At 39.4% G+C, this 144,179-nt stretch overlaps 1 long non-coding RNA gene and 1 other non-coding gene across 3 annotated transcripts; one reads left to right on the top strand and one right to left on the bottom strand.

Annotated features, from left to right (window-relative positions):
* Positions 1-32,529: 32,529 nt before the first annotated feature.
* LOC134730611 (uncharacterized) lies at positions 32,530-108,930 on the bottom strand. Of its 2 annotated transcripts, XR_010112475.1 has the most exons (6): positions 108,585-108,930; positions 48,141-48,178; positions 47,229-47,533; positions 37,997-38,177; positions 37,503-37,731; positions 32,530-33,391 (listed from the first exon to the last, which is right to left on the bottom strand). It is a non-coding gene; the product is annotated as an uncharacterized LOC134730611 (long non-coding RNA). The 2 variants fall into 2 exon arrangements; XR_010112474.1 differs by lacking the exon at positions 32,530-33,391 and having other exon boundaries at positions 35,202-38,177.
* LOC112440149 (U4 spliceosomal RNA) lies at positions 38,398-38,544 on the top strand. Its single transcript, XR_003028339.2, has one exon. It is a non-coding gene; the product is annotated as a U4 spliceosomal RNA (small nuclear RNA).
* Positions 108,931-144,179: the final 35,249 nt, after the last annotated feature.

Raw genomic sequence — 144,179 nt, 5'->3', positions numbered from 1 at the left:
TTTCTGCATTTCCATCTGAGGTACCGGGTTCATCTCACTAGGGAGTGCCAGACAGTGGGCGCAGGCCAGTGGGTGCGCGCACCGTGCGCGAGCCGAAGCAGGGTGAGGCATTGCCTCACCTGGGAAGCCCAAGGGGTCAGGGAGTTCCCTTTCTGAGTCAACGAAAAGGGTGACGGACGCACCTGGAAAACTCGGGTCACTCCCACCCGAATATTGCGCGTTTCAGACCGGCTTAAAAAACGGCGCACCACGAGACTATATCCCACACCTGGCTCGGAGGGTCCTACGCCCTCGGAATCTCGCTGATTGCTAGCACAGCAGTCTGAGATCAAACTGCAAGGCAGCAGCGAGGCTGGGGGAGGGGCGCCCGCCATTGCCCAGGCTTGCTTAGGTAAACAAAGCAGCCAGGAAGCTCGAACTGGGTGGAGCCCACCACAGCTCAAGGAGGCCTGCCTGCCTCTGTAGGCTCCACCTCTGGGGGCAGGGCACAGACAAACAAAAAGACAGCAGTAACCTCTGCAGACTTAAATGTCCCTGTCTGACAGCTTTGAAGAGAGCAGTGGTTCTCCCAGCACGCAGCTGGAGATCTGAGAACGGGCAGACTGCCTCCTCAAGTGGGTCCCTAACCCCTGACCCCCAAGCAGCCTAACTGGGAGGCACCCCCCAGCAGGGGCACACTGACACCTCACACGGCAGGATATTCCAACAGACCTGCAGCTGAGGGTCCTGTCTGTTAGAAGGAAAACTAACAAACAGAAAGGACATCCACACCGAAAACCCATCTGTACATCACCATCATCAAAGACCAAAAGTAGATAAAACCACAAAGATGGGGAGAAAACAGAACAGAAAAACAGGAAACTCTAAAATGCAGAGCGCCTCTCCTCCTCCAAAGGAACGCAGTTCCTCACCAGCAACGGAACAAAGCTGGATGGAGAATGATTTTGACGAGCTGAGAGAAGAAGGCTTCAGACGATCAAATTACTCTGAGCTACGGGAGGACATTCAAACCAAAGGCAAAGAAGTTGAAAACTTTGAAAAAAATTTAGAAGAATGTATAACTAGAATAACCAATACAGAGAAGTGCTTAAAGGAGCTGATGGAGCTGAAAACCAAGGCTCGAGAACTACGTGAAGAATGCAGAAGCCTCAGGAGCCGATGCGATCAACTGGAAGAAAGGGTATCAGCAATGGAAGATGAAATGAATGAAACGAAGAGAGAAGGGAAGTCTAGAGAAAAAAGAATAAAAAGAAATGAGCAAAGCCTCCAAGAAATATGGGACTATGTGAAAAGACCAAATCTACGTCTGATTGGTGTACCTGAAAGTGATGGGGAGAATGAAACCAAGTTGGAAAACACTCTGCAGGATATTATCCAGGAGAACTTCCCCAATCTAGCAAGGCAGGCCAACGTTCAGATTCAGGAAATACAGAGAACGCCACAAAGATACTCCTCGAGAAGAGCAACTCCAAGACACATAATTGTCAGATTCACCAAAGTTGAAATGAAGGAAAAAATGTTAAGGGCAGCCAGACAGAAAGGTCGGGTTACCCTCAAAGGGAAGCCCATCAGACTAACAGCGGATCTCTCGGCAGAAACCCTACAAGCTAGAAGAGAGTGGGGGCCAATATTCAACATTCTTAAAGAAAAGAATTTTCAACCCAGAATTTCATATCCAGCCAAACTAAGCTTCATAAGTGAAGGAGAAATAAAATACTTTACAGACAAGCAAATGCTGACCGATTTTGTCACCACCAGGCCTGCCCTAAAAGAGCTCCTGAAGGAAGCGCTAAATATGGAAAGGAACAACCGGTACCAGCCGCTGCAAAATCATGCCAAAATGTAAAGACCATCAAGACTAGGAAGAAACTGCATCAACTAACGAGCAAAATCACCAGCTAACATCATAATGACAGGATCAAATTCACACATAACAATATTAACTTTAAATGTAAATGGACTAAATTCTCCAATTAAAAGACACAGACTGGCAAGTTGGATAAAGAGTCAAGACCCATCAGTGTGCTGTATTCAGGAAACCCATCTCACGTGCAGAGACACACATAGGCTCAAAATAAAAGGATGGAGGAAGATCTACCAAGCAAATGGAAAACAAAAAAAGGCAGGGGTTGCAATCCTAGTCTCTGATAAAACAGACTTTAAACCAACAAAGATCAAAAGAGACAAAGAAGGCCATTACATAATGGTAAAGGGATCAATTCAACAAGAGGAGCTAACTATCCTAAATATTTATGCACCCAATACAGGAGCACCCAGATTCATAAAGCAAGTCCTGAGTGACCTACAAAGAGACTTAGACTCCCACACATTAATAATGGGAGACTTTAACACCCCACTGTCAACATTAGACAGATCAACGAGACAGAAAGTCAACAAGGATACCCAGGAATTGAACTCAGCTCTGCACCAAGCGGACCTAATAGACATCTACAGAACTCTCCACCCCAAATCAACAGAATATACATTTTTTTCAGCACCACACCACACCTATTCCAAAATTGACCACATAGTTGGAAGTAAAGCTCTCCTCAGCAAATGTAAAAGAACAGAAATTATAACAAACTATCTCTCAGACCACAGTGCAATCAAACTAGAACTCAGGATTAAGAATCTCACTCAAAGCCGCTCAACTACATGGAAACTGAACAACCTGCTCCTGAATGACTGCTGGGTACATAACAAAATGAAGGCAGAAATAAAGATGTTCTTTGAAACCAACGAGAACAAAGACACAACATACCAGAATCTCTGGGACGCATTCAAAGCAGTGTGCAGAGGGAAATTTATAGCACTAAATGCCCACAAGAGAAAGCAGGAAAGATCCAAAATTGACACCCTAACATCACAATTAAAAGAACTAGAAAAGCAAGAGCAAACACATTCAAAAGCTAGCAGAAGGCAAGAAATAACTAAAATCAGAGCAGAACTGAAGGAAATAGAGACACAAAAAACCCTTCAAAAAATTAATGAATCCAGGAGCTGGTTTTTTGAAAGGATCAACAAAATTGATAGACCGCTAGCAAGACTAATAAAGAAAAAAAGAGAGAAGAATCAAATAGACGCAATAAAAAATGATAAAGGGGATATCACCACCGATCCCACAGAAATACAAACTACCATCAGAGAATACTACAAACACCTCTACGCAAATAAACTAGAAAATCTAGAAGAAATGGATACATTCCTCGACACATACACTCTCCCAAGACTAAACCAGGAAGAAGTTGAATCTCTGAATAGACCAATAACAGGAGCTGAAATTGTGGCAATAATCAATAGTTTACCAACCAAAAAGAGTCCAGGACCAGATGGATTCACAGCCGAATTCTACCAGAGGTACAAGGAGGAACTGGTACCATTCCTTCTGAAACTATTCCAATCAATAGAAAAAGAGGGAATCCTCCCTAACTCATTTTATGAGGCCAGCATCATTCTGATACCAAAGCCTGGCAGAGACACAACCAAAAAAGAGAATTTTAGACCAATATCCTTGATGAACATTGATGCAAAAATCCTCAATAAAATACTGGCAAACCGAATCCAGCAGCACATCAAAAAGCTTATCCACCATGATCAAGTGGGCTTCATCCCTGGGATGCAAGGCTGGTTCAACATACGCAAATCAATAAATGTAATCCAGCATATAAACAGAGCCAAAGACAAAAACCACATGATTATCTCAATAGATGCAGAAAAAGCCTTTGACAAAATTCAACAACCCTTCATGCTAAAAACTCTCAATAAATTAGGTATTGATGGGACATATTTCAAAATAATAAGAGCTATCTATGACAAACCCACAGCCAATATCATACTGAATGGGCAAAAACTGGAAGCATTCCCTTTGAAAACTGGCACAAGACAGGGATGCCCTCTCTCACCGCTCCTATTCAACATAGTGTTGGAAGTTCTGGCCAGGGCAATCAGGCAGGAGAAGGAAATAAAGGGTATTCAATTAGGAAAAGAGGAAGTCAAATTGTCCCTGTTTGCAGACGACATGATTGTTTATCTAGAAAACCCCACTGTCTCAGCCCAAAATCTCCTTAAGCTGATAAGCAACTTCAGCAAAGTCTCAGGATACAAAATCAATGTACAAAAATCACAAGCATTCTTATACACCAATAACAGACAAACAGAGAGCCAAATCATGAGTGAACTCCCATTCACAATTGCTTCAAAGAGAATAAAATACCTAGGAATCCAACTTACAAGGGATGTGAAGCACCTCTTCAAGGAGAACTACAAACCACTGCTCAAGGAAATAAAAGAGGATACAAACAAATGGAAGAACATTCCTTGCTCATGGGTAGGAAGAATCAATATCGTGAAAATGGCCATACTGCCCAAGGTAATTTACAGATTCAATGCCATCCCCATCAAGCTTCCAATGACTTTCTTCACAGAATTGGAAAAAACTACTTTAAAGTTCATATGGAACCAAAAGAGAGCCCGCATCGCCAAGTCAATCCTAAGCCACAAGAACAAAGCTGGAGGCATCACACTACCTGACTTCAAACTATACTACAAGGCTACAGTAACCAAAACAGCATGGTACTGGTACCAAAACAGAAATATAGATCAATGGAACAGAACAGAGCCCTCAGAAATAACGCCACTTACCTACAACTATCTGATCTTTGACAAACCTGAGAAAAACAAGCAATGGGGAAAGGATTCCCTATTTAATAAATGGTGCTGGGAAAACTGGCTAGCCATATGTAGAAAGCTGAAACTGGATCCCTTCCTTACACCTTATACAAAAATCAATTCAAGATGGATTAAAGATTTAAACGTCAGACCTAAAACCATAAAAACCCTAGAAGAAAACCTAGGCATTACCATTCAGGACATAGGCGTGGGCAAGGACTTCATGTCCAAAACACCAAAAGCAATGGCAACAAAAGCCAAAATTGACAAATGGGATCTAATTAAACTAAAGAGCTTCTGCACAGCAAAAGAAACTACCATCAGAGTGAACAGGCAACCTACAACATGGGAGAAAATTTTTGCAACCTACTCATCTGACAAAGGGCTAATATCCAGAATCTACAGTGAACTCAAACAAATTTACAAGAAAAAAACAAACAACCCCATCAAAAAGTGGGCGAAGGACATGAACAGGCACTTCTCAAAAGAAGACATTTATGCAGCCAAAAAACACATGAAAAAATGCTCATCATCACTGGCCATCAGAGAAATGCAAATCAAAACCACTATGAGATATCATCTCACACCAGTTAGAATGGCAATCATTAAAAAGTCAGGAAACAACAGGTGCTGGAGAGGATGTGGAGAAATAGGAACACTTTTACACTGTTGGTGGGACTGTAAACTAGTTCAACCATTGTGGAAGTCAGTGTGGCGATTCCTCAGGGATCTAGAACTAGAAATACCATTTGACCCAGCCATCCCATTACTGGGTATATACCCAAATGACTATAAATCATGCTGCTATAAAGACACATGCACACGTATGTTTATTGCGGCATTATTCACAATAGCAAAGACTTGGAACCAACCCAAATGTCCAACAATGATAGACTGGATTAAGAAAATGTGGCACATATACACCATGGAATACTATGCAGCCATAAAAAATGATGAGTTCATATCCTTTGTAGGGACATGGATGAAATTGGAAACCATCATTCTCAGTAAACTATCGCAAGAACAAAAAACCAAACACCGCATATTCTCACTCATAGGTGGGAATTGAACAATGAGATCACATGGACACAGGAAGGGGAATATCATACTCTGGGGACTGTGGTGGGGAGGGGGGAGGGGGGAGGGATAGCATTGGGAGATATACCTAATGCTAGATGACGAGTTAGTGGGTGCAGCGCACCAGCATGGCACATGTATACATATGTAACTAACCTGCACAATGTGCACATGTACCCTAAAACTTAAAGTATAATTAAAAAAAAAAAAAAAAAAAAGAAATCTTTTAATACCTTCATTGATACCCACCTTACTAAACAGAAAACACTGCTCTTCATCTTTTCTTCATGATTTGAACACTCTTACTATGATCCTCAGTTATTGTCAGGAGAGATGCACAAAAAATAGTGCATGTGCAGCACATGATATAGAAGTACCTCAGAAGCTACTAGGGAATGGTGAGTCATCTGCCTTCAGCTGAGTAGTTTTTATACTTCCTCTGATTCCACTGTCAGCCCTGACAGTGTCTACTGCTGTATCTCTGTCCTTTCTAGTTTCAATCATTTTTATTACTGTGTATAGAATTCTGAAAGAATCATAAGAAGGCCTATTGAAAACTTAAAATGAGTTGTTTGTGTGTGTGTGTGTGTGTGTGTGTGTGGGCGTGTGTTACTTTTTATTTATTTATTTATTTATTTTGAGATGGAGTCTCGCTCTGTTGCACAGTCTGGAGTGCACTGGCGTGATCTCAGCTCACTGCAACCTCCACCTCCCGGGTTCAAGCAATTCTCCTGCCTCAGCCTCCGGAGAAGCTGGGGCCACAGGTGTGTGCCACCATGCCCAGCTAATTTTTGTATTTTTACTAGAGACAGGGTCTCACCATGTTGGCCAGGCTGGTCTCGAACACCTGACCTCAAGTGATCCACTCGCCTCGGCCTCCAAAAGTGCTAAGATTACAGGTGTGAGCCACCATACCCAGCCATGTATAATTTTTTTTACTATATGATAGGTTATCAATAAAGATGTCTTTTGTTTATTCCTGGGATTAAATCTTGTTCCAAAGAAACAGCAATCCAAACTCCAAGTAAGTAATAATTGTAGTTTTTTGTTTTCATTGCATAACTTCCCTATTACCATTTTTGTCACTGAAACCTGTCAAACAGAGACAATGAGGAGTGTGCTGAGAGCAGTGGCTTACTATGGCCTCACTTGGAGGTCAAGGCACTGGGATTACAGGCATGAGCTACTGCACTCAGGAAGATTGCTTAAGGCCAGGAATTTGAGACCAGCCTGGGATCCTGTCTCTACAAAAAAAAAAAAAAAAAAAAATTAAACATTGACAATAATTAGTCAGGCATGGTGGCACAAACCTGTAGTCCTAGCTACTTGGGAGGCTGTGGCAGGAGGCTCGCTTGAGCCCAGGAGTTCATGGTGACAGTGAGCTATGATCATGCTACTGCACTTCAGCCTATGTGACAGAACAAGACCCTGTCTCAAAAACAAAAAAAGGTGAAACATCAATCAAAATTATACCATATGGTTAGGTAAGCAGAATTACCTTTCATGAACAACTTTTTTTAATATACTTTAAGTTCTGAGATACATGTGCCGAACGTGCAGGTTTGTTACACAGGTATACATGTGCCATGGTGGTTTGCTGCACCCATCAACCCATCAACTATGTTAGGTATTTCTCCTAATGTTATCCCTCCCCTAGCCCCCCAACCACTGAGAGGCCCTGGTGTGTGACATTCCTCTCCCTGTGTCCATGTGTTCTCATTGTTGAAATCCCACTTATGAGTGAGAACATGAGATGTTTGGATTTCTGTTCCTGTGTTAGTTTGCTGAGAATGATGGTTTCCAGCTTTAGCCATGTCCCTGCAAAGGACATGAACTCATTCTTTTTTGTTTTTATTATACTTTAAGTGCTGGGGTACATGTGCAGAACATGCAGGTTTGTTACATAGGTATACATGTGCCAAGGTGGTCTGCTGTACCCATCACCCTGTCATCTACATTAGGTAATTCTCCTAATGCTATCCCTCTCCTAGCTCCACACCCACTGACAGGCCCCAGTGTGTGATGCTCCCCTCCCCTGTGTCCATGTGTTCTCATTGTTCAACTCCCACTTATGAGTAAGAACATGCAGTGTTTGGTTTTCTATTCCTGTGTTAGTTTACTGAGAATGATGGCATCCAGCTTCATCCATGTCCCTGCAAAGGACATGAATTCATCCATTTTTATGGTTGCATAGTATTCCATGGTGTCTATGTGCCACATTTTCTTCATGCAGTCTATCACTGATGGGCATTAGGGTTGGTTCCAAATCGTTGCTATTGTGAACATTACTGCAGTAAACATATGTGCGCATGTGTCTTTATAGTAGAATGATTTATAATCCTTTGGTTACATACTCAGTAATGGTGTTTCTGGGACAAATGGTATTTCCGATTCTAGATCCTGAAGGAATCACCACACTGTCATCCACAATGGTCGAACTAATTTACACTCCCACCAATAGTGTAAAAGTGTTCCTATTTCTCCACATACTCTCCAGCATCTGTTGTTCCTAACTTTTTAATGGTCACCATTCTAACTGGCATGAGAGGGTATCTCATTGTGGTTTTGATTTGCATTTCTCCAATGACCAGTGATGATTAGCTTTTTTTCATTTTTCTTGGCCACATAAATGTCTTCTTCTGAGAAGTGTCTGTTCATATGCTTTGCCCACTTTTTGATGGTTTTTTTTTTCTTGTAAATTTGTTTAAGTCCCTTGTAGATTCTGGATATTAGCCCTTTGTCAGATGGATACATTGTAAAAACTTTCTCCCATTCTGTAGGTTGCCTGTTCACTCTGATGATAGTTTCTTTTGCTGTGCAGAAGCTCTTTAGTTTAATTATATCTCATTTGTCAATTTTGGCTTTTGTTACCGTTGCTTTTGGTATTTTAGTCATAAAGTCTGCCCATGCCTATGTCCTAAACTGTACAGCCTAGGTTTTCTTCTAGGGTTTTTATGGTTTTAGGTTTTATGTTTATGTTTTTAATCCATCTTAAATAAATTTTTGTATAAGTTGTAAGGGAGGGATCCAGTTTCAGTTTTCTGCATATGACTAGCCAGTTTTCCCAATACCATTTATTAAGTAGGGAATCTTTTTCCCATTGCTTGTTTTTGTCAGGTTTGTCAAAGATCAGATGGTTGCAGATGTGTGGCATTATTTCTGAGGCCTCTGTTCTGTTCCATCGGTCTATATATTTGTTTTGGTACCAGGCTATTTTGGTGACTGTAGCCTTGTAGTATAGTTTGAAGTCAGGTAGTGTGATGCCTCCAGCTTTGTTCTTTTTGCTTAGGATTGTCTTGGATAGACTGGCTCTTTTTTGGTTCCATATGAAGTTTAAAGTAGTTTTCTCTAATTCTGTAAAGAAAGTCAATGGTAGCTTGATGGGGATAGCATTGAATCTATAAATTACTTTGGGCAGTATAGCCATTTTCACGATATTGATTCTTCCTATCCATGAGCATGGAATAAGTAGGCAATCTTTTCCCCATTGCTTGTTTTTGTCAGGTTTTGATGGGCAGTATTTTATGAGGATTTTTGCATTGATGTTCCTCAGGTATATTGACCTGAAATTTTCTTGTTGTTGTTGTTGTTGTTTTTCCATTTGATTGTGTCCTCTCTTATTTTCTTGAGCAGTGGTTTGTAGTTCTCCTTGAAGAGGTCCTTTACATCCATTGTAAGTTGTATTCCTAGGTATTTTATTATCTTTGTTGCAATTATGAATGAGAGTTCACTCATGATTTGGCTCTCTATTATTGGTATATAGAAATGTTTGTTATATTTGCAAATTGAATTTGTATTCTGAGAATTTTTCGAAGTTGCTTATCAGCTTAAGGAGATTTGGGGCTGAGACGATGGGGTTTTCTAAATATACAATCATGTCATCTGCAAACAGAGAAAATTTGACTTCCTCTCTTCCTATTTTAATACCCTTTCTTTCTCTTGCCTGATTGCCCTGGCCAGAACTTCCAATACCATGTTGAATAGGAGTGGTGAGAGAGGGCATCCTTGTCTTGTGCCAATTTTCAAAGAGAAAGTTTCCAGCTTTTGCCCATTCAGTATGATATTGGCTGTGGGTTTATCATAAATAGCTTTATTTTGAGATACGTGTCATCAATACTTAGTTATTGAGAGTTTTTAGCATGAAAGGCTGTTTAATTTTATCTAAGGCCTTTTCTGAATCTATTGAGATAACTATGTAGTTTTGTCATTGGTTCTGTTTATGTGATGGATTACGTTTATTGATTTGTGTATGTTGAACCAACTTTGCATCCTAGGGATGAAGCTGACTTGATCGTGGTGGATAAGCTTTTTGATATACTGTTGGATTCGGTTTGCCAGTATTTTATTGAGGATTTTTGCACTGATGTTCCTCAGGTATATTGACCTGAAATTTTCTTTTTTGTTGTTGTTGTTGTTGTGTCTCTGCTAGGTTTTGGCATCAGGATGATGCTGGCCTCATAAAATGAGTTAGTGAGAATTCCCTGTTTTTCTATTGTTTGGAATAGTTTCAGAAGGAATGGTACCAGCTCCTCTTTGTACCTCTGTTAGAATTCGGGTGTGAGTCCATCTGGTCCCGGGTTTTTTTTGGCTATTAACTACTGCCTCAATTTCAGAACTTGTTATTGGTCTATTCAGGGATTTGACTTCTTCCTGGTTTAGTCTTGGGAAGGTATATGTGTAAAGGAATTTATCCATTTCTTCTAAATTATGATGGACTTTTCCTTTCCATTTTGTTCATTTTTGTGTAGTTGATATTTTTAGTGATTATATTTATCCTTCTCTAGAGATAAAATTATATTACATACTAAATATCCTTTTTTAAAACTTGTATTCAAATATGTCCCTCTAGGAACACTGAGAGTCACTGATCTAGTTTTTCAACTGGAAATCAGAAAGTTTTATTATTAAATAGACCCACATATTTATTAATTTAAAATCACTGAACATTACCATAGAATGCTCAGGGAGAAATCTAAGACTATAAGATATACACAATTGGCTGGGTGCTGTAGCTCATGCCTGTAATCCCAGCACTTTGGGAGGCCAAGGCGGGTAGATCACGAGGTCAGGGCCAGCCTGACCAACATGGTGAAACCCTGTCTCTACTAGAAATACAAAAATTAGCCGGGTGTGGTGGCACACACCTGTAATACCAGCTACTCAGGAGGCTGAGGCAGGAGAATTGCTTGAACCCAGGAGGTGGAGGTTGCAGTGAGTTGAGATCATACCACTGCACTCCAGCCTGGGTGACAGCAAGACTCTGTCTGAAAAAAAAAATAAAAAATACACACAAGTGAATTCTTAGAGAATTAGTAGCTGATTTTTCAAAACGATTAATGGTATTAGAAGGCTTCTTGTCTTTAGCAAGTATAATAATCACATGAACTCTGCTTCAGTGTGCTTTGGAGTGACAGAATATCTATCCCTTACCCCTGGCCAAGCCCTGCCTCAGGGATGGAAGTTGGTAATAGGCTGTGCCTTACATAGAGTGTGAGGATATTGGAGAGCTGCTAATTTTAAAAGCTAAAAATATTAGTTTGCTTGTTAAAATGTATGTGGCCTTTAAATAGCTTTATCAAAATAGCTACATCAAAATATTTCAATGAAAGTGTCCAGTACCTATCCAGACAGTGCATGTTGAACACTGCACACATGCTTGAGCACATAGTAGTGCTCAATAAATGGTGACTGTCAGTATCATTTATCTTCACTACAACCATTCTAGATTCCTAGTGCTGGCAAAAAATTCAGCAAACATTTGCTAAGGACCTATTCTGTCCCTAGGACTGGCCCAGCATCTACGAGGACAGAGAGGAGCTATCAGCTCCAGCAGTAGCTTTCCTTATTTTTCTGGAGCTTTCCCAGGAGCTGACCCAGCAACATAAAAACTCTGCCAAGGCTGGCATGGGGAATGCAAGAACTGGCCTGGAATGTTTTATTTGAGCTCCAACTGATTTATTATTGCGTTTTTATTTATGCTCACAGCTGTGTCTATAGTATTATTTTTAGAAGCTGAAAAACATAAGTAAGGGGAAAGAAAAGGTGCTTTTCCCTACCGAATTCTTTAACATTTGAAAAACAATAAATTGTAAAATTCAGGGGGACATTTAGAGAAAATGGTAAAAACAGAAATTATTTTAAGATACTTTTGTGCTTCCAATGCATTTGTAAAATAGTTTTGAAAAAAGTAATGGAAAATGCAATGCATAGATCCAGGGAGGGCAGGGATTAAAAGCTAAAACATCAGTGTCCGATGCCCCCAATATTCCTACAAAACCAGACACTTGGTTCATACAGTTATGGAATTTTATATTCATAAAAATGATCCAGGCATATTCATATATTTATTTAAGATGAGACATACTTTACATTATACATGGGGACCTAGTTTGTTATGGAGGAAAAATAAAATGTGCTTTCAGTCTAACTAAAATTCTCTCTAAATCTAAAGTTTGAATATACCTCAAGTAATGAGAACTTCAGAATATTCCTATAATTGAAGGTCAGGGAAAATTATACAGTTATAGTCTATATTTAAAACTTTATGCTGAATACAAATCTACAGTGTTTTTTAGAATTCTTGAGACTGGAGAAAAGCCTTGGTTAGGTATCATCACATAGCAGGAAAGTCAGAGACCTCAAGAAAAGCAAAACTGACAGTTCAGATTTCAAAAACATACCTAGGTTAATGATTAACTGTCCAGAATTGTGGTCAAGTTAAAGTTTACAGGAAGAGGCAGGGATGTATCTAGATTTTTGTGAGATATTGAAGTTTATATAATTAAGAGTAGAGGAGTCCTCTTTAAGAAAAAGAAATAGGCCGGGCGCAATGGCTCACGCCTGTAATCCTAGCACTTTGGGAGGCCGAGGCGGGCGGATTGTCTGAGCTCAGGAGTTTGAGACCAGCCTGAGCAACACGGTGAAACCCCATCTCTACTAAAATACAAAAGAAATTAGCTGGGAGTGGTGGCGTGCGCCTGTAGTCCCAGCTACTTGGGAGGCTGAGGCAGGAGAATTGCTTGAACCCGGGAGGCAGAGGTTGGTTGCGGTAAGCCAAGATCGCATCACTGCACTCCAGCCTGGGCAACAGAGAGAGACTCTCTCTGTCTCTACAAAAAAAAAAAAAAGAAAAAAAAAGGAAAAGAAAAGAAAAAGAAAGAAAAATTACAAACACAAAATTAGATCCATATGAGTTAGCTATTATGCTAAATGCTGGGGATACTAAAGTTAACAAGACAGGTAAGGCCTCTGTCTTTGTGGGGCTTCATTTGAGTTGAGGGTGAGAGATTACAAATGAGTAAGAAAAAGGTACAGCAAAATGCAGTAATTTCAGCTAGTGTTAATATACTTTAAGAACATAAAACAGGAGAATGGAATAAGGGGCATTCATTTATTAAATTAACTTCTCTGATATATCATTGTAAAACATGCAAGGGTGAAGGAAATGTCATCATGACCCTCAAGAAGCTTATCTAGTCAAACAAATAAAATATTCTACAATGCATGGAAGGCAAGCAGCATCAAATATGGAACGGAAAGTAGAAGAAAAAAAGGCTGGGATGTTCAAAGGAAGGAGGAAGAACAAGGAAGGTTACCTGAAGAAGGATTTGCTATTTCAGCTGGGCTTTAAAAGATGGACAGATTTTACCCAGACAACTATAGGAGTAGAAGAAGCAGTACATCCCATGTGAGTATCTGAAATGCTAAAGTTTAAATACTCAAAGTTCAGTGAGATAACATCCTTGTTTAGAATTCACATTTGAGCATCTTTAAATGTCCAGCAAAATATTTTAACTTTTTTATTTTTTCTAGTGTCATCTATATATTTCACATAGCTATGGTACTTTCTTGAGAAAACTTAGTTGAAGTGCAAGTTAGAGTTCTGTTAATATATATCAGTATTATTTTTCATTAACTGTGTCATAGTTACAGCAGCTTACTAATTAAGGTGCAGTTTATTAACACATTGAAACTGTTTCCACTAATAGCAAAAACTCACTTGCATTGCTAAATAGCATTAATGTTATTTATTGTTGAAAGCATCTTAAATATTTGAGCTGCAAAGATAGTTGTCTGCAAACCAAAATAATTTGAACACAGAGTTGACATACATTTTAAATTTTATTAAAACATTTTAAATGGAAATAAAATTACTTTAAAAACAAATAAAAGATTAGGCAGCTATAAACCTACTCTAGAAGCCAGTGGCAAACTTCAAGTTCCCATTCAAAGACAGCAAGCTTTCTCTTATTATTGTCTTCTCAAACCTAATCCTTTTCAGTTATTTGGTTGTGGTGGTGGCAGTGGTGGTGGTAATAATGGTGGTGGTGGTGATGGCTCTAGCCATCTTCAGCACCTGTCATAATGTGAGCTGCCTTGGGAATGAGGTGTGTCTGACCTTGGCAATATCAGCCAGGGAGAAAGAGGATTTCACCAGAACCAGGTAACAGATCATTAGGAAACAATATATAGACATTATATCCAGAGCATGGTACATAAAGCTCATAGGAGGGTGAGACCTCAAGGTCTCTTGATTGCCATTGAGAGACAATCTTGCAGGTTTATCACAATCCAAGGAAATTCTGCTCTTATGGGGATGCAGTGCCTGCTCTTTAGGAAGCAATAATTAAGTAAAAACTTCTACTTGTTATTTACTATTAGCAATCAAACTGCTGATATACTTCCTGCTCAGAAACTGAAGAATTCTTGGTCTTTCAGTGGGGACAGAAAGATATTACGATGTAAATATGAAGGGAAAGGCTGGAGCTGATGGCCAGAAATTTAGAAACTGTCTTAGAGACGTCTCATCTGTTTTTCAGTTGCAAGGGTAAAGTTACTTTAAATCACTTCTCATCAAAACCATGGTCACAGGCTTGCCAATGAGATAACTTTCTTTCTCACATAGAGTACAATTTTAACTAAGATAATTGCTTCTCCAGATTAATACCAAAGATAAATACTACCCCAAGAAGGAAAACTGCAAAAGAGAGTTCTCAGAAGAAAGGGAGTAAGGTTAGAATCCCATTTTAATCATCTTTTCTTGCATTCACGGAAAATCATTTGCAAGGCATCACTTTGGTGGTCACTAGGGGAATGCAACACAAGAGTGCCTGTAGTTTGGTTAAGAAAAGCAACATTCAGTTATTCTTCTACTGGCCCATGTTCCAGTTATGATGATGGCCTCCCTTCCAAGCCCCAGCCCCAGTAGGTCCCCAGGGCAAACAGCCTGCCACTCTCCACTCTGAGAGCCAACTCTGACTCTGGTACTCCTGGACTCTCCATCCTGCTCCTGTTGTAATTACCTTCCTTGCCCAAACCTCAGCCTTTATTCAATGCCTGAATCTCCTGTGTGACTACCCCCAGAATCCCTACTAATACTCTCTGCCCATTTCTCCATTTCTGGAGACATCTTGGTACTTCATATTGAGCTCTTTGTTGACAACTGTTTGCAGAAGTCTGACTCTGTTGCAGCCTCCAATGGGTACAATTTTAAGTTCTAATCCAGCCAACTTCTGTCAATCCCAAGACACAACACCCTGTCAATAAACCCTAACCATTGCCTCACCTTTTCCATGAAAAGAGAATGCCTTGTACATCCTAGGAAGCTCATAGTCCTGGGGCATAGCAACCCAAACTAAAAATACAGAAAGCATTTAATCGGGTTGGGCGCAGTGGCTCACGCCTGTAATCCCAGCACAATGGGAGGCTGAGGTGGGTGGATCACGAGGTTAGGAGATCGAGACCATCCTGGCTAACACGGTGAAACCCTTGTCTACTAAAAATACAAAATATTAGCCGGACGTGGTGGCGGGCACCTGTAGTCCCAGCTACTGGGTTGGCTGAGGCAGAAAAATGGCATGAACCCGGGAGGCAGAGTTTGCAGTGAGCCGAGATTGTGCCACTGCACTCCAGCCTGGGTGATAGAGAGAGACTCCATCTCAAAAAAAAAAAAAAAAAAAAAAAAAGCATTTAATCAAAAGTAAGAAAGGGGATGTGTCTGTTTTCTATCCTGCATGTAACTGATGAGATCATGACCAAGATACTCTGAGTATTCTTAAAGAGAATCTGAAATAAGCTAATAAAAACAAAAATGTGTCCAAACATGAAGAGAGTGGTTGATAAAGAAAAACTTTGAAAATATTAAATATCTCAGAAAAGACATAATGAAAGAAGTGTCAATGAGCATTTAAAAATGTAAACTAAGCAAACAAGTGTTTAGTGAAATAAAACAACCAAAAGAAATATAATTGAATTAAGTAAAACATAACATTAAAAAAGTAATAGAAGTAACAGTGAGTTGGATATCAATAATTAACTTTCAAAGGAAAGTTAATTGCTGTCATGTCCATTGCCCACATAGAGCAAATTGACTATAACATAAGAAAGTTTTGCCCAATAGCATTAAAGCAATCACTACATAGCCAGAGCACTTGAATAAGATAGGAGTGAAAGGGCAGCATTATAACCTGTTCCTCTAGGAATTGAGCTCTGCATACCTCTGATCTAAGTATGTGTGATTAGATTTTAATATAGGCAACACCCTAAGCCAACAAACTACTAAATGAGGCTGTTAATAGATACTCAGTCTAAAACCCCAGTTATACTAGAACACTATTGAACGCCAATTTTTTTCATAAAGTAAAGCACAATTTTCCCCCAGAAATTGTCCCTCATCTCATCCAAAAATTGCTTTGCCTTATTAGCCTTGCAACTCTGGAAGCTAAAACTGGAAGTTAAATTCCATTCTGGCCTTGCTCTTCCAAAATCAGTGTAGGGTATGGGACTAGAACGCTAGACTTAGTATAAGGACAGATACTAGTCCTGACCCCATCATTAATAAGCTTTTTGGCCCTGAACAAGTCACTTCTCTTGATCCCCTTCTCATTCATTAACTGAGAATGCTCTTAATTAATAGCTGCCTTTCTTAAATCTTTAGTGCTATGAGTATAAAATGAGATGATGGTTGTAAAAGGGGTTGAAGCGTGGAGGATTTGAGGAGGGCTGCCCAGGGATGCCTAAGCTGACTGAAAGAACAGACAGTAGGCATGTGGCAAGGGGTCATTTAAGGAAGAGGGAACATAGATGCAACAGAAATAATGAGGGTTCCAGAGAACCATAAGTGATGACTTATGTATGTCAGAAGACTGAGCTGCAGAAGGACTCAATTAAGAGAGACTGTGTGCCAGGCTGATTAGCTCACATTTTATCCTTGTGGAGAAAGTTGTGCTCAAGTTTGACCTCTTGCAGTTTTCCTCTCTCAAAGAATCAGCAAGTGCAGAAGCCTCCTAACAGAATGTGGTCACATATATTTTCATTAAAGTATGTTTAACATAGACAAAGGTTGGAGAAAGATCAGCAGTGTGCTGCCTTTTTCAGAGCATTTAGGCTACCAAATCAACAATATTCTGCTGATAACAAACTTCCATGAAGCCATGGAAATAGTTTGATTATATAAAAACTATAACTTAGATGATCTGGTAATCCTGATTCCAGCAAGGATGGGTGGTCAGGGACCTGAGATAAAGCTTGAGTTCTCTTTTCCAAGGCCCTGTGAATTCAATATTCAGATTTAAGGATCTTCCTCTAAAATTACAGAATCATGATGCCTTAGGCTTTTGAATGAGTGGCACTTCCTCCTAAATTAAAAATGCTTTTGTGGAACACCTTCCACATAGCATACACTGAAGTAGCTACTTTCACATATAATGTCCCTTTTAATTCTCCTAAAAACATGTTTTTTTCCTTTAAATTTAGTATCAAAAATTAATTATATTCCGAGAACTTCATAATATCCTTTGAGATCATTAGCATAGCTCTAGAGGGTCCTCCCTGATACCATAAGAATCACTAGTTTATAGAGAGTCATCTGTCAGTAGCTTTGGCATTATCTACCATTACTCCTAATCTTTGAACACCTGTTTTGAAACAGTTATTAAATCCTCATCCATGTTGCTGCTATTTTTTCTCCTTTTTATTAAATTGCAATAGAAATGGATAGTCAATCCATCCAACATTTTAAGATGTCTCTCTTTTTTGTGAATAGAATGAGTAGCCAATAGCAAAACACATCCTCACATAGAATTCTAAGTTACACTTCTTTTCACAAAATTCTGGTGCCAAAAAATGTCCCCAGAAATAAATAATCTGCAAATATCACTGAAACAGATCAGGACTGATGGATGAATCAACCATCATAAATCTTGAGTGAAAGCTGAAAGGAATAAATAACTTGCCTTTTACTTTCTCATGTCACCAACTCAGTAATGACAAGATCCTCTTTGAAAAGATATAGATTTAAAAGCTGTCTCTCCCATTATATTGTGAGTACATTTTCCCTTCTTCAGACATCTCCAGTTAAGGAGGTATAGAATACCAAATAAAAGGTGATATTAAAATTATTAGCCAAGTTTTCAGCAGTCAGCTAGAATTACTGATATGTTGCAAGAAGTTTCCAAAATTATTGACTGCTGCCCTTAAAAATATTTCAATAAAAGTTACTTCTATGAACAGTATTGTTTATAGTTTCACACCTATTGACCCTTCATAGCTTGATATATTGGGGGAACCTGCCCCCAATATTTTAACATAGGTTCTTTCTATTTTCCATAAGTGTTGGCCAGCTGAAAAATAAAGAGAAAGAGTACAAAGAGAGGAATTTTACAGCTGGGCCACTGGGGCTGACATCACATATGGGTAGGACCGTGATGCCCACCTGAGTCTCAGACCAGCAAGTTTTTATTAAGGGTTTCAAAAGGGGAGGGGGTGTAAGAACAGGGAGTAGGTACAAAGATCACATGCTTCAAATGGCAAAATGCAGAACTACTAATAAGGGTCTAACAAAGATCACATGCTTCTGAGGGAATAGGACAAAAGGAAAAAGCAGAACCACTGATAAGGGTCTATGTTCAGCAGTGCACGTATTGTCTTGATAAACATCTTAAAAAACAGAAAACAGGGTTTGAGAGCAGAGAACCGATCTGACCACAAATTTACCAGGGTGGAGTTTTTCCCCACCCTAGTAAGCCTGAGGGTACTGCAGGAGACCAGGGCATATCTCAGTTCTTATCTCAACCGCATAAGACAGACATTCCCGGAGCGGCCATTTATAGACCTCTCCCCAGGAATGCATTCCTTTCCCAGGGTCTTAATATTAATATTCCTTGCTAGGAAAAGAATTTAGTGATACCTCTCCTACTTGCACGTCTGTTTATAGGCTCTCTGCAAGAAGAAAAATATGGCTCTTTTTGCCCAACCCCACAGGCAGTCAGACCTTATGGTTGTCTTCCCTTGTTCCCTAAAAATTGCTATTATTCTGTTCTTTTTCAAGGTGAACTGATTTCATATTTTTCAAACACACATGTTTTACAATCAATTTGTAGTTAACACAATTATCACAGTGGTCCTGAGATGACGTATATCCTCAGCTTATAAAGATAACAGGATTAAGAGATTAAAGTAAAGACAGGCATAAGAAATTATAAAAGTATTATTTGGGAACTGATAAATGTCCATGAAATCTTCACAATTTATGTTCCTCTGCTGCGGCTCCAGCTGGTCCCTCCGTTCAGGGTCCCTGACTTCCTGCAACATTGATATGTCTAAAGTTTGCCATTCATGTCAAATTCTTTTCATGAAATTTTGATTACTTTCAGAGCTGCCTCCTCTGGAACATTTATTTATACTTGATTTTTTTCTCAAAAAAAAAAAAAAAAACAAGTACTCCACTAGGGGTTAGGAAAACAATTATCTAATCTACTTAAACTTGTAAGTTAATTAAAATTAATAAAATTCTGTATGTTAGAACTCCCCAAAAGCAGTTTTATGGCCTAAAATTCTGTGTTTGTTTTAATGAAAGCTAGTTTAGGGGCAAGGAATTAACATCATTTCAACTAATTCAAATAAAAAGGAACTCACAGGACAGGGAGCTAGGGATAAGGAAGCCATCAAGAATCCAAGCAAATACTCCCTTGGCCACTTGGTCTGTTTCTTAATCTCTCTCCCCACCACTCCCACCTCACCTCTCCTGCAACCCAGCATTGGCTTCCATCTCTGTTTCTCTTTGCTATATTCTCTCACTGCATTTCTACTCTTATCCATAATTTCTTTGCCCACAACTTTAGCTTCTAGATGGTTTTGGCTCTAAAAACACAGACACTGACCCCAACGTTACATAAACTCAAGATCCAGCACCCATCACAAACTGAGTCTTTTGACTCAAGTTCTTGAGAGGAAGAATTTTGGGGGCACATGCCAGACAATAGAGTCAGCCTGCTGTCCAGATAACCACTGTGGTCCAAACTGCTTGGCCAGATAACAAGGTCACATGGACACTTAGGCACATCATAGCACAGCCTATGTAGAGTGCAGCCCCCAAAGAAAGTGGTGAAGCTGGGCAGCCTCTAGTGTTGCTTCTGAGGTATCATTAGGTTCCCTCAGGAAACTGATGATTTGCATAATTCCTCAGCTACACCCCCAAAATGACTGGAGCTGAATAAAACTGAGAATCTCGGTAGCACTTGGCATGCTGAACTCAGCTTTTCCACTCCTGACACACTCTGCCTCAAAGGACAAATAAAAGCCCCCTGAGTTAGGCAATACTTTTAGTTACAAAGTGTCCTACCCTTACCCTTAATATGACATTGGGTTTAAATGAAATTTCTCCTGAAAAGCAAAACAGTTTTTAGAAATATTACTAAAGTATTGATGTCACTTGACTTTTTTCTCTCAAAAAAAAAAAAAAAGTACTCCTTTAGGGGTTAGAAAACAATTATCTGAGCTACTTAAACTTGTAAGTTAATTAAAATTAATGAAATTCTGTAATACATTAAAACTCCCCAAAGGTACAGGCATTTGCTTCTGCTACAAGCACAGCTGGCCTCTCCCTAGCTATTCACATACACCTGCCAGATTTATTAGCCTGAAATGAGCATGAAACCTTAACAGAGCTGGGATCCTGGGACATTCGCAGCCCTCCCCGCCCCCCCGCCCCCCTTCCTCCCTGGTCTGTGCAGAGCTCCCAGGTCTTTCTGACTAAACCTCAGCAACAGGCTCCAAACCTTTTGCTACAGCAGCCTCACCTGCATCCCACTGCTTGTTTGTCAGAGTCTCTTTGACTGCCTTCCTCATCTCTGGGATTCTGACCTAGCTGACCCACCAGGAGCTCAAAATCCTGTCTCTACCACACACCCCTCTTTCTCACTTCTCACACCTTTTTTCCTGTGTCATGCCTCACACTTGTAAACTGATTCTAACAACTCCAGATTTCATTTTCCTGCCCATATCTGTGGTGTTTTTCCACCCCCTCCCTGTCCAACTGCTCTGATCCCTTGGGCTGACCAGACCTTCCACATCCTGCACCAGCCTGCCTCCACACTTAATTCTCTGCCTGTTCATTTACCAGATTAAGTGCTGTTATTCAAGTTAATGTCTCAGAGAAATTAGTTCATTTGCCTCTGAGATAAGAACTAAAGAAACTCGAAAGTACTGCATATGACTCAGAACATTTACCAGACTTGTCAAAGCATCCAAACATGAACAAGGAAAACTGACCTCTGAGGTGAAAGTTGCCAAACATTTCAGTCTGCTTGGAAATGCCAACATGGTTGATGTTTCCTATACAAATTCCACAAGGCTGTGAATAGAAATAAAAACATATTTGGCCAGGCACAGTAGCTCAAGCCTATAATCCCCGCCCTTTGGGAGGCCGAGACGAGTGGAGCACCTGAGGTTAGGAGTTCAAGACCAGCCTGGCCAACATGATGTCTCTACTAAAAATACAAAAATTAGCCAGGCGTGGTGGCGGGCGCCTGTAATCCCAGCTACTCGGGAGGCTGAGGCACGAGAATCACTTGAACCCCTGGACTGTCAAGAGATGGAGGCTGCAGTGAGCCGAGATCGCGCCACTGCACTCCAACCTGGGCGACAGAGCGAGACTTCATCTCAAAAAAAAAAAAAAAAAGAAAAGAAAAGAAAGAAAAACATATTTAACCAAAGAAAAAGACCAGAAGACTAACAGAGTTAAAGGATGACCTGCTCTTTCAGATTCAGATCTTAAATTGCATTATAAAAATCATATTTAAGAATTAAACCTAGTAAAATATCAGTTAAATTATATATTTGAAACTTAGTCCATCAAGTAAACTTGCTTGGTAAAACTGTGTATGTTCTTTGAAAAATAATTGCACTCACATCATAGAGTAGAAAAAAATTATTTTGAAGTGTGGCTTGAATCTTGGACTTGGTAACAATCTTCTATGTTAATTTCCTAAAACAGGTAAAACTTGGAAATACTGTCTTAATAGGGTCTATCCCATTAAACTGTATTCCATTTTATAAAGCCCTCAATGGGATGACACAGAAAAGGTCTGATGTCTTTTGGAGTACTATTCTCACTGTGTTATATACTAAACTTTTTTCTTTTTATTTTTTTGAGACAGGGTCCCACTTTGTCACCCAGGCTGGAGTGCAGTAGCATGATCTCTGCTCACTGCAGCCTCAACCTCCTGGATTCAAGCAATCCCCCTCCCTCAGCCCCCCAAGTAGCTGGTACTACAGATAAGCACCATCACATCCAGCTAATTTTTGTAGAGACAGGGTTTCATCATGTTGCCCAGGCTGTTCCCGAGCTCCTGGGCTCAACCAATCGCCTGCTTCAGCCTTCCAAAGTGCTGGGATTACAGGCATAAGCCACTGAACCTGGCTATAATGAACTTTTTAATGTACTTTCTATAGCCTTAAGTCTTACTTAAATGAGAATTAGTTAATCGTATCGGACAAAAGCGTAATGAAGTATAGGCTAAGATAGAGAATACTGATAACCCACACATTTAAAAAGTTTTTTTTTGTTTGTTTGTTTTGAGACAGAGTCTCGTTCAGTCACCCAGGCTGGAGTGCAGTGGCCCAGGCTGGAGTGCAGTGGTGCGATCTCAGTTCACTGCAACCTCTGCCTCTCGGGTTCAAGCAATTCTCCTGCCTCAGCCTCCCAAGTAGCTGGGATTACAGGTACACACCACCATGCCTGGGTAATTTTTGTACTTTTAGTAGAGATGGGATTTTACTATCTTTCTTCAGCTTCAGGTATATATGTGCTGTTGAGAGGCCATTTTTCCCTGATTAACAAATTTGGGGAATGAGAAAAATTTTCAACAACTACTGAAACTGAAAAATTTTTGTCAAGCCAAGAGAATTATTGGGAGACTTGCTGTATTAGTCTTCTAGGGCTACCATAACAAGGTACACAGACTGGGTGGCCTAAAAAACAGAAATTTATCTTCCACAGTTTTGGAGGGTGAAAGTCCAAGATCAAGGTGCCAGCAGGTTTGGTTTCTCCTGAGGCCTCTTGTCTTGGATGGCAAACAGCAACCTTCTCTCTGAACCCTCATATGGCCTTTTCTCTGGGTGTCCCCATCGCTGGTGTCTGTGTGTCCAAATTTCCTGTCTTTATTAGGACACAAGTCATATTGGATTAGGGCCCACCTGAACAACCTCATTTTAACTTTTCATCTCTTTAAAAGTCCTGTCTCCAAATACAGTCATATTCTGAGGTACTGGGGATTAGAGCTTCAACATAAGAATTTTGGAGGGACACATTTCAGCCCATTAAACTTGCCAAGAGATGTTCATAAAATTTAGAATAATTATTAATCAAACTGAGATTCTTAAATAGAGGAGACAGTCTACTCGCAGCTTCCATAGCATTACCCTGCTGAATTCACAAAACAAAGGAGGACTGTGTTATATCCACCAAGGCCACAAAGCAATGTACTTGTTGATTATGATAGTACAACTGTCACAGGATGCCCTAATTTACAATGCCATAGAGAGCTCCTACATTTACTAAAACTGCGATCTGATTGTTAAACTCTTAAAAATCTAGTTGTATGCCTTCCAAAAGGACAGTGAGGTAAAATTTTTTGCCACATATTCTGATTTTGAGTCTTGAATATTATAATATTCTCATAGATATGGATTTTCAGAGATTCTTTTTAAACAACTTTAAAGCAGTTCTTTACAGATTATAAGTGTATATAACATAATCAAAATAAATGAAACGTGGTATTAAAACTTCTTACATTATTCAACAAAAATGAACCATTAAAAAGGGCTTTATAGCTTTAATTTGCTATAGCATTAATTAAAAGGAACAAATAAAATAAATTATTGGTAACGCAGACAAAAAGTAACAAAAGCATGTCAATTTCTTAAAAATCAAAGTATTAATGCTTCATACAGAAGGAAAGAATACATTTATGAACAAGAATTAAGGCAATATATGAAATAGAAATAGCAAAATAAAGTTTCTAGTTGTATAGTGTTTCACCAGTAAATCAATTAGAAATTATTTGCACTCTGCAGACAGATAACCTACAAAATGGGAGAAAATATTTGCAAACTATGCATCTGACAAATGTCTAACATCCAGATTGTATAAGAAAGTTAAATTTACAGGCAAAAAACAACCCCTTAAAAAGTGGCAAAGGACATGAACATTTTTCAAAAGAAGACATACATGTGGCCAACAAGCATATGAAAAAATGCTCAACATCACTAATCATTAGAGAAATGCAAATCAAAAAAACTGCAATGTGATACCATCTCACACCAGTAAACAGCTATTATTAAAAAGTCAATAAATAACAGATGCTGGTGAGGTTCTGGTAGAAAGGGAACCCTTATACACCGTTGGTGGGACTGTAAATTAGTTCAACCATTGTGGAAAGCAGTATGGTGATTCCTCAATAAGCTAAAGGTAGAACTACCATTCAACTTTGCTATCCCATTATTGGGTATATACCCAAAGGAAAATAAATCATTCTGTCATCAAAACACATGCACATGTATGTTCATTGCAGCACTACTCACAATAGCAAAGATATGAAATCAACCTAAATGCCTATCAGTGAAAGACTGGATTTTTAAAAAATGTGTTACATTTGCACCATGGAATACTGCACAGCCATAAAAAAGAATGACATCATGTTCTTTGCAGCAACATGGATGGAACTGGAGGCCATTATCCTAAGTGAACTAACACAGGAACAGAAAACCAAATACTGCATATTCTCACTTGTAAGTGGGAGCTAAACATTGAGTACATATGGACACAATGAAGGGAACAATAGATACCACGCCTACTTGAGGGTGGAGGGTAGGAGGAGGGTGATGATTGAAAAACTACCTATCAGGTACTGTGCTTATTACCTGGATGACAAAATAATCTGTAAACCAAACCCCCATGACACAGTTTACCTATGACAAACCTGTACATGTACCCCTGAACTTAAAATTAAAAAGGAAATCATTTGTATTCTGGGACAAAAAATAAAAATCACTTTAAAAGATTGAAATGACATGCCAAAAGGAATTTTAAATCACAACTGATGGACATGTAAGGAAGTAGAAATAAACTAAAAATATGAACCTGAATTATAGAAGTAAATAAAATAGATTTCTCTTTAAAAGGAGTTACTATGGGGATTTCAATAAAAATTATAACAAAACAAGCCAAGGAAACAATGACATTAGAATTAGTGCCAACTGAGCCACGTATTTTGTTGCAATTCTCTGCAAAATAAAGGATGATGCCACCATTGAATGCCTAAACTGTGCTTTTAAACTACTGTGGAAAAATCTATGGTAATCAGAATAATACATACACAAAAATCTAAGATTTAGAATCTTTCAAAAAATATAAATTTCTCCCCCAAATTTTTTTAATTTAACTCATAGGTATGAAAAATGTTTTAAGTTTGATTTTTTTTTTTTTGGTTCTTTGCTAACAAAATACAGCAAAGAGATGCCACTCCCAAAAGAGATATTTTCCAAAACGAATGAAATGAAAATGGAATTCCTACTATTTGGCAATTCAATATTTATTAAATACCTAACAGAAAACACCTGAAACCAGGCCAGGCTTTGTGCCAGGCAGATATATCAATGATTAAAATATCAAGTACTTACTAACTGATTCCTATGTGCCAGGCACTGCTGTAAACATTTTATATTCATCATCTCATTAAATTTTCACCAAAAAAGCCTTTGGGGTCACTCCCATGACCAGAGGCAAGGACAGGTGAATGACAGAGCTAGAGCTAGAACCTGGGACATGTGATTTCAGGGCATAAACTCTTCAATGTCACTACCAAGCTAAGGAGGACCCGTTACCTGTGGAAGGTATCTGAGTTACCGGTGGCCTATCCATACAGGTCTGCAGCGATGTCAATTCTTGCCTCCTCAGAAGAAGGAATTCGGCTGAGGGCCATAAGGCAAAGGAGCTGTGAGTGAGTTTTCGAGCAGGAGTGGGAGTTTGTTTAAAAAAAAAAAAAGGCTTTAGAACAGTAAGGAAAGGAAATAAAAGAAGGAAAGTACAACTTGGAAGAGGGACAAGCAGGCTACTTGAGAAACCAAGTGCTCAGCTTGACCTCTTGACTCTGGATTTTATATGTTGGTATACTTCTGGGATCTTGAGTTACTTCTCCCCACTCCTGAGATCTTACTGGGAAGCCGCTGATCAATTTCAGGTGTTTTCTTTTTCTTTTTTTTTTATCTTGCAATCTTATTGGGAAGCTGCTGATCAATTTCAGGTGTTTTCTTTTTCTTTTTTTTATCTTGCAATCTTATTGGGAAGCTGCTGATCAATTTCAGGTGTTTTCTTTTCCTTTTTTTTTTTTTTTTTTTTTTCCTTTGGAGACAGAGTCTCACTCTGTTGCCCAGGCTGGCATGCAGTGGAGTGATCTCAGCTCACTGCAACCTCCACCCCCCAGGTTCTAGCGATTCTCGTGCCTCAGCCGCTGCCACCCCCCACCACCCACATTCCCCGCTATAGCTGGGATTACAGGTGTGTGCTACCACCCCTGGCTATTTTTTGTATTTTTAATAGAGATGGGGATTTCACCGTGTTGGCCAGGCTTGTCTCAAACTCCTGGCCTCAAGTGATCCACCTGCCTTTTACTCCAAAACTGCTGGGATTACAGGCATGAGCTGCTGTGCCTGGCCTGGTTTCAGGTGTTTTCTGTTGGGGGCCCGCCATTCCCTGGCACCAGCTGTGACCAATTATTACTTTAGAGAAACAGTTAACAACTACCTGACCATCACCTGATGGTCACCCGACACTCCTAGTGTCTGTGCTGGGGGGTTGGAGAGGGAGCCCTCTCCTGCCCTACTCATACCTAATGCTACCCACTGTAACAGACCCAGGGCTAGGTCCCAGAGGGGTCATAAGTGAGTTATAGAATCATGAATGATAAAATGAAGGTCATAAAGGACATTAAAGAGTCATTTGTTTATTCATTCAACAAATATTTGTTGGGTGGTTACTCAATAAAGGTTCTGTTTTAGATACCAAAGATCCAGCAGTAAAGACAAAATTGCTGGTCTCATGGAATGTGCATTCACTTGAAGAAACACACAATAAAAAAAGTGAACAATTTCAGTTAGTGATAAGTTCAAAGAAGAAAGCCATCTCTAAGGAGATGGCATCTGGATGGAGACTTGAATCTCAGCAATGAGAAGGCACTACTCCTGCAACTACCCAAGGGAGAACGTTCCAGGTAGAGGGAAAAACATATGTAAAGACTCTAAGTCTAGACGAAGATGTATGCATTCCAGGTCCCAGGAAGATGGAAAAGCTGAACCAGTCAGATATAAAGTCAAAGAAACAGTAGAAATGAGAGTAAACAGGAACTTTAAGATTACCTTCTTAATCTTCTTTTGGGGAAGAAATTTCATATTTGAAAGAATAACACCACAAAGATCTGCATTCTCTTTATCCAGATTTGTCTAGTGTTAACATTTAACCCATTTGCTTTATCATTTGTTTTCTCTTTACATGTGTCTGGGTGTATGTAGATGCATTTTTTAACCATTTCAGAGTGAGTTGCATGCATCCTGGCCCTTTGCCCCTAAACATATCAATGTGTATTTTCTAACAATAGGAATGTGTCTTACATAACCACCTGATAATAATCAACTTGAGTCAAATTAACATTAATACAGTACTTTTATCTAATCTCCCACCTGTGATCCAATTTAATCAATTGGCCTAAAACTGTCCTTTTTCCCTCTACTCAGAATCTCATCTAGTAATCAGATACTTCATTTTGTTGTTATGTCTCAAATAAAACATTACTCATTTCGGTTTTGTCCAATGGTTCCTTTGTGATTAGGTTCAGGTAATGGATCCCAGCCAGACTAGTACCTTAGTGATGTGTCCTCCTAAGGGTACTGTATATAGAGAAACTCAATGTCCATCTGCCCCTCACTGATAATGTTGATCACCCAGCCAAGGTGTTATCTGATTTCTCCACTATAAAATTATCATTTTTGTTCTTCCAACTAATAAGCAATCTGGAGAAAATCATGCAAACATCCTAGTCTTTGTCCAAATCTCCCTCTAGATTTATACCCCATTAATGATTTGTGCCTGACCCTATCTTTACTATGACAGTTGCAAAGTGGCTGTCTCAAACTCCAGGATTCCTTCCCCATTTACCACTGGTCTTTGGCATTCTACTATAAGCAAGAGTCCTCTCTTCTCTCTAATTTATTTATGTTACTTGTCATCAGTGTGAATGGATTTGTATTCTTCCAATGGTACACAAGTTACTAAAGTTTCTAATCATTTTAACATTTTCTAGTATTTCAATGCCCACATTTTCCTAGTCTTGGCCAGTAGGAGACCCTTTATTATGGTTTGTATGTCATTGTGATTATTATTTCTTGGAGCATTCCTTTGTACTTGCTAGCATAATGCTGTCCAGTGAACTTTCTGCAATGATGGAAATGTTCCGAATCTGGGCTATTCAGTAGTTTAGCCACTGGCCATGTGTAGCTATTGAGCATTTGAAATGTGGCCAGCGCAACTGAGGAACTGACTTATTGATTTTATTTAATTTTAATTAATGTAATTTTAAACAGCCACAAGAGGAATGCTTCCAGTTTTTGCCCATTCAGTATGATATTGGCTGTGGGTTTGTCAAAAAGAGGTCTTATTATTTTGAGATACGTCCCATCAATATCTACTTTATTGAGAGTTTTTAGCATGAAGGGCTGTTGAATTTTGTCAAAGGCCTTTCCTGCATCTACTGAGACAATCATATGGTTTTTGTCTTTGGTTCTGTTTATATGCTGGATTACGTTTATTGATTTGCATATGTTGAACCAGACTTGCATCCCAGGGATGAAGCCAACTTGATCATGGTGGCTAAGCTTTTCAATGTGCTGCTGGATTCAGTTTGCCAGTATTTTATTGAGGATTTTTGCATCGATGTTCATGAGAGATATTGGTCTAAAATTCTCTTTTTTGGTTGTGTCTCTGCCAGGCTTTGGTATCAGGATGATGCTGGCCTCATAAAATGAGTTAGGGAGGATTCCCTCTTTTTCTATTGATTGGAATAGTTTCAGAAGGAATGGTAACACTCCCCCTTGTACCTCTCATAGAATTCGACTGTGAATCCGTCTGGCCCTGGACTTTTTTAGGTTGGTAGGCTATTAATTATTGCCTTAATTTCAGAGCCTGTTATTGGTCTATTCAGGGATTCAACTTCTTCCTGGGTTAGTCTTGGGAGGGTGTATGTGTCCAGGAATTTATCCATTTCTTCTAGATTTTCTAGTTTATTTGCATAGAGGTGTTCATAGTATTCTCTGATGGTAGTTTGTATTTCTGTGGGATCGGTGGTGATATCCCCTTTGTCATTTTTTATCGTGTCTATTTGATTCTTCTCTCTTTTCTTCTTTATTAGTCTTGCTAGCAGTCTATCAAGACTGCTAGACTTGATCTTTTCAAAAAACCAGCTCCTGGATTCATTAATTTTTTGAAGAGTTTTTTGTGTCTCTATTTCCTTCAGTTTTGCTCTGATTTTAGTTATTTCTTGCCTTCTGCTAGCTTTTGAATGTGTTTGGTCTTGCTTCTCTACTTCTTTCAATTGTGATGTTAGGGTGTCAATTTTAGATCTTTCCTGCTTTCTCTTGTGGGCAATTAGTGCTATAAATTTCCCTCTACACACTGCTTTAAATGTGTCCCAGAGATTCTGGTATGTTGTGTCTTTTTTCTTGTTGGTTTCAAAGAACATCCTTATTTCTGCCTTCATTTCATTCTGTACCCAGTAGTCATTGAGGAGCAGGTTGTTCAGTTTCCATGTAGTTGAGTGGTTTTGAGTGACTTTCTTAATCCTGAGTTCTAGTTTGATTGCACTCTGGTCTGAGAGACAGTTTGTTATAATTTCTGTTCTTTTACATTTGCTGAGGAGTGCTTTACTTCCAACTATGTGATCAATTTTGGACTAAGTGTGATGTGGTGCTGAGAAGAATGTATATTCTGTTGATTTGGGGTGGAGAGTTTTGTAGATGTCTATTAGGTCTGCTTGGTGCAGAGCTGAGTTCAATTCCTGGGTATCCTTGTTAACTTTCTGTCACGTTGATCTGTCTAATGTTGACAGTGGGGTGTTAAAGTCTCCCATTTTTATTGTGTGGGAGTCTAAGTCTCTTTGTATTTCTCTAAGGACTTGCTTTATGAATCTGGGTGCCCCTGTATTGAGTACATATATATTTAGGATAGTTAGCTCTTCTTGTTGAATTGACCCCTTTACCATTATGTAATGGCCTTGTCTCTTTTGGTCTTTGTTAGTTTAAAATCTGTTTTATCAGAGACTAAGATTGCAACCCCTGCGATTTTTTGTTTTCCATTTGCTTGGTAGATCTTCCTCCATCCCTTTATTTTGAGCCTATGTGTGTCTCTGCACGTGAGATGGGTCTACAGAATACAGCATACTGATGGGTCTGGACACTTTATCCAATTTGCCAGCCTGTGTCTTTTAATTAGAGTGTTTAACCCATTTACATTTAAGGTTAATATTGTTATGTGTGAATTTGATCCTGTCATTATGATGTTAGCTGGTTATTTTGCTCATTGGTTGATGCAGTTTCTTCCTAGCCTTGATGGTCTTTAAAATTTGGCATGTTTTTGCAGTGGCTGGTACCGGTTGTTCCTTTCCATGTTTAGTGCTTCCTTGAGGAGCTCTTTTACAGCAGGCCTGGTGGTGATGAAATCTCTCAGCATTTGCTTGTCTGTAAAGAATTTTATTTCTCCTTCACTTATGAAGCTTAGTTTGGCTGGATATGAAATTCTGGGTTGAAAATTCTTTTCTTTAAGAATGTTGAATATTGGCCCTCACTCTCTTCTGGCTTGTAGAGTTTCTGCTGAGGAAAAGAGGAAGTCAAATTGTCCCTGTTTGCAGATGACATGATTGTACATTTAGCAAACCCCATCGTCTCAGGCCAGAATCTCCTTAAGCTGATAAGCAACTTCAGCAAAGTCTCAGGGTACAAAATCAATGTGCAAAAATCACAAGCATTCCTATAAACCAATAACAGACAAACAGCCAAATCATGAGTGAACTCCCATTCACAATTGCTTCAAACAGAATAAAATACCTAGGAATCCAACTTACAAGAGATGTGAAGGACCTCTTCAAGGAGAACTACAAACCACTGCTCAATGAAATAAAAGAGGACAGAAACAAATGCAAGAACATTCCATGCTCATGTGTAGGAAGAATCAATATCATGAAAATGGCCATACTGCCCAAGGTAATTTATAGACTCAGTGCCATCCCCATCAAGCTACCAATGACTTTCTTCACAGAATTTGAAAAAAACTACTTTAAATTTCATATGGAACCAAAAAAGAGCCTGCATTGCCAAGTCAATCCTAAGCCAAAAGAACAAAGCTGGAGGCATCATGCTACCTGACTTCAAACTATGCTACAAGGCTACAGTACCCAAAACAGCATGGTACTTGTACGAAAATAGAGATATAGACCAATGGAACAGAACAGAGGCCTCAGAAATAATACCACACATCCACAACCATCTGATCTTTGACAAACCTGACAAAAACAAGAAATGGGGAAAGGATTCCCTATTTAATAAATGGTGCTGGGAAAACTGGCTAGCCATATGTAGAAAGCTGAAACTGGATCCCTTCCTTACACCTTATAGAAAAATTAATTTAAGATGGATTAAAGGCTTAAATGTTAGACCTAACCACAAAAGCCCTGGAAGAAAACCTAGGCAATACCATTCAGGACATAGGCATGGGCAAGGACTTCTTGACTAAAACATCAAAAGCAATGGCAACAAAAGCCAAAATTGACAAATGGGATCTCATTAAACTAAAGAGCTTCTGCACAGCAAAAGAAACTACTATCAGAGTGAACAGGCAACCTACAGAATGGGAGAAAATTTTTGCAATCTACCCATCTGACAAAGGGCTAATATCCAGAATCTACAATGAACTCAAACAAATTTACAAGAAAAAAACAACCCCATCAAAAAGTGGGCAAAGGATATGAACAGACACTTCTCAAAAGAAGACATTTATGCAGCCAACAGACATATGAAAAAATGCTCATTGTCACTGGCCATCAGAGAAATGCAAATCAAAACCACAATGAGATACCACCTCAGTTAGAATGGTGATCATTAAAAAGTCAGGAAACAACAGGTGCTGGAGAGGATGTGGAGAAACAGGAACACTTTTTCACTGTTGGTGAGACTGTAAACTAGTTCAACCATTGTGGAAGACAGTGTGCCAATTCCTCAAGGATCTAGAACTAGAAATACCATTTGACCCAGCCATTCCATTACTGGGTATATACCCAAAGGATTATAAATCATGCTGCTATAAAGACACATGCACACATATGTTTATTGTGGCACTATTCACGATAGCAAAGACTTGGAACCAACCAAAATGTCCATCAGTGATAGACTGGATTAAGAAAATGTGGCACATATACACCGTGGAATACTATGCAGCCATAAAAAAGGATGAGTTCATGTCCTTTGTAGGGACGTGGATGAAACTGGAAACCATCATTCTGAGCAAACTATCGCAAGGATAGAAAACCAAACACTGCATGTTCTCACTCATAGGTGGGAATTGAACAATGAAAACACTTGGACACAGGATGAGGATCATCACATACTGGGGCCTGACATGGGGTTGGGGGAGGGAGCAGGGGTAGCATTAGGAGATATACCTAATGTAAATTGCGAGTTAATGGGTGCAGCACACCAACATGGCAGATGTATACATATGCAACAAACCTGCATGTTGTACACATGTACCCTAGAACTTAAAGCATAATAATAAAAATAAATAAATAAATAGCACAAGAGACTAGTGGCTACCATACTGAACCCCACAGTAATCTAACAGAATGAGATTACTGATTTTAGGATCATGTATTACCTTTTCTGCTACAGCACTGGAATCAGCAATTTCTCCAACGGATCCTGTTTTTTTTAACAGGGAACAATCTTAGAGACCAAGATCTGCTACAAGATCTTTGCTTGTGGACCCTTTCAGTAGACAAAGCTAGGAAATATACACATGTGTACATATATTTATACATATATATTACACACACATTTAAACATACATACATAAACTTCTGGATATATACAAGCATAGACATCAATATATAACTATTTTAGAATCATGGTTCATACTAATGCTTCCAATTCCAATCCATCTCTTCAGAGATCTTCTTTGCCTTCCTCCATTTTATTTTTCTGTGTCTCTTCATCCACTGAGAACTCTGGTTCCCAACAGTCAATATCAACTCATTTCATTGTGTGCTCAAACCTATAGATATCAAAAGTAATTTTAGAATTGTTTCACTCATACCAACATAAAAATCAAACCTATTAAGAAGAGCTGAGGATGTGTTTGCTTTTCCCTCCCTACCTTCCCCCAAACTACAATGCAATCCAAGACAGAGGTTATAGTGTTGTTCAAAAAAAATTTTCAAAATTAAACAAAAAGTATACTCAGAGATGTGTCACTGTATGACCTATCCTTTCCACCCTGTTCCCCTTCCCTAACCATTCCATATAGTTAACCAACTTCATCCTTTTGTGGATGATACTTCTGGTGTTTCTTTTTCTAAAGATAGGTAGATTTGTGCACATTTTCTTCTTTCCTCTTATTTCTCACACAAAAGGTAGCATACCATATACACTTTTAGCACTTTGTTTTAGCATTTAACAACAAAGGTGATTAATTTTTACTGTTAGTGTGATGAGAAGACATTGAAGAGTTTTAAGTCTAAGAGTGATGGAATCTGATTTATGTTTCTGAAAAATCACTTTGGGCTCCTGTACTGGGAGCATGAGAAGAACTGGGGAGACCATTAGGGAGGCTATTGATATCATTCAGGTCAGAGATGATAAAGGCTAGAACCAGAGTGAAGTTGCACAGAGTATTATTTGTTCCCAAATTTTTCTTCCACTTGGCCTTTGTTGTGGCTTTTCTGCTGGTGAAGTGTACTTCTCTGATCTACTGACTTGTGGCTTGGCCATGTGATTTAGTTTGACCAATAGAATATGAGCAGAAGTGAAAGTGCCAATTTTGAGCAAAGCTGTTAGAAAGCCTTCCCCGTTTCTACTTGCCCACATGTGCTCCTATTCCGTGAGAATAGAGAGAAACATGCTCTGACTAGACTCCACTCTTTTGACCTGTGTCCAAGAATAAGAAACAGATGAGGCATACCTGAACATCACTCATAGTCTTGCAGAGTCATAGACAACCTGTAGACTGGTAGGTCAAAAAAAATTTCAGTTCTTAGCCATGAATATTTCGGAGCTATTTTTTACCATCATTACCACAGCAAAGCCTGACTAATGCAAGTGGCAGTAGTAGTGAGCTGAGAGTTGACAGATTTGGGATGGACTTTTATGATAAAGTTTATTGACACTGCTACATTAGATGTAGGGAGTAAGGTAAAGCAAAAAAATCAAGAATGAGATCTAGGTTTGGAGATGGATAGTGGTCCCTTTTACTCAGGTAGAGAAAAATAAGGAGGTTCAGAATTTGTTGGAAGCTAGAATAAAGTACTGGTATTCATCAGGAGTGATTTTGTCCATGAGGGGAGATTTAACAAGCTCTGGAAACAATTTTTATTATCACAACTGGGAGGTGCTACTGGCATATAGTGGATAGCGGCCAGGGATGCTTCTAAGCATCCTACAGTGCACAGGACAGTCCCCCAAAACAAGAATTATCCAGCCCAAAATTTCAATAGTCCCAGGACTCAGAGATTCTAGAATACAGTGGTGTGTTATGTTTGAAGTGTCTATTAAATATCCAAGTGGATAAATTGTAAAAGAGATTTCTAGAGATTAGAGGAAGATCAGGGAGATAAAAGGTTGTGAGTAATTAATATACATAGACAGTATTTAAAATCATGGAACTGAATGGGACCACCTAGGGGAGGATATAAAGAGAGAAAAGAAGAGGCTTGAGGATTTGTCCTTCGTCCCTCCAACATTTAGAGATTGTAATGAAGAGGCAAACCCAGCTAAGGAGATTGAGAATATTTAGTCAATGACGTAGGAGCAGACCAAGAGCCTGATATCCTGGAACCAAGCCAAGAAACTATTTTAAGGAAAAGAACACCTATTATGGTATATTTATTATTTAATATTGAATTTCCATTGTACAATTGGTGATATTTAATATTATAAACTCTGACAATAAAACCTTGCATTTTACACTTTATACATGTCAATGAGCTTTCAGACACCATATCTTGTATGGTTCTCACTACTGCACTGAATGAAATAAGGACAAAATTTGAGGTTACTAAAATTCAAACAGCCTCTGCTCTGATTTTACATAACAAGCTAGTGATAAACCCAGGCCATAATTCATAATGGGAACAATCCAGAGACTGAAACAAATATTCCTGAGAAAAATCAACACTTATTGGAGATAATGAATCAAAATGGTTACAAACATGATTTTAATAGCAACAACTAAAATAAATATTTATCCAGTACATCCTAAATATCTGTCAAAGTTCTAAGACTACAGCAGTGAACAAAACAAAATCATTGCCCTTGTGGTGTTTACCTTACAGGGGCTCTCCAAAAGACCTGGGCTTGTATCCCAGTTCTTCTCTGTGACCTTGAGCAATTAACTTCCTGCAAACTTAGTTTTCTTTTCTAATGGCATTGATGATTCCTACCTCAGATTTCTGATTGAACATGGTGGAGCAAACTCAAGGTTCGCCTCTACACTCTCCTGAAACTCTATACTAAAATTACACTAAAGGAAGCAAAAGGAATAAACCCACAAAGACAAAAAGATTGAAAGAAAATAAAATGATAATGAACTTTGAAACCTAGAAAATAGATCAATAAATGGTAAACAATTTAGTAAATCAGAAAGCACTCAAACCCAAGGTAGCAATAGGGGAAATCCAGAAGCAGGTTGATTCATAATGTAGTGTAGTACAGTTGTCAGTACATTTTTTATGTAAAGGTCCAGATAGTAAATATTTCAAGCTTTCCATGCCATAGGGTCTCTGTCACAACTGTCCGTCTCTGCAGTCATAGATAATACATGTCTATGGGCATGGCTGTGTTCCAAGAAAACTTTATTTATAAAAACAGGCAAAGATTGAAAGGACAAAGCAAATCATGATTTGGTTGGCAGATTACAGTTTGCCAAACCCTGGTATAACACCTCAGGGATGAAGGTACCAAATACTTCTGAAAGCAGCAGAGTAGGATCTAAAAATAGGATTGAAAGTGTGTAAAAAGAGGCAGATAGAATTCCAGGGCTCCTTTTCCACCCATCACAGACAGCTGACAGACCCCCATATCATACCAGGAGTCTCGAGGATTACTATCTGGAAAACTGAATTCAGCAGATGCCGGATGCAGGCACAGATTAAGGTGAATATGAGATTCCCTGATAAAAACAAGGGTATTAACTAAAAGAAATTCTCAAGCCCTAGTCCCCAGTCAGCTGGCAGAACCTGCAAGCAGGCTTAGATTCTTTTGACAAAAGATTAGTGGAGTCCTCTCTGGAGAAAGTTACCAACCCTCCAAAAATACCTAAAGATACTGCAAGTTGATGGCTCTCCAACAAAAAGGCCCAGCCAGAACCTTCTCGAGTAAAGCCTACCAGTTTATATCCATTCTCCATCCAAATACAGTTTCTAGTCTGTTTTGTTATTACTTCTATCTTAAAGAATAGCCCTCTCTTGAAAGACAGGATTCAAAATGAAAACAGAGAGACAAAAATGTTAAAAAGAAAGACAATCCAAGAAACAGAGAAAATAGCCAAGAAAGTTTCAAAATATAATAATTAATCTCCTTGTAAAAGAAGAGAGTATATTGTATCCATGAAATAAAAATAAGAGGCTGAAAAAACAAAGAACCATCAGAGAACAAACAAACAAAAAAAGCTCTTGGAAATTGAAAATACAATATAGGAAGTGAAGAATTCAAAAGAAGGGTTGAAAAATAAAGTTGAGAAAATCTGCCAGAGACTAGAACAAGAAAATAAGAAAAAATAATAATAAAATGAGATGATTGACCAAGGAGGGTCTAACTTCCAAATAACAATCATTCCAAAAAGAAAGACCAGAGACAAATATGCTGTTTTCTAAAACTTTGATGTATTTTTATGAAAGCTTCCATTTTTTGGAGAGCAAAGAAATAATGTTATAAATTCATAACCCTTTAGATTTCTCTGTTGAGGCGAAACCTCCAGACAAGCCAGAAAAGGATCATTCACATTTCACCTCCAGTTTCTTCTGACACATATTATTCAAATCAGAAAAGCACTAACAAGTTAGTTTCCTCTTTTCCCAGACATACAAAAATGTCTCAAAAATTTCAATAAAATTCTCTTAAAATTCTCTACTATTTCTACTGAAAGATTTTATCAAGGCTTGTCATCCCACCTTCATTTGGGCCTGAGCATCCCTAGAATTCAATCTCTCCAGACATAATCCTCCAGTCTTCTGATAGATGTGGAAGGATCTTTCCCTGGCTGCAGTGGTAGGACATGAATACAGGATCCTAGCTGCCTCTTTTGAGCACTTTCAATCCATCATCCTGTTCAGGTTCATTGCTCCACCACTTTCAGGTGTATCTCGTGCCTTCGATTCCTGCACCTTTTTCATGTGCCTTCTGTTAAATTAGACATTAAACCCTTCAGACATTTGTGCACAAATGACAAATTCCTATAATCAATTAACCCCCAAAAGTTTTCCCATAAAAGTCACTAGACACAGATGCAAAAGGGCTACAGTTATAGAATAGACACTTATAAAAAACCAATTCATTTGTATGCAAAAAGAGAAAAGTACTTACAGAGATGTGGCAGCCTGTTTTACAATTTCAGCCAAGGTCAAGAGCAAATACTATAGATCTATGAAAGTCCATTACTGTTTACCTTTCAAATTGTCATGGACCTTCAGATACTTTCACACACAGTTCAAAGACTCTCCAACACAAATCCTGATTTTCAGTCTCTGAACTGAACTGAACAACAGAAGGTCAATTAGGTCCACCAGGCTCTCATCCTATACACAGCTTCTGGCATCCAGACTAGATCTTTTAGAATGCAGGATTCTCTGTTTAAAAAAAATAGTATTTTTATTATTTAACTGATTTTCAACCAGCAGTCATGATTTATAGAAACAGATTATTTTAGTTTCAATTTTATAAATGATAGAGATGTTTTAACCATGAATGGGTACAAAACAATAGCATGAATAAGATCTAGTATTTATAGGACAACAGTGTGACTACATTCAATACTAACTTAATTGTACATTTTAAAATAACTAAAAGAGCTTTGCACCATGGCAGTATTGTAGCCAATGAGGTTTATCTGAGGTGTGATTATTGCTAATTGAAAACTTTTCCCAATACTCCACCATTACGACTTGTAACATAGTCAGTATTGGCAATTTTTGACAGTCTCCAGGGATATGGAGACTGAATATTTCAGTAAAAAAAATTATATATATATATATAAAATAAATAAATAAAATACTAATTGGATTGTTTGAAACACAAAGAATAAATGCTTGAGGGGATGGATACTCCACTCGCCATCATGTGATTATTTCACATTGCATGCTTGTATCAAAACATCCCATGTGGCCCATAAATATATACACCTGCTATATACCCATAAAAATTAAAAATTAAAAAACCTAAAAAGAGACATTTTAACGAAGACAGACATGTCAATGGCCATCTTTGACTCATGAACTTTGAAACTGAACACACTTGTCACCCTCTCATTAAAAACTCAATAGTCAGTAGTAACAGCATCAGAACATGAAAGTCAAGGAGTCACAAAAGGCTTAAAGTTACAGTTGTTGTGATATTCCTTGATCTAGGGGCTGCTTCTCTGTTACACTGCATGCTTACAAGGTGAGTGAGAGTTTTGTTTTTGTTGTTGTTGTTGTTGAAACCAAGACAAATAGCAAAGATAATTTTATCAGCAATCAGAAAATCAAATATTCAATGGCACAGAAAGTGGTGTGAGTAACTTGTCAACCCCACAGTTGAGAAAGACTATTAGTCCAACTAAACCAAAATCTGGTGGCCTTGAAGCAAACACATGGGTGTCCCAAGTGCCAGGAGATAAGACACTCCTTGAGAAATAAAAAACAAACAAACAAAAAGGTCATACATAAGTACATAAATAGTCATCTATATTGCCTGTTATCTTCTACCAAAAGCAAACACATGCAGTGTTTTTGATAGCAAAGTCAAAAAAACAAAAACATATTTCAACGTTTCCTCCATTAATGAAGGCAATAGAAGAGTGGCTTAAAAAAACAGAACTAGACTTAATCTAGAATCAAAGTAAGTGAAAGTGAAATCTTTATCACAAGATGGTAAGGTTCACCCCGAGAGTTGAGAAAGGCCAATCTGGGTTCAAGGGGCCCATGAGATTGCATATCTCAAACAATACAGTGTAGGTGACTCCAATAATTGGATGGGTCTGCGTAATCTTATCAAGGTCTCCATGGTAACTGTCCAAAGAAGACTCAAAGTTTAGCACTTAAAAAGTAATTTTATTTGCAAAATTTTATAAGGGGTTGTATCTGTTAGACAAAGTGGGTTCTCAATAAAGGGTATACCAAATATTTAAATTTAAAAACCTCTGGCCAGCTGCAGTGGCTCACACCTGTAATCCCAGCACTTTGGGAGGCAGAGGTGGGTGGATCACCTGAGGTCAAGAGTTCGAGACTAGCCTGGCCAACATGGAGAAACCTCTACTAAAAATACACACAAAAAATTAGCTGGTTGTGGTGGCGCACACTTGTAGTTCCAGCTACTCTGGGAGGCTGAGGCAGGAGAATCACTTGAACCCAGGAGGCAGAGATTGCAGTGAGCCAAGATCGCACCACTGCACTGCAGCCTGGGCAACAGAGGGAGACTCTGTCAAAAAACAACAACAACAACAACAACAAAAAAAAAAAAACCTTCAAATTTTCAGTCTGTTTATAATTCTCTTTGGTGGAAAATAACAACTACTACACATAATTACCCTGTTTGCAAGGATCTTATGTATCTGTCAATATCAGCATTTTATTTAAGGAATCATCAACTTACAGGAAATGAAATTAAGCCTTCATCTACATTAGAGACTAGAAGAAAATATTGCATTCACAGGCACACATGTGTGTGCATGCACGTGTGTGTGTGGTTTATCTCAGAGAGTTTAAATGTTCTTAAACAAAATTGCAGCAGAGTAGGATATCTGTTTTGCTTCCTCACACTTCTATGACCTAATTGCATCTTCTGTTTAAAGTACTTCACAGATAAAGCTCATATTATAGCCAATACCACAGAGAGCTTTATTTGAATGCCAGTTATGTCTTAGGAACTATTCTAAACGCTGGAAATATAGTGGTTAAGAAGATAGGAAAATCCCCTGCCCTCATCTGTGAAAACTGAGTAACATCCCCCAAAGAAAATTACTCAGTACCTCACATGTACACAAAATAGATGTCTAAGAAATATTTGCTGATTTAACTGAATTTTTATTAGAAGTTGAGTTCTAAGTGAAATTGTATTGTAGCAAGCTATTTGCAAATGGATAGTTGGGTGCATTTATTAAATCAACCAAATGTGAATTAATTAAAACTCATTACTTTTCACACACATATACACAAATAATGAAGCTAATGTTTGTTAGAAGGAGTCAGCCAAATTAATGATTGTTACATACTAACACATTAGTACCTAACAATAGCTGCCTTAATCTTAATCTTTTGACTATTTCCATTTCTAAGTCATTACAATTAAAAATCCTCTTATATTTGTCCATAGACACCTGAACTCCTCCTTTTAAATTAAAAATGAAGGTCGGGTGTGGTGGCTCACACCTGTAATCCTAACATTCTGGGAGGCCAAGGTGAGCAGATTCCTTGAGTCCAGGAGTTCAAGATCCACCTGGACAACATAACAAAACCCCATCTCTACTAAAAAGTACAAAAAACTAGCCAGGCACAGTGGTGCATGCCTGTAGTCCCAGCTACTCAGAGGCTGAGGTGGGAGGATCACCTGAGCTCAAGAGATCAAGGCTGTAGTGAGCTGAGATCACACCAATGCACTCCAGCCTGGGCAACTAGAGTAAGACTCTGTCTCAAAAAAATTAATTAATTAATTAAAAATGAATTGTTGGCCGGGGCGGTGGCTCACACCTGTAATCCCAGCACTTTGGGAGGCCGAGATGGGCGGATCACGAGGTCAGCAGATCGAGACCATCCTGGCTAACATGGTGAAACCCCATCTCTACTAAAAATACAAAAAATAAGCCGAGCGTGTTGGCAGGCACCTGTAGTCCCAGCTACTCAGGAGGCTGAGGCAGGAGAATGGTGTGAAACCGGGAGGTGGAGCTCTCAGTAAGCCGGGATCGCACCACTGCACTCCAGCCTTGGGGACAGAGTGAGACTCCGTCTCAAAAAAAAAAAAAAAAAGAATTGTTGAAGGGATTTCATATATTGCAATTTAGCAAAAGTTTTTTAATGCAAATTTGGCTCACAGTGAGTACAGTTTTTTTCCTCAGTCACTAATATTGACAGATCCCTTCCCAAGTCACCCAAAATTTGTGAAGCTGTGGGCAACTCTGAGGCAAGGATTCTCTCCTCAAAAAGTCCAGCATACCACCAGACATAGAGCAAAACTGCAGCCAATGACTGTTAGATTGGCCAAATTTATTGCTTTCCACTAGAAAGCCAGTGTTAACACAACATTGCAACTAATTTCTTTTCATATTTCTTTTTTAGAATTTGGCTTCTGATACAGTGATGTCAGGAAGATGGAGTGAATCCATCCTTTGTCTCTCACATAGAGAACAACTGGACAGCTATCCATGAATAAAAATAGCTCTGGAAGAGCTCAGAAGTCCACTTAAGAAGCTACAGAAATGCAGTGGAAGAAATCCAAAAATAACCACAAAAAATGGGGAGGAAAAACAGTTTTTACTTTACCTGCATCATCCTATCCCCTGGCCATCACTTCTAATCACGGAGAGGGAATACTCTAGCTCATGAGTTCCCCTCAAGGAAAAAAAGAATAAGTTAAACAACCGACTTCCTTAGACTTCTGGAGCACTGCCTGAATTACATTCTTCGGCTTCACCCCATCTAGATCACTGGGGAGACTGGCATAACTAAGATGTCTGGAGACAGCTTGGAACAAAGAGTGGGCACTAACAATATCAGCCACACAATGGGAGCTACCATGGTTCCCCATGGCCTACTCTGCACAGGAATTCTGAAGCCCCCTCCACTGAGGACTTCAACAGCCCTTGAAGCCATTGTGCAGCCCCACAGCTTTCACTGCTGAAGAACCATCCCCCAACCCTGCCAGAGTTTGCCATGACAGACCCCAGTGGCCTACTCTGCAGAGGACCCTAGCAGCTTTTGCTGGTGAGGAAACCAACAGCCATCACAACTGCAGCAGAATCCCACAACTTTCACCACCAGGTTGTGCCTGCCACCATCCCTGGCTTCTGCAGCTGTGTGTGCCAAGTAGTGGGTCCCAACTCCCACCACCAGTCCCTACCACCATTCTCACTTCTACAGCTGGCCCCTGCAGTCAAACATATATATACCAAAAGCCTGGTTCTCACAGCTGTGCACTTTTGGTATCAAAGTCTATTTTATCTGATATGAGTATAGCTAACTCTGCTCTCTTTTGGTTTTAATTTGCTTGAAATATCTTCTATCTCTTCACTTTTAGTCTATGTTCACTTTTTTTTGTCCTTAAAAGTGAAGTGAGTCTTCTCAGCAGCATATAGTTGGGTCTGTTTTTTATCCATTGAGTCACTGTATGTCTTTTGATTGATAAACCTCACCCCCAACATAAGCTATCACAACCAAATATGGGACCATAGCTGCCTGTGTAGCTATGCACATAATCAGCATCATTCCTGGCCCCTGCAGATGCAAACACACAATCAGCTTGTTCTGACTCCTATTGCCAGCCCCTACTACCAAACACATGCCTGCAGCTGGCCCGTGCAGCTATATACATGTTCGTCAGCAGCCCCAGCCCCCATAGCTGCATATGGGCATGCAATCAGCCCCACTCCCCAGAACCTACACCCACCAGCATGTTTGCACTCACAACCAGCCCCTGCAACCACACATATGCCCACTGCTAACTTGGGCCCACAGCTGCACACAAACACAATCCCTGTTGCTGTTACCTACTTTTGGGCATGTACTCATAGCTCTCTTTGCAACCACACACATGCATGCTGCTCTGGTTCCTATAGCCATGCACATGCATACCACTGGGCACCACCACCATATGTCTGCCTATAGTCTGCCCCAGACCTCCGCCTTGACTCTGGCCCTCACTGCTGTACATGCGCCCTCAACTAGCCTCTATCATCACAAATGTGTTTCAGCCAGCCACTTCAGCCAAGCATATATACAATGACAGCCCCTACTGCTGAATACCTCATTCCCTTGATGCCGGACTCACAGGCAACATAGAGGATGACAACAGCCCTCACAGCTACTGCAGACATTCTGCAGTTCTTGCCTCCAAGGACCATATAGTTGTCAATGTCGCAGACCTCAGCTGTGTAAGAAGACAAGTCACCCTACTCTTCCATGACCTGGAGCCACTGCATTCCCCCCAACCTTGGTGTCCCACATCTCTAGATCCAATGTCACAGCACACTTCAGCATGCTCCCCCATAGGTGAATGTCTTTTACTATCAAAGCCAGTCCATTAAGTCTGGAAGATATGAATGCATCTTCAAATGTGTAGAAAATACTACAAGGATCACAATAAATCAGGAAACATGACATCACTAAAGAAATACAATAAATTTCCAGTAACAAATCCCAAAGAATTGGAGATGTGCATATTTCCTGACAAAGAATTCAAGATAATTGTTCTAAAGAAACTCAACAAGCTACAAGAGAACATAAATAATTTTATGAATTCATAGAATAAAATAAGTTCAACAAAAAGACAATTTTTAATAAAAGTTTTGAAGATGAAGAATACAATGACAACTATAAAATACAATAGAAAGCTTCAACAATATAATAATCAAACACAAGAAAGAATAGGCAACCTTGAAGAGAGATCATTTTGAATTATCTAGTTGAAAGGGAAAAAAGAAAAAAATAATGAACGGGAATGTTTTAAGCCTATAGGGTTTATGGGACACCATCAAGAGACCTAACATTTACATTATAGGGGTTCCAAAAGAAGAAAAAAGGATAGAAAGTTTATTTGAAAAAATAATGCTTGAAAACTTCCCAAATCTTGGGAAAAATATGGATACCCAGATACATGAAGCTCAGAGATCTCTAATAACATTCAACCAAATAATATTTAATCAAGGCACATTATCATCAAACTCAAATATCAAAGAAAGAGAGATGTGTTTGAAGGTATCATGAGAAAAGAAGCATACCACATCCAAACGAACACAAACAAAGCTATCAGCTGATTTCTCAGAAGAAATCTTGCAGGGCAGGAGAAAGTGGGTTGACATACTCAAAGTGGTAAAAGAAAAAGAACTGTGAGCACAAATAATTTACTCAGCAAATCTGCCCTTCAGAAACTAAGGAGAGATAAGGGCTTTCTGAGACAAACAAAAGCTAAGGGACTTTATCACCACTAGACCTGCCTTACAATAAATGTTAAAGAAAATACTTCTAGCTGAAGAAAAGCCACTAATTGGCTGCATAAATGTCTTCTTTTGAGAAGTGTCTGTTCATGTCCTTCACCCACTTTTTGATGGGGTTCTTTGTTTTTTCTTGTAAATTTGTTTGAGTTCATTGTAGATTCTGGATATTAGCCCTTTGTCAGATGAGTAGGTTGTGAAAATTTTCTCCCATTTTGTAGGTTGCCTGTTCACTCTGATGGTAATTTCTTTTGCTGTGCAGAAGCTCTTTAGTTTAATTAGATCCCATTTGTCAATTTTGGCTTTCATTGTCATTGCTTTTGGTGTTTTGGACATGAAGTCCTTGCCCATGCCTATGTCCTGAATGGTAATGCCTAGGTTTTCTTCTAGGGTTTTTATGGTTTTAGGTCTAACGTTTAAATCTTTAATCCATCTTGAATTGATTTTTGTATAAGGTGTAAGGAAGGGATCCAGTTTCAGCTTTCTACATATGGCTAGCCAGTTTTCCCAGCACCATTTATTAAATAGGGAATCCTTTCCCCATGGCTTGTTTTTCTCAGGTTCATCAAAGATCAGATAGTTGTAGGTATGCGGCGTTATTTCTGAGGGCTCTGTTCTGTTCCATTGATCTATATCTCTGTTTTGGTACCAGTACCATGCTGTTTTGGTTACTGTAGCCTTGTAGTATAGTTTGAAGTCAGGTAGTGTGATGCTTCCAGCTTTGTTCTTTTGGCTTAGGATCGACTTGGTGATGCGGGCTCTTTTTTGGTTCCATATGAACTTTAAAGTAGTTTTTTCCAATTCTGTGAAGAAAGTCATTGGTAGCTTGATGGGGATGGCATTGAATCTGTAAATTACCTTGGACAGTATGGCCATTTTCACGATATTGATTCTTCCTACCCATGAGCATGGAATGTTCTTCCATTTGTTTGTATCCTCTTTTATTTCATTGAGCAGTAGTTTGTAGTTCTCCTTGAAGAGGTCTTTCACATCTCTTGTAAGTTGGATTCCTAGGTATTTTATTCTCTTTGAAGCAATTGTGAATGGGAGTTCACTCATGATTTGGCTCTCTGTTTGTCTGTTGTTGGTGTATAAGAATACTTGTGACATCTATGCAGCCAAAAAACACATGAAAAAATGCTCATCATCACTAGCCATCAGAGAAATGCAAATCAAAACCACTATGAGATACCATCTCACACCAGTTAGAATGGCAATCATTAAAAAGTCAGGAAACAACAGGTGCTGGAGAGGATGTGGAGAAATAGGAACACTTTTACACTGTTGGTGGGACTGTAAACTATTCAACCCTTGTGGAAGTCAGTGTGGCGATTCCTCAGGGATCTAGAACTAGAAATACCATTTGACCCAGCCATCCCATTACTGGGTATATACCCAAATGACTATAAATCATGCTGCTATAAAGACACATGCACAAGTATGTTTATTGCGGCATTATTCACAATAGTAAAGACTTGGAACCAACCCAAATGTCCAACAATGATAGACTGGATTAAGAAAATGTGGCACATATACACCATGGAATACTATGCAGCCATAAAAAATGATGAGTTCCTGTCCTTTGTAGGGACGTGGATGAAATTGGAAATCATCATTCTCAGTAAACTATCGCAAGAACAAAAAACCAAACACCGCATATTCTCACTCATAGGTGGGACTTGAACAATGAGATCACATGGACACAGGAAGGGGAATATCACACTCTGGGGACTGTGGTGGGGTGGGGGGAGGAGGGAGGGAGAGCATTGGGAGATATACCTAATGCTAGATGACGAGTTAGTGGGTGCAGTGCACCAGCATGGCACATGTATACATATGTAACTAACCTGCACAATGTGCACATGTACCCTAAAACTTACAGTATAATAAAAAAAAAAAGAAAAGCCACTAATTAGTACCATAAAAACACGTGAAAGCATAAAACTCACTATTAAAGTGAATTTGTGCTCAGAATATTCAAATACTGTCATGGTGGTGAATAAGTTACCTATAGCTCTATTATAAAGGTTAAAAGACAAAAGTATTAAAAATAACTATAGATACAATAATTTGTTAATGATACACAATATAAAACGATGTGAATTGTGACATCAAAAACATAAAATGTGGGAGGGATAGTAAAAGTGCACAGCTTTTATATGCTAAAGTTAAGTTGTTGTTAACTTAAAACAGGCTTGTAAAACTATAAGATGTTTTATGATGTTTTATGCATGCCTCATCATAACCACAAAACAAAAACCCATAGTTGATACATAGAAGACAAGGGAATCAAAGCAAACCACTACAGAAAAATCATCAAATCACAGAAGAAGGCAACAAGAGAGAAAGAAAGGAGTTAAGGATCTATAAAACAATCAGAAAATAATTAATAAAATGGCAGTAGTGAATTCTTACCTACCAATAATTGCTATAGATGAAAATGGATTAAAATTCACAAATCAAAAAACATAGCATTATGTCTACAAGAGACTCACATTACCTTTAGAAAATGCTGTGATGGTTAACATTAGTTGTCATCCTGACTGGATTAAAGGATTCCTAGATGGCTGGCAAAGTATTGTTTTGTGGTGTGTCTGTGAGGATGTTGCCAAAGGAAATTTACATTTGGGTCAGTGGACTGGAAGAGGAAGACCTAGGTGGAAGAAGTCATGGGGGTAGTCTTGCTTGCTGAGTCTTCTGGCTCCCACTTTCTTTCCATGTCAGATGTTTGCTTCCTCTCCTCCTGCCCTTGGACATCAGACTCCAGGTTTTTCAGCCTTTAGACTCTGAGACTTGCAGAAGTGCCTTTGATATGGGAAAGGGAGTCAATGGAGATTATTTTGGACCTTTTAAGATGTAACAGCTGCTCTGCTGGGTTTTGAACTTGAATGGGGCCTGTAGCCCCTTTCTTTTCTCACTTTTGGAATAGGAATGTTTATACAATGCCTGTATTCCTATTGTATCTTGAAAATAAATAATTTGTTTTTTATTTTATAGGCTCATAGGCAGAAGGAAATTGTGATATCTGAGCATACTTTGGACTTTGGACTTTTGAATTGATGCTGGAATAAGTTAAGACCTGGGGAACAATTAGGAAGGCGTGATTTTATTTTGCAATGGGAGAGGGACATGAGATTTGGGGGTGCCAGAGGCAGAATGATAGAGCTTGGATATTTGTCCCTGCCCAAATCTCATGTTGAAATGTAATACCCAATGTTGGAGATGAGGCTGGTGAAAGGTGTTTGGATTGTAGGGGAGGATCTCTCATGAGTTGGTGTTGTCCTCATGACAGTAAATGAGTTCTCAAGTGATCTGGTTGTTTAAAAGTGTGGCACTTCCCCCTTCCTTGCTCCTGCTTTCACTTTGTGACTTACTGCTTCCACTTTGCTCTCTGCCATGAGTAAAAGCTCACCAGAAGCCGAGCAGGTACTGTCATCATGCTTGTATAGCCTGCAAGAACAGCAAACCAATTAAATCTCTTTTCTTTAAAAATTAACCAGTCTCAGGTATTTCTTTATAGTAATACAAGAACAGCCTGATACACATGCAAACACTTAAAGTGAAGGGAGAGGAGAAGATATTCTATGAAAATGGAAGCCAAAAGCATAGCAGGGGTATCTATACTTATACCTAACAAAATAGATTTTAAGTCAAAAACTGTAACAAGAGATTAAAAAATGTTATTATATCATGATAAAGAGGACAACACATCAATAGGACACAACAAATGTAAATATATATGCACCCAACATTGGAGAAATTAGTATATATTTAAAATATTAACAGGGCTGATGGGAGAAATGCACAGCAGTACAGTAACAGTTGAGAACTTTAATGCCCCACAACAATGGGCAGATCATCTAAACAGAAAATCAATAAGAGAACACTGGACTTGAACTATATACTAAACAGACCTAATAGACATAAAGAACATTCCGTCTAACAGCAACAAGAACACACATTCTTTTCAAGCACACAGGAAACATTCTCCAGGATATATTATATGTTAGGCCAGAAAATAAGTCCCAAAATACTTAAGAACACTGAAATCATATCAAGTATCTTTTCTGACCACAATGTTATGAAACTAGAAATCAATAAAAGAAGGAAAATTCACAAGTATGTGGAAATTAAATGACATGTTCATAAACAATCATGAATCAAAGTAGCAATTCAAAAAGGAAAATAAAAAATATATTAAGAAACACAACATACCAAAACTTATAAGATGCAGCGAAAGCAGTTCTGAGGGAAGATTGTAACAATAAATAACTACATTAAAAAAGACGCCAATTTTTTAATCAGCGTGGCAGATTAGAGGCTTTTAGCATGCCTTGGCCACTTGAAAATAGCAAGATAATGTATAAAGATCAACTCTGTGAGCTTTAATCCAAGAAGTAAAATGGGAATCCACTGAATCATGAAGGACAACCCAGATCCCAGTGACAAACAACCACTGTAACAGTGTCCTCTGATAAAGCTGACAAACAACCACTGTAACAGTGTCCACCTGATAAAAATGAGTAAAGCCCAGGTATGTAAGAGAGGCAGAGAGCTTCCCTCTGTGATTCACCTCTCTACTGGTGATCAGGGCAACCCATGCCATGGTAGAGCACTTTGATTTTCCCTAGCCCTTGAGTTAACTTGGGGAGAGGCTTGGAGACATCATGAAGAAAAGACACTGGGAAAAGGTGTAGACATTTCCTCAGACCCAGGACCAAGTGCAGGATGCCATTTTTAATATGAGTGCATATAAATTTAGCCATTCTTTAGCAACCTGGCAGCATGGCCATGCAGGCATTTTAGTCTCGGGCCAGAGCGTGGGGAAGGAGCCACCACAGCCAGAATTATGGAAAGAGTCTCAGCAGTAGGAGCTGGAAATTTGTTTTCACCTGTTGCAAGCCTGGGGCAGGAGGAGAGCAGGTAGCATTGCAGATTCTTTTGAGCAGTAAGATTTCAGCCAAGGCTAGCTTGCTGTCCTGGAACTGGTCTGTATGTGACATTGCTGGGTGCCCCATACTGCTCACCGGAAATTGTGATGCAGCAGGACCCTCTCTAATCCATCCCAGGCAGAAATCTAGGCATTTAAAGCACATGTTTGCTTGGACTAGAAGCCTGAGTTGCCCCATAGTTTATGGAAATAGATCAGGGTACAGCAACACCCTCTCTGCCCTTTTACCAGACAGATCACCAGGAATCTCGAGCACTCATGTGCCTAGTTCAGCAGCCTGAGCCATGTCAACCTTCCCATATGTAGATTGAGGTACCATGGGTCCTTCTCCACTCCATGCACATTCAGATATCCAGGGATTTGTAGTACCTAGTCACCTGGATCACTAGCCTGAGCTGCCCTACACTTCCTGTGCAGAGATCCCAGTGCAAGGAGGCCATCTCAGATTCATGCTCAAGCAGATCTCCAGGCATTCACAGTACCTATTCATCTGGCTCAGTGGCCTGAGCCACTCCACACATTCTGAACATAGATCATGGTGCAGTGAGGCCCTCTCTGTGCCAAACCCAGGCAGATCTCCAGGCATTCGAAGCACCAGTTCACCTTAATCAGCAGCATAAGCTGCATCACCATTTCTTGTGCAGAGATCCATGTATGAGGGGGAAGGAGGCTGTCAGCTACACACCCAGGCAGATCTCCAGGCATTCAGAGCAACTGTCTACTTGGATTAACACCCTGAGTCAGTCCACCCAATCGTGCAGAGATCTTGGTGCAGTGGGACCCTCCCCACAAGCCACAGCAAATCTCCAGGCATTCAGAGCACACACTAGCCTGCAATAGCAGCCTGAATTGCCCAAATATTCCTGTCAAAACGGTGATATAGAGAACTCTCCCTGCTCCATGTACAAGCAGATCTCCAGGCATCTGGAACACTCACTCTCTTGGGTTAGGAGTGTAGGCAACCTCCCAGCCCCATGGAAGAACCTGGAGGCAAGGAGATCTAACAGATTCATGCCTAGGCACACCTCTGGGTACTTAACAGCTGCTCACTAGATTCTCCCCTGGCATGCCTGTCATTTGGGGACCTGTAGGTGGTCTAACCCAGTTCAATCCCACCCATTTTTGTCCCCACCACCTGGGGACTGAGCAGGGAGCTCAGACCACTGTGCACTGAATTTTGTTCAGTTCTGCTCTGATCATAGTTTTTTCTTTTCTTTTGCTAACTTTGGGGTTAGTTTGTTCTTATCTTTTTGGTTTCTCTAGATGTGGTGTTAGATCGTTAATTTGAGATCTTGCTAACACTTAGAGGTAGGTCTTTAGCATTACGCTTTCCTCTTAACACTGCTTCTGTTGCATCCCAGGGATTTTGGTACATTGTGCCTCTGTTTTCATTTATTTCACAGATTTTTTTGATTTCTGTGTCAATGTTGTTTACCCAAAAGTCATTTAGGAGCAAGTTGTTTAATTTCCATGTAATTTTGCTGTTTTGAGAGATCTTCTTGGTATTAATTACTGTTTTTATTTCACTTTCACTGAGAGTGTGCTTAGTATGATTTTGACTCTTAAAAATATATTGATGTTTGCTCTACATCTGTGCATGTGTTTGATCTTCGAGTTCCATGTGGAGACAAGAATGTATATTCTGTGGCTGATGCATGGAGTGTTCTGTAGATGTCTATTAGGTCTACCTGGTCACATGTCAAGTTAAAGCCCAGAATTTTTTGTCAGTTTTCTGCCTCTATGATCTGTCTAGTGTTGTTTGTGGGGTTTTGAAGTTCCCTACTATTATTTTGTGGCTGTCTATGTCTTTCCATAGGTCTGTAAGTACTTGTTTTATGCATCTGGGTGTGCCCATGTTAGGTGCAGATATATTTAGAATAGTTAAGTCTCCTTGTTGAATTGAACCCTTTATTGGGTTCAATTTATCCTTTTTTTTACTTTCGTTGGTTTAAACTCTGTTTAATCTGATATAAGAATAGTGACCCCTGCTCTTATTTGTTTTCCATCTGTGGGGCTGATCTTTCTCCCTTTACTTTGAGCCTATAGGTATTGTTAAGTGTGAAATGGGTCTCTTGAAGACAGCAGACTGATGGGTCTTTTTTTAGCCACTTTGCCATTCTGCAATTTAAGTGGGGCATTTAGAACATTTATATTCAAGATTCATTTAGATTCAGGATTAATATTGATATGTGACCTTTTGATCCTATCATGAAGTTGTTAGCTGGCTGCTTTGTAATTTCTATTGTGTGGTTGCTTTGTAGCATATATGGACTATGTACGAGTGTTTTTGTGGTAGCAGGTATCTTTGCTTTATTTCCATGTTTAGAATTCTCTTAAGCATCTCTTGTAAGTCTGGTCTAGTGATTAAGAAAATTCTCTTAGTGCTTGCTTGTCTGGATAAGATGTTATTTCTCCTCTACTTATGAAGCTTTGTTTGGTGAAATATGAAATTCTTGGTTGGAATTTCTTTTTTTAATGAATGCTTAAAATAGGCCCCCAATCTTTCCTGGCTTGTAACTTTTCTGCTGAGAAGTCTGCTCTTAGACTAATTAGGCTCCCTTTTTAGGTTATATGACATGTTTCTTTAACTGGCTTTAAGATTTTTTTATTGAGCATTGACCTTGGACAGTCTGGTGACTCCATGCCTTGGTGATGTTTGTTTTATACAGTATCTCGCAGGTATTCTCTGGATGTCTACCTCTCTAGTAAGATTTGAGAAATTTTCTTGAATTATTCCCTCAAATATGTTTTCCAGGTTGTTTACTTTTTCTCTTTCTCGCTCAGGAATGCCTAAACTTATAGGTTTCCTTGCTTTACATAATCCCATATTTGTCAAAGACTGTTAATTTTGTAAAATTCTTTTTGCTTTATTTTTGTCTGACTGGGCTAGAGTTTGAAAGACTAGTCTTCAAGCTCTGCAATTCTTTCTTCTGCTTGGTCCAGTCTATTACTATAGGTTTCAATTGTATTTTGAAAGTCTTTAAGTAGGTTTATCAATTCCAGCAGCTCTGATTCATTCTTTTTAGTATGCTTATCTCTCCCTACATTTCCTGGAGTGCTTTAGAAATTTATTTGTATTTATTTTGTCTCAGAGTTCATTGAACCTTCCTTGAAGTTGTGAAAGGAAAATATCTTGAGCCCCTTCAAGCTGGGAACCACTCAGGGCAAATCTGCTTCCCATTTTGTTCAAAGTCATCCCTTTTGCTCACAGAGATAGATGCATATTCTGATTGCCTCCTTTGGAAAGACTTATCAGAAACTCAAAAGAATGCAACCATCTGTCTCTCACCAACCTGTGACCTGGAATCCCCCAGGGAGTTGGGGTGGGGGGGTCCTTGCTTTGGGCTGTCTCCGCCTTTCTAGATAGAACTAATGTACTTCTTACATATTGATTGAGGTCTCATGTCTCCCTAAAATGTATAAAACCAAGCTGTGCCCTGGCCACCTTGGGCACATGTCATCAGGACTTCCAGAGGCTGTGTCACAAGCACGTCCTCAACCCTGGCAAAACAAACTTTCTAAATTAACTGAGATCTGTCTCAGATTTCCTGGGTTCACACAGTCATTTCTTTGAATTCTTTATCTGTCATTTCTGAGTCTCCATTTTGGTTAGGAGAGCCAGTGCAGTCCTTTGGTGGTATCAGCACATTCAGATCTTTTGTAGTATCAGAATTCTTGTGCTGGTTCCTTCTCATCTGGAGATGTTGTAACTTCTAACTTTTGTATTTATTTTGATAGGCAGGATTTTTTCCTTTCCTTTCTTTTTCCTATAACATTATTAGGGAGTTTCTCTTTTCCTTTACATCCCTGCCCCCTGCCCTGCTCTCTAGTGAATGTGACTGTAGAGAATGCTGGGTAGGGTCTTTTGGCTTTGCTTTTGCAGCCCTATGCACTTCTAATGGCAGGTTTTATATTGGGCTGTGTAGTGGACCTGCTGGGCTGTAGATGGTGCTTATAAATAAGAGTGAGCTGTAGCCAAAGTGGCTGGGTAAATACTTGATCCTCGTTTACTGGGAGAGGCTTTCTGTTACCTCAGGCAATGGGCTGATCCATGGAGTGCAGAGTGGTCTGAGCTCCCTGCTCAGCCCTAGGGTGGTGGGGACAAAGATGGGTGAGACTGAACTGGGGAAGTCCACATACAGGTCCCCAGATGACAGGCACAAGAACCAATGCCAGGAGAGAATCTAGTGAGCAGCTGCTAAGCACCCAGAGGTGTGCCTAGGCATGAATCTGTTAAACCTCCTTGGCCCCAGGTTCTTGCATGGGGATGGGAGGTTGCCTACACTCCTAATCCAGGAGAGTAAGTGTTCCAGGTGGAATGTCTTTCACAATTCCAGTGCATTCCCATTTTCATCTTGAATTAAAGCTCACAGTTTATGTATTATCTTCCTCACAGTTTATCTTTATGTATTATCTTGCTCTTTTCAACTGGCTAAGGCACACTAAAAGCCTCTAATCTTGGAGGAGAAAAGGTTCCTTATGACTTTTAAAAGTAACTCAGAAGTAGCTTTGGTTTTGTCATTTGGGTTTCCTAGATTATATTAGATGCCTCAAGTTGTTTCTTTGTTTCTGAGGAAAACACTCAGACTCCTCATCATTATTTCTTTGTTCTGATTTGTATTGCAAGAAAGAAAACATTTCTGTTCCTCCCAGACACAAAGCTATTCTCTCTAATACAAAAAAGTATCTCCTGATTAAATATGTTTTACACCAGCACTTTCTTGAAAAGAGGGACACTCTGAACATATGTATTAGGATAAATGTCCATATGTTCAGCTATGCAAAAAGCACATATTTATTCTCTTGTAACAATATAATTTTCTTCTTCCTATGAGAGATAATATAATCTTAGGCAAACTTGCTAAATTGGGTATTTTAGTTAAAATTCAAAAAACTTAGTTTAAAAATAGGCATAGGACTGGGTGCAGTGGCTCACACCTGTAATCCCAACATTTAGGAGGCCAAAGCTGGCAGATCATGAGGTCAGGAGATCGAGAACATCCTGGCTAACGTGGTGAAACCGTCTCTACTAAAAATACAAAAAATTAGCTGGGCGTGGTGGCACGCACCTGTAATCCCAGATACACGCGAGGCTGAGGCAGGAGAATTGCTTGAACCCAGGAGGCAGAGGTTGCAGTGAGCCAAGATCACGCAATTGAACTCCAGCCTGGGCAAAATAGTGAGACTCCATCTCAAAAAAAATAATAATAAATAGGCATAGAACTTTCCCATCACCACTTTTTCACTTTAGCATTTTCTAAGCTCCTGAGGCAGGCATTACCTAGCATCATGGCATGAGGAAGAGGCATTTGTGTGTTCTGGATTCTCTGTCCAGACTATATTTGTTTTCCACATTAGCACCCTGTGGTTCTCAGATGTTGTCTTTTATCTACACTGGCATCTATAGAAGTGTCCACACTCTTTGCCAGACTCTGGTTATATACTCTGCTTTATTTCCACCAAAATCATCATTCATCACAACTCTAAACCACTCTAAGTTGGCCATCTCTCTTTCTCAGCCTGGGCAGGCAGAAAACCTGACATAATGGGCTAGGGCCCCCTTAGTTCCTCATACCGAAGCTCTCTGTCTACTACGTACAGTGATTATTTCTACTTTCTTGCCCCCACACCAAGGTGGTAACAGGAACTGCAATGTCATGGTTTTAGGAAAGAGGAAGAAAAACCTCCCTACTGTTCTCAGACTCTCACACCTATTGATGGCTCTGTTATCCCTCCTTGGTGTGAATCTGATGGGGAGGGGCAAGAAACAGAGCCTCCATTTCAGAAACCTTCAAAAGTTTCTAAGTATCTTGCTTTTTTCTCCTATAGTTTTTGCCTCCTTCTTACCTTTCAGAATGAGGGGTGGAGTTGGCAGGACTTCCTTGGCCAGTTTAGGGACTTTTGCAAAAGATCCCTGTGACTCAGTGTTTTGAGTTCTTAACCAATCGAGTGAAGGATTCAAAATTAACCACTCCAAGGGAGGATTGAAAAAGAACTACTCTCTGGACAAAAAGAAAGAAAGGGATATAAGCCTTAGCCACCCGAGCCAGCAATAGCAACCCTTCCAAGTCCCCTTCCACCATGTAGAAGCTTTCCTTTCACTTTGTTCAATAAACTGTTCTGCTGCTCACTCTCCTGGTCTGTGGACTCTTTTTGAGCTGTAACATACACCGCGAAGGTCCGTAGCTTCATTCTCCGAAGTTAGTGAGACCACGAACCCATCAGCAGGAAAAACTCCTAACTCATCAAGGGGGCTTGCCTGGGATTTCCAAAGTGGTGAGTAACATCGGAACTCTTTCTCTTGCTACTCTGCTCTATTTTTCTTTAGAATTGGGGGTGAACAACGGCACCTGTCGGCCATTTAAAAGCGACAAGTGCGGCCGCCGGACTAAAGACACAGGTGGAAGGCTTTCTGGGAAAGGGCTCTCTAACAACCCCCCGACCCTTCTGAGTCAGGAGTGTTGGTTTGCCTGGAATGAGTTCTCACTTTCTCTGCATTTTCTGGGTTGAACTGAGGGCCAGCCAAGGGTGGAAAACAGTAGCCCTGAGCTCCTGGTACCACCGGTCGAGATCATAGTGCTGTGTGAAACCTTTGTTAAAAAGCCTCCCAAACGTGCTTCACCCACCCTTCTAGACCCATGCCTCCTGGGTCCAAATGTCTGTAGGGAAGACTTTCTTGAGACCCTGTCTTCCAGGATTTTCTCTACCTCTGGGATGAAAACTCTCTGGATTAGGAATCTAAAACAATTAGGATGGCAACCCTCAGATCCATTTTTCTGGTATCCCATGGCTTATTCTTATGTAGATGGGCAACAATACAAATATACAGGACCTGTTCCTCATATTCAGCACCTGAGGCAACACCCAGGACAATATAGTGTGTGCCAGTGGTTACTGGAAGACTTAGGCCATTTCTCTTTCTGTCATCTCCACCTCACTGGGAACCGTTTCACCTATCATCTTTCTTGTTTGTGATCAGCAATCCGAACTATGGAGCTCTTCCACTTGGGGTACCACTCACTGTTGTGGGAGTTAAGTAATATAATAGACCATTGACTGGGAGATCAAAAGTCATATTCTTATGATGGAAAGCGGGGATAAAAGGCCTTAGTACATGAGATGCTATTTCAACCTTGGCCCAATGCCCTGTTGCCCCCCACCTTAAAATTGCTATGTCTATGTACAATCTTTAAGGAGTTTATCTTACTGGGGCAGTTTCAAGCTCAGAAATATGCCAACTGGAGCCTCGTCAACCACCTAAGAATACACCCTGGACTTAGAACCCACTCACAGGAAGAAAAACTGTTTCAGGCGTGCTGGTAAGAGGCCACTAAACCCAGCAGCCTGGCCTCCTTCTTTGTGGCTAAGAAGGGAGGGAAAAGAGTGTAGTTGAAACTGCTATGTTGGTAAGCACAATTAAATCTGATAAGCAGTGTTCCATGGGTGATTTCGCACCCTGGAAAAAGGACACTAAAACAGTATAGGACTCCCTAGAACCAGTGTCCACAGGGAATGACTAGGGGTGTGGGCATCCCTATGCTCTCCTTTCAGATGGGAGATGTTCCCTCCAAAGCAAAGTTGCCCCTGAGGTGTATTCTGAATAACTGGGACCAATTTGGTCCCCAGACATTGAAAAAGAAGCGGCTCATATTTTTCTGCAGCACTGCCTGACCACAATATCCTCTTCCAGGAGGAGAACAATGGCCACCTGAGGGAAGTATAAACTATAATACCATCCTGCAACTAGATCTTTTTTGTAAATGAGAAGGCAAGTGGAGTGAGGTACCATTATGTTCAGACCTTCTTCTCATTAAGGGGTAACCCATGATTGTGTAAGACATGTAACCTGCACCCCACGAGGAGTCCTCAAAGTCTACTCCCATACCCAGGCCTCCCCACAGCTCCTTCTCCTACTAATGCTGAAGCCTCTCTGGGCTCTACAGCCCAAAAGGGAACAAATAAAAGAGCTTCCAAAGAGCCAAGAGACCCCATTGCTCCCTGCTTCCTGTCCCTGGAGCACGAGTTTTTCTTAATGCAGCTAGCCACCAGTTTGCCTTAGAGGAACCCCATAATATGTCCTTGATAAATTCTATTCAGCTCCAACCACTAGGAGTGGCTCATTTGTCCCGAAGCCTTAAATCATGGGAATGAGAAATTAATGCAGACCGACCTCAGCCCTTATTAGATTTTCAGCTACAGGGGTGTATAGAACCCCAGCAAGGAGTTTTCTTTGTGTGTGGACGATCCTTCTATATTTGCCTCCCCACCAACTGGATGGGAACTTGTACTTTAGCCTACATAGTACCTCCTGTGACTTGTTCCTTTTCAGAAGAGGCAGTAGCTGTGCCCATTCATGCTAAGCTTCAGCCAAGAGCAATCTCACTACTTCCTCTATCGGCTGGTTTAGGATTTACTATCACGCTAGGAACTGGAACCACTGGACTCACAGTGTCCTTAACACTCTCTAAAGAATTAAGAGAAAGCCTAGATGAAATCTCTCTCCAACTTATTCAAATCCAGGACCAAATAACTCATTAGCAGCCGTGGTTCTCCAGAACCGGCAAGCACTAGATCTCCTCACTGCTGAAAGGGGAAGAACATGCCTTCTTCTGAACGAGGAATCTTGTTTTTATGTCAATAAATCAAGTAGTCAGAGATGGAATTAAATGACTTCAGGATAGAGCCGGCAGACTACACAGTGGGACAACCAAAGCTACCTCATGGTTCTCACAGCGTGTTCTCCCCTGGCTTCTTCCATTTTTAGGTCCCCTCCTTGTGATTATTCTGGGAGTAACCTTTGGCCCAAGTCTTCTCAATTCCCTCATCCATTTCATTTCTTCCTGAATAGAATCAATGAAACTACAAATGGTACTGCAGATGGAACCTCAGATGACTTCAACCAGCACCTATTATCAAGGACCTCTAGACCAGCATGCCAGCCCATACCCGGACGTTGACACCCAAACCACCTCTCATGAGGAAACCTCAGGTGCAGGGCCCCTTCTACACCCCTATTCAGCAGGAAGCAGTTAGAGTGGTCATTGTCCCACACCCCAACAGCAGTTGGGCTCCCCTGTTGAGAGGGAGGACTGAGGGGTGGAATTGGCGGGACTTCCTGGGCCAGTTTGGGGACTTTTGCAAAAGACCCTTGTGACTCAGGTTTTGAGTTCTTAACCAATCGAGTGAAGGATTCAAAATTAATCCCTCCAAGGGAGGATTGAAAAAGAACCACTCTCTGGACAAAAAGAAAGAAAGGGGAGGGGGTAACACAGGGATATAAGCCCTAGCCACCCAAGCCAGCGACAGCAACCCTTCCAGGTTCCCTTCCACTGTGTAGAAGCTTTCCTTTCACTTTGTTCAATAAACTGTGCTGCTGCTCACTCTCCTGGTCCGTGAACTCTTTTTGAGCTGTAACACTCACAGTGAAGGTCCGCAGCTTCATTCTTCGAAGTTAGCAAGACCACGAACCCATCAGCAGGAAAAACTCCTAACTCAAGAATATTTATATAGTCAGAGAGGGAGGCAGAAAATACTTATTGTTTATGAGAAAAAAATTGTGTCCCAAGACCTCTGCATTTGAGAAACCAAAATTCAAGGTCTTAAAGCTCAACATTTTTGTCTCTGCTTTGGCCTTGGAAAGAATACTTAAAAAAAACAAAAACATTTATCAGTAGTCTTTCACTCCTGCACTTCCACAGTGACAATCTAACCTGAAGATAACAATCTTGGTATGTTTCAGCTACCTCGGCTTTAGGAAAGCTAAGATACATGCACAGCTCAGGGTCCAAGGTATAAAATGGATACTTCAAATGCAAGAAGTTTAATACAGGAAATTGTTTAATAGGCTTTTGAACTCAAAGCTAATAGAACAACAATTAGAGTTTTGGGTAACTCTAGAAGGCAACCACTACCCCTAGGGCTTGGAGGACAGAAGAGAAAAGATAGGGCAGAAGAGGTGGTGCTGTGCAGCTGAGGTTCTGACCATACAAGAGGTGCTCCAAACTCATGTACACCCCTCTGGACCTGGGTGGGCCCCACACAGCTGACTCTTGGACCTCTGATGGGACACTGCAATTCAGTGCTTGGACTCCTAAGGAAGGCACCACATGTTAGGCTTTCAGAACAGAGGAAAGCACTGCTCATCTGGTGCTTGGACCTGACTGGGCTCCTTGAACAACTGGTACTCAAAGATTAGAGATGGCACTGCCCATCTAATTTTTGAGGTTTTGTGGGAGGGGATGTATGTGTCTTACAAAGGCACTCAGATCTCTAAATCAGGGCTTCTGTGGGGCTGTTTTTCAAGTATGTTGAGGAAATACTGCACATCTGGTGCTTAGGCCTTTGAGGGGAGTGCCTTGCAGCTGCTGCTTAGCATACCAAAAAGTGCAAGAGCTGGAGTTGTCTGTGGCTTCTGTAGCTACTGCTGTTGGGATGCTTACAAAACCTGGGAACAGGAGGAGTGTGCCTTCTCTCTTCCTCCTTTTTTTGAATCTCCTGCCAACTCCTCCCAGTAGAGCTACAAAGGAGTCCTGAAAATTCAGTTTGCAGATTCAGCCTGGCATCATGAAGCCAAGGATAAGTTAAGAAACGGTAAGTAAGTAGCTAGCACAGCACAAAAAGAAAATGTGTCACTGGAGAGGACAATGAGGATACTCCAGAATGTTGTGAAGGACATACTTTTCAAAGTAACAGATACTGCAGAAGTACTTAGACTGTGGCATGAATTTTCTCATCTGTTTTCAATTGAAGGAGCTTATATTTGTATTAACAAAAGGTTGGTATTTGCTGTCTTAAACTACTCAGACTACTAACACTTGGCTATGCTAAGCATTCAGCAACATCCTAATAAAATGAGACACAGGACAAGTATGTTTTGCTGGAGAAATAAGGGAAACAAAATCCTAGCCTCTGCCCACTTGAGCAAGACCTGCAGTGGGAAGCCTTGGGAGTTTTGATCTATTATCTTTACCATCGCCCAGTGAACTAAGCTAAATCTAAAAAGGCATGATGGGGTCAAGCTCAGCATCAGTACAACTTGTATCTTGTGCTTTTCCAGCCCTGACCAACCAGACATAGCTGTTTACTTCCCATCACAGACACTGAGTTTGTCTATGGCTCTTCTCAGGCTTCTGGCCTAGCTCTTCCTCTTCATGTGGGCTTTCACTGTCCCTCTTTTGGTGCCAATCGTGGTTAATTTTATGTGTCATCTTGGCTAGGCTATGGTGCCCAATCATTTTGTCAAACACTAGTCTACATATTGCTGTGAAGGTATGTTTTAGATGTGATTAACATTAAAATCAGCAGACTCTAAGTGAAGCAGATTATCTTCCCATAGTGTGAGTGAGCCTCATCCGATCAGCTGAAGGCCTTAAGAGAAAACAGACTGAGGTTTCTCAAAGAAGAAATTCTGCCTCAAGACGACAACATAAAAACCCTGACTGCCTCCAACCTGCTGGTCCGCTCTAGAGACTTTGGACTTGCTGGCTCCTCAATCGCATTAGCTAATTCTTTAAAATAAATATATATATATATATATATTATATTTATATATATATGTGTGTGTGTATATATGTATGTATAACCAATAGAAGATATAGATAAATGTATCTCCTATTGATTCTGTTTCTCTAGAGAACCCTAATAAATAGAGTTACCGTAAACCCCGCACTTCTCCCTGCTCCCTCCCACCCTTATTAATTCAAGTCATCTCTGGTTCCTACTATCTGGGGCTTCCAATTTCAACTTCCAGCACAATTTTTGAAATGCACCTTGCTGAGTTAAGTATATCCTTCACCTGATCTATATATGTCAAAACACTTTCAAGTTCTCTGGCAGCCCTAACCCAGCCTCCTGTCCACCTGAGTGACTGGGGATGGAGAGTCATTCCATTATTATTCCATTATTATTTTTTGGCTCCTAATCACTGTGGTATGACCTGCCTAGGGTTCTCACATTCTGGCTGAAATTAGTTATGTGGTTGCTGACAGCCTCTTCCCTGGTCTAACTGAGCAGCTGGGGCCCTGGAGGTCTGTTAGAAGAGTAAGTGGAGATGTTGAAAGGAGGGGTCTGGGGACTTACACAGAAATCTGGCAGGTTGAGGGTTGCTGCCAGGACCTTCACCTGCTACCCCACTGTGTGCCCCCAAGGTTTTGGGGATGAGCCTGTCATGAAGGAAAGAACTGTGGCTTTATACCTATATTTTTTTAACATAACTCAAACAGTGAAAGATTAAGTACTGTTCTCATGATGAAGCATCCAGCTGCCAAATCATTTTTACTTTCCTTAGAAAAGAAAGCAAGCCTTGGGTGTTTTCAGACTGATTACAAAGGTTTTGCTCTGAATTTTATTGAAGCAGATGCATTTGGCTGCTTTTTCATGGCTAAAAGCATGCTCACCCAAATCACTCATATCTTTCTGTCACTTTAATTGCCCCACAATTCACTTTGAGAAGCTCTTAACAGCTTTTCTTTCTATTTTGAAGTATTGCAGGGAGAGGTGAGGTTGGTGTTCAAGCATGCAGCTTTACCTTCAAGCCTCTCAATGCCCAGACTGTGAAAGTTAAATATACTTACTAAACCTCCTCTCCCCAAGATCAGCAGAGACCTTCATAAAGACAAATCCAATGACCTTTTATCCATCCTTATTCTATTTAACCTCTTACATTCATTCAGAAAAAAAATATTTACTGAAAGCTTACTGGGTATCTGGCTTTAACTAGGCAGCAGGGACAAAGAAATCGGCAAGAAAGATACAGTTCCCATTTCCAAATAGAGTAAAAGAAGAAGGTTGAGATAAACATTAAATAAACAATGTTGAGCTAAACATTAAGATATAATGTGATGGCTCCACAAGAGCATGTGAATTAAAGGTATGCGTGAAGGAGCACAGAGAAACACTGCCTTATTCAGGCTGGGATTTAAAGGGATGGCTTCCTGGTAAAGGTAGCAGGAAATAATTTATAAAGCATAATTCAGAATTAGCTCAATGGATAAGGGAAAGAAAGGTGACCCAAAAGAATAAATCACCTGTGTAAAAGTAGCAAGGCATAAGAGAGCAGGAAGCATTCTAAGAACTACCAGAAGAATGACTGGAGGAAAACAAGTTTATGGGAAGTAGCTAGATGTGAGACAGGATAAAATGAGGGTAGGGATGGGGCCCAAAGGATTTTAAAAGAGCATTCTGGCAGCAACATGGAGGTAGATTGCTATCATATGGGGGAATAAGGAGCAAAAAGATTCTTTAGCAAGTTATTAGAATAGTCCATGTAAGAAATAATGAGAACCTGGCCTAGGGTATTTACAGTGAGGGTAGAAAGAAGGGCATGGAGAGGAATTGGTAGTGGTTTGGATTGGGAGGTTTGGAAATGGGAAGGTAGGAGGCCAATGTTGGGGGTTCTGGGGAAAGGAGTCTAAGGTGTCAGTGTGGAACTGGTTGAATTCTCCCACCATTAAATGAGATGGCACACACAAGAGAAGAAAGCATTCACTGGTGAATGGGTTCAGTGTGTTGACTTTGAGGCGCCTACAGATTAACCAGATACAAGGTTCAGGGTTAGAATATAGATTTGGAAAATCAGGGTATGCTTAGCAATTAAAATAATTAGTATGGTTAAGATCATTCAGTATAGAGAATGAGAGGAACAATGGCCTGTAAATGGAACTTTTGAAAGGAGCAATATTTCATAGAGGCACAAAGGGTGATGAGCCTGAAAATCAGAGAAAGAGCAGACAGGAGAGGAAAAATCAAGAAACAGTAATATCAGAGAACCATTTAAAAACATTGGCCAGCTAGGAGAGGATGGTAGAATATGGGTCAAAAGGTAATTGTTTCAAATTTTACAAATGTGCTTTGTTCCTTTTGCTTTTCTGAGTATATCATACTTTACATTAGGCATCCATCTGACAATAGGTAGATTAAATTTGTTATATAAGAAATGTAAGGAAAAGAGCAAAGAGGAAGTTTGTTTTTTGCCCCTACATACAAATTGGACAAGACAATAAATTTTGCTCACCAGAATGTTATCTTGGGGAAGAATGTTTTACTTGTCTTTATTCCCTTCATTAACTTACCAACAACTTAGGCTGATGGATTTAGAATCTAGGGTTTGCTAATGTGGAGGAGTGTCTCATACTCCTACCAACAGCCAGGATCACTCTATAGAAGAAGAAAAGATAAAGGAGAAATAAAATAAGCATCTGGCTTGGGAGACAATGAGAAGAAAACAGAGAGAGGGATTGAAAATTATCAAACTGATGTCTCCCCTTTTACCCTCCCTGGATTTCAGGGGGATGTGTTTCACATAAGTGAAAATAAAATAAATGTTAAAGATAAGAGCTATAGTGACCTACTTCTCATGGAAGACTCTGGAAAATGAGCACCTTTCAAGTTTTTCCCTTCTCCCTAAATACAACAGCCTGGGATGCAGACACAGCTACTTGGCTATGCACTATGTGCAAAAAAAAGAAAGATTATGAGGTTGAGTTTTCCCAAATCTCTCCAGTTCCTGCATGTTTGCAGCTGAGAGACAATGGGCCTGCCACAGGGCCTGCTGGGCAGACAAGTGACCTCACAGAGGAGACTTGGGGGTAGACACCAGGGTGGCAGGCTCACAGAGGAGCGAGGTGAGGCCATGTCAGCCAGGAGCCCTGCTGAGGGACAGCAAATAGAGTTCCATTAGGTGTACACTGTCTATAACAGGGCCGGCAGCACTCAGTCATCCAAGAGACACTGCCCCTAAGACCAGCAGAAAACAGCAAGCCTATATCTCAGGACGAGCACAAGCCAGGGAGCCCTGTCCTTGACACAACTTAGGGAAAGAAGCCAAGACTGGTGAAGGCCATCTGAGAGACTGAGTAAACATTTATCTCAAAAAAGAAACCAAAAACTCGTCATATTGGTCTTTGTTTATCACACATGACATGAGTCCATTTGTTTCCCTGCTACTTCACAGATAAAATCTTGGGAAAAAGAAGAGATTCATTGTAGATAAAATAATTTACTTTTTTCCCTACATTACAATGTCAGATGCAATACAACCTTGCTGTACAAGTAAAAATGAGGAACAATATTTCCCAAAGTATGTTCCACAGAACACTAATTCCTTAGAATACTGAAAGATTTTATATAGGCCAAAAAAAATTGTGGTCATTGAAATTGAGGGAATTGGTTTAAAAAACAAACAAAAAATTTAATGCAAAGTGTTCAGAGAGCATAGAGTAATATGGAATGCCTCATTTCCTGAATATATTTATCCACAGAACTTCATTTTCCTTTTTTTTTTTTCTTTTTTTTTTTTTTCTTTTTTTGAGACAGAGTTTCACTCTTGTTGCCCAGGCTGGAGTGCAATGGTGCAATTTTGGCTCACTGCAATCTCCACCTCCCGAGTTCAAGCAATTCTCCTGCCTCAGCCTCCCGAGTAACTGGGATTACAGGTGCCCACCACCACACCTGGCTAATTTTGTGTATTTTTAGTAGAGACAGGGTTTCACCATGTTGGCCAGAGTGGTCTTGAACTCCTGACCTCTGTTGATCCACCCGCCTCAGCCCCCCAAATTGCTGTGATTACAGGCGTGAGCCACCATGCCTGGCCCAGAGCTTCATTTTCAAAGATCACCTCTCATAAACACTTTTGGAAGTAATTCTCACATTTAAAAAATGGATATACCCCCAAATCTTTAGAACAGTTAAGATCACAAGCCCTACTCCACTGCTTCCCCTATGCTATAGTTCATCAGTTGGTGACATAAGATATTGCCAAACAGAGGCCAGTCACAATGGCTCATGCCTGTAATCCCAGCACTTTGGGAGGCTGAGGTGGGAGGATTGTTTGATCCCAGGAGTTCAAGGCTGCAGTGAGCTATGGTCATACCCCTACACTCCAGCCTGAGCAACAGAATGCAACCCTATCTCTAATATAAAATAACACAAAATAATACCATATTGCCAAACCGAAAAGTACAGCCTTGAGCCAAATGTTAAGACACAAGAAACAAACATTTGATAGGTACAGAATTCCATCTCCCCTCACTTTGGGCGCATTTCTTCTTCCTCCCTACCTCCTAATAAAACTTAACTTGTCAGAATTCTCATTTATTCTAAACTACATTGGATCTATTTATGAATCATGACAGTGGACAAACCACACAAATTTGCCTCATCTTTCTCACAGGAATCAAAGGAGTATTGTGTAGTGGGTGAGAGTTGGGAGCCAGACTATCTGAGTTTGAATCTTGCCTTACTACTTCCTAGCTGTGTGATGATCTTGGGAAAGTTAGTAACTTTTCTGACCCTAGTGTCCTTATCTTCAAAGTAGATAGAAGAACAGTACTTACCTGTTGTACTGAGAACAGTTGTTCTCTGTTTATATATATTAAATGAGAGTGTGTGTGTTAGGACATATTTATGCAACATACATTTTAGTGGGGTTTTTTTTTTATTTGTTTGTTTGTTGAGACAGGCTCTTGCTTTGTCACCCGGGCTAGAGTATGGTGGCACAATCACAGCTCACTGCAGCCTCAATCTCCTAGGCTCAAGTGATTCTCCTACCTCGGCCTCTCAAGTAGCATTTTATCCATTTTTTTAGCTTCCCAAAATATTAGCAAAGGAATAAAAATGAAATGAATTGACAACAACAAAGACAAGAGAAGGAGCCATCAATACAGTTGTATCAATGAATATATAAAAGACACAAAGGAGATAAAAGAACACTACTGACAGAACAGAGCAGAGGACCTACCACCTAGTGTCAGGGATGGCAGACTGTTTCTATAAATGCCATATGGTAAACATTTTAGGTTCCGTAGGCCAAGAGGCAAAATAAAGGATATTATTTAAGTCTCTGTTACCACTACTCAATTATGTCATTGTAGCATGAAAGCAGCCATAGACAATATAGACATGAATAAACATGACTACATTCCAATAAAACTTCACTTATGGACACTGAAATTTTAGTTTTATATAATTTTATGTGTCACAAAATATTATTTCTTGGATATATTTTAAAATTCAATTTAAAATATAAATATTAAAGTGTAATTTAAAATGTAGAAACCATTCTTGGCTCTCAGGCTATACAAAAACAGATGACTGGCAAGATTTGGGCCACAGAACATAGCTTGCCAATCCCTATCCTATGAGATGTTAATGTGAGAGATAGTTAAGAAGTTTCTAGACTTAAAAAAATCAGACACCATGGAAAGCAGAAAAAAAGGAGACTAAAAACAGGGGGATTCACTGAAAGTCTATATATGGAACAGCCATTCCCCTGACCCTCCCTAAACTCCTCCAGAGAAAGGAACTTGACTCGAGAAATAAGAAACCCCTCTCCAGTCCCCTTCTCTGCCATTAATTGGAGAGACCATGCATCCTTAGTTACTTGCTAAGTATTTATCTTACCATATGTGATAAAAGGTTTGGTTTCTTTCTCTTTTTATTTTAACATGTTCCTTTTTGTTACCTATGCTGATACCTGAGTAAGTGTCGTGCTTACTTGATTCCTCTCTGGGTTATTTTCAGCACTGCTGACATTAGGGCACCTCTGGAAATACTTTCATCCCTTCCCTGCCCACCCAAGCTCTTCAGGGCTGGAGAGCTGCTCAAATTAGAGCTCCCCATGGCGGGAGCCTATCAGGCACCTTGGGGAATTGTTCTCCCCTGTAGCTTTTCTCTTTGCTTAGCCTTGGGCTCTGTTTCTTCCCTCTCTTTATGAAATCCTAAAGAACATGACTGAGTTTTTGGAGATGCACATATTCATATACAAGCTACATTAAAAACTATACTACCTTTTGGTAATTTCTTAATATCAACACTATTTGAACATTTTAGGAAATTCTAAAAAGGGGTCAGAGGGAAATATACCTTTTCTTTTCTATAGCAGAGAAGGAACAGATTCTAAGAAAAAAGGGGAAAGAGTGAAGCTATATGAGATCAGAAAAGCTGCCATCCAGGAAAAGAGAAGGGGCTAGGAGGAATTGATTTTTAGAATCAAGGACATATCAGATCCTAAAAATTCTTTAAACACCTTAAAAGGAATATTAAATAAATGCAATGCTTCTAGAATTGATTAGTACAGGTATTAGAAAACTATTAGAAAATCATGAATAACATAGATTTAAATATATTAATGTCTTTTTTATTATATTATTCAATTTACTTTTTCTTATGCAGCTACAGTTATACTCCATTGCCTTGAGAGACTAGGATACCTTCCCAACCAGCTAAGTTTGCAGTTAGAGTTTGAAAATCCTAAAAACAAAAACCCTGTCATCATCTCAATAGATGCAGATAAGGCATTTGATAAAATTCAGTATTCCTTTGTAATAAAAACCCTGAACATACTAGATATTGAGGGAACATGCCTTAAAATAATAAAAACCACATAGGACAAACCCACAGCCAACTTCCTACTGAACATGGAAAAGTTGAAAGCATTCCCCATAAGAACTGGAACAAGACATGGATGCCAGCTTTCACAACTGCTATTCAACATAGTACTGAAAGTCCTAGCCAGAGCAATCAGACAAGAGAAGGAAAAAAGGCATCCAAATAGAAAAAGATGAAGTAAAATTAGCTCTGTTTGCTGATAATCTTATACCTAGAACACCCTAAAGACTCCTCCAAAATACTCCTAAATTTGATAAATGAATTCAGAAAAGTTTCAGAATACAAAATCAATGTAAAAAAATCAGTAGCATTTATATATACCAAAAGTTATTATATTAAACTGAGAACCAAATCAAGAAGTCAATCCCATTTATAATAGCTACAAAACAAATATACTTAGGAATATATATAACTAAGGTGGTAAAAGATCTCTACAAGGAAAACTACAAAACACTGATGAAAGAAATTATAGATGACACAAACAAATAGAAAAACATCCCATACCCATGAATGGGAAGAATCATGACCATACTGCCCAAAACATCTACAGATTCAATGTAATACTTATCAAAATTCCAATGTCATTTTTCACAGAATTAGAAAAACCAATCTTAAAATTGGTTTTTAAATTCAATTCATATTGAACCAAAAAAGAGCCCAAAGAGCCAAAGCAGTCCTAAGAAAAAAGAACAAAGCTGAAGGCACCACATTATGGGACTTCGAATTATGCTATAGGTTATAGTAACCAAAATCGCATGTTACTGGTATAAAAATAGACATAGATCAATGGAATAGAACAGATAACCCAGAAATAAAACCACATACCTACAGCCAGCTGATATTTGACAAAATCACCAAAAACATATACCGAGAAAAGGACATCGTATTCAATAAGTGGTGCTGGGAAAATTGGATTGCAGTAAGCAAAAAAAAAAAAAAAAAAAAAAAGAAAGAAAGAAACTGGACCCTTATCTCTCGCCACATACAAAAATTAACTCAAGATAGATTAAAGATTTAAATGTAAGATCTGAAACTACAAAAATGCAAGAAGAAAACCTAGGAAAAACTCTTCTGGACATTAACATGGGCAAAGAATTTATGACTAAGACCTCAAAAGCACATGCAAAACCAATAATAAATGAATGTGACTTAATTAAACTAAAAAGCTTATGTACAGTAAAAATAATAATAATAATCAACAGAATGAACAGACAATCTGCAGAATGGGATAAAATATTTGCAAACTATGTATTCAAGCAACTAATATCCAAAATCTACAAGAAAATCAAACAACTTAACAAATAAAACAACCCCATTAAAAATCTGGCAAATGACATGAAAAGACATTTTTCAAAAGAACACATATAAATGACCAACAAGCATGTGAAATAATGCTCAACATCACTAATCATTACAGAAATGCAAATTAAAACCACAATGAGATAACACTTTACACCAGTCAGAATGGCTATTATTAAAAAGTCAGAAAATAACACCTGTTGGTGAGGATGCAGAGAAAAGGGAATGCCTATATACTGTTGGTGGGAATGTGGGCTAGTACAATCTGATAAAGAATTAACTAATAATTATTAATCCAAATTATTAGATTTAATTTTGTTTTTATGACCTAAACTTTTCCTCTAAAATGATGCTTAGTCTGAATGTCTTATCTTTACAGAATATCTGATAAAAGAACTATCTTGCCACAGTTTTTTCTCCATACATTTCCTTTCTTTAACCCAATCATCATTTTGTAACCACTTGTTCTGAGTGAGGCAGGTTGGTTTTGTTAAATCTATAGATCTGGGTTACTTTAAGTCACCAAAATTACAACTTCACTATGGATTTGGCCATTAAACCAGACAATATTTATCAGACATGCCTAGATTCATCAGAGGGATGGTTAGGTTAAAGCCTCACTGAGAATATTTTTTAATCTCGCTCAGTTTGTTCTACTGTAGAGATGTTTGGTTATCAAGTACAGGAGCCAAAACATTCATAAAAGAACGGTCTTTATCAGAGCCTTGTTTAACTTGGATTGATGCCTATCTGTAATTAAAACACTGAGGGTACAGTGGGAAAATAAAAGAAAGCTGTCATGGATTTTTCCCTAAACCCTTACCTCTATCCCTTTCCTCTCTCCCAGAGCCAGTTCTACATTTCCTGGTGACTGCTGGAGACTTCTGCCCAGATATTCCACTAATACCTCAACTCAATATGACTGAAACTAAACCTTCTTCCTCAACCCATTCATTTTACTTACTCAAACATCCATTCAATCACCAATAAAAAGGTCCCATAAAATGCTTTCTTCATCTTGTTACCCATTTTTGTTAACTTGGTAACCAATTATAGAAAAAGCTGGACTCTTCTAAGCAAAGAGAAACTCCTCTGTGATAAACCAGATCTGTTGAAAAGTTATTTCCACCCTCAGATGAGATCTTGGGCAGGTCTCTTCATTTTACAATCTCTTATTAAGAAAAAGTAATCTGATCATTTACAGATGATAGAGTCTAGAACCATCTAATAATCACACAACTTGTTTGGTGCAGTTAATAATTAAAACTCTGCATGCTGATCTAATATGAAACTTCTCCTTCCTTCTCTGTCCTGACATAGGCTTGGGAGTAGACAGTGGATGCTGTTCAGTCTCAACCTATGTTTCCCAGGTTCCTTTGTTTCTAGAGGAGCCATGCAACTAAGTTCTGGCCAGTGGAATACAGGGAGAAGTGATGTTCGCACTTTCCAGTCTAAACCACAAAATCTCCTCTAAAACCCTCCACAGTCTATCTTTCTCCACACACTGGCTTGAAGCTAAAGATTCTGAGGCTCTAGGGGAAGGTGAAATCATGCAACAGAAGAGCCTAGGTCCCTGAGTCACTTCAGGGAAGACTGCCCATTGAACACCCTCTGAACAAAGCGATTGAGTAATAAATCTCTATTTTATTATGCTGCTGATAGTTCAGGAGCTATCTGATTTAAAACTAGCATTACTGTAAATAATATATTTTGCCTATGCCATTTTGTTGCCAGGAATACCTATTCTATTGTATCTGACTGTCAAAATGCGTAAAAGTCCAGCTCAAATGCCACTTCTTTCTCAGGTTACACAGCCAAAATTATCCTTCCTTCTTCTAACATTGAATATACTCTCCTTTTATCTTTTTATAGCACTGATCACAGTAGACTATATGCTTCCAGAAAGCAAGGGTTATATTTCTTTCATCATTATATGTCCCACGGTATCCGGCAGAGTGACTGGAACACAGACACTGTAGACGTATTGAATTATACAGGCAGTCTGTGTTACACATCATTTATCTCCCTTAAGTCACCTCAGCAAGAGAAGGTCATCAGACTGGTCCTCCTGGGGCATAGTTTGTACATTGGAAACTGATTTTCCATTTCTTGAATGTGATTTTTGCTCTGACTCCACCATTTTTTCTCTGTCCTTTTCTCAGAAAAGCATCCAGGCAGCCTTCCTTCCTAAAACTCCTTTTAAACACTAAATTTTTTCCATATAGAAGTTTCTGCTTCTTACAAACATTTGGCTCAGAAAAATCACTAAAAAAAAAAAAAAGATTCATTATAGGAACTCAGTAGGTTCCCCATCCTTCCCACCATGTCTGACAAGAATGAATCATGGTATTCATCCCTAAGCTATACTGTTGTCCAGGGCGTCTCTTTGAGTACTACCTCCTAGGACATGTAGAGTCAAGTTTTATTCCCTAGAACTTCCACAGCCAGTTAACTTTGTTTCTCTGCACTACCCTAAGGAATAAGCTTGTCCACTTATCTTTTTTTTTTTTTTTTTGAGATGGAGTCTCACTCTGTTGTCCAGGCTGGAGTGCAGTGGTGCAATCTCAGCTCACTGCAACTTCCACCTCCCAGGTTCAAGCAATTCTCCTGCCTCAGCCTCCCGAGTAGCTGGGACTACAGGCTCATGCCACCACACCCAACTAATTTTTCATACTTTGAATAGAAACGAGGTTTCACTGTGTTAGCCAGGCTGGTCTCAATCTCCTAACCACATGATCCACCCGCCTTGGCCTCCCAAAGTGCTGGGATTACAGGCACTTTGTTTCTTATCTCTTCTGAAGTCTAATTCTTCTTAAAAATGTTTGTTATAAGAACTAAAAGTATACCTACTATTCAATCCAGCAATCCCACTATATACCCAAAGGAAAAGAAGTCATTCTATCAAAAAGACACCTGCATGCATATGTTTACTGTAGCACAATTCACAATTGCAAAGATATGGAACCAACCTAAGTGTCCATCAACTGATGAGTGGATAAAGAAAATGCGGTCTACATCATAGAATACTACTCAGCCATAAAAAATAATGAAATAGGGGGGAGCCAAGATGGCCAAATAGGAACAGCTCCAGTTTACAGCTCCCAGTGTGAGTGACACAGAAGACAAACGATTTCTGCATTTTCAACTGAGGTACTGGGTGCATCTCACTGGGGATTCTCGGACAGTGGGGGCAGGACAGTGGGTGCAGTGCACCGAGCCTGAGCCGATGTAGGGCAAGGCATTGCCTCACCCGGGAAGTGCAAGGGGTTGGGGGATTCCTTTCCTAGCCAAGGAAATGGGTGACAGATTGCACCTGGAAAATTGGGTCACTCCCACCCTAATACTGCGCTTTTCTGACAGTCTTAGCAAATGGCACACCAGGATATTATATCCCACGCTTGGCTCAGAAGGTCCTATGCCCATGGAGCCTCACTCATTGCTAGCACAGCAGTCTGAGATTGAACTGCAAGGTGGCAGCGAGGCTGGGGGAGTGAAGCACACCATTGCTGGGGCTTGAGTAGGTAAACAAGGAGGCCGGGAAGCTCGAACTGGGTGGAGCCTACCGCAGCTCAAGGAGGCCTGCCTGCCTCTGTAGACTCCACCTTTGGAGGCAGGGCATAACCAAACAAAAGGCAGCAGAATCCTCTGCAGACTTAAATGTCCCTGTCTGACAGCTTTGAAGAGAGTAGTGGTTCTCCCAGCACACAGCTAGAGATCTGAGAACGGACAGACTGCCTCCTCAAGTGGGTCCCTGAACCCCGAGTAGCCTAACTGGGAGGCACCCCCCAGTAGGGGCAGACTGACACCTCACACGGCTGGGTACTCCTCTGAGACAAAACTTCCCGAGGAAAGATCAGGCAGCAACATTTGCTGTTCCCCAATATCCGCTGTTCTGCAGCCTCTGCTGCTGATACCAAGGCAAACAGGGTCTGGAGTGGACCTCCGGCAAACTCCAACAGACCTGCAGCTGAAGGTCCTGACTGTTAGAAGGAAAACTAACAAACAGAAAGGACACCCACACCAAAACCCCATCTGTATGTCACCATCTTCAAAGACCAAAGGTAGATAAAACCACAAAGATGGGGAAAAAACAGAGCAGAAAAACCAGAAACTCAAAAAATCAGAGCGCCTCTCCTCCTCCAAAGGAATGCAGCTCCTCACCAGCAATGGAACAAAGCTGGATGGAGAATGACTTTGACGAGTTGAGAGAAGAAGGCTTCAGACAATCAAACTATTCCAAGCTAAAGGAGGAAGTTCGAACACATGGCAAAGAAGTTAAAGACCTTGAAAAAAGATTAGATGAATGGCTAACTAGAATAACCAATGCAGGGAAGTCCTTAAAGGACCTGATGGAGCTGAAAACCATGGCACGAGAACAACGTGACAAATGCACAAGCCTCAGTAGCCGATTTGAACAACTGGAAGAAAGGGTATCTGTGATGGAAGATCAAATGAATGAAATGAAGCAAGAGGAGAAGTTTAGAGAAAAAAGAATAAAAGGAAACAAACAAAGCCTCCAAGAAATATGGGACTATATGAAAAGACCAAATCTACGTCTGATTGGTGTACCTGAGAGTGATGGGGAGAATGGAGCCAAGTTGGAAAACACTCTGCAGGATATTATCCAGGAGAACTTCCCCAATCTAGCAAGGCAGGCCAACATTCAAATTCAGGAAATACAGAGAATGCCACAAAGATACTCCTCAAGAACAGCAACTCCAAGACACATAATTGTCAGATTCACCAAAGTTGAAATGAAGGAAAAAATGTTAAGGGCAGCCAGAGAGAAAGGTCGGGTTACCCACAAAGGGAAGCCCATCAGACTAACAGCTGATCTCTTGGCAGAAACTCTACAAGCCAGAAGAGAGTGGGGGACAACATTCAACATTCTTAAAGAAAAGAATTTTCAGTCCAGAATTTCATATCCAGCCAAACTAAGCTTCATAAGTGAAGGAGAAATAAAATACTTTACAGACAAGCAAATGCTGAGAGATTTTGTCACCAACAGGCATGCCCTACAAGAGCTCCTGAAGGAAGCAGTAAACATGGAAACGAACAACCAGTACCAGCCACGACAAAAACATGCCAAATTGTAAAGACAATCAAGGCTAGGAAGAAACTGCATCAACCAACGAGCAAAATAACCAACTAACATCATAATGGCAGGATCAAATTCACACATAACAATATTAACCTTAAATGTAAATGGGCTAAATGCTCCAATTAAAAGACACAGAATGGCAAATTGGATAAAGAGTCAAGACCCATCAGTGTGCTGTATTCAGGAAACCCATCTCACGTGCAAAGACATGCATAGGCTCAAAATGAAGGGATGGAAGAAGATCTACCAAGCAAATGGAAAACAAAACAAGGCAGGGGTTGCAATCCTAGTCTCTGATAAAACAGACTTTAAACCAACGAAGATCAAAAGAGACAAAGAAGGCCATTACATAATGGTAAAGGGATCAATTCAACAAGAAGAGCTAACTATCCTAAATATATATGCACCCAATACAGGAGCACCCAGATTCATAAAGCAAGTCCTGAGTGACCTACAAAGAGACTTAGACTCCCACACAATAATAATGGGAGACTTCAACACCCCACTGTCAACATTAGACAGATCAACGAGACAGAAAGTTAACAAGGATATACAGGAATTGAACTCAGATCTGCACCAAGTGGACCTAATAGACATCTACAGAACTCTCCACCCCAAATCAACAGAATATACATTCTTTTCAGCACATCACACCTATTCCAAAATTGACCACATAGTTGGAAGTAAAGCACTCCCCAGGAAATGTAAAAGAACAGAAATTATAACAAACTGTCTCTCAGACCACAGTGCAATCAAACTAGAACTCAGGATTAAGAAACCCACTCAAAATCACTCAACTACATGGAAACTGAACAACCTGCTCCTGAATGACTACTGGGTACATAACGAAATGAAGGCAGAAATAAAGATATTCTTTGAAACCAACGAGAACAAAGACACAACATACCAGAATCTCTGGGGCACATTCAAAGCAGTGTGTAGGGGGAAATTTATAGCACTAAGTGCCCACAGGAGAAAGCAGGAAACATCTAAAATTGACACCCTAACATCACAATTAAAACAACTAGAGAAGCAAGACCAAACACATTCAAAAGATAGCAGATGGCAAGAAATAACTAAGATCAGAGCAGAACTGAAGGAAATAGAGACATGAAAACCCCTTCAAAAAATCAGTGAATCCAGGAGCTGGTTTTTTTGAAAATAGGAACAAAATTGATAGACCACTAGCAACACTAATAAAGAAGAAAAGAGAGAAGAATCAAATAGATGCAATAAAAAATGAAAAAGGGGATATCACCACCGATCCCACAGAAATACAAACTACCATCAGATAATACTATAAACACCTCTACGCAAATAAACTAGAAAATCTGGAAGAAATTGATAAATTCCTCGACACATACACCCTCTCAAGAGTAAACAAGGAAGAAGTTGAATCTCTGAATAGATCAATAACAGGCTCTGAAATTGGGGCAATAATTAATAGCTTACCAACCAAAAAAAGTCCAGGACCAGATGGATTCACAGCCGAATTCTACCAGAGGTACAAGGAGGAGGTGGTACCATTCCTTCTGAAACTATTCCAATCAATAGAAAACAGAGGGAATCCTCCCTAACTCATTTTATGAGGCCAGCATCATCCTGATACCAAAGCCTGGCAGAGACACAACAAAAAAAGAGAATTTTAGACCAATATCCCTCATGAACATCAATGAAAAAATCCTCAATAAAATACTGGCAAACCAAATCCAGCAGCACATCAAAAAGCTTAGTCGCCATGATCAAGTGAGCTTCATCCCTAGGATGCAAGGCTGGTTCAACATATGTAAATCAATAAACGTAATCCAGCATATAAACAGAATCAAAGACAAAAACCATATGATTATCTCAATAGATGCAGAAAAGGCCTTCGACAAAATTCAACAGCGCTACATGCTAAAAACTCTCAATAAATTAGGTATTGATGGGACGTATCTCAAAATAATAAGAGCTATCTATGACAAACCCACAGCCAATATCATACTGAATGGGCAAAAACTGGAAACATTCCCTTTGAAAACTGGCACAAGACAGGGATGCCCTCTCTCACCACTCCTATTCAACATAGTGTTGGAAATTCTGGCCAGGGCAATCAGGCAGGAGAAAGAAATAAAGGGCATTCAATTAGGAAAAGAGGAAGTCAAGTTGTCCCTGTTTGCAGATGACATGATTGTATATCTAGAAAACCCCATCATCTCAGCTCAAAGACTCCTTAAGCTGATAAGCAACTTCAGTAAAGTCTCAGGATACGAAATCAATGTGCAAAAATCACAAGCATTCTTATACACCAATAACAGACAAATAGAGAGCCAAATCATGAGTGAATTCCCATTCACAATTGCTTCAAAGAGAATAAAATACCTAGGAATCCAACTTACAAGGGATGTGAAGGACCTCTTCAGGGAGAGCTGCAAACCACTGCTCAGTGAAATAAAACAGGATACAAACAAAGGGAAGAACATTCCATGCTCATGGGTAGGAAGAATCAATATCATGAAAATGGCCATACTGCCCAAGGTAATTTATACATTCAATGCCATCCCCATCAAGCTACCAATGACTTTCTTCGCAGAGTTGGAAAAAACTACTTTAAAGTTCATATGGAACCAAAAAAGAGCCCGCATTGCCAAGTCAATCCTAAGCCAAAAGAACAAATCTGGAGGCATCACACTATCTGACTTCAAACTATACTACAAGTCTACAGTACCCAAAACAGCATGGTACTGGTACCAAAACAGAGATATAGACCAATGGAACAGAACAGAGCCCTCAGAAATAATGCCACATATCTACAACTATGTGATCTTTGACAAACCTGACAAAAACAAGAAATGGAGAAAGGATTCCCTGTTTAATAAATGGTGCTGGGAAAACTGGCTAGCCATATGTAGAAAGCTGAAACTGGATCCCTTCCTTACACCTTATACAAAAATTAATTCAAGATGGATTAAGATTTAAATGTTAGACCTAAAACCGTAAAATCCCTAGAAGAAAACCTATGCAATACCATTCAGGACATAGTCATGGGCAAGGACTTCATGTCTAAAACACCAAAAGCAATGGCAACAAAAGACAAAATTGACAAATGGGATCTCATTAAACTAAAGAGCTTCTGCGCAACAAAAGAAACTACCATCAGAGTGAACAGGCAACCTACAGAATGGGAGAAAATTTTTGCAATCTACTCATCTGACAAAGGGCTAATATTCAGAATCTACAATGAACTCCAAAAAATTTACAAGAAAAAAACAAACAACCCCATCAACAAGTGGGTGAAGGATATGAACAGACACTTCTCAAAAGAAGACATTTATGCAGCCAAAAGACACACGAAAAAATGCTCATCATCACTGGCCATCAGAGAAATGCAAATCAAAACCACAATGAGATACCATCTCACACCAGTTAGAATGGCAATCATTAAAAAGTCAGGAAACAACAGGTGCTGGGGAGGATGTGGAGAAATAGGAGCACTTTTACACTGCTGGTGGGACTGTAAACTAGTTCAACCATTGTGGAAGTCAGAGTGGCGATTCCTCAGGGATCTAGAACTAGAAATACCATTTGACCCAGCCATTTCATTACTGGGTATATACCCAAAGGATTATAAATCATGCTGCTGTAAAGACACATGCACACGTATGTTTATTGCGGCACTATTCACAATAACAAAGACTTGGAACCAACCCAAATGTCCAACAATGATAGACTGGATTAAGAAAATGTGGCACATATACACCACGGAATACTATTCAGTCATAAAAAATGATGAGTTCATGTCCTTTGTAGGGACATGGATGAAGCTGGAAACCACCATTCTCAGCAAACTATCACAAGGACAAAAAACCAAACACCCTTGTTCTCACTCATAGGTGGGAATTGAACAATGAGAACACATGGACACAGGAAGGGGAACATCACACACCGGGGCCTGTTGTGGGGTGGGAGGATGAGGGAGGGATAGCATTAGGAGATATACCTAATGTTAAATGACGAGTTAATAGGTGAAGCACACCAACATGGCACATGTATACATATGTAACAAACCTGCACGTTGTGCACATGTACCCTAAAACTTAAAGTATAAAAAAAAAAGAAAGAAACTGAGCTCACACAATATGGCAAAAAAAAAAAAATTGCCAACTTAGACAAAATAGAAAAAGGTATTGAAATATGCAAATCCCTAAAAGTGGTTTCAGAAGAAATAGTCAAATGACTTAATATCTGTTAGAGAAATTGAGTTTATTATGTAAAAACCTTGCCAAAAATAAACTATAAGTTTAGATGGTTTTACAAAAACATAATAATAATAATGAAATAATGTCTTTTGCATCAACTTGGATGAAACTGGAAGCCATTATTGTTAATGAAGTAACTCAGGAATAAAAAACCAAAACTACATATTGGGTACAATGTACACTATTTGGCTGATGAGTACAGTAAAATTAGAGTTCACAACTATAGAATTTATCTGAATACAAAAAAACCACTTGTACCCCCCAAGTTACTGAGATAAAAAGTATATATTAAAAATAAACAAGTAAATAAAAATAAAATGTTGTGTTATCTATCTGATGTTCATCACTTTAAGTATACAAATTACCTTGTATATATTATCTCATTTAATCATAATCATATGAGGAATTATTCTTTTTTTGAGGGTCATTTTCTTTTATTATTATTATTATACTTTAAGTTCTGGGATCCATGTGCAGAATGTACAGGTTTGTTACACATGCCATGGTGGTTTGCTGCACCCATCAACCCGTCATCTACATTAGGTATTTCTCCTAATGCTATCCCTCCCCTAGGCCCCCACCCCCCAACAGGCCCCGGTGTGTGATGTTCCCCTCCCTGTGTCCCTGTGTTCTCATTGTTCAACTCCCACTTACAACTAAGAACATGCGGTGTTTGGTTTTCTGTTCCTGTATTAGTTTGCTGAGAATGATGGTTTCCAGCTTCACCCATGCCTCTGCAAAAGACATGAACTCATCCTTTTTATGGATGCATAGTATTCCACGGTGTATATGTGCCATATTTTCTTTATCCAGTCTATCATTAATGAGCATTTGGGTTGGTTCCAAGTTTTGCTATTGTCAATAGTGCTGCAAGAAACATACGTGTGCATGTGTCTTTATAGGAGAATGATTTATAATCCTTTGGGTATATACCCACTAATGGGATTGCTGGGTCAAATGGTATTTCTGGTTCTAGATCCTTGAGGAATCGCCAGTGTCTTCCACAATGGTTGAACTAAATTACACTCCCATCAACAGTGTAAAAGTGTTCCTATTTCTCCACATCCTCTCCAGCATCTGTTGTTTCCTGACTTTTTAATGATCGCCATCGTAACTGGTGTGAGATGGTATCTCATTGTGGTTTTGATTTGCATTTCTCGGATGACCACTGATGATAAGCTTTTTCTCATATGTTTGTTGGCTGCATAAATGTCTTCCTTTGAGAAGTGTCTGTTCATAACCTTCACCCACTTTTTGATGGGATTGTTTGTTTGTTTTTTCCTTGTAAATCTGTTTAACTTTTTTGTAGATTCTGGATATTAGCCCTTTGTAAGATGGATAGAGTGCAAAAATTTTCTCCCATTCTGTAGGTTGCCTGTTCACTCTGAGGATAGTTTCTTTTGCTGTACAGAAGCTCTTTAGTTTAATTAGATCCCATTTGTCAATTTTGGCTTTTTTTGTCATTGCTTTTGGTGTTTTAATCATGAAGTCTTTCCCCATGCCTATGTCCTGAATGTTATTGCCTAGGTTGTCTTCTAAGGTTTTTAGGATTTTAGGTCTTCCGTTTAAGTCTTTAATCCATCTTGAGTTAATTTTTGTATAAGGTGTATGGAAGGATTCCAGTTTCAGTTTTCTGCATGTGGCTAGCCAGTTTTCCCAACACCATTTATTAAATATGGAATCCTTTCCCCATTGCTTGTTTTTGTCAGGTTTGTCAAAGATCAGATGGTTGTAGATGTGTAGTGTTATTATTGAGGCCTCTGTTCTGTTTCATTAGTCTATATATCTGTTTTGGTACCAGTACCATGCTGTTTTGGTTACTGTAGCCTTGTAGTATAGTTTGAAGTCAGGTAGCATGATGCCTCCAGCTTTGCTCTTTTTGCTTAGGATTGTCTTGGCTACATGGGCACTTTTTTTGTTCTATATGAAATTTGAAGTAGTTTTTCTAATTCTTTGAAGAAACTCAATGGTAGCTTAATGGGGATAGCATTGCATCTATAAATTACTTTGCACAGTATGGCCATTTTCACAATATTGGTTCTTCCAATCCACGAGCATGGAATATTTTTCCATTTGTTTGTGTCATCTTGTATTTTCTTGAGCAGTGGTTTCTAGTTCTCCTTAAAGAGGCCCTTCACATCCCTTGTAAGTTGTATTCCTAGGTATTTTATTCCCTTTGTAGCAATTGTGAATGGGAGTTCACTCATGATTTGTCTCTCTGTCTATTATTGATATATAGGAATGTTTGTGATTTTTGCACATCGATTTTGTATCCTGAGACTTTGCTAAAGTTGCTTATCCGCTTAAGGAGATTTTGGGCTGAGACGATGAGGTTTTCTAAATATATAATCATGTCATCTGCAAAGAGAGACAATTTGACTTCCCATATGAGGAATTATTCTTATCCCCAACCTAAATTTTTTAAATTGATGCTCTGAGAGTTTTAGAAGATTACCCTAGTTTACACAACTACAAAGTAACAGAATAAGCTTAAAATAAATAAATAACTTCTCTGCTCACCTCATTTTTCAACTATTCATCTTCATTGTTCTGTTCTTCCAGGGAAAATTTCTGTGTCCCACAGCTTAAGTCCAGTGGACAAGTTGACTGAGGGAACTGTTTCAACCAAGTGATCCGAAGTAAGGTAGCCAAAGACCGGGTCCTGGAGAACTAGAAACATGGCCCAAAAAAAATGCTGCCAAACATAACATTTCAAGAGACAGAAGAGAACAAAAATGGGAAGATTGGCGTGAAAGTTAGTAGGACAAAAGAAGGTGCAAAGAGGAGATCACAGAGGCCAATGAGTGCCTAGAGCTCACCATTTATGCAGCACCTGGAGGAGAGCAGCTAGATTTGAGAGGTCTGGTTTTCAGTTTGGGAAGATAAAGCTTTTAAAGTCCTGTATAGTCCTGAACATGATTTCCAGGTTTTTCTTAGAATTCTGATATCCTGTAGACTTAGATTAAAAGAATATAGATTTGTAGAGAAGAGTTTAAACATTAGTTATATTATTTCATGTGCCTAATTTTGAGATGGAATAAGAAAAAAACACACATATAAAATATAAAGTTCTCCAGTTTATTTAATGGAATGAGATTTGGGGCAGAATTTCATAATTGGAGTATCCAACATATTACTCTTATCTGCCTTTGAAGATCTGGGTAGAACAAGTTTAATATAGACTCTGCATCTCTTTTCAGCCTCTACTTTTATCAGTAGCATTTTAACTTTCACTATGTTTCACATTCAAATTCCTGAGAGAGAGCATTTCCTAGGCTCAGTTGATCACCATCATCTTTGCTGGATAGAACTCTGGGTTTGACCACCTCAAGGTCCACTGCTCAGGCCATCCATGGACTTGCCTTGGATCAGATGCCTGTTCTTCCTGCATCCTATGGCAAGGTGTTTGTGCTATGTTGTGTAGATCATGGCCACTTATTCATTTTTGAAGATGATTTATAGATGAAGGGTTGTTCTACTAGGCAAAAGTTTTTCTATCTATCAAGTTATTCCCTTAAAGGTCTCTATTTTCCTCAAAATTTTTAAGTATGTTTTGTAAGTATAATTCCCTCCTTCCGAGGAAGGTGGAATGCCTTATTTAAACTTAAAAATAATTAAACTCTATGATTTGAAAATTCATTCATACTAACATGCTGAGAGTAAGGTCAACATGAATTTATAAACAAACTTCCTTTAGGTTGCTTTGTAGTTGTTTGAGTATAATTTTAAAAGTCTAGTTTTTCATGTATGTGTTTTTCATAGTTACCCAACTGAAAAATCCTTGAAGGCAAGAACCATAGTTTATTACTTTTTATCCCTGACAACATCTAAGATGCTGTGCTCATCAAGCGTGTTAAATGTTGCTGAGTGACTGAGCCTACGGATCTCTAGGAGTTATTGAATAGTTGACTTTAACTGCTTCATTAGCTGTCTGTATCCACAGAAATTTGAGATCAGCTGTTTGGAATAATGCACACAAAAGCCTTCTGTTCTGTAATGTCAGTAAAAGATATTTAAATTAGAGCAATGGAGTCCTAAACGTGAACCATAAAGGAAATTATTTCCACTCTATGTGAGAACTGGATGCTCCTTATTTCTTTGCAAACTAATAAAATTCTCATTAATAGGCCAATAGCATGCAATTGAAATTTTCTAGGCCCAGAGCAAATTTTGTTTAAAGTGACCCAACTATTTCTTAAGGTTCCAAAGCAAAGGGAAAAGTCAAGCAGGCAAGGATTTTTCTTTTCATGTCAGGGCTTCCTCCTTTAAATGAATCTTGCCCATCTTTGAGATTTTGTTTATAAGAAACATGCCAGCCCAGTAGAAAGTTATTTTAGGCATTTAGCAAACCCACCAATCTAGGTGACTGTGAATAGTAAAATAAACTTGGTTTACTGCAGCGGCTCTCTTGGGCCTTAGCAGCAAGTACATATGCCTTGTAATCAAGCTTTATATACCATTAAGAGTAATCTGAAACTTGGTATACATAACATTTTAACTGCAAAGTCACATAAATTTTTAAAAAACGCTCCATTTGCTTTAGGTAAAATCTTTGCTTGGAGACTCCCTCCCTCTTTTGTTTTTTTCTTTTCTTCTTCTTCCTTTTTTTTTTTTTTTTTTGAGACGGAGTTTTGCTCTCGGTGCCCAGGCTGGAGTGCAATGGCATGATCTCAGCTCACCACAGCCTCCGCCTCCCGGGTTCAAGCGTTTCTCCTGCCTCAGCCTCCCGAGCACCCAGGATTACAGGTATGCACCACCATGCCTGGCTAATTTTGTATTTTTAGTACAGACGGGGTTTCTCCATGTTGGTCAGGCTGGTCTCGAACTCCCAACCTCAGGTGATCCACCCGCCTCGGCCTCCGAAAGTGCTGGGATTACAGGCATGAACCACCAAATCCGGCCTTCTTTTTTTTTTTTTTTTTTTTTTTTTTTGAGTCAGACTATTTCTCTGTCGCCAGGCTGGAGTACAGTGGTGCAATCTTGGCTCACTGCAACCTCTGCCTCCTGGGTTCAAGCAATTCTCCTGCCTCAGCCTCCTGAGTAGCTGGGGCTACAGGCACGCACCGCCAAGCCCAGCTAACTTTTGTGTTTTTAGTAGAGACGGGTTTCACCATGTTGGACAGGATGGTCTCAATCTCTTGACCTCATGATCTGCCCGCCTCAGCCTCCCAAAGTGCTTGGATTACAGGCATGAGCCACTGAGCACAGTAAACTCCCACGGTCTTAAAGAGCTGTAGAGATTTTTAGTTTTCTCTCTTATTGAAGAGATTAATAATAGGTTTCTTCACTGTCACCAGAAAAAAAAAAATCTCATTTGTCTTTAACCTCAATATATCAGGGTTATCTCAATATTACAATCAGCAAATAACATGAGTTTTTGCTTTTCAATGTGGAATCAGTTCTTCCATGCAAAAGTTGGATAAAAAATTAGATTTTTCTTTTAATCTGCCACATTGGGAAGGGTCTTCTTGCCAAAAATCTTCAGCTCGGAAGTCATGACCTCTCCTCACTACTCTTTATAACTCCACTCACAAACAAATACAAAAGGAAGAAAAATTATACATAATATATAAAGGTACAAACTACAACCCTATGCAGGAAGCTACCTGTAGAAGCATTTTTAACTCTTCCCCAATTGTAATATGCCATGCCTCAAATGTACAATACTACACACTAGATCATAAGTTCCTCCAAGTCAGGATTTTATCCATATTTTATAATTTCACTGCTTCATAGTACCCTTTCCTCTGGCAATTAGAGTCTCATATACTGTAGGCACTGTTTAACAAATACCTTGAAATGCCATTAAATGGAAACAAACTAAGCTACCAGTACAGTTATTCGCTTTGATACAGGAAGAGAAAGAGAAGAAGTTTATCCCAGCATTCCCCAAACCATGTACCCACATATTCTACAGAAAATAAATAAATAAATAAATAAATGGTAGTCAAATTGATTTTGGATACTTCATACACTAGATTACATTCCTGGAAATTCACAATGTGCATAAGCATATTGTAGGCTACAAGGTATGTTGTCAAAAAAAATTGTTTAAGTTGATTTAGGACATAATTTCCCATGAGTATTTGACAACAGAGCCCTTTGCAGAGGATACACACCTACTAACATTTAGAGGAACATCAGTGTCCTGTGGAGCAAGATTTGAGAAATCTTTAGTTGTCCAGTATTTTTGTTGCTTTTTTGTCTGTTTGTCCAGCTTTTTGTTCTTCTCCAAAGGAAAGACTACCCATTCCCCTTAGGAGGATAGAAGAAAGAGGAAAGTAGCATTCCCTTAGGATAGTAGTTACTTACAGATATGGGAAAATTAGGAACAATTAGGAATCAGTTCTCTTGTCCTGCAATTAACTGAGAAAACAAAACATAAAATGTATTCTAAAATACTAACTTATCCATACTAAGAAAAGTATAATGGTAAAAGCAAGAGAAATGGGAGATATGGGAAAGACCCTTTTCTGCCAGGCCTATGAAACAGTGAACTTCAGAAGACTGTCTGTGGGTTTGCAAAAGAATAGAACAGCATTTGTATCAAACCCAAACTCTCTAAACATTCTGCACACTTCAGAGCAGGACAGGCTGAACATAAGGTTTTTGTCACCTAACACTGGGGATTTGGGCCTAACTCTAATTCATCAACTGCAGAAATCCAGTCCAACTGAGATATTCAGTTTCTTTTCAGTTGGTATTGATGTGTGGTAACAATATCTCAGTCCTTGACAAAGAACAGACAGCCTGCACCACAGACAGAAAAAAAAAAAAAAAAAAAAAAAACTCAAAAGCATTAGAATTGGAAAGATAGATTAGAAAAATTTACTCACCAAATCTCCAACTACTGCATTAGACTTGTCAGCATGTTACACAGGGGTTTAATTTAGTAGCTTTCCAACATATGGGCAACAATATGGTCTCAGTGGTTCCCTGCCACTGGCATGGTTGAGAAGGAGGGAGAAATAATTAGACATCTGACAGGCAAGTGACTGCTCTCACAGCTCAGCCAAGGCTTTTGCAGAGCACACTAGATATTTTTAAACCACATTTCCGTGACAGCTAAAGAAATTGTACATTTTTTTCACGTAAATAGGTATTAGTTTCTTTCAGAGTCTGATGATAAAGAAATGAAAGAAGTCATAAACCCTCTAATCCTAATTCTTTCATCTAGTTTCCCATGAAAAATTATGTATGCTGCATATAATATATGAAGGGGGATACTACGAAGCAAAAACATTGATATTATTTTTATTCTTCTCTTCTTGAGAATGCATCCATCTAAACAATTTGTTTTTAGTTGTCAGAATCTTCATTTTGCACATTAAATGAGGGGGAACCTGAGGATTCTGTATAAAGCCGGCAAAACAAATCATAGACATATACATGGGTGAGAGCTAGAGCAAAAAATGCTTTCCTCCATCAACCTGTAAACTGCTCAAGGCCAGTGAATCTATCTTGATTCCCACCCATAACACCACCACAACCATGAGCAACCAGAATAGGACTGGGTATCCAGCAGCATTTCATAAATATCGACCAGTGTATTGATATTTATTCATTATGTAGGCTTTCTGTGCATGAATTCTGGGAAAGTGCAACAAAATCACTCAGGATAAAAGTGTAATGCTTTTTCTTTGAGCTCGTCTGTCTTATCACACACAACAGGACCTGACAGAAGGTCAGCCCACAGGAAGGTTTAATTTGTCTGAGATCAGACACTTTTTTGAAAGTAAATAGGATTTTCTCCAAAGAAACCCACATATAAATTTCAACCAAGTTTTACTTCTTATGCTTTCTTTGTAAAACAAAGAGTGTGTACTTTTACGATCTAAAGAAGAAAATTTCTTGTCTAATGCTCATCTCTTGTTCTTATCCAGTGTTGCAGACAATGTTTGTGACTCCACAAAATTCATATGTTGTAGTCCTAAGCCCCCAATGTGATGGTGTTGGGACATGGGGCCTTTTGGAGTTAATTAGGTTTAGATGAGGCCATGAAGATGATGCCCTCTTGATGAAACTGGTGCCCTAATAAGATGAGATACCATCGAGGTTGCTCTCTCTCTCTCTCTCTCTATCATGTGAGGACACAGAAAGAAATCTGCTTCTCCAAGTCAGGAAGAAGGCCCTCACAAGAACTCAATCATGCTGACACCCTGATCTTGGACTTCCAGGCTTCAGAATTGTGAAAAAATAAATGACTGTTGTTTAAACCACTCGATCTATGGTATTTTGTTACAGAAGCCCAAGAAGACTGACATCCAGTAAAACAATGACTAAGAAACGTGATTAAGAATACAGCTAGTGGTCCAAGGGAAAGGACAGCAGTGATACATATATTCATAATACCAGGATATGTTTTCCCCTGACTCTTTTAAAAGATGAGAAGTTATAGGAATTCTGAGAGTCAGAAAAGGTAAGTCTGCCTTTGTCAAAGGTCACTTTGTTAGAGGGTTAGGCATTACTGCTATGAAAATTTAAAAGTTCTGTGACAGGACACAAAACTTAGTGAGCTTGAAGGTGAACAAACAGGTCTCCAACAGCAACCCTATGAGACAGATACAGACCAACAACATTTGAAAACTCAGATCTTTGATGCAATTTCCAGACTCATTGGAATTTAGTTCTATGGATTCAAAAGTCCAATCAACTCTCAGGCTTCTATTTTCATAAAGAGGAATGAGAGGTCGTTATTATCTAAAACCCCCTAAAGCATTGTACTTGTCTCTATAAATTTGCTCTAGAGAATGGCATTGTATTAGTCAGGTTCTTCAGAAAAACAGAACCAATAAGAGATAGACATAGATACACACACCCACACATACATGATAGACAGATAGATAGATATAGAGATATACAGAGAGAGAAATTTATTTCAATGAATTGATTCATGTGAGGTGGAGTTTGGCAAGTCCAAAACATATAAGGCAGGCTACGAATTTAGGTAACAGTTGATGTTGGCCAGGCACGGTGGCTCACTCCTGTAATCCCAGCACTTTGGGAGGCGAGGCGGGTGGATCACGAGGTCAGGAGATCGAGACCATCCTGGCTAACACGGTGAAACCCCGTCTCTACTAAATATACAAAAAATTAGCCGGGCGCGGTGGCGGGCGCCTGTATTCCCAGCTACTCGGGAGGCTGAGGCAGGAGAATGGCGTGAACCCATTGGGCGGAGCTTGCAGTGAGCTGAGATCGCGCCACTGCACTCCAGCCTGGGTGACAGCGAGACTCCGTCTCAAAAAAAAAAAGAGTTGATGCTGCAGTCTTGAGTTTGAAATCTTCAGGCTATCAGGTTAAAAACTCAGGCAGCAATTCTGAATTGCATGCTTGAGAACTTCTTCTTTGGGAAACCTCAGTCTTTGCTCTTAAGACCTTCAACTGATTAGATAAGGCTTATCTACATTACGGGAGAATAATCTGCTTTACTCAAAGTCTAGTGATTATAAATGTTAATCATGTCTAAAACATACCTCCACAGTAATGTATAAACTAGTGTTTAACCAAACAATTGGGCGCCATAGACTTGTCAAGTTGTCACCAAAAATTAACCACCAAAACATAAAATGGGAAGTGAAAGGGACAACAAACTTCCAAATTCTTCAAATTTCTCATCTGTCCTCACTAGCAAATGTTCTTAGGTATATACTTTATTCATTATCTCATTAAACAGCTCCCTGAATGCAAGATGGTCTATTTTGTCCAAATGAGTACCTTGCATTTTTACTAATGTCAACACAGCAATTGCAAGATCAGTTATCTGGGATGCAAGAAATAAACATGGTCAGCCCTGAACCATGAGACATCAAAAGAGTCAACTAAGGCAAATCTTATAAAAAAGATGTGCTCATGAAGGATGTGATACTGCTTCTATGTTCAGCATTTTAGCCTCATGGGCTAGCCTTATGCCCTGGCACATGGTTGGTGCCCCAAAAATATTTGTTAAATGAATACATGAATGAATTAGGGAGGTAAAAGAGCTTAACATTATTGAAGATGCTTCCTACTTTGAGATAACATTGTTTACCTGTTTTTTGCACATCATTACAAAATAGATATTAATAATTACTTCTGCAAATTCAACAAGTTGTGAGTTTACTGTAACTACTCTTAGTTCTTAAGTCAGTAAGATATCTTGGGTATTTTGGACCTATAAACTTTCATCCATGTTGTAGCATTCAGAATTCAGTAAGCATTTTTTTTTTTTTTTTTAAGAGGCAGGGTCTTGCTCTCTCACACAGGCTGGAGTGCAATGGCACAATGTCAGCTCACTGCAACCTCCACCTCCCAGGTTCAAGCGATTCTCCTGCCTCAGCCTCCTGAGTAGCTGGGATTACAGGGGCATGCCACCACGCCTGATTAATTTTTTGTATTTTTAGTAGAGACGGGGTTCCACTGTGTTAGCCAGAATGGTCTTGATCTCCTGAACTCATGATCCACCTGCCTTGGCCTCCCAAGTGCTGCAATTATAGGCATGAGCCACCATGCCCGGCCACAGTAAGCGTTTTTACTAGCTGTGTGACCTAGGCTAATAACAATAATAGCTAACATTTATTGGGCATTTACATAATGCCTAGTCCTGCTCTTATTGTCTATATTTGCCCATTATATTCTCATGGTATGAGTTTTATTATTAGCACCCTTTTTACAGAGAGGAAACTAAAGCAAAAATAACTTCAAGAACTCACTCAAAAGTCAGACTAGTAGTTAATGGCTGGGTTGGAACTTGAGCTCAAACAGTTCCACACATCTCTATACTGCAAGTTACTTAACTACTCAGAGCCTCACTGTGCTCACTTACAAAAGGAAGATAATAGTTCTCCCCCTGCAAAATTCTCTTAGGATTGGAGCCAATTTATATAATGCTCATAGCACTGTCCTGGCTCATGGCTTATAGACCCTGGGTAAATGACAGTAGTCAATAGGACATGTATCATCTCTACAACTTGATTCATAAAATTAATAATAAAACTCACACTAATAAATGTGAATTCAGGAATGCAGATTAATCACTTTAAATTGTGTCATGCCACTCACTGTTAACACAAAATTTTAGACTAAAATTTTAGAATGTGGTAAATTAAAGATGACCACAAATTCTTTGCTACTCCTCTTATTGAAGGCTAGATTTTAATTTCCCTCTCCATGAATCTGGACTAGCCTTAGTGAGTGGCTTGGCCAATAGAATGTGACAGAACTGACAGTTCGCAAATTCTAAGACGAGGTCATGGGAGCCTTTCAGCTTCTTCCTGGGCCACTTGGAATACTTGCCCTAGGAGCCCTGAGCTTCATGGAAGGAGTCTACTTACCTTGAGTCGCTAAGGTCAGTCTTCCAGCCATGTCCATCAAAGTGGCAGACATGTAAGTAAAGCCATCTTGGGCTCTGCAGATCAGCCCATCTGCCAGCTGAATACCACCAAGAGACCTCCATTAATGCCACAGGAAACAGTTGTACCACCCAAATTTCCAAATTTCTGATCAAGAAAATAGAGAGCTGTAATAAACAGTTGTTTTAAGCCTTTTGTTCTGTGGGCAGTTTGTTAAATAGTTTGTTAACTGGACAAAAAGAATTCAAAAACATACCAAATGAGAAATTGCACAGCACTATGTCCTGAGAGAAAATACTTTTGGATTCAGCTGCCAATCAATAAAATCCACATGAATGATGCTGAACAGACAGCCCTCATTGGAGAGGAATATTTTTACTGGAAAAACATTTATCAGGATTAGTAAGTAGGAGTAGAATATGTGATGTCAGTGAATTCAAGGTAATGCTTACAAGTCACCAAGACCAGCTGAAGATAAAATAAGAGAGCAGAAACTACATAATGTTTTCATTCTTGCTATCACAAAATTGAAACAAATCTAGAACAGAATTTGATCAGATGGAGGGTCCAACTGAGACTAAAATACATGTGTCATGTAGATTCCCTTACAAACAGGATTATCTTAGGTTAATAATATTGCAATGAGAGAGTCAGATGTAAAGTAAGTTTACAGTAGTTAAAGGCGAGATGCATGTGTCTTGCAAATGCCACTTTAAGAGGGTCTGGAGAGGAATGAGGGAGCCATTTCTGCAGCAGACAGAAGATGAGATCCTGAGTATAAAAATCACTACAATCCAATACCAAATTATATACTATTTCCCAGCAGTATGAAACCTAAAGAAATTCTGACCCACAAATACTGATTTCTTTATTTGCTAAAAAAATAATAATAATACATTTGAGGAGATATACAGCTTCAGAAATGTCTTTTGCTGGTTTTAGAAATAAAAAAGACTAAAGATTTTGTTATAAATAAAGACAGTCAAAAATCCTTGAGTCACAAACCATTTTCTAAACTATCTTAGAAAAAGTATTCTCTTCCCTACGTAATGTGAACATAGGCTTAAGACAGCCCCAAAGAGAAAGTAAAAGATTTTATTTTTAAATGTTAATTAATAAAATACCAAGTTTTATCTTGTAACTTAAAAATAAATACATAATAAGCTACCGGTAACTTTCTATTTTCTTTTGGATCTATAATCAATTACTGGACAGTTGCCAGTAATTTTCTGTTTTCTTTTGGATCTGTAATCAATTACACCGTCATGTATTGTTTCATCTTTCTTTTCTCTCCAAGAAGGTTTTGAACTCTGAATCTCAGGAACTCTTTCCATTTGAATTCTCACTACAGAAAGTATAATTCTAGACATACAAGATAATCTGTTTTTCTTAATCTAAAATTCACACAAATTGATATAGTACATGTTTGATAATGTGTGACATATCTTTTTCCCAGAATTATGCAAGATTTTTAGAAAGTTGATGACGGATTCTTTATACAACTATTTAAAACAATTCATTATTGTTTATTAATAATAAATTTATATAAACATAATTAACATTTTTATCCTAGGAAGCAAAAGTTTCAAAGATCAAATAGTGAGTATTACTAATTCCAAGCACATATGCTAAGACCATTTAAAACACTAACAGAAATATTAGAAATATTTTCTATTAATATTTTTGAATATTAACAGGAAATATTTTATTAACAAAATAAATGGAAAAAAATAGGAGGTGAGATATTTAGGCTGTAATCACTAATGAAAGAATGAGAAATAAATTACAGTCTACTAAATTTCCACAGAGATGTCCAGGAAAAAAAATGTGATGTATATACCACTATGATTTCTAGAAGACTTATCCTTTTTTTTTTTTTTAGAGAGGAGGTCTGGCTTTGTCAACCAGGCTGGGATGCAATAGCATAATCGTAGCTCACTATAACCTTGAACGCTTGGGCTCAAGCAATCCTCTGGTCTCAGTCTCCCAAATAGCTAAGTCTATAGGCATATGCCACCATGCCCAGCTAATCTTTTTAATTTTTTTGTAGCAACAGAGTCTCATTATGTTGCTCAGTCTGGTCTCAACTCCTGGCCTCAAGCAGTCCTCCTGCCTCGACCTCCTAAAGTGTTGGAATTACAGGCATGAGCTAATGCTACTGGCCTCCATAAGCATTTTAAATGATTGAATTTGAACTTCCAAATTAATATGTAGACAGATTTTACATGATAGGATAAACCTGAGGGCCGGGTGCTGTGGCTCATGCCTGTAATTCCAGCACTTTGGGAGGCTGAGGCAGGCAGATCACTTGAGGTCAAGAGTTCAAGGCTAGCCTGGTCAACTAAAACTATAAAAATTGGGCATGGTGGTGAGCACTTGTAATCCAAGCTACTCGGGAGGCTGGGGCAAGAGAATCCTTACACCCTGGAGGTGGAAATTGCAGTAGCCGAGAACACGCACCACTGTACTCCAGCCTGGGCAATACAGCAAGACAGCAAGACTCCGTCTCAAAAAAAAAAAAAAAAAAAAAAGATAAACCTGATAGGCTCCTTCTTAACTTTCTAATAAAATACTTAGGCTTCTTCTTAATTTTCTTTTTTTTTTATTAGACTTTAAGTTTTAGGGTACATGTGCACAATGTGCAGGTTAGTTACATACATATACATGTGCCATGTTGGTGTGCTGCACCCATTAACTCGTCATTTAACATTAGGTATATCTCCTAATGCTATCCCTCCCCCCTCCCCCCACCCCACAACAGGCCCCAGTGTGTAATGTTCCCCTTCCTGTGTCCATGTGTTCTCATTGTTCAATTCCCACCTACGAGTGAGAACATGCGGTGTTTGGATTTTTGCCCTTGCAATAGTTTGCTGAGAATGATGGTTTCCAGCTTCATCCATGTCCCTACAAAGGACATGAACTCATCATTTTTTATGACTGAATAGTATTCCATGGTGTATATGTGCCACATTTTCTTAATCCAGTCTATCATTGTTGGACATTTGGGTTGGTTCCAAGTCTTTGCAATTCTGAATAGTGCCACAATAAACATATGTGTGCATGTGTCTTTATAGCAGCATGATTTAGAATCCTTTGGGTATATACCCAGTAATGGGATTGCTGGGTCAAATGGTATTTCTAGTTCTAGATCCCTGAGGAATCACCACACTGACTAATACTCTTGAAGACAGACAAAATTGTGAAAGCTTGGACTTGGAACCCCATGGTAAAAGAAGATCTTGGAAAATACTGGTGGAATTTCTACTAAATGCATCACCATTCAAGATAGAGTAGTATGTTATTGAACCACATATTACATACTCTATCCTCTGAAATAGAAGAGAAAGCCACCCCACCCTCAGCAAATCATTATTGAAAAGCAAGAAGCACAAAAGAAAAACAAAGAGAAAACAATGAGAGGAGATAATATATTTGGAAGGTAAAGGACAAAAAGCCAGCTAAGATTATAAATGTTTCAATAAAAGAAAAAAAATTCTTTCTCTGATGTGCTGAACAAAAAGAAAAAATAAATAAAACAGAGTAATAATCAACTAGAAGAAAATATCTTAGCTGCAAAAATATCTGAGCCTATGTGTTCTTAGAGTCCTACGAAAAAATAGAATAAAATGCAAAAATTACATATATAGATGTCTACATACGTATGTATGTAGGCTTGCAACATTTCATAATTTCAAAGATAAAGAAAACACTATAAGCATCTAGAGAAAATATCTGACTTCGTATTTTTTCCCATCCCTAAATACACCAGAAGACAGTAAAGCAATCAAAGTCTACTGAATGATGAGATAAAACAGCTGTGACCTAGGAACTACATATTCATCCAAGTAATTATTTATTTGTGACAACAACAGAAAGACTTCCTCAAATAAGTAAATAGCAAAAGATAAACTAATAAGGATGCTCTTTTTTAAATTCGAAGATAATCACAAGCATTTTGTTTAAATAATACATCTGCAGAGTAATTTTATTTTACCTCAACCATGTGAAATAAAAAGGAAATACCAAGGCTTTCCTTCAGACTTCCAGAGTTCACAAATCATACACCTTTTATGAGAAAGTGATGTCTACATCCAAATTATTTCCAATGAAACACACTATTAAGTAAAACAACCAATTAAAGTTAGTTACTAACTTTTCAGAGGTCAAACATTACTGTCAAAGTATTTAGCAACAATCTCTGAAGACCAGGTATCTTATAAGAATTTTTATCTAGCATTAATACAAGCGAGAATAGTTTCTATTTTTCTCTGCAAGTGCAGGGAAAGAGGAACAAACATTTCCTTCTTATATTGAAGTGCCTTCCTTTATTCATGATTGGAAGGCTAAGACTTAAGTACTGGGATTTCATCAGTTAACACTGGCAGAAAAAGAAGCAGACCTGAGAATCTCAAAGCATATAATAAAGAAAAAAAAAAAAAAAGGAGAAAACAGCATTATATACATCAGAATGTGGGAGGTACAAAGCTTTGCATCTAAACTTTCCCAAACATGCTAACAATAGATTGATTCCAACTGTCTGAAGAAGAAGTCAATATGGGCCACATGTGCTGTTTCATGACTGTAATTCTAGCACTCTAGGAGGCTGAGGTGAGAGGACTGCTTGAGCCCAGGAGTTCCAGTCCAGCCTGGGCAAACAGCAAGACCCTGTATCTACCAAAAAAGTTTAAAACATTAGCCAGGCAGGAGGGTGGAGCCAAGATGGCCGAATAGGAACAGCTCCAGTCCACACCTCCCAGTGTGAGCGACGCAGAAGACGAGTGATTTCTGCATTTCCAACTGAGGTACTGGGTTCATCTCACTGGGGAGTGCCAGACAGTGGGTACAGGACAGTGGGTTCAGCACACTGTGTGTGAGCCAAAGCAGGCCGAGGCATCACCTCACCTGGGAAGTGCAAGGGGTCAGGGAATTCCCTTTCCTAGTCAAAGAAAGGGGTGACAGACGGCACCTGGAAAATCGGGTCACTCCCACCCTAATACTGCACTTTTCCAATGGGCTTAACAACCGCCACACCAGGAGATTATATCCCGCACCTGGCTCGGAGGGTCCTACGCCCACGGAGCCTCACTCATTGTTAGCACAGCAGTCTGAGATCAAACTGCAAGGTGGCAGCAAGGCTGGGGGAGGCATGTCCGCCATTGCCCAGGCTTGAGTAGGTAAACAAAGCGACCTGGAAGCTCGAACTGGGTGGAGCCCACCACAGCTCAAGGAGGCCTGCCTGCCTCTGTAGGCTCCACCTCTGGGGGCAGGGCACAGACAAACAAAAGGCAGCAATAACCTCTGCAGACTTAAATGTCCCTGTCTGACAGCTTTGAAAAGAGTAGTGGTTCTCCCACCACATAGCTTGAGATCTGAGAATGGGCACACTACCTCCTCAAGTGAGTCCCTGACCCCCGAGGAGCCTAACTGGGAGGCAACCCCCAGTAGAGGCAGGCTGACACCTCACACGGCCGGGTACTCCTCTGAGACAAAACTTCCAGAGGAATGATCAGGCAGCAGCATTTGTGGTTCACCAATATCTGCTGTTCTGCAGCCACTGCTGCTGATACCCAGGCAAAGAGGGTCTGGAGTGGACCTCCAGCAAACTCCAACAGACCTGCAGCTGAAGGTCCTGACTGTTAGAAGGAAAACTAACAAACAGAAAGGACATCCACACCAAAACCCCATCTGTATGTCACCATAATCAAAGACCAAAGGTAGATAAAACCACAAAGACGGGGAAAAAACAGAGCAGAAAAACTAGAAACTCTAAAAATCAGAGAGCCTCTCCTCCTCCAAAGGAATGCCAGCTCCTCACCAGCAATGGAACAAAGCTGGACAGAGAACGACTTTGACGAGTTGAAAGAAGAAAGCTTCAGAAGATCAAACTACACGGAGCTAAAGAAGGAAGTTCGAACCAATGGCAAAGAAGTAAAAAACTTTGAAACAAAATTAGATGAACGGATAACTAGAATAACCAATGCAGAGAAGTCCTTAAAGGAACTCATGGAGCTGAAAACCACAGTATGAGAACTATGTGACAAATGCACAGGCCTCAGTAACCGATGTGATCAACTGGAAGCAAGGGTATCAGCAATGCAAGATGAAAGTAATGAAATGAAGTGGGAAGAGAAGTTTAGAGAAAATAGAACAAAAAGAAATGGACAAATCCTCCAAGAAATATGGGACTATGTGAAAAGACCAAATCTATGTCTGATTGGTGTACCTGAAAGTGATGGGGAGAATGGAACCAAGTTGGAAAACACTCTGCAGGATATTATCCAGGAGAACTTCCCCAACGTAGCAAGGCAGGCCAACAATCAAATTCAGGAAATACCGAGAATGCCACAAAGATACTCCTCAAGAACAGCAACTCCAAGACACATAATTGTCAGATTCACCAAAGTTGAAATGAAGGAAAAAATGTTAAAGGCAGCCAGAGAGAAAGGTCAGGTTACCCACAAAGGGAAGCCCATCAGACTAACAGTGGATCTCTCAGCAGAAACTTTACAAGCCAGAAGAGAGTGGGGGCCAATATTCAACATTCTTAAAGAAAAGAATTTTCAGTCCAGAATTTCATATCCAGCCAAACTAAGCTTCGTAAGTGAAGGAGAAATAAAATCCTTTACAGACAAGCAAATGCTGAGAGATTTTGTCACCACCAGGCCTGCCCTAGAAGAGCTCCTGAAGGAAGCACTAAACATGCAAAGGAATAACCGGTACCAGCCACTGCAAAAACATGCCAAATTGTAAAGACCATAGAGGCTACGAACAAACTGCATCAATTAAGGAGCAAAATAACCAGCTAACATGATAATGACAGCATCAAATTCACACATAACAATACTAACCTTAAATGTAAATGGGCTAAATGCTCCAATTAAAAGGCACAGACTGGCAAATTGGATGAAGAGTCAAGACCCATCAGTGTGCTGTATTCAGGAAAACCATCTCACATGCAGAGACACAAATAGGCTCAAAATAAAGGGATGGAGGCAGATCTACCAAGCAAATGGAAAACAAAAAAAGGCAGGGGTTGTAATCCTAGTCTCGGTTAAAACAGACATTAAACCAACAAAGATCAAAAGAGACAAAGAAGGCCATCACATAATGGTAAAGGGATCAATTCAACAAGAAGAACTAACTATCCTAAATATATATGCACCCAATACAGGAGCACCCAGATTCATGAAGCAAGTCCTTAGTGACCTACAAACAGACTTAGACTCCCACACAATAACAATGGGAGATTTCAACACCCCACTGTCAACATTAGATGGATCAATAAGACAGAAAGTTAACAAGGATATCCAGGAATTGAACTCAGCTCTGCACCAAGCAGACCTAATAGACATCTACAGAACTCTCCACCCCAAATCAACAGAATATACATTCTTTTCAGCACCACATCACACCTATTCCAAAATTGACCACATAGTTGGAAGTAAAGCACACCTCAGCAAATGTAAAAGAACAGAAATTATAACAAACTGTCTCTCAGACCACAGTGCAATCAAACTAGAACTCAGGATTAAGAAACTCACTCAAAACCACACCACTACATGGAAACTGAGCAACCTGCTCCTGAATGACTACTGCATACATAACGAAATGAAGGCAAAAATAAAGATGTTCTTTGAAACCAACGAGAACAAAGACACAACATACCAGAATCTCTAGGACACATACAAAGCAGTGTGTAGAGAGAAATTTATAGCACTAAATGCCCACAAGAGAAAACAGGAAAGATCTAAAATTGACACCCTAACATCACAATTAAAAGAACTAGAGAAGCAAGAGCAAACACATTCAAAAGCTAGCAGATGGCAAGAAATAACAGATCAGAGCAGAACTGAAGGAAATAGAGACAAAAAAAACCCTTCAAAAAATCAATGAATCCAGGAGCCGGTTTTTTGAAAAGATCAACAAAATTGATAGACCACTAGCAAGACAAATAAAGAAGAAAAGAGAGAAGAATCAAATAGACACAACAAAAAATGACAAAGGAGATTTCACCACCAATCCCAAAGAAATACAAACTACCATGAGAGAATACTATAAGCACCTCTATGCAAATAAACTAGAAAATCTAGAAAAAATGGATAACTTCCTCAACACATACACCCTCCCAAGACTAAACCAGGAAGAAGTTGAATCTCTGAATAGACCAATAACAGGATCTGAAATTGAGGCAATAATTAATAGCTTACCAACCAAAAAGAGTCCAGGACCAGATGGATTCACAGCCGAATTCTACCAGAGGTCCAAGGAGGAGCTGGTACCATTCCTTCTAAAACTATTCCAATCAATAGAAAAAAAGGGAATCCTCTCTAACTCATTTTATGAAGCCAGCATCACCCTGATACCAAAGCCTGGCAGAGACACAACAAAAAAAGAGAATTTTAGACCAATATCCTTGATGAACATTGATGCAAAAATCCCCAATAAAATACTGGCAAACTGAATCCAGCAACACATCAAAAAGCTTATCCACCATGATCAAGTGGGCTTCATCCCTGGGATGCAAGGCTGGTTCAACATATGAAAATCAATAAACATAATCCAGCATATAAACAGAACCAAAGACAAAAACCACATGATTATCTCAATAGATGCAGGAAAGGCCTTTGACAAAATTCAACAACGCTTCATGCTAAAAACTCTCAATAAATCAGGTATTGATAATAAGAGCTATCTATGACAAACCCACAGCCAATAACATACTGAATGGACAAAAACTGGAAGCATTCCCTTTGAAAACTGGCACAAGACAGGGATGCCCTCTCTCACCACTCCTATTCAACATAGTGTTGGAAGTTCTGGCCAGGGCAATCAGGCAGGAGAAGGAAATAAAGGGTATTCAATTAGGAAAAGAGGAAGTCAAATTGTCCCTGTTTGCAGATGACATGATTGTATATCCAGAAAACCCCATCATCTCAGCCCAAAATCTCCTTATGCTGATAGGCAACTTCAGCAAAGTCTCAGGATACAAAATCAATGTGCAAAAATCACAAGCATTCTTATACACCAATAACAGACAAATAGAGAGCCAAATCATGAGTGAACTCCCATTCACAATTGCTTCAAAGAGAATAAAATACCTAGGAATCCAACTTACAAGGGATGTGAAGGACCTCTTCAAGAACTACAAACCACTGCTCAATGAAATAAAGGAGGATACAAGCAAATGGAAGAATATTCCATGCTCATGGGTAGGAAGAATCAATATCGTGAAAATGGCCATACTGCCCAAGGTAATTTATACATTCAATGCCATCCCATCAAGCTACCAATGACTTTCTTCACAGAATTGGAAAAAAACTACTTTAAAGTTCATATGGAACCAAAAAAGAGCCCAGATTGCCAAGTCAATCCCAAGCCAAAAGAACAAAGATGGAGGCATCACGCTACCTGACTTTGAACTATACTACAATGCTACAGTAACCAAAACAGCACGGTACTGGTACCAAAACAGAGATATAGACCAATGGAACAGAACAGAGCCCTCAGAAACAACGCTGCATATCTACAACTATCTGATCTTTGACAAACCTGAGAAAAATAAGCAATGGGGAAAGGATTCCCTATTTAATAAATGGTGCTGGGAAAACTGGCTAGCCATATATAGAAAGCTGAAACTGGATCCCTTCCTTACACCTTATACAAAAATTGATTCAAGATGGATTAAAGACTTACATGTTAGACCTAAAACCATAAAAACCCTAGAAGAAAACCTATGCAATACCATTCAGGACATAGGCATGGGCAAGGACTTCATGTCTAAAACACCAAAAGCAATGGCAACAAAAGACAAAATTGACAATTGGGATCTCATTAAACTAAAGAGCTTCTGCACAGCAAAAGAAACTACCATCAGAGTGAACAGGCAACCTACAGAATGGGAGAAAATTTTTGCCACCTACTCATCTGACAAAGTGCTTGTATCCAGAATCTACAATGAACTCCAACAAATTTACAAGAAAAAAACAAACAACCCCATCAAAAAGTGGGCAAAGGATATGAACAGACACTTCTCAAAAGAAGACATTTGTGCAGCCAAAAAACACATGAAAAAATGCTCATCATCACTGGCCTTCAGAGAAATGCAAATCAAAACCACAATGAGATACCATCTCACACCAGTTAGAATGGCAATCATTAAAAAGTCAGGAAACAACAGGTGCTGGAGAGGATGTGGAGAAATAGGAACACTTTTACACTGTTGGTGGGACTGTAAACTAGTTCAGCCGTTGTGGAAGTCGGTGTGGTGATTCCTCAGGGATCTAGAACTAGAAGTACCATTTGACCCAGCCATCCCTTTACTGGGCATATACCCAAAGGTTTATAAATCATGGTGCTATAAAGACACATGCACACATATGTTTATTGCTGCACTATTCAGAATTGCAAAGACTTGGAACCAACCCAAATGTCCAACAATGATAGACTGGATTAAGAAAATGTGGCACATATACACCATGGAATACTATGCAGCCATAAAAAAAGGATGAGTTCCTGTCCTTTGTAAGGACATGGATGAAGCTGGAAACCATCATTCTCAGCAAACTATTGCAAGGACAAAAAACCAAACACCGCATGTTCTCACTCATAGGTGGGAAGTGAACAGTGAAAACACATGGGCACAGGAAAGGGAAGGGAACATCACACACCGGGGGGGACTGTTGTGGGGTGGGGGGAGGGGGAGGAATAGCATTAGGAGACATACCTAATGCTAAATGACGAGTTAATGGGTGCAGCACACCAACATGGCACATGTATACATATGTAACAAACCTGCACCTTGTGCACATGTACCCTAAAACTTAAAGTATAATAAAAAAAAAAAAAATTAGCCAGGCATGGTGACACACACCTGCGGTCCCAGTTACTTAGAAGACTGAGATGGCAGAATCAGTTGAGCCCAGGAGGCTGAGGCTGCAGTGAGCTATGCTATGCTCACACCACTGCACTCCATCCTGAGTGACAGAGCGAGATCATGTCTCAGAGAAAAAAAAAAAAATAGGACATCTCAACCTAGTGTGGCTTCTCACTTCTGACTGTTGCATTATAATCCTGGCTTTCAGGATTATACATATCCATATGTATATGTATAAGAATCTTGTAAAAATCCGTATCTAGCATTAATATAAAAAAGAATAGTTTCTATTTTTTCTGCAAGTGCAGGGAAAGAGGAACAAACATTTACTTCTTATATCTAAGTGTCATATATTTATATTCTGAATACATTTATATTCTGAATATAAAATCTAATAAATTTGCTTATTTAATTACTTTCAAGCACCTATGCTACTTGACTATGAATCCCTGGGGAATTTTTGCATGATCAAGCTCAAGCTCCATTGATAAGAGCATGGTATTGAGCCACGGTTGATAATCCTAGATCATTCAATTAACCTAACCTAAAAGCAGAAAGGGAACAGAGCCTGTTACAGATTATATTAGTTATCTATTGCTGAGTAACATTACCACAAATTTATCAGCTTAAAATAACATACATGAGTCTGGGACCCAATGGCTTCACTGCTGAATTTTAGCAAGCAATGAAGAAGAACTAATACCAGTCCTATTCAAACTATCCCAAAAAATAGAGGGGAAGGGAATACTTCCAAACTCATTCTACAAGGCAAGTATTATCCTGATAATAAAAGCAGACAAAGACACATTTAAAAATAAAACTACAGGCCAGTATCCCTGATGAGTACTGATGCAAAAAATCCTCAATACTAGCAAACTGAATTCAACAACATATTAAAAAGATCATTCATTGTGACCAAGTGGGATTTATCCCAGGGATGCAAGGGATAAATGTAACACATTGAACCATCCTTGGTTCAACATATGCAAATCAATCAGTGTGACACATCGTATCAACAGAATGAAGGACAAGAAACGTAAGATCATTGCAACTGATGTTGAAAAGAATTTGACAAAATTTAACATCGCTTTATGATTTAAAAAGAAAACTCTAAAAACTAGAGTTAGATGGAACATACCTCAACATAAGAAAACCCATATACAGCAGACTCATAGTCAGTATCATACTGAATGGGGAAAAACTGAAAGATTGGGGAGACAATAAGGATGCCCACTTTTGCCACTGTTATTCAACATAGTACTGGAAGTCCTACCTAGAGCAATCATACAAGAGAAAAAAATAAAGCACATCCAAACTGGGAAGGATGAAGTCAAATTATCCTTGCTTGCAAGTAATATGATTTTATATTTAGAAAAACTTAAAGACTCCACCAAAAAAACTATTAGAACTGATAAACAAATTCAGAAAAGTTGCAGGATTCAAAATCAACATACAAAAATCAGTGGCATTTCTATATGCCAATGGCAAACAATCTGAAATGGAAATCAAGAAAGTAATTGCATTTACAATAGCTATAAATAAAATTAAATACCTAGGAATAAACTTAACCAAAGAAGTGAAAGATCTCCATAATGAAAACTACAAAACATTGATGCAAGAAATTAAAGAAGACACCAAAAAAAAAAAAGGAAAGATATTCCATGTTCATGGATTGGAAGACTCAATATTGTTAAAATATCCATACTATCCAAAGAAATCTACAGATTCAATGCAATTCCTATCAAAATACCAATGACATTGTTCACAGAAATAGAAAACAGCAATCCCAAAATGTATATGGAACCACAATAGACCCAGAACAGCCAAAGCTATCCTGAGCAAAAAGAACAAAACCAAAGGAATCACATTACCTGACTTCAAATTACACTACGGAGCTATAGTAACCAAAACAGCAAGATACTGGCATAAAAACAGACATGTAGACCAGTGGAACAGAATAGAGAACTCAGAAACAAATCCATACACCTACAGTGAATTTATTTTCAACAAAGATACCAATAACATACATTGGGAAAAGGATAGTCTCTTCAAAAAATGGTGCTGGGAAAATTGGGTATCCATATGCAGAAGAATGAAACCATATATGAAAAGCAAATCAAAACGGATTAAGAACTTAAATATAAGACCTCAAACTATGAATGTGATCAAAGAAAACTTTGGGAAAACTTCCCAGGACATTGGAACGGGTAAAGATTTCTTGAGTAATGTACCATGAGCACAGGCAACCAAAGCAAAAATGGACAAATGGGATCACATCAAGTTAAAAAGCTTCTGCATAGCAAAGGAAACAATCAATAAAGTGAAGAGACAACCCATAAAATGGGAGAAAATATTTGCAAACTAGTCAGCTGACAAGGGATTAATAACTAGAATACATAAGGAGTTCAAACAACTCTATAGGAAAAAAATCTAATAATCTGATCAAAAATGGGCAAAAGATTTGAATAGACATTCCTTGAAAGAAGATATATAAATGGCAAACAGGCATATGCAAAGGTGCTCAACATCATTGATCTTCAGAGAAATGCAAATCAAAACCGCAATGAGATATCATCTCACCCAAGTTAAAATGGCTTTTATCCAAAAGACAGGCAACAACAAATGCTGACAAGAATGTGGAGAAATGAGAATCTTCCTACATTCTTGTGGGGAATGTCAATTAGTCAAAGAACAGTTTGGAAGTTCCTCAAAATCAATAAATAGAGCTATTATATGATCCAGCAATCCCACTGCTGGGTACATATCCAAAGGAAAGGAAATCAGTATATCAAAGAGATATCTGCACTCCCATGTTAACTGCAGCACTATTCACAATAGCCAATATTTGGAAGCAACCTAAGTGTCCATCAATAGATGAATTGAAAAAGAAAATAGGGTACATATACACAATAAAGTACTATTCAGCCATAGAAAAGAATGAGATTCTGTCATTTACAACAGCATAGATGAAACTGGAGGTCATTATGTTCAGTGAAATAAGCCAGGCACAGAAAGACAAACTTTACAGGTTCTCATTTATTTGCAGGAGCTAAAACAATAACCATACTTGAACTCATGGAGATAAAGAGTAGAATTATGTTTACCAGAGGCTAGGAAGCGGAGTGGGAGTAGGAGAGTGGGGATGGTTAATGGGTACAAAAATAGAGTTCAATAGAATAAATAAGATCTAATATTTGCTAGTACAACAGGGTGACTAAAGTCAGTAATAATTTATTGTACATTTTTAAATAACGAAAATAATATAATTGGAATGTTTGTAATACACACACACCCACACAATAAAAGCTTGAGCCATATGTAGAAAGCTGAAACTGGATCCCTTCCTTACGCATTATACAAAAATTAATTCAAGATGGATTAAAGACTTAAATGTTAGACCTAAAACCATAAAAACCCTAGAAGAAAATCTAGGCAATACCATTCAGGACATAGGCATGGGCAAGGACTTCATGTCTAAAACACCAAAAGCAATAGCAACAAAAGCCAAAATTGACAAATGGGATCTCATTAAACTAAAGAGCTTCTGCACAGCAAAAGAAACTACCATCAGAGTGAACAGGCAACCTACAGAATGGGAGAAAATTTTTGCAACCTACTCATCTAACAAAGGGCTAATATCCAGAATCTACAATGAACTCAAACAAATTTACAAGAAAAAATCAAACAACCCCATCAAAAAGTGGGCAAAGGATATGAACAGACACTTCTCAAAAGAAAACATTTATGCAGCCAAAAGACACATGAAAAAATGCTGGCCATCAGAGAAATGCAAAATCAAAACCACAATGAGATACCATCTTACACCAGTTAGAATGGCGATCATTAAAAAATCAGGAAACAACAGGTGCTGGAGAGGATGTGGAGAAATAGGAACACTTTTACACTTTTACACTGCTGGTGGGACTGTAAACTAGTTCAACCATTGTGGAAGTCAGTGTGGTGATTCCTCAGGGATCTAGAACTAGAAATACCATTTGACCCAGCCATCCCATTACTGGGCATATACCCAAAGGATTACAAAACATGCTGCTACAAAGACACATGCACACGTATGTTTATTGCAGCACTATTCACAATAGCAAAGACTTGGAACCAACCCAAATGTCCAACAATGACAGACTGGATTAAGAAAATGTGGCACATATACACCATGGAATACTATGCAGCCATAAAAAATGATGAGTTCCTGTTCTTTGTAAGGACATGGATGAAGCTGGAAACCATCATTCTCAGCAAACTGTCACAAGGACAAAAAACCAAACACTGCATGTTCTCACTCATAGGTGGGAATTGAACAATGAGAACACATGGGCACAGGAAGGGGAACATCACACACTGGGACCTGTTGTGGGGTGGGGGGAGGGATAGCATTAGGCGATATACCTAATGTTAAATGAAGAGTTAATGGGTGCAGCACACCAACATGGCACATGTATACATATGTAACTAACCTGCACGTTGTGCACATGTACCCTAAAACTTAAAGTATAAAAAAAAAGAAAAGAAAAGAAAAAAAAAAAAGCTTGAGGTGACAGATATCCCATTTACCTTGTGTGATTATGACACATTGTATGCCTGTATCAAAATATCTCATGTATCCCATAAATATATACACCTACTATGTATCCATAAAATTAAAATAAAATATAACACACATGTATTATCTTACAATTTCAGTCCAAGCATCTAAAGGAGAGGGTCACTATGAATCCAAATTGTTTTAAGCATATGAATAGGTGTAAACAAACATGAATTGAACACTTAATATTTGCAATGTCCCACATCATACATTGTAGAAAACTAAAATAAATAAACCATAGTCCATGCTGTCAAAGAGCTGACACTCTAGCAGAAGAGAAACAGGGACATAGTTACAAATCACTATAATAATGTAGAATGCAATAAACATTGCTGAAAAAATTATAGATGACACAAACAAATGGAAACACATCCCATGCTTGTGGATAAGTCAAATCAATATTGTGAAAATGACCATACTGCCAAAAGCAATCTACAAATTCAATGCAATTCCCATCAAAATACCACTATCATTCTTCACAGAACTAGAAAAAAGCAATTCTAAAATTCATGTGGAACCAAAAAAGAGCCTGCATAGCCAAGGCAAGACTAAGCAAAAAGAACAAATCTGGAGGCATTACATTGCCCGACTTCAAACTATACAATAAGGCCATAGTCACCAAAACAGCATGGTACTGGTATAAAAATAGACACACAGACCAGTGGAAGAGAATAGAGAACCCAGAAATAAACCCACATACTTACAGCCAACTGATCTTTGACAAAGCAAACAAAAAAATAAAGTGGAAAAAAGGCACCCTATTCGACAAATGGTGCTGTGATAATTGGCAAGCCACATGTAGCAGAATGTAACTGGATCCTCATCTCCCATCTTACACAAAAATCAATTCAAGATAAATCAAGGACTTAAATCTAAGACCTGAAACTATAAAAATTCAAGAATGTAACATCAGGAAAACCCTTATAGACAATGGCTTAGGCAAAAATTTCATGACCAAGAACCCAAAAGCAAATGCAACAAAAAACAAAGCTAAATAGGTGGGACTTAATTAAACTAAAGAATGTTTGCACAGCAAAAGAAATGGTCAGCAGAGTAAACAGACAACCCACAGAATGAGAGAAAATCTTCACAATCTATACATCCGTCAAAAGACTAATATCCGGAATCTACAAGGGACTCAAACCAATTAGCAAGAAAAAAGTAAACAACCCCATCAAAAAGTGGGCTAAAGACATGAATCGACAACTCTCAACAAAAGATATACGAATGACCAACAAGCATATGAAAAAAGAATGACCAACAAGCATATGAAAAAATGCTCAATATCACTAATGATCAGGGAAATGCAAAACCACAACGCACTACCACCTTACTCCTACAAGAATGGCCATAATCAAAAAATCAAAAAATAATCGATGTTGGCGTGGATGTGATGAAAAGGGAACACTTCTACACTGTTGGTGGGAATGTAAACTAGTACAACCACTATGGAAGACAGTGTGGAGATTCCTTAAAGAACTAAAAGTAGAACTACCATTTGATCTAGCAATCTCACTACTAGGTATCTCCCCAGAGGAAAAGAAGACATTATACGAAAAAGATACTTGCATATGCATATTTATAGCCACAAAATCTGCAATTGCAAAAATGTGGTACCAGCCCAAATGCCCATCAATCAACGAGTGAATAAAGAAATTGTGGCATGTATGTATACCATGGAATACTACTCAGCCATAAAAAGGAATGAAATAATGGCATTTGCAGCGACCTGGATGGAATTGGAGACCATTATTCTAAGTGAAGTAACTCAAGAATGGGAAACCAAACATTGTATGATCTCACTCATAAGTGGGAGCTAAGTTATGAGGATGCAAAGGCATAAGAATGATACAATGGACTTTGGGGACTATGCGGGAAAGGGTTGTGGGAGGGAGGAGGGATAAAATACTGCACATTGGCTACAGTGTACACTGCTTGGGTAATGGGTACACCGAAATCTCAGAATCACCATCAAATAATTTATTCGTGTAACCAAGCACCAACTGTTCCCCAAAAACCTATTGAAATAAAATAATAAAAAATATTTAAAATTAAAAATTAAAAAATAAAAGTTATAATAGAAAAATCAAAAAGAAAAGTGGTTGGAGCATAGAGGATGGTAAAGTTATAAAATAGTAGAGTTGTAAGTAGGTAATCCTTCCCAAAGAATGGACTGCAGAACGGTCATGAGGAATGTGAAAAGACAAAGAACAAATCTGAGAGCAAGCAGGCCAAGGACAGCACACCAGCTTTCATCTAATCTGGGTTATCAGCCCTTGCTGTCTCAAAGAAGAGCTGTGAAAACACATATTGAAGAGGACACAGAGCAACCAGGATCTCAGACATTCATAATAGGAGAATATAACGATGCAACCACTTTGAAAAACTGGAAGTTCCATAAAAAAATGAAACATACATCACCCCCCACATCCCAGAAGTTCTACTCCTAGGTATTTGTTTAAGGGAAATGAAATCTTATGACAGCAAAAAGATTCCACAAGAAGTTTCATGGCAACTTTACATATAATAGCCAAAAACTAGAAACAACCCTGATGTCTATCAACAGGTGAATGGATCAGCAAAATGTGATACAGTTATACAATGAAATACTAGTCGGTAATATAAAGGAAAAATAGATTATAAATAGATAATTAGATAGATAGATAATAGAGACATAGATATGCATGCAACAAGGATGAATCTCAACATTGTGCTGAGTGAAAGGGAAGAGTTCACTTAAGATCTGAGCATTTCATTGCATGTAAGTTGTATCTTATATCTATCAGATTCCGATCAGGAGACAGAACCACACAGTAATTTGAACAGGGGAAGTTTAATATAAAAAATTATTAACTATAAATGGGAATTACCTACTAATAGATAAAGACAAGCTTAAAGGATAAATACACAGAAAACATACATAGCAATCAATACCTCTAGCACTGAAGCACAGTACCTAGGCATGCATCAAATACAGAAGAGGCCTCCAGAGCTGAAATCCAAACTTTCACTGGGAAGGACACCATCCACCTGTGTGTGGATGGTGGAGAAGTTCATGCAGATGCCATGCTGGTAGAACTTACTGAGAAGCTGCCTTCTGGGATGCTGAAGGAAGCCCTCAACAAGGTGTTGTACCTCAGAACTCACTGCAAAGCCTCCCACAGAGATGGTGAGCTGGGAAACTACTTCCTTGGTTGCTAGGTGAAGCTGCCCACAGAAAGATGCCATGCTGCAGAGCTCACTGAGAAACTACCCATAGGGGTGGCCCAATAGGAAGCAATCCCCTGGGGTGCTAGGGAATGCTGCCCATGGGGAAGTAAGTATCAGCCAATTGTCCTATATGCTCCTGACTCATGCACTGCAATAGCAATCGCGCAGAGCACACTAGGAACCAGAAGAAAAGCCCTTTCATCCTCCAGCATACCTCCAGTGCCCTCTAGTGACAAAATTTAACATTGTGCCAGCTGATAATGAAAAAATGCTTCAGAATCACAAGGAGGGCAATGAAGGATAGATCTAAAACTGAGAGGCAACAAATAGATAACTAACACATGCCTCAAGGAGATGAAGAAGGGGGCGGGAGGAGAAGAGGAGGAAGAGGAGAAGGAGGAAGAAGAGAAGGTCATCTGTGGGATTTGAGGTATGATGGAAGATCAGAGACTTAAACAGAATAGATATAACTGGCTAAACATGAACAATAAATGATAGCTGGTGAACCTTGAGTATTTGCAAAGAGTGTACTAGGCACAGTATTTCATTTAGTAAAATATTTCTAGAAGTTAGTTATTGTTATTCTCATTTTGGTGAAGAAACTGGGACTCAAAGGGGATGGACAACTTACCCTAGGGTCACACAACCAGATGGTAATAGACCCAAAATTTTCACCCAGAACTCTGACTCCAAAGCCTCACTACATTGCATCTCCTCGATGATATATAATCATGCCAATGCCAAAATGGAAAGTCAAGATTCTGGTCCCCCCAGTAATTGCTTTTATACTTATCCCTAAGTCTGTCATTGAATACAAGAAGCTACAGGACTGGTTTCAAGTGGTGCTACATTTTTATAATCTTAGTGCAGAACTGGAAAGAGCAACTTGCCCATTCACCCAAGACTAACATCTGGCATGAAGTGAATTGCTTCTGTAGACAGTAAACGAGAGTAAGCTGGTATTTTTTTCTAAGTCAACTTTAGGACAGCTTTTCAAACAAACACACGTTGCCTTTATTCCCAGGACAAAAACCAGAAACTCTAATAGTCCCTGGCTGTTATAATTTTGATGCTTAATATACTTCTATCTATGTAAGCCGTATCACATACCTTTCTAATAAGGCAAGGAATAGTGAATAACATCAATTATATCACGATTGTTTCTCTTATAAAGTTAATTAATATTAATAATGGTTATTTATATTGGAGTTACCATTATCATTACCTTATATCATTCAATACCTATTCTGAAAGTCAAAGAATTATAATGTGGGTGGAGGGGTACTTGGAATTGTCTTGTTTAATCACCAGTGACCTATGAGTGCATGGCGAACTGTTAAAAAAATCAGCTAATGCTCTCTACTCAATTATTATGCCATAACTGAATCATAATATTTATTCACTTTCTCCCTGAATGACTTCATCCAATTTCTAGACTTCACATATCTATGCTGAAAATTTCCAGATTTGTATTTTCAGCACTGAACTCTCTCATGATCCAGATTTCTTATATCTTATTGACTACTCAGATCTCAAATATGCTTCTCAGATTTAACAATTCCAAAACAGAACTTTCTGTCTGTTTTCCTCCAGTCTTTTAGAGCTAATGAATGGCATTATTATCCACCTACTTGCTCAAGCTGAAAACCTAGAAGTCATTCTTGATTCTTTTCTTTACCTTATCACCCAAATCCAATTCATCAGCTAGTCATACTATCCCTACCTCAAATAATGTATTAATATATCCATTTCTTTCTAGCTACACTGCCATCTTCCTAGTCCAATTTACTACCATTTCTCATTTAGACTATTGATATAGAACTGCTCACCTTGCTTATACCTATGACTGTCCTCAATTCATTCACATTACTGCATGCTGCCAAAAACTATCCAAAAGACTCTTAATGCATTAAGAATAAAATCCACACTCTTTATCATGGCCTATTAGTTCAAACCCTAATTGCCTCCCTGTATCAGGATTCAATCAGAAAAGAGATCCACTATAAGTGATATAGAATAAAGTTTATCATAAGGGTTTGACATTGAGCCCCTAGCAATTGTGAGAGCTAGTAACGATTCTATATAAGGATGTTGCTTCTATATCTGATGCTGGACTGGAAAGAAGGATGAATGGGAAATGTGAAGTGGGGAGAGCAAGAATGAACTGAAACCTGCAAGGATGAGCTGAAGCTCATGAATATGAACTAAAACTTGTATCTATCTTTTGCTACATTCAGGCCTCAATTTCAACATTGTGGGTGACTTGCAGAGGAAGCTAACACTCTTTGTCATAGATTTAGGCCACATACCTGGCATAGGATTAGGAGGAGCTAAAGAAGATGTTTCATCAGCAGTTGAAGTAGCTGTAGGCTTGGCTGCCATCCCGTGCCACTAATGTGAGCCAACAGAGCAGAGACAATGTGTGTGAACTGGAGCAGAGACAATGTGTGTGAACTGCAGCAGAACCTGACTGAACACAAAACAAGTGAACACAAATGCAACTGATGCTTTACTTATGCCTCCCAAATCTCATGCAAATTTTTCTTGTCACCAACCCTAAACAGAACTATATGGGAAAGGGAATTCTTGTAAATGTAGTTCCAACTTAGCTGGGTTAACAAAGTATAAAGCCACCACTAACCACTCTTATCAATGTGGCCTAACCATACTTCTTTTAACCATACCTAATTTCCAAATAAAAATAAATTATGCTTCTGCCTCATATAATGCAACTATCCTTTGTAAAACTGAAAATATGTTAAACTTCTCAAGGGTCTATAAAATTTCTTTGTATATTTTGGGGTAGTATTTATTCTTCTCGTAGCTGAGTCACACTCTCCCTTTGATATTCTGTAATTTAAACACTGAGCTATAAGAAGTGGTTCACTGATAAATGTTTAGCAACCAGTTCACCAAAGGGGAAAAAGCCCTTACATAGATTTTGCTAGTTTCTATGGTATTAATACTCCCACCATGGCCAGTTTTATCCCAGCAAATGTGATATCACTGAACACAGAGTTAAGAAGAGGTAGGCGGTTGCACATCAATATGTAGTAGTTCCATTATACAGATACAGTATACATAAATAACTTCCAGAGTACAGATAATACTAAACTATCATACAATAATTTAAAATTATGAGACTTTGGGAGCTGGAAAGTCTATCTATAGGGCAAGCTTACAGGTTGGAAATTTAGGTAAGAGTTGGCGTTGCAGTCTTGAATCTTAAATCTGCAAGGCAGACCAGCAGGTGGGAAACTGGCAGTGTTTTTACATTACAGTATTGAGACAGAATTCCTTATTTTCCAAGAAATCTCAATTTTTGTTCTTAAGGACTTCAACTGATTGTATGGAATGCACCCATTTCATGAAAGGTAATCTTCTGCACTTGAAATCAACTGATTGCAAATGTTTGCCATGTTTATGAAATAGCTTCACAGCAACATCTTTACTAGTGGTTGACAAAATAACTGGGCAGTAGCCTAGCCAAGATGACAGATAAAATTTACCTTCACATCATCTGAATGCAATTGCTCTTAATTGTCTTTACTAACAAATATAGGGAAAAAGGCATCCATCAGTTCAATTGCTATGTGCCATGTGTCAGGTGATATGTGTTGATTTGTTCCTGTTGAGAGACAATTCTCTAGGGATCGCTCACATTTCTATACATTATGTATTACGTTTTGTTATGCACTATCTTTTCAAGAATGTTTGCTTAAAAACATCAAAAGCAATTGCAACACAAGCAAAAACTGGCAAACGGGACCTGATTAAACTAAAGAGCTTCTGCACAGCTAAAGAAACTATATCAGAGTGAACTGATAACCTATGGAATGGGAGAAAAATTTTGCAATCTATCCATCTGACAAAGGTCTAATATCCAGAATCTACAAGGAACTTAAGGAAATTTGCAAGAAAAAAACAAGCAACCCCATCAAAAAGTGGGCAAAGGACATGGACAGGTACTTCTCAAAAGAAGACATACATGTGGCCAACAAACACACAAATAAAAGCTCAACATCATTGACCATTAGAGAAATGCAAATCAAAACCATAATGAGATACCATTTAACATCAGTCAGAATAGTGATTAAAAAGTCAAGAAACAACAGATGCTGGCGAGGCTGTGGAGAAACAGGAACACTTTTACACTGTTAGTGGGAGTGTAAGTTAGTTCAACCACTGTTGAAGACAGTGTGGCAATTCCTCAAGGATCTAGAACCAGAAATACCATTTGACCCAGCAATCCCGTTACTGGGTATATATGAAAAGGAATATAAATCATTCTATTATAAAGATACATGCACACATATTTGCTATTTACAATAGCAAAGACATGGAATCAACCTAAATGTCCATCAATGATAGACTGGATAAAGAAAATGTGGCATGTATACACCATGGAATACTATGCAGCCATAAAAAGAAATGAGATTATGTCCTTTGTAGAGACACGGATGGAGCTGGAAGCCATTATCCTCAGAAAACTAACTCAGGAACAGAAAACCAAACACTGCGTGTTCTCATTTATAAGTGGGAGCTGAACAATGAGAACACATGGATACAGGGAGGGGAATGACACAAACCACGGCCTGTCAGGGGGTGGGGGAGGGGGAGGGAGAGCATCAGAATAAATAGCCAATGCATGCTGGGCTTAATACCTAGGTGATGGGTTGATAGGTGCAGCAAACCACTATGGCACACGTTTATCTGTGTAACAAACCTGCACGTCCTGCACAAGTATCCTGTAACTTAAAATAAAATAAATAAAAATTTTTTTTAAAAGTTTGCTTAGCAAAACACCTTGGAAGATAGAAATAGTGTCTCCCTCTGAGAAAGAGGACAGATTTGTTTGTCGTATAAGATAGTAAAGAAAATGTCTTCTTCCAGAGAAAACATTGGACAGGTTTACCAGCAATACTTTTAAAAGGTCAAGGTTCCCTAAGCTTAGGGATCCTCAGCTCTAACATAAATCCACTGAATGTTCAGATTTCACCCAGGGTCCTCCACATTGCTTTATGAGACTTTTGAAGCAAGGAGAACCAATGCAAACATGAAACTCATGCTGTTTGCTGTGATGTGAATCATACAAAGGCTATAGTCTCTGATGAAGGAGTCTCATATCATCTGCCAGCATGTATAAAACTATAGTATGCTAACTTATTACCTTGCAAATATAGTAAAACCTCAGACACTTCACAATTCTTGATAGCTCCAGCCATGAAATCATATTTGGAATAGCAGTTGTAATTGGTTACATTTACGATAATTTGGCATTATTCTCCAAGACCCATTATCTTCTGTACAGGACCAAATAGCAGTTTGGAGGAGGATGCTGTAGGAATGACTGTCCTGCATTCTTAAGCCCTTGATTATTGTGTTAATGTCTATACCTTTTACAGAAACAGTGGCTTACTATTGGTAGGTAGAGACAGTTCTAATGGCTTCTACTTGGCCTTTCCCACCATAATAGCCTTAATTCCATGGAGTAGGGAATCAATGTAGAGATTCTTCCAGGCGCCAAGTATCTCTGGCCTAACTCTGCATTCTGGAACTGAAGAAATAAACCACACAGTGGTTTCTGAGACCCACCTGACTCACTATGAGAAAAACCTGAGCTAAAACTGGTCTTACTCTGACTGGTGGACCCAGTAGTATTTTGGGTCTATATAAATTAGTATCAGCAGTGAGTATCCAGTAATATCCAGAAAGTTTCATTAGTCCCCTTTCCCCAGTGCACAGTCAACTTGGAAAATGGCTGCAGGTACACTTGGGGAAGACTAGGAGGAAGATTTTCAGTACAAATTTTTGGCATGAAGCAGTGTCTTTTCTCAAGGTAAATGGCCTCTCTTCCATTTACAGAACTGTAGGTCATGAGCTGGCTCAAATCTGGGAATTGATTGGGAACTGCAACTCTGTATTGTGATGATTCAAGTCAGACTTCCATCCACCAGACCTAGAGCTTTTCAGCACCAATAAACCCAGAAAGACTTTAAAGGCTGCCTATCTATTTCAGTTTTAGGTAATTCATGATCAATTAGTCAATGCCAAAAAATCTCTGTGGGTTAAACTGTTTTGATTGTTACTTCCTTTTGTTGCCCATTATGATAACCACCGCCACCTTAATTCTGGAGATTCAATGACTCAACCTGGTCCCTGCCACTCCTTTCCATCATAGCCATGAATAAGGAAGCCAAGTTGATTGGCAGGTCCACTATTCCTGGCCTACAAAGAATAAGCACCACAGAAGTCTTCAGTGATGCTGAAGCTCCCCTCACAAGTTTATCTTCTACCACCCTGGTGAAACAAGTGTCCTCTGGACTCTCTCAAAGCACATGTTTAAGAGGTAGGTGAGGCCGGTCGTGGTGGCTCACGCCTGTAATCCCAGCACTTTGAGAGGCCGAGGCAGGTGGATCACGAGGTCAGGAGATCGAGACCATCCTGGCTAACATGGTGAAACCCCGTCTCTACTAAAAAATACAAAAAATTAGCCGGGTGTGGTGGCGGGTGCCTGTATTCCCAGCTACTCGGGAGGCTGAGGCAGGAGAATGGCATGAACCAGGGAGGCGGAACTTACAGTGAGCTGAGATTGTGCCACTGCACTCCAGCCTGGGTGACAGAGCAAGACTCCACCTCAAAAAAAAAAAAAAAAAAAAAAGAGGTAGGTGAGCAGAGCTTACAGGATAAATCCACTCAGCATTCCAAATCTTCTGAGTTTTTGGATACCCTCTTCTGCAGCATATCAGGAAAGTTTTAGTTTTTCACCTTCATTTAGTATATATTGCCTTTGGATTCAGGTTTTGGTCACAATCAAGCCAAATAAGAGCCACTCCCAAATGCTCAAGCTGATATATTGAACCCAGAATCTGAACTAGTGAACCCATATTAATAAATTCAGCCCAGGCCAGCATTATATTTGTTCTACCCCGATTCAACACCTTCAAGATCTACTCCCACATGTTTCCCAGATTTCTGTTTATACAAATTGGCAAAATACTGCAAATATTTTAGTATATATCACACTTCCATTTGGGTAACACTTTTTACCTTGCTCTCTGGAGCCTGCAACTTCAGTTTAGTAATAGGTCTAGAAGCGATGGCAGGTATTTGGGAGAAGCTCCTGATGAGGATAATCAGTCCCTTGCAAATACATCAGTAGAGGCAGGAGAGAATCTAATATTCTCAGGTAGGAGAAGAAGGGTTGCTCCTACTGGCAAGAAAAATGCAGCATAATTTAGAAGTTGGAGATCTTCAGTTTCATCAAAATGTACTCATATTTCCTTATCCTAATTTTCAGGGTACCACTCCTTTCCAATCAATGTCCTAACATTAATACAAAAGACCTAGAGAAATTAGAAACCCAGATTATCCTGTCAATCAGCCCCTCCTGAGCTCAGACTTTAGGTTTTCTTTTCAGAAATCAGTCCTGCAGCTATAGGAAATAAGTGTGTTTTTAGAACAGTTATAGAAGTTTCCAGGAATTTGAAGCCCTGAGCTCATCATTTTCTTTCTACTTGTAGAATCAACTACCCAAACCCATTACACTCCTTGTTTTCATTTAAATGTTCTATGGCAGGGAATGGTGAGTCACCTAAGGACTTGCCTTCTATAGGCATTAAATTACAGGTGTCTACAGATGGTGATGTAAGTTAAGTGTTTTACTTCTGCATGTTATGAACTAATAGTGTGTCCTTTACCACTGGAAACAGGATTATTATGCCTCTAAATCTAATCTGAAGAGAGAACTGATTTCAGAGAATCCAGAACCAACTCAGAGAACCTAGAACTCACTCAGAGAACGCTTCCTTAAGCTTCCATTCCTCTAGAACTACTTCCTGTACTAAATTCTGTGTCAGTTTAGGTTTGATCAAGACTTATTATAGGAGTTTGACCTTAGGCAATTATAGAAGGTAAACAGTCTATACAAGGTTGTTGCCTCTACATCTGGTGCCCAGCTGGAGTTAGCAAAACAGGTAATCTGGAAGAAAAGACAACTGGAAGAGAGCAGGAACTAACAGGAACTCCAAAGAACAAGCTGGACCCCAGAGAACAAGCTGAATACCAACAGATTAACTGGTACATGCATCTCTCTCCCACCACCTCTAAGCTTTCAGCTTGGATTATATGAGTGACCTGCAGGAAAATCTAGTGCCCTTCACCACATACACATACACATGAACACGTACACAAACGCACACACAGCACAGTATTCAGAGAGGCTTAGGAAAGATTCTGGCAGGAGCTAATGGAGCTGCAAGCTGTCCCACACCACCCAGTTGAGCCAGCAGAGCAGCTGACCTAATGTGTCTCTTTTCTATCCTTCAGTCCACAAATGGTGGCTTCAACTTAGGGCTGATGTTCTCAGGGTTGGAGGATGTTTGTCAGCAGTCAGGGTCCAATGCATCTTAGTTCATGTTCAGCAAGGCTTCCATCAGAGCATTCTAGTAAAAGGGACTGGGTTTATTAGCTTAGGTCTTGTGTTCATGCCTGTATCAATGACTGAGGCCAGGAATAAAATCTTCTGATTCATTTAAGCCAGTTGGAGACCTGGATGTGGTGAGAGACCGAAGCAGGCACCAGAGCAGGGAGAGAGGGGCTGCATGGGAAAGGGTGCCTGAAAAAAAGATCTGCCTACTATTAGTAAGAAGAGAGGGAAGGAATTGATGCTGGCCAAGCCACTAAAAATGTTCACTTTAGAGAGCGATGAGGAGCAAGAAATACTTTATATAGGGGAAAGAGGTGATATGAAGGTGGAAAAGTGAATGATAAGAAAAAGCTATGTAAGGAGATATCTGGGGAAATACTTCTTCACTTCCAGCAGAAGTACCAAGTACACAGGCTCTGAGGTGGAAATTCCAAGAACAGAAACATGTTGGTGTGATTGGAGTGGTGGGCAATGTCGGAGAGATGGGGCAGTGTGGTAACCTAGTATTATGTCAATTTAGCTAAGCTGGAGCTACATTTCCCAAAATTCCCTTCCTTGTATGGTTTCAGATTAGGGCTGGACACATGCAACATTTATGTGAGATTTAAAAAGCAGAAATAAAGCAGTAGCCATGTTTACATCCAGAAGACTGGTGTATGATCAGGCACTGTTGCATTTCTTACATACTTGTTGTTGCTCCACTGTCTCAACTTGGTGGTGTTGAACAGCTTGCAGCTCCTTCAGCTTTTGCCAGAATCTTCCCTAAGCCTCTGTGAATACTAGGCCCTGGGCTCTAGGCTGTGGGGGCCATGGGGAAGGAGGGTGAAGGGCACTAACTTTTCCTGGAGGTCACTTATATCATCCAAGTTAAAGACCTGGAGGTGGTGAGAGACAGATATAGGCACCAGTTCATTGACTGAGGGTGTCTTTTTTTTTAAATTTTAACAAAAATCATCATAAATGATGCACCCTTATCAGACTATACTGTTTTATTACCTTCAAGGCGAGTGGCACTTCACTATCTGTAATTATCTTGTTTACTTTTTGTCTTATTTTTTTTTTAATGGAGTCTGACTGTATTGCACAGGCTGGAGTGCAGTGGCGCAATCTCGGCTCACTGCAACCTCCGCCTCCCAGGTTCAAGTGATTCTCCTGCCTCAGCCTCCCAAGTAGCTGGGATTGCAGGCGCCCACCATCACGCCCGGCTATTTTTTGTATTTTTAGTAGAGACGGGGTTTCACCATGTTGGCCAGGCTGGTCTCGAACTCCTGACCTCAAGTGATCCGCCCACCTCAGCCTCCCAAAGTGCTGGGAAGCTCCTGGCCCTACTTTTTGTCTTGTTTTTAACTTCTGCATCCTCTGCTAGAATGTAAACTCAATGAAAGCAGAGACTTCGAGTCTTTTAATCCAAACTCCCAGAGCAACACCCAACACACATTAAAAATTCAAAAATACCTAAGGAATAAATGCATAAAATGGATCTACATAAGGTCTTCTCTTTCTATAGAAGGTAAAATGCAGAAGAGGTACTATGCTGCCATCAAACATTGACATGTTTTAATTCAATTGGACCAGAAATCCCAAATGTGCCTTTCTTTTGTTCTGATTTGATCATTTTCTTTAGAGCTGAGCTCTACATGAAATAGTTGTGACCATAATATAATTGCTAAATGGCTAGCATGCCTGGCATTGTGAAGCATCATGGGTGTTCGACTGAAAATGTATAGCCAATGATTCAGATTGCTATGTAATGAAACAGCTAACCTTTAAATGTTTCTCAATTCCCTAAGCAGCAGGTGCTGATTTTCCACTTAGGCATCCTAGAAACACAGGCATTGTTTTTCCATTAAAGAGTCTTTAAAGACCCTCTAAGAATTTCATCAGCTGACTATATTTGTTACAGTTTTGAAAAGGAAGGCAACAACAACAGAGACTACTGCTAATCCTTAGGAAATAAAGAAATAAACCTCCTCATCCACCCTCAGGATTTATTTTCTAATTTTCTTTTTGCTTTTCATCACCTGATTTTACGCAGCTTAGAGAAGTACACAGTAAAAAGGGTCACAGTTTCCAAAACATATGCTTTCTCAGGCAATCTTTATTGTGCCAGGAACTATGGTAACTAGAAGTGCAAACATCGAGAAACATAGTGATCAACTCTGTGGCTCTGCTGTAGGACCTCTGTGCAGGAGAATGCTTCTAATCTTTTTTTTTTTCTCCCATGTTGTGGAGTCCTAAACACTGAGATTTTTATAGCACCCTGAAGCAGTGTGTGACATTTGATAAATATTTTTACAATGATAATCATACTTACCTGAAGAGTCGGCCATCCCAAGAAGAAGGTAGATTTTAGATACCTGCATTCCAACTAATTTCTTCCTTAAAGTCATATACCTATATGGCTTCCTCCTGAAACCGTCTCTCAACAGACGCAAGATACCTCCCAAAAAATCCTAAGTATAACAGGCAGGAGAGGATAAGATAGAATTGAAGATTACTTGAAATGATCAATGCCCCAATTCCAGACAATTATACACTAAACCATTGCACACATGTGCATCTCAACACTATTTCCAACACCTCTAAAAATGATCTGATTTTAATATCTCATTTTCCTCCATAACCAGAAAATGTTGTAGATAGCTTATAATTCTGTCTGGGAGGGTAGTTGTTAGAATTAAATTGGGTAAGGTGCGTAGAAAGTGCTTAACTCACTGCCTATACCAGGATGTGCCTTTAAAAAGACATAATAACTATCTCCCAGGTATAGTAATTAAGAGGATGATAGTAAACTGTTAATTTGGCCTATCTGCCCCATTGCTTATACATAATTAGTGTGTTTATTACAAGATTGAAATTGTTCAGTATTTTATAGAGAGAGAAAAAGAGCACTAACGTGAACTTTTGATATTTTAAGTAAAAACTGTAGTTTTTCCTATTAACCTAAAGCTATGGTAAATAAAATCAGAGCTCAGAAAAGTAGAAAAAAGGAAGGAACAGTGCCTTTGTCTTTCTTCTGCAGTTGATCATTCCCTCTTCTTTTGTATTATACAGAAGGAGATGAACTACCATTGGTGCTTAAAAATTGTACTCTTAAGTAACTGCTGCAGATTCAATGTTTGTGTGTCCCCCCAGAATTTATATGCTGAAGCCTTAACTCCCAGTGGAGTTAAACAATAGAAATTTATTGTCTTTTAGTTCCAGAAGCTAGAAGGTAAAGGTCTGGCAGGGTTTGTTTTTAGTGAGAGTCCTCTTTGTAGCTTGCAGACAGCAGCCTTCTAACTGTGTTTTCACAAGGCAGGTGAATGAGAAACACTTTCTGGTGTCTTTTCCTATAAGGAAGCTAATAATTTTGACCTAATTTAACCTTAATTACACTCCTAGAGGCCTCATCTTCAAATATAGCCCTGCCCAGTGAGGAAGATGGATCCAGGTCCCACCTACAGAAGCAGTCTGGCCCCAATCTGCCACAGCCACTGTGCTGTGCTGTGCTGTGGGGAATACTGCCTTGTCCAAACCACCCAGCCTCCCTAGCCCTGGCAGGGGGAAACCACCGACTAGAGCTGCAGTAATGGCGGTCGCTTCTCCCGCTAGAGACTCAGTCATCTTAGGCAGACTCCAGGCTGCTGTACTGGCCAGCTGGGATTCCAAGCCAGTAGGTCTTAGCTGGCGGGGATCCATGGGAGTGAGACCCGCTGAGCAAGGCTGCTTGGCTCCCTAGCCTCAGGCCCCTTTCCACAAGAATGGACAGATCTTCTGCCTCTGGAGTTCTGGGAGCAGCCAGATTATGTAAAAACTCCTGCAGCTCAGTGCCTGCCCAAACAGACGCCCAACAGAGCAGCTATGCCATGAGTCTGCCCAGTTTTGTGCTTGGGGCCCAAGGCCCTGGTAGTGTAGGCTCACGAGGGAATCTCTTGACCCACGCGTTGCAAAAATCCATGGGAAAAGCATCGTGCCCCAGGTAGGCAGCACATTCCCTCACCTCCTCCCTTGGCTGGGGAAAGGAAGGTCCCTTTGCCCCGTGCAGCTGCCAGGTGAAGCTGTCACCTCATCCTGCTTTCCCTTGCTCTCCGTGGGTTGCACCAACTGCCTAATCAGTTCCAAAGAAAAAAGCTGGGTACCTCAGTTGGAAACGCAGAAATCACTCACCTTTTTGTTCGTCTCAGTGGGAGCTGCAGATAGGCGCTGTTTCTACTCAGCCATCTTGGCCCTTCCCCTTTCTTTTCTTCTTATAAAGCCACCAGTTCAATCATGAGGGCCGCAACATGATGACCTTATCTAATTCTAATTATCTTCTAAAGGTCGTACCCCCAAATACCATAAACATACAAGTTAGGAGATTAAGTTTCCAAAACATGAGATCTTATAGACAAATTCAAACCATACCACAGTCCAAGCAGACTAACACAGCAAAAATCACCAGTTCTTTTTTCTTATTTAAAATTTACAGTCCGTGATATATTTGACATAATATATTTGAAAATACCCTGAAAAGAGAACAAGTGCAAAAATGAAAGATGATAGTCACCCTACTTGAAAATGCGAGTTTTTTTAATCTTTTTTTTTTTTTGGTCTTTTGTCACTTACTATATTTTAGGCATGTTTCTTTTTTTTTTTTTTTCCAATATACTTTAAGTCCTACGGTACATGTGCACAACGTGCAGGTTTGTTACATACGTATCCATGTGCCATGTTGGTTTGCTGCATCCATTAACTCGTTATTTACATCAGGTGTCTCTCCTAATGCTATCCCTCCCCCATGCTCCCACCCCAGGACAGGCTCTAGTGTGTGATGTTCCCCGCCTTGTGTCTAAGTGTTCTCATTGTTTAATTCCCACCTATGAGTGAGAACATGCGGTGTTTGGTTTTCTGTTCCTGTGTTAGTTTGCTGAGAATGATGGTTTCCAGCTTCATCCATGTCCCTGCAAAGGACATGAACTCATCCTTTTTTATGGCTGCATGGTATTCCATGGTGTATATGTGCCACATTTTCTTAATCCACTCTATCATTGATGGACATTTGGGTTGGTTCCAAGTCTTTACTATTGTGAATAGTGCTGCAATAAACATATGTGTGCATGTGTCTTTATTGTAGCATGACTTACAATCCTTTGAGTATATACCCAGTAATGGGATCGCTGGGTCAGATGGTATTTCTAGTCCTAGATTCTTGAGAAATCACCACAGTGTCTTCCACAATGGTTGAACTAGTTTACACTCCCACCAACAGTGTAAAAGCATTCCTATTTCTCCACATCCTCTCCAGCATCTGTTGTTTCCTGACTTTTTAATGATCGCCATTCTAACTGGCATGAGATAGAATCTCACTGTGGTTTTGATTTACATTTCTCTGATGACTGAGAATGATGAGCATTTCTTCATGTGTCTGTTGGCTGCATAAATGTCTTCTTTTGAGAAGTATCTGTTCATATACTTTGCCCACTTTTTGATGGGGTTTTTTTTTTCTTGTAAATTTGATTAAGTTCTTTGTAGATTCTGGATATTAGCCCTTTGTCAGATGGGTAGATTGCCAAAATTTTCTCCCATTCTGTAGGTTGCCTGTTCACTCTGATGGTAGTTTATTTTGCCGTGCAGAAGCTGTTTAGCTTAATTAGATCCCATTTGTCTATTTTGGCTTTCACTCATGATTTGGCTCTCTGTTCATTTATTATTATAAAGGTATGTATCTTAAAGTACAGTACTTTATTAGGGAAAAGAAGTTGCTTTTAAAAGATAAGAAACTCGAGTAAGTTCCAAGATGGCCAAATAGTAAGAGCTCTGATCTACAGCTCCCAGTGTAATCGACACAGAAGATGGGTGATTTCTGCATTTCCAACTGATGTACCTGGTTCATCTCATTGGGCCTGGTTAGATAGTGGGTGCAGCCCATGGAGGGCAAGCCGAAGCAGGGCAGAGCATCACCTCACCTGGGAAGTGCGAGGGGTTGGGGGATTTCCCTTTCGTAGCCAAGGGAAGCCGTGACAGACTGTTCCTGGAAAAATGGGGCACTCCTGCCCAAATACTGTGCTTTTCCAATGATCTTAGCAAATGGCACACCAGGAGATTATTCCCAAGCCCACAGAGCCTTGCTTTACTGCTAGCACAACAGTCTGAGATCCACCTACAAGGCAGCAGCCCGGCAGGGGGAGGGGCATCTGCCATTGCTGAGGCATGAGAAGGAAAACAAAGCAGCCAGGGAAGCTCAAACTGGGTGGGCCCACTGCAGCTCACCAAGGCCTGCTGCCTCTGTAGACTCCAGCTCTGGGGGCAGGGCATAGCTGAACAAAAGGCAGCGGAAACTTCTGCAGACTTAAACGTCCCTGCATGACAGCTTTGAAGAGAGCAGTGGTTCTCCCAGCATGGTGTTTGAGATCTGAGAATAGACAGACTGCCTCCTCAAGTGAGTTCCTGACCCCCGTGTTGCCTAACTGGGAGACACCTCCCAGTAGGGGCTGACTGACACCTCATACAGGTGGGTGCCCCTCTGGGACGATGTTTCCAGAGGAAGGATCAGGCAGCAATATTTGCTGTTCTGCAATATTTGCTGTTCTGCAGCCTCCACTGGCAAACAGGATCTGAAGTGGACTTCCAGCCAAATCCAACAGACCTCCAGCTGAAGGACCTGACTGATAGAAGGAAAACTAACAAACAGAAAAAAATAACATCAACATCAACAAAAAGGATATCCACACCAAAACCCCATCTGTAGGTCGCCAACATCAAAGACCAAATGCAGATAAAACCACAAAGATGGAGAGAAACCAGAGCAGAAATGCTGAAAATTCTAAAAACCAGAATGCCTCTTCTCCTCCAAAGGATCACAGCTCCTCACCAGCAACAGAACAAAGCTGGACAGAGAATGACTTTGATGAGTTGACACAAATAGGCCTCAGAAGGTCAGTGATAACAAACTTCTCCGAGCCAAACGAGGATGTTTGAACCCATCATAAGGAAGCTAAAAACCTTGAAAAAAAGATTAGATGAATGGCTAACAAGAATAAACAGTGTAGAGAAGACCTTAAATGATGTGATGCAGCTGAAAACCATGGCACAAGAACTACGTGATGCATGCACAAACTTCAATAGCTGATTTGATCAAGTGGAAGAAACAGTATCAGTAATTGAAGATCAAATTAATGAAAAAGAGTGAGAAGAGGACTTCAGAGAAAAAAGAGTAAAAAGACACAAACAAAGTCTCCAAGAAATAGGGGACTATGTGGTATGTTTGATTGATGTACCTGAAAGTGACGGGGAAAATAGAACCAAGTTGGAAAACAGTCTGCAGGATATTATCCAGGAGAACTTCCCCAACGTAGAAAGGCAGGGCAATGTTCAAGTTCAGGAAATACACAGAACACCACAAAGATATTCCTCAGGAAGAGCAACCCCAAGACACATAACTCTCAGATTCACCAAGGTTGAAACGAAGGAAAAAATGTTAAGGGCAACCAGAGAGGAAGGTCGGGGTACCCAAAAAGGGAAGCCCATCAGACTAACAGCAGATCTCTCAGCAGAAACTCTACAAGCCAGAAGAGAGTGGGGCCAATATTTAACATTCTTAAAGAAAAGAATTTTCAACCCATAATTTCATATCCAGCCAAACTAAGCTTCATAAGTGAAGGAGAAATAAAATCCTTTACAGACAAGCAAATGCTGAGAGATTTTTGTCACCACCAGGCCTGCCTTGCAAGAGCTCCTGAAGGAAGCACTAAACATGGAAAGGAACAACCAGTACCAGCCACTGCAAAAACATGCCAAATTGTAAAGACCATAAATGCTAGGAAGAAACTGTATCAAATAAGGGGCAAAATAACCAGCTAACATCATAATGACAGGATCAAACTCACACATAACAATATTAACTTTAAATGTAAATAGGCTAAATGCCCCAATTAAAAGGCACAGGCTGGCAAATTGGATGAAGAGTCAAGACCTATCAGGGTGCTGTATTCAGGAGACCCATCTCACATGCAGAGACACATATTGGCTCAAGATAAAGGAAGGGAGGAAGATCTACCAAGCAAATGGAAAGCAAAAAAAGCAGGGGTTGCAATCCTAGTCTCTGATAAAACAGACTTTAAACCAACAAAGATTAAAAGAGACAAAGAAGGCCATTACATAATGGTAAAGGGATCAATTCAACAAGAAGAGCTAACTATCCTAAATATAAATGCACCCAATACAGAAGCACTCAGATTCATAAAGCAAGTCCGTAGTGACCGACAAAGAGATTTAGACTCCCACACAATAATAATGGGAGACTTTAACACCCACTATCAATATTAGACAGACCAACGAGACAGAAAGTAAACAAGAATATCCAGGACTTGAACTCAGCTCTGCACCAAGTGGACCTAATAGACATCTACAGAACTCTCCACCCCAAAACAACAGACTGTACATTCTTCTTAGCATCACATCGCACTTATTCCAAAATTGACCACATAGTTGGAAGTAAAGTACTCCTCGGCAAATGTAAAAGAACAGAAATCACCACAAACTGTCTCTCAGAACACAGTGCAAACAAATTAGAACCCAGGATTGAGAAATTCACTCAAAACTGCACAACTACATGGAAACTGAACAACCTGATTCTGAATGACTACTGGGTAAATAACGAAATGAAGGCAGAAATAAAGATGTTCTTTGAAACCAATAAGAACAAAGACACAACATACCAGAATTTCTGGGACACGTTTAAAGCAGTATGTAGAGGAAAATGCATAGCACTAAACGCCCACAAGAGAAAGGAGGAAAGATCTAAAATCAACACCCTAACATCACAACTAAAAGAACTAGAGAAACAAGAGCAAACACATTCAAAAGCTAGCACAAGGCAAGAAATAACTAAGATCAGAGCAGAACTGAAGGAAATAGAGACACAGAAAACCCTTTAAAAAATCAATGAATCCAGGAGCTGGTTTTTTGAAAAGATCAACAAAATTGATAGACCGCTAGCAAGACTAATAAAGAAGAAAAGAGAGAAGAATCAAATAGACGCAATAAAAAATGATAAAGGGGATATCACCACTGATCCAACAGAAATACAAACTACCATCAGAGAATACTATAAATACCTCTATGAAAATAAACTAGACAATCTAGAAGAAATGGATAAATTCCTGGACAAATACACCCTCTCAAGACTAAACCAGGAAGAAATTTAATCTCTGAATAGACCAATAACAGGCTCTGAAATTGAGGCAATAATTACTAGCCTACCAACCAAAAAGAGTCCAGGACCAGATGGATTCACAGCCAAATTCTACCAGAGGTACAAAAAGGAGCTGGTACCATTCCTTCTGAAACTATTCCAATCAATAGAAAAAGAGGGAATCCTCCCTAACTCATTTTATGAGGCCAGCATCATTCTGATACCAAAGCCTGGCAGAGACACAACAAAAAAAGAGAATTTTAGACCAATATCCCTGATGAACATTGATGCCAGAATGTTCAATAAAATACTGGCAAACCGAATCCAGCAGCACATCAAAGAGCTTATCCACCACGATCAAGTGGGCTTCATCCCTGGGATGCAAGGCTGGTTCAACATATGCAAATCAATAAACATAATCCATCGCATAAACAGAACCAAAGACAAAAACCACATGATTATCTCAATAGATGCAGAAAAGTCATTCGACAAAATTCAACAGCCTTCATGCTAAAAATTCTCAATAAATTAGGTATTGATGGGACATATCTCAAAATAATAAGAGCTATTTATGGCAAACCCACAGCCAATATCATACTGATGGGCAAAAAGTGGAAGCATTCCATTTGAAAACTGGCACAAGATAGGGATGCCCTCTCTCACCACTCCTATTCAACATAGTATTGGAAGTTCCGGCCAGCGTAATCAGGCAAGAGAAAAAAATAAAGGGTATTCAATTAGAAAAAGAGGAAGTCAAATTGTCCCTGTTTTCAGATGACATGATTCTATATTTAGAAAATCCCATTGTCTAAGCCCAAAATCTCCTTAAGCTGATAAGCAACTTCAGCAAAGTCTCAGGATACAAAATCAATGTGCAAAAATCACAAGCGTTCCTATACACCAATAACAGACAAACAGAGAGCCAAATCATGAGTGAACTCCCATTCACAATTGCTACAAACAGAATAAAATACTTAGAAATTCAACTTACAAGGGATGTGAAGGACCTCTTCAAGGAGAACTACAAACCACTGCTCAAGGAAATAAAAGAGGACACAAACAAATGGAAAAACATTCCGTGCTCATGGATAGCAAGAATCAATATCATGAAAATGGCCATACTGCCCAAAGTAATTAATAGATTCAGTGCTATCCCCATCAAGTTACCATTAACTTTCCTCACAGAATTAGAAAAAACTACTTTAAATTTCATATGGAACCCAAAAAGAGCCCATATAGTCAAAGCAATCCTAGGCAAAAAGAACAAAGCTGGAGGCATCACACTACCTGCCCTCAACCTATACTACAGGGCTACAGTAACCAGCATGGTACCGGTACCAAAACAGATATATAGACCAATGGAACAGAACAGAGACCTCAGAAATAACACCACACATCTAAAACCATCTGATCTTTGACTAACCTGACAAAAACAAGAAATGGAGAAAGGATTCCCTATTTAATAAATGGTGCTGGGAAAACTGGCTAGCCATATGCAGAAAACTGAAACTGAACCCCTTCCTTACAACTTATACAAAAATTAACTCAAGGTGGATTAAGGATTTAAACATAAGACATAAAACCATAAAAACCCTAGAAGAAAACCTAGGCAACACCATTCAGGACATAGGCATGGGCAAAGACTTCATGACTAAAACACCAAAAGCAATGGCAACAAAAGCCAAAATTGACAAATGGGATCTAATCAAGCTAAAGAGCTTCTGCACAGCAAAAGAAACTATCATCAAAGTGAACAGGCAACCTACAGATTAGGAGAAAATGTTTGCAATCTATTCATCTGACAAAGGGCTAATATCCAGAATCTACAAGGGACTCAAACAAATTTACAAGAAAAAAACAAACATCCCCAACAAAAGTGGGCAAACAATATGAAGAGACACTTCTCAAAAGAAGACATTTATGCAGCCAAAAATCATGTGAAAAAAGTTCATCATCAGTGGGTCATCAGAGAAATGCAAATCAAAACCACGATGAGATACCATCTCATGCCAGTTAGAATGGTGATCATTAAAATGTCAGGAAACAACAGATGCTGGTAAGGACGTGGAGAAATACGAATGCTTTTACACTGCTGGTGGGAGTGTAAATTAGTTCAAGCATTGTGGAAGACAGTGTGGCGATTCCTCAAGGATCTAGAACCAGAAATACCATTTGACCCAGCAATCCCATTACTGGATATATACCCAAAGGATTATAAATCATTAACTATAAAGACATATGCCCACGTATGTTTTTTGCAGCACTGCTCACAATAGCAAAGACTTGGACCCAACCCAAATGACCATCAGTGATAGACTGGATAAAGAAAATGTGGCACATATACACCATGGAATACTATGCAGCCATAAAAGAGGATGAGTTCATGTCCTTTGCAGGGACATGGATGAAGCTGGAAACCATCATTCTTGGCAAACTAACACAGGAACAGAAAAAGACATACTGCATGTTCTCAGTCATAAGTGAGAGTTGAACAATGAGAACACATGGACACAGGGAGGGGAACGTCACACACCAGGGCCTGTTGGGGGTGGGGGGCTAGGGGAGGGATAGCTTTAGGAGAAATACCTAATGTAGATGATGGGTTGATGGGTGCAGCAAACCACCATGGCATGTGTATACCTATGTAACAAATCTGCACATTCTGCACATGGATCCCAGAACTTAAAGTATATAAAAATAAAAAGATACATACCTTATAAACATTTTCATTAGTGAGTGGTGATTGTGATTTCTTTTAGGCAAGCCTTGATTTCTCTTCCTATGTGATTTTTGCCTTCATCTTGACATTGCAGAAAATCATTTGTCTAATCTAAAATTATTCTTCCAATATGAATAATAGTATTCAGATCTACTGCTCCCTCAATAGCTGAAGGACTTGGGATTTCCTAAATAATGTCTTACAATGAAGGCTTTAAAGCTCAGAATATGTACTTAACAACTTTACATGAGTTTAACATGTACTGGATAGACTTACAGAGATGACATTATTCAACTGTGTTCTGAATACAGCTTGTGACCTTTATCCAAAAGATATTTTCAGAATTCAATGTCCTTCATAAAAACTGTGGTGAGAAACAAATCAGATAATCTGTGCAAGATAGACTAGAAATCATACTATAATGAAGTTATTGATACTGTGGAAATATTAAATACAACAGTAGGCTTCACCATCAATAGTAGCAGTGGCGATACTTTTGTATTCCTATTGTTAATAATAATAACATGGCTACTGACTGAGCACTTACCATGGACTGGGACTATGCTAAATTCATGACAGGAACTAATACAATTAATACTCACAACAACTTTTTAAGTAGGTAATAGTATTATACCCATTTTAGAGGCAAAGAAACTAATGCAGAGAAAGGTTACATAACTTTCCGATTAAGGGTCACAGTGCTAAAAAATAAAGTAATATGCCATGAGAAAATATACCTGGGTAAAGGGGGACATCAGGGAACTACTGCTGTGGGATTAGACTGTACCAGACATAACTGGTACCTGCATCAATTTCCCCTCTGCTACTCTGTGTTCAGGAAGCCGTTATGCATTCTATGTGGGTTTAGACTAAGCTCTACTGCCAGCATCCTGCTTCAAACCTGGGCTTCTTATCTTTTTGCATTCTGCCCCAGCACCTTCTCCCAGGCTGTCTGAGGTCACTATGTTCTCTTCCTAGGGCAGCAGAGAAGGTAACACTCTCAGGGGGAAACCTGCAACCAATGGAAGATGGAACTAGTGGACAAATGCTCTGGCTGCCACCTGAAAGGTGGCCAGAAGGCTTTCTGTACATCCCAGAGGTCCCAGGAGGATCAAGCCTTGTGGCCTACCACAGAGAGAGGTAAGATACCATAACTGGCTATTCCTCCTTCCCTGCCTCACTCTGCCTACTCTCTCACTCCTGTTTTCTGAAATACCTCCCAAATAAACTGTCTCTCCTACAGGTGCTTATCCCAGGCTCTGCTTTGGAGGATCCCAAACTATGAAACATTTAACCCTTTTAACTAAATGATGTAGGATACCCAAACATACAGGTTTAATCCTTGCACTTTATCAAAATTAGGTGGCATTCTCATTATATGGTGCTGATAATTTTTAATAATTTGTTTTCTAAATCCTAGGAATGAGCAAGAGATTAGGGAATATATTGTGAGGCTCTTAAAAAAACTATTTTTAGTACTTGCTGAAATGTTTCACACTACAGAGAAAATCCTTTCACTCAACAAGATACTGATTAGATCTTCAGGTAACTGTTTCTATAGCAACACTTTACTCTGCAATACACTATTATTTTTCCAGCCCACCTTCTCAACCAGAGACTAGAGTTCATTACACATAGCCGTCTTTTCCAACTCTGCCACTCGGTGACATGCTTCCCATTTTTTAGCTGATTTCCTCAAGTTTTCTTTACTTCTTCTGTTATTTCAATCATAAATTTAATTGAAAACAATTCACTAGAGCTAGTCTGTATATTCTGTATATTGGTATAAAATGTTTAATGACATAAAAATAATAATAGCAATTTCTTAGAAATCAAATATTCAACAAATATTCTACAAATGTGTTCCAACCTACCTTTACTAGCAGAGAGGGTGAAGAATGTGACAACTCACAGGAGTGGAAGGCTCTCTAGCCAGGATGATCAATTCATACATTCATTTATTCAGTAAATATTCCTAAGCACCAAGTATATTCCAATCAAAGTGGTAACATCCAATAGGAAGTTGGATATATAGGTCTAATGCTTTGGTTTCTCTTTAGAACAAATAAATAAATATTTCACCTTTTACTAAAGACATATAGGTCTGGAGCTCAGAGGAGAAATCTGGGCCAAAGATGCAAATTGTGAAAGCGACAATATATAGATGCCAACTACAGCCATAGAAAGGAGTGGCACACTGAGGGAAGTGCATAACATGAGTCAGAGCTCACAGAAAAATAAACACTTAAGGCATAGGAAACATGTTCTCCTCTTTCAGCCCTCAGTTTCTCCACCTACAAAATGGAGAAAATAATACTCCCTAGCTGATAAAGTATTCTAAGAATTAAATTATATTATTCAATTTAAACATTCATGTAAATATTTAGCACACTGTCTAGTATAGAGAAAGGGATAAGTAAACGTTTTCTGTTCTCATCAACCTTGGGGTTGAAAACAGCATGTGTCATTATGCACAGTGGCTAACGCCTGTAATCCCAAAACTTTGGGAGGCCAAGGCAGGTGGATCAGTTCAGCTCAGGAGTTTGAGAGCAGTCTGGCCACATGACAAAACCCCATCACCACAAAAAAGTTCAAAAATTATCTAGGCATAATGGCCTGAACCTCTAGTCCCAGCTACCTGGGAGGCTGAGGTGGGAGAATGGCTTGAGCCCAGGAGGCAGAGGCTGCAGCGAACCAAGATCATGCACTGCACTCCAGCCTGGGAGACAGAGTGAGATTCTGTCTCAAAAATAAATAAATAAATAAATAAACAAATAAATAACAGCATGTGACATCATGAAAACTAAGGAAAGAGAACATTTCAAGAAGAGAGGTGTTATTTACAATGTCAAATGTGGGTAATAATTAAGGTTCTGCATGAGTCCTGCAAGAACCTCAAAGAAACAGATTTTGTCTCCCTTAATGCCTTCCTTTAGTCCTCTGTCAATGCTGGATGCTCCTGACAACACCACTGGTAAATGGATCACTTCTGTGTTTCCTGGGCAGTGCAGTATCCTGACTGTAAGTGGAAAGGCAGAAGTGGAAACAGCCTCAGAATATTTACTTGGCTGATTTGACTGCCTAGTTTGCAAGGATTTCCCCTCCTCTTGCAAGTAGCTTTCTCCCAGCATGTGAAATAATCCAATTAAAAGGGCCCAGAATCTAATTAAAGTGATGCACTTTAAAGTAAAGGCACTCCCATGGCCTTGTGATTGCCACAACCAGCGAGCAACTGACCCCGTGTTTGACCAGTAAGTGTCCTATTCCCAACAACTTAAAACTGAAGTGAGAAAGAGGAGCAGCTGCTCTTTCTGGAGGCAGGAAACTTGAGCTGTAAGATATACTTGTGTACTGTTAGCAGCTGTGAACCCTGAAAATTTGAGACCAGTCTCAGTTAATTTAGAAAGTTTATTTTGCCAAGGTTGAGGATGCACACCTGTGACACAGCATCAGGAAGTTATGATGACATGTAACCAAGGTGGTTGGGGCATGGCTCTGTTTTATACATTTTAGGGAGACATGAGACATCAACCAATATATATAATAAGTACATTAGTTTCATCCAGAAATGTGGCGGCAACTCAAAGGAAGCCCCCCCCCCCCGGGGGGCTTCCAGGTCACAGGTAGCTGAGAGACAAATGTTTGCATTCTTTTGAGTTTCTGATAAGCCTTTCCAAAGGAGGCAATCAGACTATGCATCTATCTCTGTGAGCAGAGGGATGACTTTGAACAGAATGGGAGGCAGGTTTGCCTTGAGCAATTTTCAGCTTGAATTTTAGCTTCATGATTTTGGGGCCCAAGATATTTTCCTTTCACATATCCACCCCCCCACCTTTTCTTTTTAAAAAGGTTTTGGAGAAAGCATTTTAGAAGAAAATGAGTCTCTGGTCTCAGGTTTTATCTGATCTATCATGGTTACGATGGTTTATTCCTAGATGGGTTAGGTCCCAAGGTTTTTAGCAGGTTGTGAAGTCTTATGTCATATGAAGAGAAAATAGGGGGAGGAAGGGAGAAAAACAACAACAAACAAAAGAACAGTCCTGCAAAAATTGATACAGGCCACATTACTCTGAAGTCCATACATTAATAGGCAAGTATGAAAGTGGCATATGTATGTAAATAGGTTGCTGTTATTTTCTTCTGAAGTTTAAGTTGTCTGGCTTCAGTTCACAGGAATTTAAGAAAGCACAGCTTAGTTGTGACTCCAAATTAGGAAAAATGGGTAAAATGAAGGAAAAAAACATTATTTTGAAGATGTGTAGCCAAGAAAAATTAGAATTTGCTCCAAAATATAGAAAATAATAAAAACTGAAAAAAAATAGGCAAGAATAGAATCTACCAACAGGTGTACTATATTTTGAAACATAATTTTTCTCTCTCCAGTTTCCCATTTTTACTAAAGACAAATTATGATAGGACTGGTTTCCTTTATTATACTTGGCCTAATTATTTTTATACAGTGCAGCAAGAAACATAGCTTCCAAATTGGCTTTGATGGAACTTGTTCCATAAGAGGAATCTCAGATAAGACTTAAAGCCGAGCCCAACCATGGATTTGTGTCATCAAATATCTATAAGTTGGGTGAATTTCTTCTCCTCTTGAGGTTTCAAGATAAGCCTGGGGCTTCTCAGCCCATCAGAAAGTGACATTCTTTACTTACTGCAGGTCAGAAACCCTGTACAGGGACTGTGCACACAAAATATGAGGCCAGTTTTTCCAAGGGCTTTATTGGCTACATAAGTCAAGTTTGATTCCTTAAATGAAAGCACACCATGTCAGTCAAAGCCTTGGTAAAATAACCAATTTATCTGAGTGTATTCTGTTACAAATGGAAACATTCTTACTGCATTTATGCAAATAACTGTATTGCCATAAGTTAAGAATATCCACAGATTGTTTCCAAATTCTGGAGAAATCAGGTAGAGAGAAAAAAATCTGCTCCAAATTTTGTTCATAGGAGTATACTAAATTGTTAAAAGCTGTGAATAGCTCAAAAGAAGTTTCAAGACTCAAAAACAACAAAACAAAGGATTAGCAATGTTTACAGCAAAAGTCAGAAAGATTGCTTTAGTCTTCTATCAGTTCAGTTTAGGCAGTTAACTCCTATTCTGTTTGATGTTCATAAACATTTCAGCTCTCCATGAGTCCTGAAAGTTTTTTTTTCCTCTATTCTCATGTCACCATCTCCAAAGTTATCAGAAACTTGCATTTAAGAACACTTGTTAGAGTTCTGTAGCTGATTATAGAACCATCTCATAAAGAGGACCAAAACAAGACAACAATTGTCCATGGATGATAAAAAGTTTTAGGGCAGCCATACTCAAAGACACAATTGACAAGGAAATTTGTTACTTCTATGGCACACAATAATTTATCATAACAATTATAATTATTACTAATAATGTAAACTAAGTTATATCAGAATTATAGGAGTTTTCCATAATTCTGGAACACATACTAATGACATTTGTACAAATACAACCCAAAGAAAACCAAACACAATTTTATATTTGACAATGCTTCCTGTAAAATTTTTGTACCAAAAACTGCCAACTTATGTCATTTTTGGACTTTAGGGAATGTAATATCTTAAAACATTAATTAGGTCAGAAAATAATTTATAATTTAATTTTGGAAAGTTTCTCAAATATCAAAGACTTAACACATGATATCACAAAATAGGATCACAGGTCATTGTAAAATAAGTCATTCATTTAACCAATGTGATAACTCAAGGATTTAAAAAATAATGTGAAAACCTTCATCCTTTGAGAGAGGAGATTTCATTTTCCAAACAATAAGCCCTAATAAAAACAGCATGAAGGCAATTAAATTTGTTATTCAAAATTTTATGAACAATCTATAAACTTTTAATCTTGACCATAAGATGCAGCTTCCATTATATAAAATTTTTGTGTTTTTGGGGGGTGGAGACAAGATGGCCGAATAGAAACAGCTCCAGTCTACAACTCCCAGTGTAAGGGACACAGAAGATGGGTGATTTCTGCATTTTCAACTAAGGTTCTGGGTTCATCTCACTGGGGAGTGTCGGAAAGTGGGTGCAGGACAGTGGGTGCAGTGCACCAAACGTGAGCTGAAGCAGGGCGAGGCATTGCCTCACCTGGGTAGTGCAAGGGGTCAGGTAACTCCCTTTCCTAGTCAAAGAAAGGGGGTGACAGAGAGCACCTGGAAAATTAGGTCACTCCCACCCTAATACTGCACTTTTCCAATGGTCTTAGCAAATGGCACACCAGGAGATTATATCCCATGCCTGGCTTGGAGGGTCCTACACCAATGGAGCCTCATTCATTGCTAGCACAGCAGTCTGAGATAAAACTGCAAGGTGGCAGTGAGGCTGTGGGAGGGGTGCCCACAATTGCTGAGGCTTGAGTAGGTAAACAAAGTGGCCAGGAAGCTCGAACTGGGTGCAGCCCACCACAGCTCAAGGATGCCTGTAGACTCCACCTCTGGGGCAGAGCATTGCCAAACCAAAGGCAGCAGAATCCTTTGCAGACTTAAATGTCCCTGTCTGACAGCTTTGAAGAGAGTAGTGGTTCTCCCAACACGCAGCTGGAGATCTGAGAACAGGCAGACTGCCTCCTCAAGTGGGTCCCAGACCCCCGAGTAGCCTAACTGGGAGGCAACGCCCAGTAGGGGCAGACTGACACCTCACATGGCCGGGTACTCCTCTGAGATGAAAATTCCAGAGGAACGATCAGGCAGCAACATTTGCTATTCACCAATATCCGCTGTTCTTCAGCATCCGCTGCTGATACCCAGGCAAACAGGGTCTGGAGTGGACCTCCAGCAAACTCCAACAGACCTGCAGCTGAGGGTCCTGATTGTTAGAAGGAAAACTAACAAACACAAAGGACATCCACACCAAAAACCCATCTGTATGTCACCATCATCAAAGACCAAAGGTAGATAAAACCACAAAGATGGGGAAAAAATAGAGCAGAAAAACTAGAAACTCTAAAAATCAGAATGCCTCTCCTCCTCCAAAGGAACACAGCTCCTCACCAGCAATGGAACAAAGCTGGATGGAGAATGACTTTGACGAGTTGAGAGAAGAAGGCTTCAGACAATCAAACTACTCGGAGCTAAAGGAGGAAGTTCAAACCCATGGCAAAGAAGTTAAAAACCTTGAAAAAAAATTAGATGAATGGCTAACTAGAATAACCAATGCAGAGAAGTCCTTAAAGGACCTGATGGAGCTGAAAACCAAGGCACGAGAACTACGTGATGAATGCACAAGCCTCAGTAGCCAATTCGATCAATTGGAGGAAAGGGTATCAGTTATGGAAGATCAAATGAATGAAATGAAGTGAGAAGAGAAGTTTAGAGAAAAAAGAACAAAAAGAAATGAACACAGCCTCCAAGAAAGATGGAACTATGTGAAAAGACCAAATCTACATCTGATTGGTATACCTGAAAGTCACAGAGAGAATGGAACCAAGTTGGAAAACACTCTGCAGGATATTTTCCAGGAGAACTTCCCCAATCTAGCAAGGCAGGCCAAGATTCAGATTCAGAAACTACAGAGAATGCAACAAAGATACTCCTCAAGAAGAGCAACTCCAAGACACAAAATTGTCAGTTTCACCAAAGTTGAAATGAAGGAAAAAATGTTAAAGGCAGCCAGAGAGAAAGGTCAGGTTACCTACAAAGGGAAGCTCATCAGACTAACAGCTGATAACTCGGCAGAAACTCTACAAGACAGAAGAGAGTGGGGGCCAATATTCAACATTCTTAAAGAAAAGAAATTTCAACACAGAATTTCATATCCAGCCAAAATAAGCTTCATAAGTGAAGGAGAAATAAAACCCTTTATGGAACAGAACAGAGCCCTCAGAAATAATGCCGCATATCTACAACTATCTGATCTTTGACAAACCTGACAAAAACAAGCAATGGGGAAAGGATTCCCTATTTAATAAACGGTGCTGGGAAAACTGGCTAGCCACATGTAGAAAGCTGAAACTGGATCCCTTCCTTACACCTTATACAAAAATCAATTCAAGATGGATAAAGACTCAAACATTAGACCTAAAACCATAAAAACCCTAGAAGAAAACCTAGGCATTACCATTCAGGACATAGGCATAGGCAAGGACTTCATGTCTAAAACACCAAAAGCAATGGCAACAAAAGCCAAAATTGACAATTGGGATCTAATTAAACTAAAGAGCTTCTGCACAGCAAAAGAAACTACCAACAGAGTGAACAGGCAACCTACAAAATGGGAGAAAATTTTCGCAACCTACTCATCTGACAAAGGGCTAATATCCAGAATCTACAATGAACTCAAACAAATTTAAAAGAAAAAAACAAACAACCCCATCAAAAAGTGGGCAAAGGATATGAACAGACACTTCTCAAAAGAAAACATTTATGCAGCCAAAAGACACATGAAAAAATGCTCACCATCACTGGCCATCAGAGAAATGCAAATCAAAACCACAGTGAGATACCATCTCACACCAGTTAGAATGGCAATCATTAAAAATTCAGGAAACAACAGGTGCTGGAGAGGATGTGGAGAAATAGGAACACTTTTACACTGTTGGTGGGACTGTAAACTAGTTCAACCCTTGTGGAAGTCAGTGTGGCGATTCCTCAGGGATCTAGAACTAGAAATACCATTTGACCCAACCATCCCATTACTGGGTATATACCCAAAGGACTATAAATCATGCTGCTATAAAGACACATGCACACATATGTTTACTGTGGCACTATTCACAATAGCAAAGACTTGGAACCAAGCCAAATGTCCAACAATGATAGACTGGATTAAGAAAATGTGGCACATATACACCATGGAATACTATGCAGCCATAAAAAAGGATAAGTTCATGTCCTTTGTAGGGACATGGATGAAGCTGGAAACCATCATTCTCAGCAAACTATCACAAGGACAAAAAACCAAACACTGCATGTTCTCACTCATAGGTGGGAATTGAACAGTAAGAACACATGGACACAGGAAGGGGAACATCACACACCAGGGACTGTTGTGGGGTGGGGGGAGGGGGAGGGATAGCATTAGGAGATATACCTAATGCTAAATGATGAGTTAATGGGTGCAGCACACCAACATGACACATGTATACATATGTAACAAACCTGCACATTGTGTACATGTACCCTAAAACTTAAAGTATAATAATAATAAAATAATAATAATAATAATAATAAAACCTGAAACTATAAACCTACTAGAAGAAAACATAGGGGGAAAGCCTCTTGACATTGGCCTGGGCAAGTATTTTATGGATATGACATCAAAAGCACATGCACTAAAGCAAAAATAGACAAGTAGGACTTCATCAAACTAAAAATCTTCTGCATGGCAAAAGAGACAATTACCAGAGTGAAAAGGCAACCTACAGAATAGATGAAAATGTTTGCAAGCCATGTATCTGATAAGGGGTTAATATCCAAAATATGCAAAAATCTCCTACACTCCAATAGTAAAAAAATAAATAAATAAAGTTGACAAAGGATCTGAAGATACATTTCTCAAAAGAAGACATACAAATGGCCAACAAATATATGTAAAGGTGCTTAGCTTCAATAATCATCAGATAAACGCAAATCAAAACCACAATTGTATGCTTGTTAGAATGGCTGTTATCAAAAAGACAAAAGATAAGATACTGTTGGTGAGAACATAAGTTAGCTCAGCAAATTTAGGATGCTCCTCTAATATAAGAGGAGTCTATTCTTTCAGTAGAGTAGGTTCCTCCAAAAATTAAAAATAGAACTATCTATGATAGAACAATCTCAGTTCTGCATATATATCCAAAAAAATAAAATTACTATTTCAAAGAAATATCTGTGCATTCATTGCAGCATTTTTTACAATAGCAAAAATATGGAAACAACCTAAATGTCTGTCAACATATAAATGAATAAAGAAGATGAGATTGCTGGTAAGATTGACAAATAGGAACAGCCCTGTTCTTCAGCTCCCAGTGAGATCAATGAAGAAGGAAGATGATTTGTGTGCATTTCCAACTGATGTACATGGTTCACCTCATTGGGATTCATTGGACAGTGAGTGCACCCCATGGAGGGCAAGCCGAAGCAGAGTGGGACATCACTTCACCCAGGAAGTGCAAGGGGTCAGAGAATTTTCTCCCCTACCCAAGAGAAGTCATGAGGGACTGAGCCTGAGGAACCATGCACTCTGACCCAGAAACTGCACTTTTCCCATGGTCTTTCCAACCCACAGACCAGGAGATTCCCTCCAGTGTCTATCCTGCCAGGAACCTGGGTTTCAAGCACAAAACTGGGCAGCCATTTGGGCAGACACTGAACTAGATGCAGGAGTTTGTTTTTTTTTTTTTTTTCCAAACCCCAGTGGTGCCTGGAATGCCAGTGAGACAGAACCATTCACTCCCCTAGAAAGGGGTGCTGAAGCCAGAGAGTCAAGTGGTCTGGCATGGTGGGTTCCACCCCCACAGAGCCCAGCAAACAAAGATACACTGGCTTGAAATTCTCGCTGCCAGCACAGCAGCAGTCCAAGACTAACCTGGGATGCTAGAGCTTGGTGGGGGGAGGGGCGTCCTCCATTGCTAAGGCTTGAGTAGGTGGTTTTACCCTCACAGTGTAAACAAAGCCACTGGGAAGTTTGAACTGGGCAGAGCCCACTGAAGCTCAGCAACGCTGCTGTGGATAGACTGCCAGATTTCTCCTCTGTGGGCAGGGCATCTCTGAAAAAAAGACAGCAGCCCCAGTCAGGGGCTTATAGATAAAACTCCCATATCCCCGGGATGGAGCACTAGGGGGAAGGGATGGCTGTGGCCACAGATTCAGCAGACTTAAACCTGATGGCTTGGAAGAGAGCAGTGGGCATCCCAGCACAGCGTTGAGCTCTGCTAAGGATCAGACTGCCTCTTCAAGTGGGTCCCTGACCCCTGTGTATCCTGACTGGGAGACACCTCCCAGCAGGGGCCAACAGACACCTCATAGAGAAGAGCACTGGCTGGCATCTGGCAGGTGCCCCTCTTAGACAAAGCTTCCAGAGGAAGGAACAGGCAGCAATCTTTGTTGTTTTGCAGCCTCCGCTGGTGATACCCAGGTAAACAGGCTCTGCAGTGGAACTCCAGCAAACTCCAGTAGACCTGCAGGAGAGGGGCCTGACTGTTAGAAGGAAAACTAAGAAAAAGAAAGGAATAGAATGTTCACTTAAAGACCCCATCCAAAGGTCACCAACATCAAAGACAAAGGCTGCAAAGGGTGCAAAAAGGCTGAAAATTCCAAAAACCAGAATGCTTCTTCTCCAAAGGATCGCAACTCCTCACCAGCAAGGAAAAAAACTGGATAGAGAATGAGTTTGACAAATTGACAGAAGTAGGCTTCAGGAGGTAAGTAATAACAAACTCCTCTGAACTAAAGGAGCATGTTCTAACCCAATGCAAGGAAGCTAAGAACCTTGAACAAAGGTTAGATGAATTGCGAACTAGAATAACCAGTTTAGAGAAGAATACAAATGACCTGATGGAGCTGAAAAACACAGCATGAGAACTTCATGAAGCACACACAAGTATCAATAGCCAAATCAATAAAGTGGAAGAAAGGATATCAGAGATTGAAGATCAACTGAATAAAATAAAGCAAGAACACAAGATTAGAGAAAAAAGAATAAACAGGGATGAACAAAGCTGCCAAGAAATATGGGACTATGTGAAAAGACCAAACCTACATTTGATTCATGTACATGAAAGTGATGGGGAGAATGAAAACAAGTTAGAAAACACTCTTCAGGGCATTATCCAGGAAAACTTCCCCAACTTAGCAAGACAGGCCAACATTCAAATTCAGGAAATACAGAGAACACCACAAAGATACTTCTCAAGAAGAGCAACCCCAAGACACGTAATCATCAGAATCACCAAGGATGAAAGGAAGGAAAAATGTTAAGCACAGCCAGAGAGAAAGATCAGGTTACCAACAAAGCAAAGCCCATGAGACTGACAGCAGATCTCTCTGAAGGAACCCTACGGGCCAGAAGAGAGTTGTGGCCAATATTCAACATTCATAAAGAAAAATTTTTTCAACCCAGAATCTCAATGTAGTGAATAGTTGGAAGTTCTGGCCAGGGCAATTAGGCAGGAGAAGGAAATAAAGGGTATTCGATTAGGAAAAGAGGAAGTCAAATTGTCTCTGTTTGCAGATGACATAATTGTATATTTAGAAAACACCATCATCTCAGCCAAAAACTTCTGTAAGCTGATAAGAAACTTCAGCAAAGTCTCAGCATACAAAATCAATATGCAAAAATCACAAACACTCCTATACACCAATAACACACAAACAGAGAGCCAAATCATGAGTGAATTCCCATTCACAATTGCTGCTAAGAGAAGAAAATGCCAAGGAGTACAACTTACAAGGGATGTGAAGGACCTCTTCAAGTAGAACTACAAACCACCTCTCAAGGAATTAAGACAGGACACAAACAAATGGAAAAACATTCCATGCTCATAGATAGGAAGAATCAATATCATGAAAATGGCCATACTGCCCAAAGTAATTAATAGATTCAATGCTATCCCCATCAAATTACCATTGACTTTCTTCACAAAATTGGAAAAAACTACTTTAAACTTCATATGGAACCAAAAATGAGCCTGCATAGCCAAGAAAATCCTAAGCAAAAACAACAAAACTGAAGGCATAAGGCAACCTGACTTCAAATTATACTACAAGGCTATGGTAACCAAAACAGTATGGTACTGGTACCAAAACAGATATATAGACCAATGGAACACAACAGATACTTCAGAAATAACACCACAGATCTACAACCATCTGATCTTTGACCTACCTGACACAAACAACAGTGGGAAAAGACTCCCTGTTTAATAAATGATGTTGGGAAAATGGCTAGCCATAGACAGGAAACTGAAACTGGACCCCTTCCTTACACCTTATACAAAAATCAAATAAAGATGGATTAAAGACTTTAACATAAGACGTAAACCATTAAAATCCTAAAAGAAAACCTTGGCAATACTATTCAGGACATAGGCATGGGCAAAGACTTCATGTCTAAAAAACCAGAAGCAATGGCAACAGAAAGCAAAATTGGCAATGGGATCTAATTAAACTAAAGAGCTTCTGCACAGCAAAATAAACCATCCTCAGAGTGAACAGGCAACATAGAGAATGGGAGATATTTTTTGTAATCTATCCATCTGACAAAGGGCTAATATCCAGAATCTACAAAGAACTTAAATAGATTAATAAGAAGAAAAAAAAACCATCAAAAAAGTGGGCAGAGTATATGAACAGATACTTCTCAAAAGAAGATACTTATGTGGCCAACAATCATATGAAAAAATACTCATCATCACTGGTCATCAGAGAAATGCAAATGAAAACCACAATGAGATACCATCTCACGCCAGTTAGAATGGCAATCATTAAAAAGTCAGGAAACAACAGATGCTGGAGGAAACGTAGAGAAACAGGAATGCCTTTACACTGTTGGTGGGAGTGTAAATTAGTTCAAGCATTGTGGAAGACAGTGTGGTGATTCCTCAAGGATCTAGAACTAGAAATACCGTTTGACCCAGCAATCACATTACTAGGTATATACCCAAAGGATTATAAATTATTCTACTATAAAGACACATGGACACATATGTTTATTGTAGCACTATTCACAATAGCAAAGACTTGGAACCACCCCAAATGTCCATCAATGATAGACTGGATAAAGAAAATGTGGCACATATACACCCTGGAATACTATGCAGCCAAAAAAAGGATGAGTTTATGTCCTTTGCAGGGACATGGATGAAGCCGGAAACCGTCATTCTCTGCAAACTATCACAAGAACAGAATACCAAACATCACATGTTCTCACTCATAAGTGGGAGTTGAACAATGGAAACACATGGACACATGTAGGGGAACATCACACACCAGGGCTTGTAGTGAGTTGGGAGGCTAGGGGAGGGATAGCATTAGTAGAAATGCCTAATGTAGGTGACAGGTTGATGGGTGCAGCAAACCATCATGGCACGTTGTATACATATGTAACACAACTATACTTTCTGGACATGTACCCCAGAACTTAAAGTATAATAAACAATAAAAATAAATGGATAAAGAAAATGTGGTGTGTGTATACACACACACACACACACACATATACACAATGAAATATTATTCATCTTTTTTTGTGACAACATGGATGAGCCTAGAGGACCTTATACTGAATAAATTAAGCCAGGCACAGAAAGAAAAATACTATATGATCTCACTTATACATGGAATTTTAAATAATCAAACTCACATAAGCAGAGAGTAGAATAGTGGTTGCCAAGGGCTAGAGGAGGGAGTAATAAGGTGATATTGGTCAAAGGGAACTAAGTTTCAGTTATGCTAGTTGAATAATTTCTGGAGATCTAATGTACAGCATGGTGACTGTAGTCAACAATACAGTGTTGTATATTTGAAATTCACTAAGAGGGTAGATCTTAAGTGTTCTCTTCCAAAAAAAAAGAAGAAAAGAAAATCTTAGCTATGTGAGGTGATTGTACTAGATTGTATTAGTCCATTTTGCATTGTGATAAAGGAGTACCTGAAGCTAAGTAATTTATATTATTTAAAAAAGAGGCTTATTTGGCTTACAGCTCTGCCAACTGCATAAAAAGCACCACCATTTGCCTCTGGTGAGGGCCTCAGGAGCTTACAATCCTGGTAGAAGGTGATGGGGCAACAGGCATGTCACATGGTGACAGAGGGAGCAAGAGAGATGACATACTCTTTTAAACGGCCAGCTCTTGAGTGAACTAATAGAATCAGAACTCACTCATTATCATGGGAAGGGCACCAAGCCATTCATGAGGGATCCACCCTCATAATCCAAACACCTCCCACTAGGCCCCACCTCCAACAATGGGGATCACATCTAAACATGAGATTTGGAGGGGGACAAACATGCAAGCTACATCAGTGATGCATATGTTAATTAGCTTGATTATGATCAATTCACAATGTACACATATATCAAAATTTCAAGTTGCATACCTTAAATATATACCATTTTATTTGTCAATTATACCTCAAAATCTGGGGGGGAAAAGCATCTTAGATTTGATAAATAATGTAGTAATTAATCCTGCTTGGACCTACACCCAAAATA

Source organism: Pan paniscus, chromosome 5 (genome assembly GCF_029289425.2).
Source record: "Pan paniscus chromosome 5, NHGRI_mPanPan1-v2.0_pri, whole genome shotgun sequence".
NCBI classification, from domain to species: Eukaryota; Metazoa; Chordata; class Mammalia; order Primates; family Hominidae; genus Pan; species Pan paniscus.
The sequence above is the reverse complement of the archived record's forward strand: the minus strand, read 5'-3'. Positions and strand labels throughout refer to the sequence as shown.